The sequence below is a fragment of the Salmo trutta genome, chromosome 37 (assembly GCF_901001165.1).
Source record: "Salmo trutta chromosome 37, fSalTru1.1, whole genome shotgun sequence".
Taxonomy (NCBI): Eukaryota; Metazoa; Chordata; class Actinopteri; order Salmoniformes; family Salmonidae; genus Salmo; species Salmo trutta.
Genome location: NC_042993.1, coordinates 25,596,739 through 25,709,232, shown reverse-complemented (window position 1 = coordinate 25,709,232; position 112,494 = coordinate 25,596,739). Strand labels below are relative to the sequence as shown.

The following is a 112,494-nucleotide window of genomic DNA, read 5'->3' as shown; positions in this document are numbered from 1 at the left end:
GTATTTAACCCTCTGTTTCCCCTCATGTCCTTGTCAGAGATTGTTTGTTGTTATGTGCTCGTGTTGTTGTATTGGTGCATGACGGGTTATTATACCCATGTTTATTTTATTATGTACGTTGGTTTTGGAGTTTGTTTTTAACTTTATTGAACTACTCCAGTTACACCGAGTTTGTTTCTCCTGCGCCTGACTTCCCTGCCACCTACACACACGTCGTGACAGGTGTGAACAATTACAAAGGCTACAATAAAGAACAATAAGGTGGGCTTTATTTGTTGGAAGAAAACAACGATACTTTCATGAAAAGTAATGTCTTTGTTAAAGTAAAGGCCTACAGTAAATACAAAAATGCAAGGAAACTCGAGAAACCGCAAAAAATCTAGATCAAAATCTCATAATACATGAGAAATTGCTTAACATCTATACCAAAACACAACAATGCATGAGAAACTTGAGAAACGGCTAAATATCTACACCAAAGTCTTCAAATGCATGAGACTCTATAAACTGCAAACAATCTATGCTAAACTATAAAAAGCTTGAGAAACTTGCGAAACTGCTAAATATCAATACCAAAATACAATAAAATCAAATAGCATTTACAAAATGTAGAAGCATATAAGGTAAGAAGAATGAGTGAAAATGTAACAAACTTTAGACCCCTTACTAGATCATTCACTGTTTAGCTTATTTACAAAGGATGAACTGCTTACTTGCGTGTGGTATCCATGTTTTTAAAGTGTACCTGTGCATACTCACCATCTAACATGGCTACGTAATTTGTAGTCTACAGCTCATCATACAGGTTCTCCATCTCCAGTGCCTTACTCATTTTGCGTCTGCCTACATTTCCCAGCACACACCTCTCTTCCTGCAGGTAGGAACCGCTAGACAAATCCCAACCCCTGTCCACGGACCCCTCATTCTTCTTCTTCATCCACTTCTTCTTCTTTGTATCTTGTGGACTACAGAGAAAGGAGGACCAAACACGGCCCCATTCTCATTGACGGGGCTGTAGTGGAGCAGGTTGAGAGCTTCAAGTTCCTTGGCGTCCGCATCACCAACAAACTATAATGGTCCAAACACACCAAGACAGTCGTGAAGAGTGCACGACAATGCCTATTCCCCCTGAGGAGATGGCATGGGTCCTCAGATCCTCAAATTCTACAGCTGCACCATCGAGAGCTTCCTGGCTGGTTGCATCACCGCCTGGTATGGCAACTGCTCGTCCTCCGACTGCAAGGCACTACATAGGGTAGTGCGTACGGCCCAATATATCACTGGGGCAAAGCTTCCTGCCATCCAGGTCCTCTATACCAGGCGGTGTGAGAGGAAGGCACTAAAAATTGCCAAAGACTCCAGCCAACCTAGTCATAGACTGTTCTCTCTGCTACCGCACTACTATTTGCATTTTTACACTGCTGCTACTCTCTGTTTATTATGCATGCATAATCACTTTACCTCTACCTACATATTACCTTGACTAACTGGTGCCCCTGCACATTGACTCTGTACCGGTACCCACTGTATATAGCCTCGCTACTGTTATTTTATCGTTGTTCCTCAAAACCATAAAAAGGATCGGACCCTTTTTTTACATTTTCGCCTAAAATGACATACCCAAATCTGACTGCTTGTAGCTCAGGATCTGAAAGCAAAGATATGATTATTCTTGATACCATTTGAAAGGAAACACTTTGAAGTTTGTGAAATTAGTGTTGGAAAATATAACACAATAGATCTGGTAAAAAATATATATATATATATATATAAATTTTTTTGTACCATCTTTGAAATGCAAGAGAAGGGCTATAATGTATTATTCCAGCACTGGCGCAATTTAGATTTTGGCCACTAGATGGCAGCAGCTTTTGTGCAAAGTTTTAGACTGATCTAATGAACCATTGCATATCTGTTTAAATGTTGTATCAGGACTGCCCAAATGTGCCTTATTGGTTTATTGATACATTTTCAAGTTCATAATTGTGCACTCTTCTCAAACAACAGCATGGTATTATTTCAATGTAATAGCTACTGTAAATTGGACAGTGCAGTTAGATCAACAAGAATTGAAGCTTTCTGCAAATATCAGATATGTCTATATCCTGGGAAATGTTCTTGTTACTTACAACCTCATGCTAATCACATTAGCCTACATTATCTCAATCGTTCCACGGGGGGGGACACCGATCCTGTAGACACCGATCCTTTTTCTGTTCAAATGTAGGTCAAGTGTCCTTACCACTCTTTATCACTGGGATATGTGTTTCTGCATTAATAACAGGATTGATGTGTGCTTTACTGCTAACTCAAAGTACCATCTGTAAAGACTGTTAGTATATCACTAACATGTTTGTGATGCAAACACACAGAACATACTATATGAAAGCTGCAGGTCTGTCTCAATTGAAGTAATTTCAGTTTTAACTTGAGTATTTAAATGGATGGTCTTCTTTGTACAAAGTGCAACAGTCAATATTATTGTTGAGAATGATTAAAATCATAAGAGGTTTCTTTGATATGGGCTTTCAAACAAGAGTTATATTTCTAGAGTGACCTTTTTAGCAAAAAATTACTGTTATGTTCTTTTTCAGGAAGTGAAAAACTATTGACTGAATACATAATTGGCTGGCTTCCTGTTAAGGCAAGGGCTGATTTCAAGGTTTTACTGCTAACCTACAAAGCATTACATGGGCTTGCTCCTACCTATCTTTCCGATTTGGTCCTGCCGTACATACCTACACGTACGCTACGGTCACAAGACGCAGGCCTCCTAATTGTCCCTAGAATTTCTAAGCAAACGGCTGGAGGTAGGGCTTTCTCCTATAGAGCTCCATTTTTATGGAATGGTCTGCCTACCCATGTGAGAGACGCAGACTCAGTCTCAACCTTTAAGTCTTTACTGAAGACTTATCTCTTCAGTAGGTCCTATGATTAAGTATAGTCTGGCCCAGGAGTGTGAAGGTGAACGGAAAGGCTGGAGCAACGAACCGCCCTTGCTGTCTCTGCCTTGTCGGTTCCCCTCTTCCCACTGGGATTCTCTGCCTCTAACCCTTTTACAGGGGCTGAGTCACTGACTTACTGGTGTTCTTCCATGCCGTCCATGGGAGGGGTGCGTCACTTGAGTAGGTTGAGCCACTGACGTGGTCTTCCTGTCTGGGTTGGCGCCCCCCCCTTGGGTTGTGCCGTGGCGGACATCTTTGTGGGCTATACTCGGCCTTGTCTTCGGACGGTAAGTTGGTGGTTGTAGATATCCCTCTAGTGGTGTGGGGGCTGTGCTTTGGCAAAGTGGGTGGGGTTATATCCTGCCTGTTTGGCCCTGTCCGGGGGTATCATCGGATGGGGCCACAGTGTCTTCTGATCCCTCCTGTCTCAGCCTCCAGTATTTATGCTGCAGTAGTTTATGTGTCGGGGGGCTAGGGTCAGTCTGTTACATCTGGAGTATTCTCTTGTCTTATCCGGTGTCCTGTGTGAATGTAAATATGCTCTCTCTAATTCTCTCTTTCTTTCTTTCTCTCGGAGGACCTGAGCCCTAGGACTACCTGGCATGATGACTCCTTGCTGTCCCCAGTCCACCTGGCCATGCTGCTGCTCCAGTTTCAACTGTTCTGCCTGCGGCTACGGAACCCTGACCTGTTCACCGGACGTGCTTGTTGCACCCTCGACAATTACTATGATTATTATTATTTGACCATGCTGGTCATTTACGAACATTTTAACATCTTGACCATGTTCTGTTATAATATCCACCCGGCACAGCCAGAAGAGGACTGGCCACCCCTCATAGCCTGGTTCCTCTCTAGGTTTCTTCCTAGGTTTTTGGCCTTTCTCAGGAGTTTTTCCTAGGGAGTTTTTCCCAGCCACCGTGCTTCTTTCACATGCATTGCTTGCTGTTTGGGGTTTTAGGCTGGGTTTCTGTACAGCACTTTGAGATTTCAGCTGATGTACGAAGGGCTATATAAATAAATTTGATTTGATTTGATTTGATTTGATAATTATTCTAGCACTGGTTTGCCTGTACATCATAACTGTTGGGGTTGGTTTGTACAAATTCAGACAGTAAGTTTATGAATATTGTAAATACACCAATAAATATATTTAATCATATCAATATTTATTAACTAATTCATAGTATCACTGCTGTAAATATGTTTTTTTTTTCTCGCCAGGTTGTCAAAAAGGACGATGGTAAGTCCTGCATTGTTCCTGTATACTGGTGCTTCATGGTTTTATCAACATGGCTTCAATGGAAAGTTCATTATTTTACAACTTGATGATGGTTTCTCACCCTAAAAGTTGTCTGGGCCAGGAGAAACATTAATTGGTTTTCTTTAAACAGCCACTACAAACCTCAGCTAACTTTAGCAACTGCTAGAGCTAGCTAACAATCATTGGAAGTGATAGGGGTAAACGAGCAATGTTTTTCAAAGAAATCTCAATATTTGGTTTGATGTTACTTAAAGAACATCCCTAAATATGTTTACTATTGGATATATTTCATTTGCTTGAAAAGCACAATCATTTCAGCCGATATACTATGCTGCATTTAGAGCATACTGTACATCAAAATTGTATCTTGTGGACTACAGGAAAGGAGGACCGATCATGCCCCCATTCACATCGACGGGGCTGTAGTGGAGCAGGTTGAGAGCTTCAAGTTCCTTGGCGTCCACATCACCAACAAACTAACATGGTCCAAGCACACCAAGACAGTCGTGAAGAGGGCACTACAAAACCTATTCCCCTTCAGGAGACTGAAAGAATTTGGCAAGGGTCCTCAGGTTATCAAATGGTTTTACAGCTGCACCATCGAGAGCATCCTGACGGGTTTCATCACTGCCTGGTATGACAACTGCTCGGCCTCTGACCGCAAGGCACTACAGAGGGTAGTGCATACGGCCCAGTACATCACCGGGGCCAAGCTTGCTGCCATCCAGGACCTCTATACCAGGCGGTGTCAGAAGAAGGCTCTAAAAATTGTCAAAGACTCCAGCCACCCTAGTCATAGACTTTTCTCTCTGTTACCGCATGGAAGGCAGTACCGGTGCGCCAACTCTAGGTCTAAGCTTCTACCCCCAAGTCATAAGACTCCTGAACAGCTAATCAAATGGCTACCCAGACTATTTGCATTGCTCCCCTCTTCTACGCTGCTGCTACTCTCTGCTATTATCTGTGCATAGTCACTACATAATTCTTCGACACCGGTGCCCCCGCACATTGACTCTGTACCGGTACCCCCTGTAATTTATTGGTATTTACTGCTGCTCTTTAATTATTTCTTATTCTTATCTCTTACTTTTTGGGGTTTTTTTTTCTTAAAACTGCATTATTGGTTAAGGGCTTGTAAGTAAGAATTTCACTGTAAGTGTCTACACCTGCACATGTGACACATAACATTTGATTTGATTTGAAAGATACTTTTGTGCAAAGTATCTAAAACAAAATAACCCAGACATTAATAGGATTTTGAAATGTTGTTTCTATCCTCCACATGACACATTATTTCACACATTATCAACATTATGAGGATAATTTGGAGGTAAGGGAGACCTTTTTTGTATTGAGTATTGAGTTACTATAATCATACTGTAGCTATGTTTCTGTAACACATAGTAATAATGTACAGTGGGGTCTGAAATTGACACCCTTGATAAAGATGATAAAAAATGTCAGTTATAAAATAAATTAAGCTTGATTGTATGCGCCACGTGTTTTTATTTTATACTAATACAATTGCACAGAAAAAGAGATTGTTTAACAAGTAATAGGGGTAAAAATGATTGACAACCTTGTTTTCAATACGTCACCTTGCAAGGATAACAGCACTGAGCCTTTATCTACAATGGTTGAGTTGGAGAACACATTGGTAGGGGTTTTAGATCATTCCTCCATATAGAATCCGTCCAATCCTTGATATCCGCACTTATGGACGGCCCGCTTCAATTTAAACGACAGGTTTTCAATGGGTTTCAAGTCCAGAGACTGAGATGGCTATTGCAAACTGTTGATTTTGTGGCCAATGAACCCTTTCTTTGTGGATTTTGATGTGTGCTTGGGATCATTCCCTTGCTGGAAGATCCACTTGCGGCCAAGTTTGAGCCTCCTGAGTCCTGGCAGAAGCAGCCAGGTTTTTGGCTAAAAGGTCCTGGGTAAAGTTCATGATGCTGTTGACTTTAACATGGGCCCCAGGACCAGTGGAAGCAAAATAGCCCATAGCAAATATCCTCCCAGCACTGGCTTGCATGGCCAAAGAGCTCAATGATTATGTCATCTGACCAAAGCACCGGTTCCAATCCAAGTGAAAATGAGCAATCTCCAGGCGTTTACATTTGTTGAACGACATGAAAATAGAGCTCTTTGGCCATGCTGGATTTGTCTTTTTATTTTTGTTTTTATTTGTCTGACTGAGAAAATTAGGAACTTTCAGAGCTGTATGTGTTAATTCACAAGTTACATTCAGCATGACACAAATTACTGTAAATTTATCAGATGTAACACTGTTCCACACTAACTTCTATCCAGTTTCTTAATCATTGCTCTCAGTGTCGGTGCTGTTCAGCTGATAAATCATTTAACAGAAACAATGTTTGTCACTCGCAGAGTTCTAAAATCCCACAGCAAACACTACCACAAAGGAGCTTTATTACGCGTTAAGCTTTTACAGCAATGGCAACGGAATCACTTCAGCCCGATTAGAAAAGTATAAAAGGACTAGGATTTAGGGCTACAGGTAGTGACGTGTTTTCAAAAATGTTTTACCAATATTATAATTTATCTTTCGTCTCTCTGTTTTATAATTTTCCTTCAATTCGCAAGAGGCTGGATGTATCTCACCAGACAAAGCATCGAGCGAGCAAAACAGCGCCCCTCCATCTATCTGATGCTGTCTGGTCCAAACGAGTATGTCATTGTTGCCTCCTGTAGCATTGAATGGAACGCAAGGGAAGCCAGCAAGTATTTGGCCTTCCTTGATTAAAAAAAAGTATACAAAAATTTGCCAATCAGCGTTGCACTCAACAGCGAGTTCAATTGTGAATTGTCCTGGCGCATCAAAAAAAGTGTCTAGGGAAGCCAGTTTGGGTTTGGCATCACTCCTATCAAATCGCATTGAGAGCATACGTCATTCACAGAAACAACTTAAATTGTTGCATCTCGTTGTGTTGTCCTCCGGTGGCTAGCTAGCTAAAGTTGTCCCTTTGCTAAATTAGACATGGATGGAGATAAGGATTTGGACATGTGGTTTTACTTTGTTCTCAGTACTGGCCAATGATTATAACAGTGATTCTGATCCAACCATTTATTTCTACATAGTTGTTCCCCTGGCCTGAGAGGATGGAAGTTCAATATGTAGCTGATGTAGAAGGCTAATGTTAACTAGCTAATGTTGCCCATGAATGGAAGTCAGGCTAGCAAGCAAGCATTTTAGCCAGGTAGCCTACGACAACAAAGAATAAAAGCGTTGACAGTTTCGTCAACAAGAAGGGTGCACCGACACACACACGCACACACATACACAGAAATCAGAACCATGGACAGCCACATCATATTTAGCTGATGTTGATTGGACTAAAAACATTTTGGTTATCTTTTATTTGTCATTGTATTAGACTAAGAAAAGATGATTTGATGAGGTTGAAATGTTGAAGTTGAAATGGTGCTGGAATTGTTTTCTTTGAGACTTGAGGTAACTCTCCGTGGTTCTAAATCAATAGTAGTTTAGTGGTCAGAAAATGTTGGAAACATTAACTTGCTTGACCATGCTGTAGGTCATTTAACGGTTTGTTACATGCAATATGCTTGGTTTGTGGACTTCACCAGACAGAGGTTGCTCTCTGGTTTTGTGACGATGCAAAGGTGTGGTTGAATTTATTTGGCCCATTTAGACTTGATCAGCCATCTCACTTTGTGGATAACCTATGCTCCTCACGGAGCAAAAGGTTAAGTGAAGTCATCTCACTCCAGCCAGGTGAGTGGGGGCGTTCAAAAGCCCCAATATCTTGGTCTCCAGCTCCAGGGCTTTGGCTGTGTTTTCTCCTTCCCCTCCCTCCCCATTCTCCCCACCTGCTCCCACCCTCAGACCCTTAAAAATGGCCATCCCGTATCTCCTCTACCCAGTCCAGGTAGGCCTTTAGCAGTCCTAGGTCGTCCACAAAGTTCCCAATGATCCAGAGCCCTGGCCGTCGGTGCTCTAGCTCCCTCAATCTCCCTCAATCTCCTCTTCCCCACCTCCCCAATGTCATTCCCCACGATGCTGGGAAGGAGAAAATAATAATAACAGGTCAGACAGGATATTATCATAGCAACAACTGTGAAATACACTAGATGGCACTATGTCAACACCCATTGTAACTTCAGAGAAAACTGTCAACATCAAATCAAAGTGTATTTGTCACTTGCACAGTATACAGCAGATGTAAACAGTACAGTGAAACGCTTACTTGCAAGCTTTTCCTCAACTATGCAGTAATACAAAGTCAGATAAAATAAATATTACAAAAAAGATAACACATCTCTCTCTCCACTTTCTCTTACGTCAGCGTTTTCAGAGAGATGTTCTTGCTAGAGGCAGTTGACAATATTCTCTGTTCCTCTCTCTGTGATGCCAGTGATGTCCAAGTAGAGTTCCTCCAGTGTAGTGTTCTGCTCCAGGGCATTCCACAGCTCCAGAAACCCTTCCAGACCCAAGTTGTTACCACACGTACTGTACAAAATAGAGGAGTCAAGAGTTCAAGTGTGAGATAGAGGCGCTATGGAACAGTGTTAAAGATGCAATTGTTATTTTCAGAAATTGTTATTTTCAGAAATTGTTATTTTCAGAGTCACTTACAACAGCTTCTTCACCTGACACTCGTTTGATTTCAACACCTCAGATTCCAGGATAGCTGCCTCCCTTTCCAGAAAGTTATATCGCAGACTGAGAAAAAATACAAATTATAGTTACCTACATTAATGAGTTAATTGCTATACTTCTCATCAGTTAGTCCCTGTTAATGATCAAACATTTGCAACAGGTGGTGCAGAGCTGTGTCACACAATAAAAATGCAATGAATACTCACTAAAGAGATTCACAGCGGTGCAATATCGAAGCTAGCCTGCTAAGACCTCTGTTTCCGATGTTGGAGTATCCCAGGTTGTGCTCCTTGAGCCTATGTGGGGAGAATTGCAACGCGTAGTATTACACTGCACAGTCAACCACTCAGCTTAATCTTGAACAAGTTCAGACTCTGGCTCTCTGGTGCCGCCCTGCTGGTAACTTCCTTCATGTGCAGCTCCATCAAACAGTGGCGCAGGTTCAGTGCTGTCTGGTTGGCTAGCTGCCTACCCTTAAACTGGTTCTGGGACCAGATACTCAGCCTGGTGCGGATATCATCCCCTTCCAAGCCCATCCAACTGTCCCCCCAGCCTGGTCCGGAGAAGCCCCATGAAGAAGCGAGTAAACATCTGCAGGTTCTCCACCCTAGTCTGGTCCAGGTGGAGGTCTTGGCTCAGTAAGGGAGTTGGGGAGGTGGAAGGGGGGGGGGGATCTCACCAAAGCACCCGAAGTCCAGAGCTTGGATGATGTGCCCCTGCTTTGAGAGGTTGATTGCACAATACAGGGCAGCCAGATGCCGTGCAAGTGGAAGAAGGAAAACATCTCCACCCTCTCCTATTTCAAAGGCACCAGGATCTGACTGAGTAAGGTGCTCTGTATATCTACTGGCGTGAGACCATAACGTTCCAGCTCCTGTATGTCGAACATGTTCTTACTCTTTAGAAGGTTTTCGTAAGCTAATCTCGCCAGGTTTGTCAGCTGTTGCCTAACTAGAGAAAGTACCTTCGATCTGGGGGTGTTCCTCTCCGCCTTCCCTTTCAGTGCATGGTACTTGACGGCTGTAGACAGGTAGTAGTAGTAAACCTCGCTGACTGTCCTAGGTGGGTTTAACTCTAGAGACCGTGAGTCACTATCTTCCTGACTGGAGAAGAGCTCAGCCAAGGCAGTGCAGATGATATAGCAATAGAGAGGGATGAAGGAGAGCACAAATAACTTGTCATTGTCCAGGATGTAGTTGTACACCTTCTCAGACACCTTGAGGTCCTTGTAGAACTTGGAGGTGTACTCCTTCACCTGGTCCTCCTCGAAGCCTAGGACCACACAGCAACGCTGGAAGAACCGCTTAGGGCCGTCAGTGGAATGCCTGGATGTCAGGATGACCGAGGAGTAGACTCCCCTTGATCAACGCCATTATCAGCTCTGATACGGAACCTTGGAGTCCACGCCGATGTCCCTGTCAGGAGCGTTCCAGTCCAGTTGGTATTTAAACTCGTCCAGCCCATCCAGAATGAAGAGCAAGGAACCTGGCGAGGCCAGAAGGTCTGGCAGGACAGTCTTGAAGTAGCGGAATCGGTCTTCGAGCCGGTCCAGTAAGCTCAGCGGGGCTTTGATCAGGTTCAGCTCGCGGAAGTGGAGGTCAAACACACAGGTGAACTCACGCATGTGCTTCCCCAACGCCCACTCATAGACCAGCCTCTGCACTGCCATGCTCTTGCCGATGCCAGCGATGCCCTTCACCTTTCCCCGCTTCGGTGGGCACCCTGTGGTGCCTTGGGGGCTCAGGAGGTGGCGAGGGTAGATGCGTTGGCAGGCCTGGTGGGCGTTGATGCGTGCCCGTCGACTGGCCAGGAGGAAGTACTCATGCTGGCTGCTGTCAAATGACTCGTTGTCCACGGTCACGAAGAGATCAGTGTATCGGATTGGAGTTGGAGGCCTGTCCCACCCCTTTCTGCGTAAGATGTAAGTCATTCCGTACGTTCCAGAAGGGTATTTCTGTGAGCTGAAAGGTGAACTGCACTAGAAGAGAGACAAGTACATTTCACGCAACATGTGCACACATACCTAACACATTACAATAAGATACTCAAGTCATATCTAGGAGAAATGTTGCTGCAATTCGTGTATCATGATGTCTTTATAATCAAATATTGATTCAACATTTAATTCATAGTCAGTGTTACACAGTTTGGCCCAACTTTTATGTTATCAACCTACCTCTGAGATGAGAAGATTTTACACTCCGCCGAGGTTTCAACTCTTCCTCAACTAAATGACCAAGACAACGATTTAAATAATACATTTGACTCATTTGAAAGATACATTTTCCCCACCTGGGGATTGAATACATTTAATTGTGTGATATTACCGATGTGTGTCAGTTGGGTACACTATAGAAAGCATGTTAGTGATGATTGATTCATCATCTCATATCTTAAATATTGATGGTGGATGATAATGGAATTCATTACCTTTGACCTCAGGGGTCACAGTGAATTTACTCTTGCCTTTGAACAGTTTTGAAATGGGGCTTTTGGGCTTTTTCTTATCTGTAGAAATGAGATAGAAAATAAATGCATAGATCTAAACTAGAAAAACTTAGTTGCTTTGTGAGAAGATGTTAAAGTTCACAGTTAGCCATTGTTATGTAAATGCCATCTCAGATGGAAACTCAACAGAATGTCTTATCACATTGACAGAGTATTTTATTGACTACTATATAACAGGCTACGATGAATTCCTTTTCTATCGCTGTGCAAGGATGAGCATGTACGCAAACCGCTTGCCAGTCCAATCTGCAGTAGTTAAGACCTTGCTTGGCAAGACATTAGAGGCTTTGCCACAGTTCAGTGAACTGCACTTCAGTTGAATACTACAAGCCTGAATTGACTATGTTAATAATTTCCCCATAACGTCCTATAGTTCAATAAGTCAATCTGACATAATTCTTGTTTAATGAATTTTCCAGTTTTTCAGCATCAGGTTTGGCACACACTGCCAATATCTTATTTTTTAATCAAACATAATCGGAAGCCTGCGTTTGGCATAACCTCAATGACAACACTATTACAACCACCAGTCATTTATTTACAAACATCACAACTGCCTTGCCGCCTAGCCTGGTCACAGATCTGTTTGTGCTCTGCCAACCAATGACAATAGGAGTTGGCAGATGGCACAAACAGATCTGGGGCCAGGCTACAACTCCCCTGCAGCCAGGCTCACCTTTGTCCCTTCCGTCCTCTCCCTGCAGTGTCTCTCCACCCAGACCTGCAGCTCATCACAGTAATAGTCCTGCACCTTGTATTGATAAGGAGACAGTCACATGACACCGTTATGTTAGATACAGGAACATAATTACGAAGATGCCCTGCTTAATGTAAGTAACATATCAGGTTATTATACTGTAAGTACTGTAGGTCATCAACCTACACACCTCCCTCAGGACCTACAGGAAGCCGCGGCTGCTCTCCTGCGCAACGGCATTGGAGGGCGAACACTCCAGCAGGGACAGGTAGTGGGCATGAGAAAGTACCCCGGCGTCACATAGCCAGCGTAGTAAGGGGGCAGGGTGGACGCAGGTCCACCCCGGGAGCACATCCCGCTGGGAGCACAGCAGCTGCTGGGCTGTAGAGCTTATGAGCTATGGAGGTGTGGTGCTGCTGATGCTGCAGATATGTTAGTGTATGGTTATGAATTAATGATGATTATGAATTGTTTTAATGTACTGTATATTGCACAATTCATTAGGTTGCAAAGTACTTTATATCGTACTAATTATTTATATTGTACTAATAGAAAGACTGGGGAGAATGACTGCCCTCTCTAGTTAAAGCCACAGAAGTTCTAGCCCGACCGCGGTACTGCAAGGCAATGGTTGCAGAAAACAGGATCTCCCATCATAAGGAATCGAAAAATTGCTATCTTTTTGGTCAATCTGGAGACAATCATGGTACCAATAATTGCATCTACAACACCAAATGTATGTCCTTGAACTGATTTTTTACAAATTTGCACACAGAAGAAGTTATAAGGATAATTTAGTTGCTAATAGCAGCCTGCAGTACCGTATGAGAGGGGGCAGCACTGAGCTAGCCTGCAGCATCACTTCCTGGAGTAGCTCAAACTGCGCATGTTATGTCTCCATGAGACTTCATCTTAACCTACTTCACTTGCCTTCAATGCGCTATTGAGTCTTCACATAGGAATGAATGGTGTCACATTATTGATTGTTTCTATACTGTATACAATCATTAAAGAAGAGCAGCCTGTAAGAGCATCCTGTTTGAAAAGTGAGATAAAATTCAGATCTTATATGGATCCTTATACAGTACATTCTAATTGCATAACAAAAAAGTTGGTTATTGACATTGTAGAACATAACATCCACACCCAAGCCAAAAACCCTGAGGTACAAAAAAAACAGCAAGAAACTTGGTACAAACACTCTTCAAGCATGCTGTAAGAAACCTTACCTGAACAGAAGATATTCCTACATTCACTACTGCAACCTGCACTCTTTTGACCAAATACTGTTGACTGTATGCAGGGATTGTATGGATACTCTATCTTACCTGTTGGATGGTGGGAATGGTAGTGACATGCTCAGAACTACGATAACAGCGCAGCTCAAGGAGTCCATAGTCCACAGTTCAATCATGTGTCTAGGAACCTGTTTTATCACTGTAGTATTGTGTCAAATAGACTGCTTCTCATGGCTATGAAAATAACACTACCCATATGGAAAATATATAAAAGAATTTAACAAGATTCTTATCAATTCTACCTGGAACTTGTAAGTAACACATATGGCAGCAAATACACTTACAAGATTCATAGACGATTCTAGTAATATCTGACTTACATGGGTGGTTTACATTTAGACAACAGAAATGTTGGATGTATTGAATAAAAAACATACAAGAGACATGTAAGGTCTCACATACATGGGACACACATTTCAAAGCACTTGTAAACCACCGCTTGACGTCATTCCCACATGCAATGTGACACTTATTGAAAAAGAAGCAAAGTCCGCCTCGAGGAGCAGGAGGAGCAGGAGGAAGGGGGAAAGCAGAAGTAGGAGAGGAGGAGGAGAGGAGAAGGAGGAGGAGAGAAGGAGGTGGACAGGAGGAGAGGTAGGGGTAGGAGGAGGAGAGGAGGAGGGGAGGAGGAGGACGAGGAATGACTTTGATAGCAGCAGTGAATCTAGTTATTAAGTGGAGATCTTTTAGCAATCATTCTCACGATAGCACATTGGTAGTAGTCAGTGACAAATATCTAAGCTAAGCAGGGCTGGGCATGGTGAAAATGCTCGATGGAAGAACAAAAGGCATAGTTGAAGATAAATCAACTGTCCAGAGGGATGTTCTGCCCAGCCTTAACCATGGAAATCCATGCCTTTAAATGAAAATGTATATACAAATATTGTATTTTTCTTATAGTATTTAGCATTTTTTATGTTGACATATAAAAAACAATGTAAAACCTATAAGGAAAGGGTTAGTTTTGTAGGTTGCATTCTCAGAACATCATATTTTCTTATAATATTCATAAAATACTCATATAATTCATATATTTTTGATAAAATATGTCATACCATATCTTTTTGGGAAATTCACCAAAATCATGTACTAAATTGTGTACTAAGGCATATATACTTTAAGTCAACACATATATAAATACTGTACAACACTGAAATATAAGGCAAAACATACACAATCTTACCAGATCCTTATTACATGATTTTTGTACAAATAATCTTCTTCTGCTGTACAAATGTTTTATTTGATCTTCATGGTTCTTTTCCAAATGGGTAAGCTGAGACAACAGTGCCCAGAACACTGAAAAGTACAGTAACAACAAACCATAGGTGCCAAGGTAAATTCATATGTAGAATATAAGGAATATACAGAATATCCATGAGTCAACTTTGTGATTGTGAAAGCCTCCTCTGATTTTGGCCCCTTTCCCAAAACGGATTGTATTGTGCTTAGAGTGATATCATGTGCTCCAGTCTACAATCTCACTCTATATGCACAATAAAGATAAACAAATCAAATAGTGATCTTTTACTTTCTTTTAGTTTTGTCTGCAGTCTGGCTGCTGTTTACCTTTCCAACACCAAGATTGACAAGTTTTTGCTCCTGTATTAGGAGCTTGAATTGCTTTATTTTATGATATATATTTACTTTTTTTTTTTATCTCCAAGTAACTGCTTATTTTGCATCTTTAACACGGGTTGAACCCTCTCCCTCTTGATCTTTAGTCATGCGGAGTCTTTCTGACATGTATTCATTTTACTCACCTTGATCTTGACCTCGCAACACATTGTTTTTCATAGTTCTTTTCAGAACTACAGCTTTACATGAAAAACATTCCATGCAATGTTGTTTTTCCCGGCTTGTGCACCGACATTATTCAGTATATTTCTTTAAATCTAGTAATAGGAACTTTGTTGGAAGGTTCAAAATACATTTCTGTAGCTCACCTCTGAAACGTCAGTGGATACAGTTCAGGTCACACTATTTATTTATCTTATTAATTATTAACGTTCTATTGAATTTTACAATCTACATTATCAACCTGCATTTATGCCAAATTAAGATTGTTTTCCCTGCATGAATGCAACGGCCTACAGCTAATAATGAGTGGGAGTCAATGAGAAGAGAATTAGTGGTGCGAGGAAGCGGCTAACAGTATGAGTGTGAGTCACACACGTCCTCATGCATCTCCTCACACACATAACTGCTGATGTGTCTCTTTCCTTTATATGTCACTTAGGCAACGGAATCCTCCGACTCAGGGGTGATGGGCCGCTTTTAAAATGGCAGATTTTTATTAACAGTTATTCTTCTCATACGAGTGTAGGATCATCACTTAGGGTATTTTCCACCTTGGCCCGTGCACTGCGCAGACACACAATGTATCATAAGCCAATAGCAAGTGGTGTGCCAGCCAAGGAGTGTATTATAGGCCTATGTATTACAATAATGCCATTACAAATTATGATATACAGTGAGGGAAAAAAGTATTTGATCCCCTGCTGATTTTATACGTTTGCCCATTGACAAAGAAATGATCAGTCTATAATTTTAATGGTAGGTTTCTTCGAACAGTGAGACACAGAATAACAACAAAAAAATCCAGAAAAACTCATGTCAAAAATGTTATAAAATGATTTGCATTTTAATGAGGTAAATAAGTATTTGACCCCTCTGCAAAACATGACTTAGTACTTGGTGGCAAAACCCTTGTTGGCAATCACAGAGGTCAGACGTTTCTTGTAGTTGGCCACCAGGTTTGCACACATCTCAGGAGGGATTTTGTCCCACTCCTCTTTGCAGATCTTCTCCAAGTCATTAAGGTTTTGAGGCTGACGTTTGGCAACTCGAACCTTCAGCTCCCTCCACAGATTTTCTATGGGATCAAGGTCTGGAGACTGGCTAGGCCACTCCAGGACCTTAATGTGCTTCTTCTTGAGCCACTCCTTTGTTGCCATGGCCGTGTGTTTTGGGTCATTGTCATGCTGGAATACCCATCCACGACCCATTTTCAATGTACATGGCCCCGTCCATCGTCCCTTTGATGTGGTGAAGTTGTCCTGTCCCCTTAGCTGAAAAACACCCCCAAACATAATGTTTCCACCTCCATGTTTGACTGTGGGGACGGTGTTCTTGGGGTCATAGGCAGCATTCCCCCTCCTCCAAACACGGCGAGTTGAGTTGATGCCAAAGAGCTCCATTTTGGTCTTATCTGACCACAACACTTTCACCCAATTGTTCTCTGAATCATTCAGATGTTTATTGGCAAACTTCAGACGGGCATGTATATGTGCTTTCTTGAGCAGGGGGACCTTGCGGGCGCTGCAGGATTTCAGTCCTTCATGGCGTAGTGTGTTACCAATTGTTTTCTTGGTGACTATGGTCCCAGCTGCCTTGAGATCATTGACAAGATCCTCCCATGTAGTTCTGGGCTGATTCCTCACCGTTCTCATGATCATTGCAACTCCACGAGGTGAGCTCTTGCATGGAGCCCCAGGCCGAGGGAGATTGACAGTTCTTTTGTGTTTCTTCCATTTGCAAATAATCGCACAAACTGTTGTCACCTTCTCACCAAGCTGCTTGGCGATGGTCTTGTAGCCCATTCCGGCCTTGTGTAGGTCTACAATCTTGTCCCTGACATCCTTGGAGAGCTCTTTGGTCTTGTCCATGGTGGAGAGTTTGGAATCTGATTGATTGATTGCTTCTGTGGACAGGTGTCTTTTATACAGGTAACAAACTGAGATTAGGAGCACACAATCTCAGCTCGTTACCTGTATAAAAGACACCTGGGAGCCAGAAATCTTTCTGATTGAGAGGGGGTCAAATACTTATTTCCCTCATTAAAATGAAAATCAATTTATAACATTTTTGACATGCATTTTTCTGGATTTTTTTGTTGTTATTCTGTCTCTCACTGTTCAAATAAACATACCATTAAAATTATAGACTGATCATTTCTTTGTCAGTGGGCAAACGTACAAAATCAGCAGGGGATGAAATACTTTTTTCCCTCACTGTAATATGAGATGTACTGTATTTGAAATGTGTTAGCTTAACTATATAGTATTGCAAACTATTGGGGAAATTCTTAGTGGTCTTAAAATAAATCCATGACACCGTGACATTATGAAACAAAAACAACTTCCTCCTGGCCTCTTCTTCCATCCCACCATCCTTCCCTCTGTTGTGTCTGTTGAGCATGCTTCTAGCCTTGTGTCTGGACAGAATGCTCCTGCTGTGTACTGTGATCTTTGGTGAGTTGCTTATGATGTTATATTTAAATGTTTTAAAATATGCCTAGAAGGCCAGCACCCCGGAGTCGCCTCTTCACTGTTGACGTTGAGACTGGTGTTTTGCGGGTACTACTTAATGAAGCTGCCAGTTGAGGACTTGTGAGGCATCTGTTTCTCAAACTAGACACTCTAATGTACTGTCCTCTTGCTCAGTTGTGCACCGGGGCCTCCCACTCCTCTTTCTATTCTGGTTAGGCCAGTTTGCGCTGTTCTGTGAATGGAGTAGTACACAGCGTTGTACGAGATCTTCAGTTTCTTGGCAATTTCTCGATTGGAATAGCTTTCATTTCTCAGAACAAGAATAGACTGACAAGTTTCAGAAGAAAGTTCTTTGTTTCTGGCCATTTTGAGCCTGTAATCGAACCCGCAAATGCTGATGCTCCAGATATTTATTGTTTTATTACTTCTTTAAACAGAACAACAGTTTTCAGCTGTGCTAACATAATTGCAAAATGGTTTTCTAATGATCAATTAGCCTTTTAAAATAATAAACTTGGATTAGCTAACACAACGTGCCATTGGAACACAGGAGTGATGGTTGCTGATAATGGGCCTCTGTACGCCTATGTAGATATTCCATAAAAAAATCTGCCATTTCCAGCTACAATAGTCATTTACAACATTAACAATGTCTACACTGTATTTCTGATCAATTTGATGTTATTTTAATGGACAGAAAATGTTTAAGTGACCCCAAACTTTAGAACGGTAGTGTATATTTTTAGATATGACGAAAATGAGTTGCAGAGCAGTTTTCCCCATTAATTGAGGCACATGACTACTATAAAAAGAGGGGAAAGGACTGCTGCACAATTCTATCCATTCATTGATGCAATTGTGTATTCAACAATATAACAGGTGAGAAAATAAGTATTTAAAGCACAGAGACCATGTTAGTACAGTAGGATGATAATGCAAGCAAAGCAAAGCATGTCCCTTCCCTTTTTCTTAATTTAGCTCTATTGTGAAATGTCCCACTATATCACATTGTGTCAGACTGTCCTGCAACAAACAGCTGGACAGAGAGTAATTATTTTTTATTTGTATTTTTTTTTTTACAATTCTATTTCATTTCATTGTTCATTGATGGTTGAATGTAATGTGAACACAAAGTTCTTCCTCCATTGTATTACTTTAGGATGTAGTTTTAGCCAGGAGTGGTTATCTGTTGGATGCTACGGGTTACTTCTGTTCTGTTTTAGTGTGGTGCTACTATTTTTACTTGTACAGTATCTTCTTCACATCTACCAGACAGTGACATAGTTGCACAGTCACATTGTTGCACTACAGGGCTTTAACTTTTGATCTAGCTCATGTCTCTCTACTACTTCATCCCAACAGGCTTCTGGAGGGACACCCATGCTGTGTCCCCCGTGCCCTCTATTCCAAACCATGTCCCTGCCTTGGCAGGCTCCTGCGTGGTCATCCCCTGCTCCTTCACTCCTCCAGACTCTCACTCCGCCCTGGGAAGGCAGGGGAAAGTGGTAGGAGTGAGGTTGCGCTACAGGACTAGTCACTCCGTCCTGCGGAGTACAGCTTTCAGTACGGATGACAAATCCACAGTCAGCAGGGAGTTCCTGGGCCGGACATCCCTACGGGGAAACACGGACGATGGAGACTGCTCTGTAATGATTGACAGGGTCCACCTGACTGACTCCAATGTCTATGAGCTGGCTTTGAAGGGCCATGGACAGAAAGACTGGGGGAATGCGAGGGATGTCAACATCGTTGTGTCAGGTGAGAGGGATCTCATCGCACATAATTACATACATTGAGTATACCAAACACCATCCTAATATTGAGTTGCATCCCCCCTTTTGCCCTCTGAACAGTCTCAATTAGTCTGGGCATGGACTCTACAAGGTGTCAAAAACGTTCCATAGGAATGCTGGCCCGTGTTGACTTCAATGTTTCTCACAGTTGTGTCAAGTTGGCTGGATGTTGTTTGGGTGGTGGACCATTCTTGATACACACAGGAAACTGTTGAGCGTGAAAAACCCAGCAGCGTTGCAGTTCTTCACACAAACCGCCTGGCACCTACTAACATACCCCGTTCAAAGGCACATAAGATTTTTGTCTTGCCCATTCACCCTCTGAATGGCACACATACACAATCTATGTCTCAAGGCATACAAATCCTCCTCTTCATCTACACTGATTGAAGTGGATTTAACAGGTGAAATCAATAAGGGATCATAGCTTTCACCTGGATTCACCTGGTCAGTCTATGTCATGGAAAGAGCAGGTGTTCTTAATATTTTATACACTTAGTGTATGTATTGTTATTTAACAGAATCTCTGTCTCATCTCTTATTATATAGAGATAAAGTAACTGCTATCCTTTTCATTGTTATCATGTTATATAAGTGATAAGAGAGTTATTTTATATGGCTCATGTTAATACACACATCTACCAATGTTTACTCAACCTGAGTTGAATTATCCCTAATGCTAATGGACTAAACATTTACTTCATCCCCATTTAGACTATGTTCATCAAGTCAGTTCTTATCTCTCTTTGTCCCCCTCACTGACAGAGTCCCCAGAGCTCCCAGTGATCAGCGGTGTGGGGGCAGCGACAGAAGGACAGATGGTGTCACTAAACTGCAGCATCAGTTACTCCTGTCCCTCCCAGACCCCCACCCTCCAGTGGTGGTGGGAGAGAGGAGCTCAGGAGAAAAGCAGCGAGTACGGGGAGCTGCAGGTACTCCGGCCCCAGGGCCAGGGGCCTACACTACGGACCTCTCTCACCTTTATCGCATCGTACCGCATCAAACCCAGAATGAGGTGTGAGGCAGTATATCCAGGAGGAAGACGAGTATACACCGTAAAGGAGCTCCATGTGACATGTAAGTACTTTTATATATAAAGTTCTGATTGTGTGTAATGCTAAGCCAGGGCCCATATTCATAGTGTTTCAGAGTGCCGATCTAGGATCAGATTCTACTTATATATTGTAATTATATAGGCTGGGGGTGGGGGCTGGTCCTAGATCAGCACTCCAACTCAGAGATGCTTTATGTATACTGGCCTTGACTTCTATTGCATCTCTCCTCTAGTCCCTCCAAAAGATATCACAGTCCAGGTCCATACCTTGACTGTCCAGGAGGGGTTGAACGTGTTACTGGCCTGCTCCTGTAAAGCTGACCCGCCTGTGACAGAGTACAGGTGGTCATACACCCAACATGGGCTAACTGTAGACCTTCACCAGCGCACACACACGGTCCGGGTGTACAACGTGACCCGAGACATGAGGGTCCGCTGCACAGCCCAGAACCTAATTGGACGGGCAGAGTCCAAATCGACTTCCTTAAACATTCAATGTAAGCATTCTGTACAGTCAATGTTTGATAGATTATTTTGCTTCCAATTTCTGCGTATGGATTTAAACGGCTGCTGTTTGTGCAGTTGTACACTTTACATTGTGATACAAGAACAATATTTTGAATTGAGAAGCTACATTGTTCTTGAAATACGGTGTCACAACCTCTAAGGGCGGACTCCTTTCCAGTAGATCACATGTACTCTAATGTCTCTGATCCTTCCGTGATGCTCTCTCTCTCTCTCTCTCACACCCTCCCTTCTTCTATCCCCCAGACAAGCCTGTCATCCTCCAACTTTCCTCCTACTGTGTTGTGGAGGGGTTGGAGGTTCTGTGTCGCTGTTCTGTGGACTCCAACCCCCGGCCTGCCGTAACATGGAGTGTCAACGGTACTGTTCCACCATACAGTTACAACACATCAGTAGGCTCAGAGAACGGTACACTAACAGCCATGCTGAGGGGCCACATGGACACTCCACTGAGGATAGTCTGCTTCGCCATTAATGCACTGGGCAATGACTCCCACACACTGCTTCAGGCAGAGGACGGTAAGCATCAGGATACCACGACACACAAGGGAAATACATGGGTGCATCTGAATTGTATTTCCTTGACTCCTCACGTCCTCTCTCCTCGCTTCCTTCTCAAAACTCATTGGAGGAGAAGGTCAGAGGAAAGGAACCTCTGACCTTCTCCTCCAATATATTTTGAGAAGAAGGCGAGGACATGTGGAAACAGGGAAACACAATTGAGATGCACACACATTATACATGGTGTACTGTAGGCAGCATCTGTACTGTGAGTAAAACATGAGGGTGAAATACTAAGCATGAATCGTTCAAGGTCACCAAGGCCTATTCTTTCAGATTATCTTTACAAATGTATGAATGGATCCTGTAATGTCACAGGTTGGTTGACCTATTCCAATAATATAGTATAATAATACAGTATAATATAAGATAAGAAGATCATCTGTTTGCTGAAGGTTGAAGAGCAAAAAAAGTGGTATCTTTAGTTTACATAGCTATGTTTTTGTTGTTGATTGACAGGTTCTCTGCTGTGGAAAGTGATACCTGCAGTATGCATCTCTTTGGCCATCTTCCTCCTATCTCTACTTCTCCTGTTCTGCTGTCGAAAGAGGTCAGGAAAGTAAGAAACATATTTTCTGAGAGTTGCTTGTCTCTGACTTCTCTAACGTCTGCCACCATTGTGCCTCAATTACTTCAGATGTTTTGCAAACTTGGAATAACCAAATGACATACCAGCACATCAAACATATGTTGTTTCATTTAAGATAACATTGAATAGAATAAGGAAAGAGGAACTATTCATTCACATGTAAAACTGTTCCAAGAGGAGACATCTTAAATCTTAAAAGTAGATGTTTCCTGATGATGTCCTCTCTAATCCAAACTCTTGTCTTCGCCTTCATTCCTTAAAGACGTGTGCTGACCTGCAGACCTCCGGTGTATCCTGGGGACGTGGGGATCTACCAGGATCGGATGCCCCTCTACATCAACTGCACTGAGGTCAACAACATCTACACCAATGGCAGTTACCAGCTGGTTTACCAGAACTGCACCCCTCTTTTCGTCCGGACCAAACAGGTACACCTACTGTTCTGTACCAAAAATATAATTTTGCTTGTAATTGGGTATATTACAATACAATAGCTTTATTATCCATTGAAACATAAATATCCAATTGAATGGTTGATTAACCACATTATGTTGCGTTTCAGACACATCTGATGGGGAGGCGAGGTGGGGAGAGACGAGGTGGGGAGAGACGAGGTGGAGAGAAGAGAGGGGGAGAGAGAAGAGGAGGAGAGAGACGAGGAGGGGAGAGAAGAGGAGGAGAGAGTCAAGGGGGCACGGTGGACAGAGGAACAAGAGACAGACAAAGCCCTGCCTACAATGACAATAACACTGAAACAGCTATCTACCTGGAGATCATCTGAGTTCATCTCTCAGTGCGGTATGTCATGGATAGCTCTGGTCCAGATCGTTAGCACTAATGGCTTGGACCAGCGTTATGTCATGGAGTGGAAGAGAGCTCTTACAGTGTATAACAAGACAAGCATGAACATACTGCTTGACTGATAATGGCACAATGATATGATATCCACTTGATATAATTTTGCATGATTATACATACAGTACCAAGTAGTTATGTGGCACATTTAGATTATCCTTCTCTCCTTTTGAATGATATATATAGACAACTTTTGTGTGCATAATTGTAGACTTAGTAGCCCTAGCTACTTCATCAGTGCATATACTTGAAGATAATGGTCCACACACAATATTCACCTATTTCATGCAGTACATTTTGCATCATTGCACGTATAATGTCTGAATAATGATATTCTAGATAGGATGAACATGATTGTATGATGTAATGATGATAAAGGTGTTAGACACACCTCTCTTATAAAACAATCACTTTTGTATATGTTTTATATAAATGTGCCTCTCTTCACCTCCCAGCCTGACTCAAGAGGATTGATGGTTACTAAAGCAAAAAATTTGTCACTACACTAACAAGCTATTTCATACGCTGCCATATGTATGTTCTGGTTCTATATTCATGTGAAAAAATGAAGTTTTTTTCTGTGCTTTTAATGTTGATAAGAATTTATACCCTCTCTATTTTATTATTTTGTTTTACCACCAACATGAAATACAATCCAGTAAGTGGTAGAGTATACCCCCATACTGATTGCAATATACAGTATCATACATCATCCCTTGAGAGCTTTTGTTCTGAACCCACTATGGTGTTTCAGGTGCCAAGTTTATGGTCATGTTGCAACAGTATGTAGGAGGGAGATTCCGAGGTATGAAAAGTGTGCAGAAAGGCATGGGACAAAGGAGTGTGTCGTTTCAGTGGGAAAAGTGGAGTGTGTCAATTGTGGGGGTGGTCATGTTGCAAGGGATCAGAAATGTTGTGTGTGGGTGAGACAGGTTGAAGTTTCCAGGGTGCAAGCAGTGCAGAAAGTGTCATATGCTGAGGCAGTGAAGAAAGTAGAGGATGGTGGGCAAAGGTTGAGGGAGCCTAGTAGGCCAGTACAGAGTGACCCTCACAGTTTGTGCTTTAGTAAGGTTGGCTTCTTTGCTTTTATTGCTATGGTCATTAATTGTACCGCACAGATGGAAAAGAAATCCCAGAAGATTGAATTGGTAGTAGCAGCAGAGGAGAAGTTTTTGGGAGTCAGAGATTTTAGCGTAGAAGAATTACAGGGGGGTTTGAGAGAAGAGGTTCCAGTCTCCCAGGCCGACATTCTAGTGTAGGATCTGTTGGGGCCAAAGTACTGGGAAGGGGTGGTGGGGTGTGTTGGGGATAGTGGTACACATTGTATATATGTACCACTACAGAGGGAAAAGAATTCTAGACCACCTATACTCCACACACAGAGACGTGTACAAAGCTCTCCCTCACCCTCCATTTGGCAAATATGACCATAATGCTATCCTCCTGATTCCTGCTTACAAGTAAAAATGAAAGCAGGAAGCACCAGTGACTCGGTCAATAAAAAAGTGGTCAGATGAAGCAGATGCTAAACTACAGGACTGTTTTGATAGCACAGACTGGAATATGTTGCGGGATTCTTCCGATGGCATTGGGGAATACCCCATGTCAGTCACTGGCTTTAAAAATAAGTGCATCGATGACGTCATCCCCACAGTGACCGTACGTACGTACGTACATACCCCAACCAGAAGCCATGGATTACAGGCAACATTCGCATTGAGCTAAAAGGTAGAGCTGCCTCATTCAAGGAGCGGGACTCTAACCTGGAAGCTTATAAGAAATCCTGTTATGCCCTCTGACAAACCATCAAACAGGCAAAGCATCAATACAGGACTAAGATCGAATCGTACTACACCGGCTCCGACGCTCGTCAGATGTGGCAGGGCCTTCAAACTACTACAGACTACAAAGGGAAGCACAGCCGAGAGCTGCCCAGCGATACGAGTCTACCAGACGAGCTAAATAACTTCGAGGCAAGTAACACTGAAACGTGCATGAGAGCATCAGCTGTTCCAGATGACTGTGTGATCACTCTCTCCGCAGCCGATGTGAGTAAGACCTTTAAACAGGTCAACATTCCCAAATCCACAGGGTCAGGCGGCTTACCAGGACGTGTACTCCGAGCATGCGCTGACCAACTGGCAAGTGTCTTCACTGACATTTTCAACCTCTCCCTGTCTGAGTCTGTAATACCAACATGTTTCAAGCAGACCACCATAGTCCCTGTGCCCAAGAACACTAAGGTGACCTGCCTAAATGACTACCGACCCGTAGCACTCACGTCTGTAAACATGAAATGCTTTGAAAGGTTGGTCATGTCTTACATCAACACCATTATCCCAGAAACCCTAGACCCACTCCAATTTGCATACCGCCCCAACAGATCCACAGATGATGCAATCTCTATTGCACTCCACACTGCCCTTTCACACCTGGACAAAAGGAACATCTATGTGAGAATGCTATTCATTGACTACAGCTCAGCATTCAACACCATAGTGCCCTCAATGCTCATCACTAAGCTAAGGACCCTAGGACTGAACACCTCCCCCTGCAACTGGACCCTGAACCTCCTGACGGGCCACCCCCAGGTGGTAAAGGTAGGTAACAACACATCCGCCATGCTGATCCTCAACATGGGGGCCCCTCAGGGGTGCGTGCTCAGTCCCCTCCTGTACTCCCTGTTCACTCATGACTGCACGACCAGGCACGTTTCCAACACCATCATTAAGTTTGCTGATGACACGACAGAAGTAGGCCTGATCACCGACAATGATGAGACAGCCTATAGGGAGGAGGTCAGAGACCTGATTGTGTGGTGCTAGGACAACAACCTCTCCCTCAATGTGATCAAGACAAAGGAGATGATTGTGGACTACAGGAAAGGAGGACCAAGCACGACCCCATTCTCATCGACGGGGCTGTAGTGGAGCAGGTTGAGAGCTTCAAGTTCCTTGGTGTCCACATCAACAACAAAGTAACATGGTCCAAGCACACCATGTCAGTTGTGAAGAGGGCGCAACAAAACCTATTCCCCTTCAGGAGACTGAAAAGATTTGGCATGGGTCCTCAGATCCTCAAAAGGTTTTACAACTGCACCATCGAGAGCATCCTGACAGGTTTCATCACTGACTGGTGTGGCAACTGCTCGGCCTCTGACCGCAAGGCACTACAGAGCGTAGTGCGTTTGGCCCAGTACATCACCGGGGCCAAGCTTGCTGCCATCCAGGACTTCTTTACCAGGCAGTGTCAGAGCAAGGCTCTAAAAATTGTCAAAGTCTCTAGCCACCCTAGTCATAGACTGTTCTCTTGGCAAGCGTTACCGGAGCGCCAGGTCTAGGTCCAAGAGGCCCCTAAACAGCTTCTACCTCCAAGCCATTCGACTTCTGAACTGCTAATCAAATGGCTACCCAAACAATTTGCATTGCACCCCCCCATCTCTTCTACGCTGCTGCTACTCTGTTATTATCTACGCATAGTCACTTTAATAACTCTACATACATGTACATGTTTCCTCAGTGCCCCCACACATTGACTCTGTACCGGTACCCCCTGTATATAGCCCTGCTATTGTTATTTACTGATGCTCTTTAATCATTTGTTTTTCTAATATCTTACTTTTTTTTTGTATTTTCTTAAAACTGCATTGTTGGTTAAGGGCTTGTAAGTAAGCATTTCACTGAAAGGTGAATAATTGTTGTATACTTGTCACATGCGCCGAATGTTGTATTCGGCGCATGTGACAAATACAATTTGATTTGAGATGGTTGTTCAATTTCCTTTTTTCCCTATTTCCCTTTTTTGTGAACAATATGAATATCTATTTTCGAACTGTGAACAGCAGCAACACGCAACAAAGCGTCTAGTCGGCCGGAAAACCACACGAAGAAGAAGAAGTAGAAGGAGACGAAAAGCGTCAACTGATTTGATTGGCTAAATAAAATATCAACCGGAAGTTACGTTGAGGTTGTGAATTGAGAGGGATTTTGGTGAATTCAGTGGTCACGGTTCAATCTCCAAATACATTTTGGCTGCTTTGGTCCGCCTTCACATGATAATAAAATTCACAGGGAAGTAAAATACAATGTATTAAACACAGAAATGTTAAACAGTGTACTTCTATGGAGCATTAGAGGCGTTTTACTTGCTATAAACTAGCCATGAACGTGTTCCATTGTTTGCTAACCAGGCAATTGCTAACTAGCTGAAAGCGTAGGGCTTTTCATTAGCTGAAAAAACACAAATAAAGCGGCATTACTTTATTGACAAGTCAAGTGACTAGCGCAAAATGCCGGAGATAAAACTCAAGCACATCGTGTCTTGCAGCACTGAAGACAATGTAAGTTGTCCAACTACTATCTAGAATAATTAGCTAGTACAGTATTTGTTAACCCCCTTGCTAGCTTCCTAACGTGGTAGTTAGCTAGGTTTGCTTGCTGTCTGATTGAGGCATAATGTCGACTGGCTAGCCCTTTATATGTACAGTCTGCACATTGCTTTTTTTCAGCCCACCAGAACATAAATAATCATTGTAACAGTACTGTACAGTATTTGCATGCACCATTCGAAGTAGCTAGCTAGCTACACTTCCCAGTAATTTTTTGTTGTAAAAAAATGTGTCTTGAATTTAAACAGTAACTCCTATTTCCAGTGGTAACAACACCAGATGGCAATTGCAGTTCATGGGGTCCTAGCTATTCTTGTTGTTTCCTTGCAGACTCACAAGGCTGACAACCTGCTGAGCTCGGACACATATAGAAAATGGAAAGCAGCAAAGCCAGGGGAGAAACAAACCTCAGTCATTATACAGGTATAGGCTACTTCTGCACTGTGTTTTCATGGGATTGTCTAACAATTCACTGACTCCAATTCACACAGCAAATTTGAGGGTGTTAAAATGTGTTGTGTGTGTTATGTCTTAGTGTTGATTCTAGTGGGGTTAACACCAGTTGGATTTAAATTGATGCAACCTGCAGTGAATAAAATAAGTGTTATTTGAATCACAGTGGAATCAACACCACGTGTCGTTACTCGACTGACTGAGTTAATTTCCGTTAATTCTCTCTGTGAAAAATACTTGGGAGTGGCCCATCATATTTCCCAGCATGCTTTGTTACATGTTGATTTTTTGAATGGTTTGTTTTAATATATACTGTATGTTTCTGCATGCACATTAATTCATTGATCTAAGACAGATAACATAAATGTTTCTAAATTATTCCAATCTGTAAGTGGTTGGACTTATTACACCCGTACTGAGATGGTTGTTCCAGTTTAGATGTTTTAGGTAGTCGTGTTTGACGAGTTCTTCACCATAGAAGTCGTTATGAATGCAGATTGTAGATAATCAATTGTTGAATATCTTCCCTATTAGGGGTGTAAAAGTTAATATTTTTAAACTAAATTGGGATCTTCAACCTTAAGAAAAAACTCTCTAACTGAGTAATTACCACTAACAGGTCCCGACTGTCATCATCATAAAGGGAAAATAACAGTTTAATAAATACCCAACGCAACAATGCTGTAACGTTAGTAGGGGGAAAAAAACAGAGCAGAAGCTCAAATGTGAGTGACAAGGGGAGCAGGGAGGGGAGAGAGATTGCGACCAAGTCAACGTGCCCTGGTAGACTACTTATTGCTAGTTATTTATCATCTCATCTGATTACATCAGGGCTCTTCAATCCCAGTTGGAGAGCTACCCTCCTGTAGGTTTTTGCTCCAACCCCAGTTTTAACTAACCTGATTCGGCTTATCAACCAGATAATTATTGTAATCAGGTGCTCTAGATTATAGTTGGAGCGAAAGCCTACAGGACAGTAGCTCTCCAGGAACAGGTTTGGAGAGCCCTGGATTACATAGTGCCTGTATTGACTGCATCAAACCAAGAGATGCTAGATAGCCAGATAGCTAGCTAATGTTAGCTAGGCTAGTTGAAACTACTTAACCTTAACTATACAGTTTCTCCCCTTCTCAATCTTACAGTAAGAACTCCATTCAGATTATTAAATAGCAGCTTACCTGTTGGCTCTTGGTGTTGTAGCCTGTCCTTCTCTAGTTTCTTGTTCTGTCATTTTAATTCCATCTTCCATTGATTAGGCTAGATATCTCCTAATTATACAAATATAAAAATAATTGAACCTTTATTTAACTAGGCAAGTCAGTTAAGAACAAATTCTTATTTACAATGACTGCCTACACCGGCCAAACCCGGACGACGCTGGTCCAATTGTGCGCCACCCTATGGGACTCCCAATCACATCCGGTTGTGATACAGCCTGGATTCGAACCAGGGTGTCTGTAGAGACGCCTCAAGCACTGAGATGCAGTGCCTTACACCGCTGCGCCACTCGGGAGCCCAGTGGCTAATAACTTGCCACATGGAGGTTCTAGCTCTGACTTTAGCCTAGTGCCGGTTTGATGACTTGTGATTGGACGACAAAAACAAGCTACACGCGCCACGTGAAAAGGAAGAGCAGCAGCAGCGATACAATTTTCTCTCTCCGCGTGAAGCGCCATGTAGACCATCTGCATTGTGAATTCACGTGGAATTGGATGCATTTTTCTTATAGTTTTAATAGAAACCGATAGAAAATGTCTGTTAACTGACAAGAAAACATTTCCAATTGTCACATCCCTACTCCCTAAAGCTTGATGCCAACAGGAATGACACATTACTTCACACCCCTGCATATACAGCCCATGAGCCATGTTTTTCAGACCACAATGTTGGGGGGGGAAAACTAGGCCATAACTAAAGGCCTTATGAAATCTATAATGTATTGTCATAAAGGGTTTATAAAAAAGATACGGATTGGAGCTAAGCACACAAAAAATTCTAGAGGAAAACCTGGTTCATTCTGCTTTCCACCAGACACAGGGAGATTAATTCACTTTTCAGCAGGTTAATAACCTAAAACACTAGGCCAAATCTACAATGGAGTTGCTTACCAAGAAGACGGAGAATGTTCCTGAGTGGCCGAGTTACAAATCTATGGCAAGAAAAATGATCAACAACCAATTTGACAGAGCTTGAAGAAAACATTATTATAATTTTTTTGCACAATCTAGGTGTGGAAAGCTCTTAGAGACTTATCCAGAAAGACTCACAGCTGTAATTGCTGCCAAAGGTGCTTCTACAAATATTGTCTCAGGGGTGTGAATACTTATGTAAATGAGATGTCTGTATTTCATTTTCAATACATTTGCAAACATTTCTAAAAACATGTTTTCACTTTGTCATTATGGGGTAATGTGTGTAGATGGATGTGGGGAAAAAAATATGTAATCCATTTTGAATTCAGGCAGTAACACAATAAAATGTGGAATAAGTCGAGGAGTATGAATACTTTTCTTAAGGCACTGTATGTGTTGTGACACTGCATTGCCCTGTTTGTTTTTTCCTAGTTTGTACTAAATAACCCATGCTCTTTCTCCAATCGTTTCAGTTTGAGAAAGAAGAGCAGGTGTACAGCATAGACATAGGAAATGAAGGGTCTGCTTTTATCGAGGTGCTGGTGGGACACTCAACCTCTGTCAAAGACCAGGACTATGAGGTATGCCACCCGCTTACTGTATATTGTAGTACCTGTATACCTCGCTGATATCTACCACACTGAATGCACTGAGTGAAGGTACTAGTCTCTGCCTCTTATTATGGACAATGCATAGTTGTGGCTTTACTACCATTAGGTATAGTGTTCTGCTTAATTCCTAAGAGAACCTCTCACTGTCTCTCCCAGGTTCTGCTGGTCACGTCCTCCTTCATGTCCCCCATGGAGAGCCATAACGGCACCAACACCAACCGCGTGCGCTTTTTTGGCCCTAGCCTGCTGGTGAAGGCTCACGCCCAGGAGAAGTGGGACCGCGTGAAGATTGTGTGTAGCCAGCCGTACAACAAGGTGAGCTGCACACCACTAAGAGAGAACTTTAGTGGACAGAGAGCATTGGGTGTGTATGTGATGCCACCTAAATCATTGTAAACCAGGGTCATATTCATTAGGCAGCAAACGGACAGAAACAGGGTGGGACTAACTACACTTGTCCAATAAGAAACATCCATTTTCGTTTTCCATTGCGAAACATTTTCTACGGTGTGCCCTAATCAATACAACCCTGGCGATGCGTTATTAGTCAAGTTATTTAAAAAATGGCATCTCTTACATTCAGTGTCTCAGCTCGGGTTTTGACGGTCTTGAAATTTGAGGTTACAGTAACTGGCCAGGCCAATGTACATGGTCGATGACATAACGGGGAGGGGGGGGTCTGCTTCTTAATAAAACCTATTTCAAACAAGCTGTTAAACTTTGTTATTATCATGGCATATCATTATTAATGGCATATCATTATTATTAATAGGTTATTACTTATCAGTGGAGTCAAAATAAAGCTGTATGTCTGCCTTGTCCTTTTCTGTTGGTTTTTCCTGCATATAAAAACAACAAAACTATTTCGACACACAAAACCATTGAAACGAAGTCCGATGGGTTTTCTACCACCTTCCCCCGAAATAGTCGCATAACGTCACAATCCGTGCTGCTGTCATTCGATGGCATTGGCATATGACCTTCAAAGAGAGGACACTAATGAGGGAAATAATGTAGCCTAAACTACTGAAAATAGGCCTTTTACAAGATTAAATAATGACAGGAGTGTTTGATTTTTATTAAAGAGATGGAGTCCAGACAGGCTACTTTAGGAAACTTTCTGAATGGACATATAGGCCTATAGAGCCCCACAGTGGAGGTGTCCATAATACCCATAAAACCTAGTGGTCAAACAGGGAAACTGTTCCAATTGTTTTTCCACCATTCATTTTTCCCATAGGTTTGTTTAGAAACACTTAAAATAAGGGCTGTGTTTCTTGTAGGCTTTCCCTGGGGTGACGTTTTGATAACAATGTAAATCTCTCTTGGACAATGTGACTTTTAGAAATATATTCACCTCTATTTACTCTCTAATTTAAAAGTAGACATCATGCAAAACTACAAATCCCTGCAAGCTCCTGTATGTCATCTCTAGATGACACCTTTGCAAACAGTTATTGTGTCAATTTAAAACTTGCACAAGACAGTTCACAGAGTTGACAATTTTTTAAGAAATGTAGCCAATTTATTAATTGCTACATTTAGCTAACATTAGATAGTTAATCCAGAGATTCTTACCTTTGCCTCGATTCGGCAGTCTCGTCCAGGTCATCATGGCATTTGTAGTTCTTTATGATAGCCACATTAGCAGCTAATTAGCATTTCATTTTTGGGGGTAAATACCGGCAAATATATTGATAAAAGTCACCTTGTCCTAGAGAGCTTTACACGGTTATCAAAACATTAAGCCAAGCTAAGTCTACACAAAACACTTATTTGAAGGGTTTCTAAAATTAATGGTGTAAAAACGATAGGTTTTATGGGTATTTTGACTCATTCATCATTTTGACTCATTCATCATCACTCTATTAAGAGAATCAACTAACTCTCACACACACACAACCCGCACCCGTCAATCAAAGCCACCAGCGTATGTCAGACACAAGCAAATATTTTTCCTTTCCTTAAAACGTATAAAAAAAACCTAGGCCTACTTAGGCTTTCTGATAGTAGGCTATAAGATAATGAAGTAAAGTATGAAGGGGACAGCTATGCTATAGTATGAAGATTAAATTGACAATCCTTAAATTAGAAACAAATACACGCAACAGCCTATTTGCGACGCTGATTATCGAGGGGGATAATGTTAAGATTTTTCAAATATTGCGAGGAACTATTATAATTTGAATGGATGTAAAAAATACAAATAAAAACTGACTTTGTTGACTTCCTACTGTGTGAGGTGAAGAACATTTTTGTTTACTGAGCAGCCCAGCTGGGCATTTTCCTACACAAGAAGCAGGACATGTACACTATATATACAAAAGTATGTGGACACACCTTCAAATTAATGGAATCAGCTATTTCAGCCACACCTGTTGCTGACAGGTATATAACGTTTTGCCCACAGCCATGCAATCTCCATAGACAAACATTGACAGAAGGGCCTTACTGAAGAGCTCAGTAACTTTCAATGTGGCACCTTCATAGGATGCCACCTTTCCAACAAGTGTGTTTGCCAAATTTCTGCCCTGCTAGAGCTGCTCCGGGCGACTGTAAGTGCTGTTATTGTGAAGTGGAAACGTCTAGGAGCAACAACGACTCGGCTGCAAAGTGGTAGGCCACAATAGCGCACAGAACGGGACCACCGAGTGCTGAAGCGTGTAGCGTGTCCTCGGTTGCAACACTCACTACCTAGTTCCAAACTGCCTCTGGAAGCAACGTCAGCACAAGAACTGTTAGTTGGGAACTTCATGAACCGCCGTTGGACTCTGGAGCAGTGGAAATGCGTTCTCTGGATTGATGAATTACTCTTCACCATCTGGCAATCCGACGGACCAATCTGGGTTTGGCGGATGCCAGGAGAACTCTACCTTCCCCAATGCATAGTGCCAACTGTGAAGTTTGGTGGAGGAGGAGTAATGGTCTGGGGCTGTTTTTCTTGGTTCGGGCTAGGCCCCTTAGTTCCAGTGAAGAGAAATCTTAATGCTACAGCATACAATGGCATTTTAGACAATTCTGTGATTCCAACTTTGTGGCAACATTTTGGGGAAGGCCCTTTCCTGTTTCAGCATGACAATGCCCTCGTGCACAAAGTGAGGTTCATACAGAAATGGTTTATCGAGATCGGTGTGGAAGAACTTGACTGGCCTGCACAGGGCCCTGACCTCAACCCCTTCGAACACCTTTAGGGTGAATTGGAACGCCGACTGCGGGCCAGGCCTAATCGCCCAACATCAGTGCCCGACCTCACTAATGCTCTTGTGGCTGAATGGACGCAAGTCCCTGCAGCAATGTTCCAACATCTAGTCATATGCTCATTTCTCACATGGAGCGCGTAAATGATGGAATGAAATAAACCAAATCTTATTTCTCACAAGTTTAGCAAGTTGTGAACTCTGCAAACAATGTTTCCAGTCCAAGAGTGAGAAAGGTAAATTACTGTAATTAATACATGCATTAACAGAAATTAATTTAACAAAATGACAGGGATTGACAGTAAATTGCTATTTAAAAAAAATTGTAGGCTACCACATGGGCATTCATAAAAGTGTATTGTGGGCGACACTCTGTATGTATAGCCCAGGTTACTATTCTACTTTGCGTTGGTAGGCAATTTTTTTCGGCATATCAGCCAGGATCGGGCCTGATCAGCGTAGATTAGTCTTTAAATTAAGAAAATATTCTGAATCAAATTATACCATGCCAGGTTGGAGAGGATTGGCGCATTGTCCATTCAACACAACATTAGTGTATTATAGGCCTCAGAGCCAGAACAACCTTGTCGACTCCTGTTGCATAATTCATGAATAGTCAGACACATCCAACCTTTTTTAAAATAACAATGTATTTATTTACTAGCAAGCAATGAAAACATCCATTTTATAAAAGAAAGTCCACACATCAAAGATTTTTTTACTCAAGTTCCATAGCCTATAGCACTCTCCACTGCCGTGCATCTAGAGATTAGCTGCTCAAACATCAAAAGGACAGTTGGAAAGAGGAGGAGATGGAGAACATTTTGTAGACACTGTTAGCAAACACAACATTTGCTTATAATCATTAATAAACACTCCCGCTATTAAGTAAAGTTTATCTACATTAAATTAAAAAATGAATGTAGGCCTATTTTGAAATGGTTTTGACGGTTATTTTAATGACAGTCTTCATCCATAACTGCCAGCTACACGGTTATTCAGTTACTGTCACAGCCCTAGTCTCAGCACAGTTCCTATTGTATACCCTTATGAAAATGTTTCAGATTGGAATGTCATGATGACAAATGGCATTTTCCACCCTCAGAGCATAGCATACGGAGTGGCCTTCGTGAAGTTCCATTCACCACCAGATAAAAGTGATCCACCAACCACAACAACACCGGTAAGAGAAGCTCAGCCGTCATCTTTCACCTTCTTCTACATAACCCACTCTCCACTGAGACCGACTCAATAGACTCATTCAGTATATAGCTATGTTCTAAAATCAAAATGCTTGCAGAGTTTAACTCAAGTTGAATGACATGTTTTCTGACCATTAAAGTGATCTTACATATAAGTCCATATGCAACCATCTGTTGCACATATCCTGTAATATGCTTCAACCCCAAATGAATGGGCATTGTTTTATTTGGTTGTATTAGTTGGTGCTTGTCTTCCCCATTCATTTGGGATTTAGGCATATAGCTGTATCCACACAACAGATGGGCTACCCTGTGGGCTCATCTAGAGAGTAGACAACTTTTTTGCTAAACTTTCTTTGATTTGAGTGAACTGGAATTCATACTATCAAAAATGACGTTTATGTACAATGTCCTGTGCTTTCCTAACATGACTGACTTGATCAGACTCTCTCCCAACACTAACGTCTCTTGCCCCCTGACAGAAGATGACCAAGCTTGGCCAGTTTCGGGTGAAGGATGAGGCCCCCTCGGCTTGCCCCAGTCTTCAGCCAGGCAGCCTCTTCTTCAACAGAGAGAGCACCTCCAAAGCCAGCCCAGCGCTCAAGGGTACTACTACTGTACTCCAGCTAAAGGCCTAGTTACAGCTAATTTCACATTGCAGGTTTATTAGTGCGCATTGATGTGGCGTGATTGAGTGAGTGAGCGAAAAGCACCTTGAGAAATGTGAAACAATATTTCCCAACTTCTCTCACAATCTCGTCGCCTCTTCTCCCCCCATAGTTTCGCCACAGACTGAGAAGCTCAGCTATGCAGCTGCTGCCCTGCAGTCTGGGTCTGGCCACTCCTCAGCCCCACCGTCCTCCAACTCTCCCCCACCACAGGTAAGGACCAAGGCTTGGTGTGTGTCCCAAATGGCACCGTAATCCCTATATAGTGCACTAGTTTTGATCAGAGCCCATAGTGATGCATCATTGTCTTCTCTAAGACCAGAACTGATGGTGAATCATTCATTAAGTTCTTCCAGGCTAGTGCGAACTGACCTGAATCTCCAGGCTATGATACTAGTTATGTCCCAAATGGTACCTCATTCTATTCCTATATAGTGCAATAGTTTTGACAAGCGCCTTATTGGCCTTGGTCAAAGGTAGTGCACAATATAGGGAATAGGGTGCCATTTGAGAGGCAGACACCATATTGATTTCTTTAAAAAGAGGTACAAGGTGATTGTTCGGTAGACTGCACCCACATAGCTAATGTAGTATAGATTTAATGTAAACATTGTAAATCATCGGTAATGAAAAGAGATGGCACGAAATGGAGGTATATGTTTTGCTTGTGGTACATTTTTTCCAGAGGCTCAGAGATGGATCACTCTTTCAAGCAAGAGGCGATGTTACTCACTTATAAATGCATTTACATAAGTGTAAACATAATTAGGACCCGAATTTGTTTGCTTGTTTTGTTTTCTCTGCTCATTTTTATTGGTTATTCCACTTCTAGAAATGATAAGCAGTTTCAGCAGTTTTTGATAAGCAGCTTTGCTATTTGAGTATATATTTCTGTCATGGTTTTACCATAAGGACAAATTGCTTTATCCATCCTGTCCTATTTCCTAGGCACCAGTGAAGAGGAAGTTTGAGTTCAGTAAAGAGCGCCGGTCTGCCCTCGCTCCGCCCCCCACAAAGAAACCCAGCCCTATGGGCTCCCCTGAACAGGGCACTACCACCCCGAAACCCAAGGCCAAACCCAGCACAGCCAGTACTCCCAGAGCCAGTACTCCCAGCCCCAGCACTGCCAAAGGTAAAGACACCCTGCAAGTCAGCCAGCCAGCCAGCCACTCACTGACTCACTCTACACCTTTTTCACCTATGCTTGTGTGAATAAAGTAAGTTTAATAAATCAATGCAAATACCCTGATAGTTATATATTCTATTTTCCACTCTCCTCACCTCTGTCATTCTTTTCACCCCAGCCTCCCCTGCCCAGAAAACCCCAGACACCAAGAAGAAGGAGAGCCTGCCCAAACCAGAAGCCAAGCCCAGACAAAAACCCTCCAAAGCCCAGTCCAGCTCCTCCGAGGCCCCCGTTCCCCTCAACAAGATCATGGAGGGGGTGGTGTTTGTGCTGAGTGGCTTCCAGAACCCCTTCCGGGGGGACCTGAGGGACAAGGCACTGGCCATGGGGGCCAAGTACCACTCTGACTGGACCCCTGCCGCCACACACCTCATGTGAGTGAAGGAGATGGAGGGTGCTGGAACTGGGAGGTAGTAGTTTGGGAAGTACTCCTTAGTTGGGTTCTCATTGTAATCTGAATTCATATTGGTCAATTAAAGATGCATGAAAATGGTAATAGAGTGAGGTAAGAACATATTGGAAACAGGTCAACAAGAATTGTGTGGAATACAACCAACAATGGGGCTAGTATTATAGTGGTAGTAATATTTTTAGGAGTAATATTATCAAGAATATTCTCCATATCATATACATCCAAGACTAGTGTAACTACAGGAGTATCACAATAACAGCATGGAAAGCAAAGCAGACCATGTGACCCACATTGCCCTAATCACGCTATCACATAGTAGCAGTGGGCTGTCCCTGGCTTCCCTCCAGTGCCTGCATCCCATAGGGCACCCTATTTATTGCACTATACAGGGACTAGGGTGCCATATTTGGATGTAGCCACGGTCCCTTTGGACCCTGGTCGAAAGTAGTGCACAATATTGGGAATAGAGTGCCATCTGGGACGCTGCCGTGCTAACCAAGGGTTTATCATCTGCTTCATCCAGCTGTGCCTTCTCCAACACCCCCAAGTACAGCCAGGTGAAGTCAGCAGGGGGCATCATCGTCCGGAAGGAGTGGGTGCTGGACTGCCACAAGAGGAAGCAAAAGATCTCCTTCAAACGGTAAGGGGAGGGAGGGGGAGACTGAGGGAGGCAGAACGAGGGGGAGGGAGGCAGAGAGAGAGAGGGGAGGATGGTAAACTCAGCAAAAAAAGAAACGTCCTCTCACTGTCAACTGCGTTTATTTTCAGCAAGCTTAACATGTGTAAATATTTGTATGAACATAAGATTCAACAACTGAGACATAAACTGAACAAGTTCCACAGACATGTGACTAACAGAAATTGAATAATGTGTCCCTGAACAAAGTGGGGGTCAAAATCAAAATTAACAGTCAGTATCTGGTGTGGCCACCTGCTGCATTAAGTACTGCAGTGCATCTCCTCATGGACTGCACCCGATTTGCCAGATCTTGCTGTGAGATGTTACCCCACTCTTCCACCAAGGCACCTGCAAGTTCCCGGACATTTCTGGGGGGAATGGCCCTAGCCCTCACCCTCTGATCCAACAGGTCCCAGACGTGCTCAATGGGATTGAGATCCGGGCTCTTCGCTGGCCATTGCTGACATTCCTGTCTTGCAGGAAATCACGCACAGAATGAGCAGTATGGCTGGTGGCATTGTCATGCTGGAGGGTCATGTCAGGATGAGCCTGCAGGAAGGGTACCACATGAGGGAGGAGGATGTCTTCCCTGTAACGCACAGTGTTGAGATTGTCTGCAATGACAACAAGCTCAGTCCAATGATGCTGTGACACACCGCCCCAGACCATGACAGACCCTCCACCTCCAAATCGATCCCGCTCCAGAGTACAGGCCTCGGTGTAACGCCTCATTCCTTCGTCGATAAACGCGAAATCCGACCATCATCCCTGGTGAGACCAAACCGCGACTCGTCAGTGACGAGCACTTGCCAGTTATGTCTGGTCCAGCGACGGTGGGTTTGTGCCCATAGGTGACATTGTTGCCAATGATGTCTGTTGAGGACCTGCCTTACAACAGGCCTACAAGCCCTCAGTCCAGCCTCTCTCAGCCTATTGAGACAGTCTGAGAACTGATGGAGGGATTGTGCGTTCCTGGTGTAACTCGGGTAGTTGTTGTTGCCATCTGTACCTGTCCCGCAGGTGTGATGTTCGGATGTACCGATCCTGTGCAGGTGTTGTTACAATTGGTCTGCCACTGTGAGGACGATCAGCTGTCCGTCCTGTCTCCCTGAAGTGCTGTCTTAGGCGTCTCACAGTACGGACATTGCAATTTATTGCCCTGGCCATTTCTGGAGTCCTCATGCCTCCTTGCAGCATGCCTGAGGCACGTTCATGCAGATGAGCAGGGACCCTGGGCATCTTTCTTTTGGTGTTTTTCAGAGTCAGTAGAAAGGCCTCTAGTGTCATAATTTTTCAACTGTGACCTTAATTGCCTACTGTCTGTAAGCTGTTAGTGTCTTAATGACCGTTCCACAGGTGCACGTTCATTAATTGTTTATGGTTCATTGAACAAGCATGAGAAACAGTGTTTAAACCCTTTACAGTGAAGATCTGTGAAGTTATTTGGATTTTTACGAACTATCTTTGATAGACAGGGTCCTGAAAAAGGGACGTTTTCTTTTTTTGCTGAGTTTCTAAAAATTGAAAGAGAAGATAGACTGTGGTGTTGAAAAGTCTGCTTCAAATAAATGGGGTCTTTGACTCTGTGCCACCCATTCTCTATCAGAAAGCAGCCATTATAACCGTCTTTGAATTCAGCGAATTAAGTGAAGTTGGCAGTTAATGGTGTTTATAAAAGCACCTATTGCCAAGGCTTTACCTGTACCTATGCAGCTCACTGAATAGTGTTACTTTGAAGAGTTGAAACATGCTGTGATGGAATCAGTCTAACTTCTACTAATGATTCTTGTCAGTACAAGCAGGCTTAATGAAGTTCTCTCTTCAGTCAAAACTATGTGTATTGATTCTCGAGTTAGTCAGAGCAAGGCCTCAGATAATATGAAAAGGGTATTTAAAGGCTTCTTACCGCACCTCTCTTCAAAGTGAAAATGCCTTTCACATAAGGTCTTCACTTCTTGTCTGTCGCCTAAGGTGACATCACTGCTTCCACGGACCTGGTTTCAGATACTATTTGTATTTCAGTAAGACCTCATTTCAAAAACATTTCGAACAAAGTATTTAGACCATTTTTTTTTTTAAATACAAGTTGAATTTTGGAATGTATTGGAAATACATTTGGAAAGTATTGACATGCATTTATAACTACTTATATTTAAAGTAGTTGTTTTGGGCTGTGTATTTCAAATTACTCAAATACACAGAAAAGTGTATTTTCAAATAATTACACTGAACAAAAATATAAGCGCAACTGCAATCATTTCTAAGATTTTACTGTTACAGTTCATATAAGGAAATCAGTCAATTTAAATAAATAAATTAGGCCCTAATCTATGGATTTCACCACTGGACAGGGGTGCAGCCATGGGTGTGCCTGGGAGGTCAAAGGCCCAGCCAATCCGAATGAGTTTTTCCCCAAAAAATGGCTTCATTACAGACATAAATACTCCTCAGCACACCCCTCAGACGATCTCGCAGGTGAAGAAGCCAGATGTGGACGTCCTGCGCTTTTATGGTTGTGTGACAACTGCACATTTTAGTGGCCTTTTATTGTCCCCAGCACAAGGTGCACCTGTGTAATGATCATGCTGTTTAATCAGCTTCCTAATATACCACACCTGCCAGGTGGATGGATTACCTTGGCAACGAAGAAATGCTCACTAACAGGGATGTAAACAAATTTGTGCACAAAATTTGAGGGAGATAAGCTTATTGTGGGTCTGAACATTTTGGGGGATCTTTTATTTCAGCTCATGAAACATGGGACCAACACTTCACATGTTGCGTTTTATATTTTTGTTCAGTGTAAATATGCATGTATTTGAACCCAGGTCTGGTACTTTCTAGGCTAGGTCAGGTCCTAGTGAATGCTACTGCATCAGTCACCACCATGTTTTTCTACACTGTTCCCTATTCCTGTACAATGCACTCATTTTCTTTAGTCTGACAATATTGACATCATGTCGCTGTAATTGGCCCTCATAAACAAATAAATATCCGCTCATCCAAATCGAAAGAGGTGTGTCGAAATGATCAAGTACTGTTGTAAGAGGGTGTTGCGGAAATAAGTCCTATTAACACGCTAATTGTGTGTATTTTTCTCTGGGTTAGCATCAGAATTCTACATTGGGACGCACACACACACGCACTACCACCATTATTTGGCTGTGTTTTCTGACCTCCTCTGCTGTAGACTGCTCTCCATCTCCCTCAACCACTATCCTTTTTGTATAGAGAATCCCTCTCGCCTTCCACTCGTCTATCCTCGTTCCTCATCCATCCATCCAAGCCATCTCGTCTCCATTATGCAGCTCTTGTTTGGAGTGCGGAGCTCTAATGATTTATTTCTTATTTAAAAGCTGCATTTGCTATGGGTAATTGAAGGGTCCACTTCCTTTGAAGAAGACTAGTGCTCATACACACAGAGACGTAGACATGCATACTCAAACACAGAGAGACAGTCGTCACACGCTCGTACACAAACACACAGCCCAACTCAAACCAGAAAAACACTGCTATGCATCTAAATGTTTTGGGCCTTTTGTCCTTACGAGAACACGTCAAAATGAAAGGAGGGGACAGAGAAGAGGAGAGGAGGGGCACACGCTAGCACACTTCCCTCAAGTGGCATCAAGATAAATCGGCAACAAAATGGAATGAATGGGGAATAAATAAGTCAACTTTGCGTTAGTGTAGATTATTGAAGGGTCCGTCCGTCGGTAACATCTGAAGTGCCTCGGAAACCTTTTTAGATTCCCTTTTAGCAATCACAGACCTAGGCTACGTCCCAAATTTCACTCTATTCCCTAAATAGTTTTTTTACTTTACCATTATTACCTTAGATAACAAATTGTGATGAAGAACTAATGTTGTGCAAATAACCATTTTCCTCCGGTAAAGCCCTTGACCTTTTCATAATTGGAATTTTTGTATGAAAGGACAAATTTAACTGATAAAATACAACTTTATTCCTCCCCTCAGATTGTGCATAATTCCCCGCAGGAGGCCTTTTTGCCTTTTGGTAGGCCATCATTTTAAATGAGAAGTTAAATAAAGTTGAATAAAAAAAGATTACCAAAAAATGATTGGAGCAATTATGATCGTATTGACCATGAATGGATCACAGTGCTGTCGTCATGGTTACGTCACCAATAGAGGTGAATTTGAATACAATAGCCAAGTGAATACAGTGGCTAGCTATTCAACATCACAATGTTAGTCCACTATATTTTTGGTACTTTTATTATTTGATATGTAGTCTGCCCTTGGCTCGTCATTTATCTGAATCAACAATCAAACATATTGATCAATCTGATTTATTGTAGAAGTAGTTCATCAAAAAGGCACATTAACATATTAAATGTGCTCATGGTCATACAGTAAATGTTTTGATCTGCTTTGATTCTTTTTTTGGTCCTGAAATCGAGACTAATATTCTTTTCCCACACAATTCATATGAAATACTTAGCCTTCCGGGACCTCTGAGTGCAGAGGTAAACAAATCACTCTTGCGCACTGCTCTCCATAGAGGGAGGATACGTTTTCCTTTAGGACCTACCCTCTGGTAAAGCTTTGAGAATTCTATTCCTTAACTCAATTCAATACATTTCTTTAGGTAATTCGCCACACTGCATATGAAGTGAAGTGTCCTAAGAGGATTGAGAAGCTCAGAGAGTCTCAGACCCCGTCTCTGTAAACTAAGCATGTAGCCAGTCGTGTGTGTGTGTGTGTGTGTGTGTGTGTGTGTGTGTGTGTGTGTGTGTGTGTGTGTGTGTGCACCCGCTACACAACATTAGGAAACCCTCTACTTTTTCATTTTTCAATCTAAACAGTGCTGTAGGATATGAGGAATCAAAGCACAGAATAGAGCGGTAACAGTGTGAGTAGTGATGACCCTTGATAGCCGTATTTCATCTTAGCGGTCGTCTTGGTGACTTGAGGGGTTGGAGAGTGTGTGTTTGTGGAAAAGGTAACGCATCTTTGATTGAGAATGACGTGTGGGTGAGAGGGTTAGCAACACCGCTGTCGAGGCTGAGGCTCCATTTCATCTGGGTGCCACAGCCACACGCTGTTCCCGCCGCCCCTCTCTCTCCTCATCCAGACTTATTGTTTTGTTCCGTAATGTATTCGCTTCAAGGACGGCCTAATCTAATGCGATTTAAGCCACTTACATTTTTCATAGAACACATTAGCGGTTTAGTCGTGCCTGAGCGGACCATGTTAAGGACTTTCCCTTAAGGGCACTGCCACGCTTGCTCGTCACAGGACCCTCTCAGTCCTTTTCTGTGGGGTGGCTCGGAGGGGACTGACACACTGGCACCCCTTGATCGGTTTCGTAAAACCTATTTACTGGTGTGAAAGGCCTGGTTCCACTTCAAATAGGGCGTTTGTCTTGTCAGCACATGACTTTGATGCTCCAGTAGACAGTATGTCATGTTCTGTTGGTGGTACGGAGGTAGAGGTTGAGAATAGATATAGGCCCAGTAAATAACGTAACGTCAAATCCATATACTTTCTTAGTTTGACCGCCTTTTGAATTCCTCACGGAACTTAGCTCCTCAGATTCCAGGTAGTGCATAAATGTTTGTTTCTCCACCCTGTTTGTCTAGTAGCACTTTAACATTTGCAAAACAACATGTACAATTCCATTTACAGTAGTGTATAAAATATATATTTACTTAAGAGCTGGAAAGATAAACCGACCATAGCGATCACTTATCGCAGGCATTTTGTGAATATCGTTCATTACGGTAAGTAGCCTATGCTAAGGAAATGTGAAGTTTGAAATTAAATACATTTTGTTAATATGGGTGATTGTTAATGGGACACGTGATGCACATTAATGTTAAACTGATCAATTTATCAGTATTGCATCAGGGGGAAGTATGTGGGGAAGTATGTGGATTCATTGACTGTGCTGTCCATGGTGCTGATTTCTGGTACTATGTGTGTGTGACCTGTGTCTGGCTAACCTTTGTGTCTGGCTGGAACATGAAGTACTTTTTTGCACCCTTCAGATGTTGTTCTTCCAACATTTGAACCTTTGTGTAGAATTCCAGCCAGTATTATCATCCCTTTGCTGCCCATCTAATGGGAATCTTCATGTTTACCCAATCAGATGTTTTCACCACTTATTGTTTTGCTTCTTTTCCCCTCACCCCTTTTTTGTATTTTTCTATTTTAAACTATCCTCTCTTTCTGCCAGATACCTGATGGATGGAGCGGAGTCCAGCTCGGAGGGGAGCGACGTAGAGGAGGATGAGGAGAGTGAGGAGGAAAAAGAGAGGAGGGTATGGGATTCTTAAACCATTCCATGACCTAGCAGTATGCCATGACATGATTGCCTAAGAAAAAAAAAACACAATTCTGCTTCAAATAATTGTAATTGTTCAGATTTACATGATTGTATTTGTCCTATTCCCACCCCCATACTGCCCTCTCCCTCGTTGGCAGACTCCACAAAAGAGGAGAGAAGAAGAACGGCAACCCACTCCCAGAAAGACCCCCATCAAGAAAGAGGAGGAGGATCTGTATGGTGGCTCCACAGACGCAGATGAACCAGGTTTCCATTATACACACCTCCATTAGAGCTGGGACGATAAACCTAAAATGACCGTGATTTTGCTACACAACGTTCCTGTAGATTGTTCTAGAACCATTTGGTCAACAGTAATAGCCTATGCATTATCTTGATTCCTGTTATAAAACTATCTGCCTGTCCCTGTTTGGCTGTCGGCTGCTGACTCTCACTCCCTCTCCCCACTGCGTGTGGTGGAGGGAGAGATACATTCTGAGAAGCACAAGCATATGACCGTGGCTCAAAACGCTAATGCGGGAAAAATACAATTCAAAGGAGCTACTGTTCTATACTGAACAAAAATATAAACACAACATGCAACAATTTCATTGATTTTACTGAGTTCCAGTTCATATGAGGAAATCAGTCAATTTAAATAAATTCATTAGGCCCTAGTCTATGGATTTCACCATGCCTTAAAAAGAAATGGGCCTCCAGGATCTCATCACGGTATTTTGGAGCATTCACATTGCCATCGATAAAATGCAATTGTGCTCATTGTCCATAGCTTATTCCTGCCCATACCATAACTCCACTGTCACCATGGGGCACTCTGTTCACAACTTTGACATCAGCAAACCACTCGCCCACACAATGCCATACATGTGGTCTGTGGTTGTGATGCCGGTTGGACTTACTGCCAAATTCTCTAAAACGACATTGGAGATGGCTTATATTAAAGAAATGAACATACAATTCTCTGGCAACAGCTCTGGTGGACATTCCTGCAGTCAGCATGCCAATAGCAAACTCCCTAATCGCAATGTAATTTTTTGTCAATATAGCCCAGCTTTAACACCACCCCAAATGTTTTTACTGTCATTTATCACTGATTTATCATTATAGCAAAAATAAGTCAATTTTGTCCATATGGCCCAGCTCTAACATACACATTGCCTAGGTTCAGACAGACAGAATCACTGATCAAAATGCATCTCAACGCATCACCCCCAACCACTGTACCTTGGTTTTTCCTGGGGTTGAATGTATGAATTAATACAAAAATGCACGAATGAATGAATACTTTAATGTCCCATAGGGAAATCTGCTTGGCAACATATGGGATATTAAAATGAGTTCATTCATTTGTTCGATTGTTCTTTCATTCAAACGTTGTTGACAACCTTTTCATTGGATTTCACTCCCTACGACTTCCCTGTTGAAATAAAGGTAAATCAACACTACCACAGGAGATAAGCCTAGTGTTGAGGATCAACTGCTAGCTAGGGCAATATGTCTGTAGTGCAGTTAGGCGCTAGCAGGGTAGTCTCAAGATGTCTTACTTAAGAGAGAGTCCTGCTACACCAGCGACATAGAGGTGAGAGGAGAGATGAACGGATTGGGAAGGAGGGGAAGTAGGAAAATGTATGAACTCAAGCTCTGGATAAGAGCGTCTGCTAAATGACTCAAATGTAAATGTAAGTGGACAGCCAGCCTCCAAGAAGGGGATAGAGGAAATGGAGAGATGAGCTAAGAGAGTGTTGTTTTGACTGATGGGAGGATAGAGGAAATGGAGAGGTGAGCTAAGAGAGTGTTCTTTTGACTGATGGGAGGATAGAGGAAATGGAGAGGTGAGCTAAGAGAGTGTTCTTTTGACTGGAAGAAAGAAGAAAGAAAAACGAACACCACTAAGACTGAAGAGGAGGGGAATGAAAGACGGTGAAATGGACAGAGGAAGACAAGTTGGGAACAGACTGCTTTAATGAATTACGTGGAGGGACGGACGGATTGACAACACCGCCGTAAAAAGGACATGAAGAGAGGGATGCGTGTGGAGAGGACAAGGGGAGCGAAAGAACGCAAAGAAGCACTTGAGTAGAGCAATCGCTGCCGAGAGACTTGTGATTCTAATTGCTATGGTAATGCGAGGCCACGCATCACGCACCTCAAAACATGAGAGGGAAGAAGAATGAATCGCGACTGGGTGCATCTCAATAGTCTAGAAGTAGCTTATTTTCCTTGTCTCCTTCATCTGCACTGATTAGAAAATACATATTAAAAATATTAAGGAAACCTAGCCTTTAACTAGGGCCTAAGTACAAGGTCTTTTTATTTTGGAAGAGCAAAGCTTAGAGGTATGGGTGAAGCACTTACAAACGTTTCTACAGCATAGTATAGACTAAGTTATGACCCGATGTAGGTTAGTAAGATGGTATGCTTCTGATGTAGGTTATGTTCTTCTGATGAAATAATATGTTGTTATTCACCTGTCTCCCACAGAAGACGAGTCTGGCATGGACACGGAGGACGAGCTGAAGAGGTAACTAACACCATCAAATGAACATGAGTGGGATGTTATTCATATTTGACTGTAGCGGGTGTCGAAGCGATTCCTACTGCGGGTCCTCTGGGTTGACAATGCCTCTGCCCTAGCCTGGTCACAGATCTCTGTGCTATCAGAGTTGCCCAGTGACCGTAGGAGTTGCCCAGTGACCGTAGGAGTTGGCAAGACAGCACAAAGTTCTGGGACCATGATAACTTGATCCTCATGTTGCTCATCATGGTTATAATTACACATATTTGTTATTTTACTGGGGTTGCCAACTTGCCATATATAATTTCTCCCTCTAAGGCGGGTGTAGGTAGGTTGGAGAGAGATCGACGGAGAGAGAGTGTTCTCATTTTGATTCATTAGTTGTCGGATGGTGCTGTCTCTATTTTTGTTGTAGAGCATCAATAGAAGTCTAAAACTCTGCCATACTGAAATGGTCTTGCATCAAACATTCCCCTCGAGCTCTTTCAGTAATCTGAAGAGAGCCTGTGTGTTTGTTTTGTATGTGGGCAGAAATGTCTGGTTCTGTCTGTTGTATTTGTTGTGCGGCATCACAACATAATGAACAGGTGTGGTGTTTCTTCATTCAAGGACACCAGCAGAGCATCAGTCAGAAGTTTCATACCCCCCCTTTCATAAACAGCTTTTCTCTCTCTCGTCTGCAGGGTGGAGAGCGAGAGTCGGCAGAAGAAAGGAGAGAAGGAGAGAAAAGGAGTGGAGGAGGAGGACCCTTTTGGGGGGTCGACTGACGAGAACACTGACGCTGAGGCCGAGGAGGACGAGCCCATCCCTGAGCTACCAGGTCTGTCTCTGTTCGTCTGTCTTTGTCTGACCTTGTCTGCCTCTCTCTGTACAGTCTGTGCTGGCTGGCTGTGTGTGTCAGTTTGTTCTTGCTCATTGTTCATGTTATTCTAAATCAATAAAGTACTTTTCTGTCAGCCACACTGGTTTTTCACGACGCTCACAAACATCAAGTTGTCAAATTGCAGACAATTTCTTCTCTTTTTCCCATCAGTGATGAACAATGATGATTACTGTAATGCTATGCAGGGAGTCTTGCTCTCATGCTGATCTTTCATTTACTTAATACCCTTTTTTAGATTTCCTAACTGGAAAGCGATTCTTCCTCTACGGCAAGTTCCCCAACAATGACAGACGCCTACTCCTGCGGTACATCATTGCCTTCAACGGGTAGGGAGAAGAAAGAGAGACTGAATCCAGAATGAGAGTAGGGCAGATTTTCCTGTAACAGTAGTACTTTACTAGTACTTTTAGAGGTAATACAAGTGTTCAGCGGATGAGGGCTTGTGTGTCATTGTACCTTTTCTAAAACAGTGTTTGGATCTCAGACGAGACAGGTAGCTTTTGCCCTCTCTTCAACCTCTTCCCCTCCCCATATCTCTCTCTCTCTCATTCTTTGTTCCTCTCCCCCTCTCTCTCCCTCTCTTCAGGGAGGTGGAGGACTACATGAGTGAGAAGGTCCAGTTTGTTGTCACCAGCGAGGGATGGCACGACTCCTTTGAAGACGTGAGTGTGACCTCCCTTTTGTTTCCTTGAAAGACCTCTTGATGTTACGCACACGCACACAGACACACACACAAATATGAGAGTGTGATACACGAGCAGGCAAGCGCACACTCACACACCACAAACATGATTGTGTAACACACACACACACACTTATAAAGGTGATTTGTAAAAAAAGGTCATGACTCCAGTGAGTTAGAATGCTAGTCATCTATGTAAAGTGATCAATTCATAGTCTGCTCCCAAAAAGAGACCGAGAAATGCATCGTGATATTTTCCCCATTTGAAATAACATTGACTAGCTACCACGTGATCATCTTAAGTGAAATAATTAGTACATTTTTCCTGGATAAGGTTTATTTATATTTTTAAAAAGATCCCAAAAAGAACGGGCTCTAGGACATGGAAAATCTTTTGATGTGATGTTTACCTACCCCGGGGCCTTTTTTGTACATCACTGATGTTTGATCTGATATTGGACGTGCGTGGTTAGTTGCCTTTTGATGTAGGTCTGTTACACGGACATCTGTATTCCACACCAGCTCATTTGCAATGGAAAGTGCCTCTGCCAAGTCACTAGCTATTGAAATATATATGTTGTTGACTTATTTGCTGTACCATTTTAAATATTGGCTGGCGAACCCTCATGCCCTCAAAGGTTTCAGTCTCTACCCCTTTATAATTAAACAGATTCCCACCTCCTGATATATTTTCCCCTCTCTCTGTCCCACTCTCGCTTTCTCTCCCTCTCTGCCACAGGCACTGATGGAGAATGGTAATTTAAGCTTTGTCAAACCCACATGGATTTTTGCCATCAACGATCGACAGAAGACGCTGCCATATCAGCCCTACACTGTTGTCCCTTGAGACTTGCATTTGCCAACGTGCTCACACACACAAACACACACAACAGTATTGTACCTGTCCAAAGGGTAGGAGAGGTGTACATTGAAGCCATAGACACTAGCTCTTCTCAGATCCCTAAGTAAATGAAACCAAGCAACGTGCCATTTTGGTACAAATGCCTTAACTTTAGCTGAGGCCATCCAGAGAGATGGATGAAATGGTTTCCCTACCGGAGATGGCATATCTTCATAGAATTATCAGTACCGGTGTACAAAAATAACTCCCCTATCTGTCACTCTTTCAGGGCTTTTTAAAACAACATTTCTCTGCTTCACCTCCACTACCTCAGGGTCTATGTCAAAACTCCAGTTATCATGTCCTGAAAAGCCACTGTCTTTGATAGAGGGGAGTGTATTAGTGTTAGGAGCAACATAAAGAGACCTAGGTGTAGCCGGAATGGCACCATATTCTCTATAAAGAGCCCTATGGGCCCTGGTCAAAAGTAGTGCACTGCATAGGGAATAGGGTGCCGTTAGGCGTAAAGGTGTTAGTTAAGGTCACTGACACTCGAGACCAACGACCACGAAATATGAATAGAAAATAAGGCCTTTGTCTTTGTTGCTATGTAGGAATATGAAATAGGCTTCAAGGATTGGTTGGTATTCCTCTGATCTTACTATTTTATTTTTCAGCAAGTCCACTTTGGGCAAATGCATGGGATTGTAATGTAATTTGTAGCATGTAGTGCTGTAGAATTACGTGTACTTTTGTTTTATTCATGTTGTATGCTGTTTGAATTGTAAACAAACTATTGTGTGAGGATCCAATAAGTCCTGTTTTTGCTTTGTTATTTTTGTAAGTATGTGTTCATCATCCTTATTTTTCCCGTCTGGATTCGACTTGTTTATTACAGCATCTTAGCTTTGCTTTCAGATTCTTCCCCCCAAAAATAAATATTTGATTAATTAAAATAATGGATTTTTTAATGAATTGTACACCCTCTAATTTGAATGGACCCCATCCTTCTTTCCTCTATTCATACTCTGCTTCCATCCCTCCATTCTCTATCATCTCCCCCCCCCCCCCCCTCTAATTCACTTCTACCCATGTTTCCCTCCCCTGAGCGTCTGGGTCCTCTGCTCTCCAGTCAAGGGGATTAGGGTAACGGAAGAAGAGCAAGAGAGGGAGGAGAGGAGAGAAATTAAGATAAAATGTTTGAATTTTCTGCCATGATTATTTTGAAGGGAAATCATTTTCAGACTTCAATTATTATTTTTTTTTTTATGTCAGTGGTGTGAGATGATATGCATACAGTTTTAGACATTCATTATCTGACCTGACACAACATACTCAACATTGTTAATGTTGAAATTCCTTTTTTTACAAGCCTTTTAGGAGTTTATACTTAATTCCATTTAGAACCAGATTCATTCATTGACGTTTCAAAAGCTTTTATTCATTGTATGGTCTCATATTCCTTTGACATATTTGGCATGTCCTTCAAATAGAGAGACCGGTAGATCTGAGAGTTTATCATGTGCAAAGTAAGGCCCGTTTCACTTCATAGTGTTGTCTATGCTGTTTTTCTTTAGTCTAATAGGCTATTTCTTAGTCAAATATTGACATTTTATAGCTATATGGCTACATTCTGATGTACTTTGAGTATCATACCATAGTCAAGTATTCCTGTTAGTGAGTTGTGTACAGCTCTACTGTACTTCCTCAAGTTGTCAATGTGTAGGCTGTACCATTGTCTGGACCACCTGAGGTACCTTTATTCACAGTCTCTAAGCTTGCTTTCTCATTGGTTATGTCCCAATTCTCCACCCTTTTCCAGAAATGTGCACTTGCACACTCCCTGTCACAGATTATAACGCATAGGAGTGGTGTAAGCATTGGCTGGAAGGAGTTTACCCCATTGTAAAGTCCATGCGAGAAAGTGTGTGCACACTTTGGAAGAACGGTAAAGAATTGGGGCTCAGCTATACTGTGTAGATTACATTCAAATCAAATGTATTTATATAGCCCTTCTTACATCAGCTGATATCTCAAAGTGCTGTACAGAAACCCAGCCTAAAACCCCAAACAGCAAGCAATGCAGGTGTAGAAGCACGGTGGCTAGGAAAAACTCCCTAGAAAGGCCAAAACCTAGGAAGAAACCTAGAGAGGAACCAGGCTATGAGGGGTGGCCAGTCCTCTTCTGGCTGTGCCGGGTGGAGATTATAAAAGCACATGGCCTAGATGTTCAAATGTTCATAAATGACCAGCATTGTCAAATAATAATAATAATCATAGTAGTTGTCGAGGCTGCAACAAGTCAGTAACAGAAGAGTAAGTGTCAGTTGGCTTTTTCATAGCCGATCTTTGAGAGTATCTCTACCGCTCCTGCTGTCTCTAGAGAGTTGAAAACAGCAGGTCTGGGACAGGTAGCACGTCCGGTGAATAGGTCAGGGTTCCAGCAGATCTGGGACAACAGGTCTGGGACAGGTAGCACGTCCGGTGAACAGGTCAGGGTTCCATAGCTGCAGGCAGAACAGTTGGAACTGGAGCAGCAGCACGGCCAGGTGAACACGGGACAGCAAGGAGTCATCAAGCCAGGTAGTCCTGAGGCATGGTCCTAGGGCTCAGGTCATCCGAGAGAGAGAAAGAAAGAGAGAATTAGAGAGAGCATATTTAAATTCACACAGGACACCGGAAAAGACAAGAGAAATACTCCAGATGTGACAGACTGACCCTAGCCCCCCGACACATAAACTACTGCAGCATAAATACTGGAGGCTGAGACAGGATGCTATGCTCCCAGTGAGGGGCATTGGTGAGAGCTTTGTGCATGGAATAAACCAGCAGTCATGATCATTTTAAGTGAGTCATTTACTGAGATACTGTAATTGGATGAAGGGGTTTTGATTTGTACCTAATTTGTTCAAAGTTCAAGTAGCAGAGAAACATGATAGACACAGAGAGGCTTAAAGGTCTGCTTCATTGGAGATGGTTTAATTACCTTTCCCGATTGTGTGCTGTCTTAACTTCTAAGGCAGGGGTAGGCAACTAGATTCAGCCGCAGATCAATTTTTGTCAGAGCTGATGGACGGGCCTGCAACATAATAATTTGTACACTGCAAATTGACCAAGTTAGCCCAAAATATATATTTTAAAATAAAGACACAATCACATACTGTATGTCTATCTTTTTAGTTGTGGGAATACTTGCGAACAGATTTCCATTATTTTTTTGTGGAATTCCTGCAGATTTTACAGTTCTTTTTTTTACAAAAAACTGAGTGGCCAAAATAAATTACTCGTTGTCCGAAGGGGTGTCTGTCTGTACGATGAAAAACAAACTGAGTGAATAGCTGGCTTCATTCAGTACTTGGGCACTAACCAACTTCACTGAACTATCTGTTATAATTATGAGATATAATTCTCACTGTATTTTCAAGTGTGCTAGATGACACTGCCTATCTCATACTGCCTGCCCTCACCCATTGCTATCCCCGTTTATGCTTTAATGAAGCATATACATTTTCTCTTCGAATTGTCTTCACCGTCTCATTTCTCTCTGATCTCCTCTACTGCTTCTACTCATTGCGAGCGCTGCCAAACGTATATGGATGATTTTAATTTGTCGCACAATTAGAGAGCTTTAGAGAGCTTTTTACCCATGCAGTTCATTTGTTTTCATCTGTCTGTTTTTTTCTGAATAGGTTTCAAGACAAGTGAGCGTCTCATCTCCTAGAGAGTGTGCACGCACACACACACACACACACACACTGCTCACTGGATCTGATCCTAGGAACCACTAACGAGAGAGGAGGGGGGGAAAGAGAGAGGGAGAGTACCGCTAAATCACTTGGAGGAAAGGACAGAGCATGAAAACCAGAGAGGTGGAGAGAAGGGATTTACTGCTGGAACACTCATTGAGGAGTAGAGGGAGTGAGTGTGTTATAGAGGTTGAGGTGTGAGCTCTGACAGGAGAGGGTTAGCAGGCTCAGAGCAGACTGCGTGGTGACTGACTGACTTCACTCTGCTGTCATTTTCCATTTTCTGCTTATTCAGAGTGACAGTAGTGAGTGCATACATTTTCATACTGTCTGCTGTCTATTGCAGTTCTCTGGAGGGAATGGGACTGACTATCACTACAGCCGAGTGAGGGTAAGTTGCAGTTTAACCTACTTTTTTACTCATCATTTTGTTGCTATTTGGTTTACCTGTCTCTGTGTTTTTATGTTATCTGGTGTATGTCTCTGTCTGTGTGTACTTGTGCCCACATGAGTAGTTGGTCCTAAAAGAACCACTCAATGAATAAAACCATGCTGAGGATGTTGTACTTCCACATGTCGAGTAGTAGTGGGACTTCAGTCCATGGTATTACCTTTTTTTGACGTTTCCCTTCACATATCTGGAAGTCCTCAACTTTCCATTTTGTTTGTCTCTCTCTCAGTATCCTTCTCTCCCACCGTTTATCTCGATATAGAGTATGCCATTTCCATGAGCGCTCTTGATCCCCTGTCCCCTCTCTCCAGTGATCTTTAGCTATAAGTGACCATACTACCACACGCCCCTGAGTGTGGCCGATCAAATGGGTCGTCGTCACCACCAAAGCACTCTCGCATCACGTTAGAGGGCTAGGGCTCTACTGGACAAGCTGTTCCTTCATTCATGCACATGGGGTGGATTTACACCGAGAGCTTGAGAATTAGCTGCAGGAACTATCACTTTAGAATGTCAGGTAGCAGGTCCGCATCCCAGCATGAGCTTAGAAAAACCCTTTGAGAGTGGTCGACTCCCCCGCGACACAAACACACACCACACATTGGGAGCAGCGCAGGGTCCGCCTCAGTGCAACGCCCCTGGAGCCATGTACGGGTTAAGTGCCTTGCTCAATGGCACAATGGTAGCAGGTGGTACCTGGGATCTGAAAGGAGCAGTTTTTCCGTCTGCCAGATCAGGTTGGCAGATAAGAGTGATAATGATTGTAATATTCAGAAACAGTCTTTACATTTGTATACTGTTTAACTAGTTTTGGTTTTGGGTATCATGAAGCATTGATAATCTTTTAATCCCCACCCCTACCCCATATGAGGCCTCTTGCCAGGCTGTCATTGTAAATATAAAAACTCTTAATTGACGTGTCTGGTAAAATAAAGGTAAACAAAATAGTTTTTCTAGAGCTGATCATGGTCTTAATAAGCAGTGAGAGGAATAGTAGATCATGGAGCGTTGAGTCTGAGAGAAGTGAGGGATTTAAAATATACCAGTCAGTCAGTATTCATTCATTCATTCATTCATTTCCCACCAACTCTCAGCAGTGGGATGCTAATGCGGCAGCCAGCCCAGCCACGACACGGAGTCCATCCTCCGTCCTCTCTCAACACTGACGATTTATTCGTGTTGCTCAATTTCCTCCCTTTCCCTCACATGATTGCCGCTGCCCAGTGAAATATTTATTACAAACTGGCTCTCGCTAGAACAAGGTTGGGCACATGTTTTTTTTAAATATTTTTGTTGTTGTTGTGACTAACCAGGCCAAAGCTGTGCTAGACCTGTCTAGAGTCCATGTGACAGACAAGGAGGGAGAGAAGACAGGGAGAGAGAGTGCATGGAAGGACAGAGAGATGATCCAGTACATGGGTTGTTGTCATTTAGGGACCCGATATTTAACAGTCACAAGTTAGGGACATATACTAGGATAGTTCATCTGCATAATTTACTTTAATTAAGTATGGCTTAAAGAAGTGCTGACACATACAGTATAGAACAACAATGTTATCTCAATTTCTCTCTATGACATATCTCATCTCTATCTAAAATGATGTTATTTTTTAATCCATGAAACAAGTCTTAGAACACGCTTTGTACCCACTTTCCATGATTTCCCATAAGTACTGCCATGTAGAGCTTTTTCACAACAAGCCCATTTGCCGAACTATACTAACAGTTTACCTTTGTTGTTTAAACATATTGATTTCCTCTCAGTCAAAGGACTAAAGGAAGTAGGAGAAAAATAGTAAATAAGAGATACAAGTATACTCCCTTACAAAAAAGATTGCAGTTTTGAAACTGCAGTCGATTGTGCTATTTTGGACACAGTAATTGCAGAATAACATTGCAAAATTACTGCAGTAAAAAAAAACTGTTCTTTTGAGTGCCGTATTTGCAGCATACTGCACTCTAACTGCAGTTATGCAGCAGTGTACTGAAGTTATACTGCACTCTGACTGCATGCTTTTTTTGTAAGGGTTGAAAGCTGATGCTTCCACAGAGGTGTGGTTTCTGAGTTGGAGATGATCGTGGACTACAGGAAAAGGAGGGCCGAACACATTCACATCAACAGGGCTGTAGTGGAGTGGGTCGAGAGTTTAAAGTTTCTTGGTGCCCACATCACCAACAAACTATCATGGTCCAAACACACCAAGAAACTCGTAAGGAGGGCACGACAATGCCTTTTCCCCCCCAGGAGACTGAAAATATTTGGCATGGGTGCCCAGATCCTCAAAGTTCTACAGCTGCACCATCGAGAGCATCCTGACTGGTTGCATCACCGCCTGGTATGGCAACTGCTCGGCATCTGACCGTAATACTCTACAGAGGGTAGTGCGTACGGCCCAGTACATCACTGGGGCCAAGCTTCTTGCCTTCCAGGACTTCTATGCCAGGCGGTGTCAGAGGAAAGCACAAAAGATTGTCAGACTCCAGTCACCAAAATCATAGACTGTTCTCTCTGCAACCACACGGCAAGCAGTACCGGAGCACAAAGTCTAGGTCCAAAAAGTCTAGGTCCCCCCCCTTTGTTTTTACACTGCTGCTACTTGCTGTTTATTAAATATCCATAGTCACTTTATTAAATATCCATAGTCACTTTACCCCTGCATGTACAAATTACTTCGACCCCCCCACACATTGACTCGGTACTGGTACCCCCTGTATGTAGCCTCATTGTTATTTTATTGTAACTTTTTTTAATCTTTAGTTTATTTAGTAAATCTTTTCTTAAGTCTATTTTCTTAAAACTGCGTTGTTGTTTATGGGCTTGTAAGTACAGTTAGGGAAAAAAGTATTTGATCCCCTGCTGATTTTGTACGTTTGCCCACTGACAAAGAAATGATCAGTCTATAATTTTAATGGTAGGTTTATTTGAACAGTGAGAGACAGAATAACAACCAAAACATTTCAGAAAAACGCATGTAAAAATGTTATAAATTGATTTGCATTTTAATGAGGGAAATAAGTATTTGACCCCCTCTCAATCAGAAAGATTTCTGGCTCCCAGGTGTCTTTTATACAGGTAACCAGCTGAGATTAGGAGCACACTCTTAAAGTGAGTGCTCCTAATCTCAGTTTGTTACCTGTATAAAAGACACCTGTCCACAGAAGTAATCAATCAGATTCCAAACTCCCCACCATGGTCAAGACCAAAGAGCTCTCCAAGGATGTTAGGGACAAGATTGTAGACGTACACAAGGCTGGAATGGGCTACAAGACCATCGCCAAGCAGCTTGGTGAGAAGGTGACAACAGTTGGTGCGATTATTCGCAAATGGAAGAAACACGAACTGTCAATCTCCCTCGGCCTGGGGCTCCATGCAAGATCTCACCTCGTGGAGTTGCAATGATCATGAGAACGGTGAGGAATCAGCCCAGAACTACACGGGAGGATCTTGTCAATGATCTCAAGGCAGCTGGGACCATAGTCACCAAGAAAACAATTGGTAACACACTACGCCGTGAAGGACTGAAATCCTGCAGCGCCCGCAAGGTCCCCCTGCTCAAGAAAGCACATATACATGCCCGTCTGAAGTTTGCCAATGAACATCTGAATGATTCAGAGGACAACTGGGTGAAAGTGTTGTGGTCAGATGAGACCAAAATGGAGCTCTTTGGTATCAACTCAACTCACCGTGTTTGGAGGAGGAGGAATGCTGCCTATGACCCCAAGAACACCATCCCCACCGTCAAACATGAAGGTGGAAACATTATGCTTTGGGGGTGTTTTTCTGCTAAGGGGACAGGACAACTTCACCGCATCAAAGGGACGATGGACGGGGCCATGTACCGTCAAATCTTGGGTGAGAACCTCCTTCCCTCAGCCAGGGCATTGAAAATGGGTCGTGGATGGGTATTCCAGCATGACAATGACCCAAAACACACGGCCAAGGCAACAAAGGAGTGGCTCAAGAAGAAGCACATTAAGATCCTGGAGTGGCATAGCCAGTCTCCAGACCTTAATCCCATAGAAAATCTGTGGAGGGAGCTGAAGGTTCAAGTTGCCAAACGTCAGCCTCAAAACCTTAATGACTTGGAGAAGATCTGCAAAGAGGAGTGGGACAAAATCCCTCCTGAGATGTGTGCAAGGGTTTTGCCACCAAGTACTAAGTCATGTTTTGCAGAGGAGTCAAATACTTATTTCCCTCATTAAAATGCAAATCAATTTATAACATTTTTCACATGCGTTATTCTGTCTCTCACTGTTCAAATAAACCTACCATTAAAATTATAGACTGATCATTTCTTTGTCAGTGGGCAAATGTACAAAATCAGCAGGGGATCAAATGCCTTTTTTCCCTCACTGTATGCATTTCACGGTAACACCTGTTGTATTCTGTGAATGTGACAAGTAACATTTTGATTTGAATTAGTTAAGCAATTAACATCCCACCATGCTTAGGGTCTTGTATAAAAATGCTGGGCAGGCCATTATTTTGGCTACAATGGCTATGCCCCCATAGGATTACAATGCCCCCATCCACAGGGCACAAGTGGTCACTGAATGGTTTGATGAAAACGATGTAAACCATATGCCATGGCTGTCTCAATCACCAGATCTCAACCCAATTGAACACTTATGGGAGATTCTGGAGCGGCGCCTGAGACAGCGTTTTCCATGACCATCAGCAAAATACCAAATTATGGAATTTCTCATGGAAGAATGCTGTCTCATCCCTCCAATAGAGTTCCAGATACTTGTGGAATCTATGCCAAGGCGCACTGAAGCTGTTCTGGCTCGTGGTGTTGCAACACTCTATTAAGACACTTTATGTAGGTGTTTCCTTTATTTATTGCACTTACTGTATCTGTAGTATTTCTGATTGTCTTAACTTTTTAACCACAACTAATGAGCTATGCCTTTTCAGTCATTTTTTCTTCACCTCAAACAGAAAGTAACAAAGTCTGTTTTTACATCCATTGCGAATGAAATTCCTCACTGTATTTGAAAAATCTTTCCAGCACTCTCCCCTTCAATAACCACTTAGCCTTAGGGTGAAAGTGGAAAAAGTCATGCTCTGAAACGATACATCCTGCGGAAACATCATAAAATACCTGAACGCTTCTTCTCCCTTTCACAAATAAAGCTGTATGTCTGCAGATCACTGGCGCGGGAATCTCTGAGGTGCCCAGAATAGTTCATACAATTTTTCATGTTTGCTAGCAAGAGCTGAAGACAGATGGGCTAGAATAAAGGCAGACAGGCATAGTAGAGAGAGGTACATGCAATTGAAAGAACCAGAACCAACTGCCATGCGGTGTAGCCAATGTGATTTATAATGGATATTTATTTTCATCAGCATATTTTCTGTTTGACGAAAATGCGCATATGAAAATCATAGGTCCTAACTGGCATGCAGATTGGTAGAAATGGTCATGTAAATTATTACTCCACATGAAAAAAAGTTGCTGACCACTTTTAGGCTTTAATTCATATTTTTTTTTGTAAATATGCCTATAATACCAGGAGCGGATTGGCCATCTGGCAATTCTGGCAAATGCCAGATGGGCTGGACAATTTTAGTTTGTTTGGGTGGGCTGGTAGAAATATTATTTTAATATACAAATAAAACAATAAGAAAGGTGACATGAAGGCCCATTGGCCTTTATTTAATGATTTTTGCTAAACGAAAATTGTTAACGTAATATACACTGCTAAAAAAAATAAAGGGAACGCGTCTCCTTCCTGAGCGGTATGGCGGCTGTGTGGTCCCATGGTGTTTATACTTGCATACTATTGTTTGAGCAGATGAACGTGGTACCTTCAGGCGTTTGGAAGTTGCTCCCAATGATGAGCCAGACTTGTGGAGGTCTACAATTTTTTTTCTGAGGTCTTGGCTGATTTCTTTGGATTTTCCCATGATGTTAAGCAGAGAGACACTGAGTTATGATACAGTGAATTATAAGTGAAATAAGCTGTCTGTAAGCAGTTGTTGGAAAAATGACTTGTGTCATGCACAAAGTAGATGTCCTAACCGACTTGCCAAAACTATAGTTTGTTAACAAGAAATTTGTGGAGTGGTTGAAAAACAAGTTTTACTGACTCCAACCTAAGTGTATGTAAACTTCCGACTGCATCGGATGACCTGGCCTCCACAATCACCCGACCTCAACCCATTTGAGATGGTTTGAGATGAGTTGGACCGTAAAGTGAAGGAAAAGCAGCCAACAAGTGCTCAGCGTATGTGGAAACTCCTTCAAGACTGTTGGAAAAGCATTCCTCATGAAGCTGGTTGAGAGAATGCCAAGAGTGTGCAAAGCTGTCATCAAGGCAAAGGATGGCTACTTTGAAGAATCTCAAATATGAAATATATTTTGATATGTGTAACATTTTGGTTAATACATGATTCCATATGTGTTATTTCATAGTTTTGATGTCTTCACTATTATTCTACAAAGTAGAAAATAGTAAAAATAAAGAAAAACCCTGGAATGAGTAGGTGTATCCAAACTTTTGACTGGTACTTTATGTAAATTTGATATTTCCGTTTTTTTGTATTTCCTAAAATAAATAAAAAATAGGTTGAGGTCTTTACTTTCCGAATGCACTGTACATAGCCTATACTACGGCGTATCAATGTAAGTTATGACCCGATGTAGGTTAGTAAGATGGTATGCTTCTGATGTAGGTTATGTTCTTCTGATGTAATAATATGTTGTTATTCTCCTGTCTCCCACAGAAGACGAGTCTGTGGGATCCATTTTAGAATAAGGCTGTAACGTAACAAAATGTTGAAAAAGTCAAGGGGTCTGAATACTTTCCGAATGCAGTGTGTAGGCTGGTGTAGGGTAATGTATAGGGTCAGGGAGGGAGCTTTAGATCTCTCCCTTTAATTATGTATCTCAAAACCAATCTGTCTGAAACATTGGAGGGTAGAGGTGCTGTGTTCGAGAAATAGGGTAAAGCTAGAATGAAACTGCCAATCGAATGAAGAATTCCACTGTAATCCACTTAAAGTTGAAAGATATGGGCATGTAGTAGATGCTTTTATCCAAAGCGACTGATGCGGAGTAACAACAAAGACATTTGAGATGTGTGGCCCATATGGGAATCAAAACCGCAACTGATATTGAAAGCGCCATGCTCCATTCTATAGAGCCATCAGCACTGCCCCAACTAATCACATCCCTATCTTCCCTTTAAGGCAGAACAGGATGTACAACTCCAATCTGCATTGAGCTGAGATAGTGGAGTTGTACATATATCTACTGTATGTGTTGCATATACAAGGTACAGAGTTGTAGAGCTTTGTGCGTCTAATTATGTGTTATAACTCTTGATGTTATTAGTCTCTCTTGTTACTTTTTCAGACTGTTCCAAACTCTCTCTGGCCACAGGAGCATGATGACTACTTTCCCCAATGAGACAGATGAGACAGGCTTCTCCTCCCTCTCTCCGTCATACCCCCCCTCCCTCTCCTCTCCCACACCGTCCCTCTCCATCTCCCTCACCTCCAACCCTTTCTCTTCCTTCGCCGTCTCCCTCTCCACCTTCTCTCCGTCCAACTGCTCCAGCTCCCCGCTGCCCTCCTCCCCTCCCTATAACTTCTACGCTGTGCTGCTGGTGCTGCTCATCTTCTGTGTGGTGTTCGGCAACGTGCTAGTTTGTGTGGCAGTATCGCGCGAGCGCGCCCTCCAGACTACCACCAACTACCTCATTGTCTCCCTGGCCGTGTCCGACCTGCTGCTGGCCACCCTGGTCATGCCCTGGGGCGTCTACCTGGAGGTAGGTGGGGGTGGGTGGGTGTGTGTGTGGGTTTGTGCGTGCGTGTTTCTATCCATCTGGCAGCCAGTGTTTTTCTGTCTCTCTTTCATTTGTCTGTCTCGTTCCCTGTCTTTACCTCCTAGTCTCTCTACACTAGTTCATTCATAGGTGTTTCAAAAGCCCTCTCAGATAATGTCAAGGTAGCAGTCAATAACGCGCCAGCGTGTCTGCGTCTCAAATGGTACCCTACTCCCTATGTAGGGCACTCATTTTGATCGGGGCCATGCGTTACGAAGCCCTGCTGTTGCGGAGGCACATGTAATAATCACTCACGTGTGTTATTGTTCGTACTGTATGTGTCCCTTTCCTAGGTGGTAGGGGAGTGGCGCTTCAGTCTCATCCACTGTGACATCCTCCTGACCCTGGACGTCATGATGTGTACTGCCAGCATCCTCAACCTCTGTGCCATCAGCATCGACAGGTACTCTTTCTCTATGTCTATCTAATTACAGTATTTATCTAGAGTATCTATCTTACTACAGTATATCTCTCACTCTCTCTCTCTAACTACAGTATGTATCTAGAGTATCTATCTTACTACAGTATATCTCTCACTCTCTCTAACTACAGTATGTATCTAGAGTATCTATCTTACTACAGTATATCTCTCACTCTCTCTCTCTAACTACAGTATGTATCTAGAGTATCTATCTTACTACAGTATATCTCTCACTCTCTCTCTCTCCAGTATCTATCTATCTAATTACAGTATTTATCTAGAGTATCTATCTTACTACAGTATATCTCTCACTCTCTCTCTCTCCAGTATCTATCTATCTAACTACAGTATTTATCTAGAGTATCTATCTTACTACAGTATATCTCTCGCTCTCTCTCTCTCCAGTATCTATCTACCTAGCTACAGTATTTATCTAGAGTATCTATCTTACTACAGTATATCTCTCGCTCTCTCTCTCTAACTACAGTATGTATCTAGAGTATCTATCTTACTACAGTATATCTCTCGCTCTCTCTCTCTCCAGTATCTATCTATCTAACTACAGTATTTATCTAGAGTATCTATCTTACTACAGTATATCTCTCGCTCGCTCTCTCTAACTACAGTATGTATCTAGAGTATCTATCTTACTACAGTATATCTCTCACTCTCTCTCTCTCCAGTATCTAACTACAGTATTTATCTAGAGTATCTATCTTACTACAGTATATCTCTACAGTATATCTCTCACTCTCTCTCTCTCCAGTATCTATCTATCTAACTACAGTATGTATCTAGAGTATCTATCTTACTACAGTATATCTCTCGCTCTCTCTCTCTCCAGTATCTATCTATCTAACTACAGTATTTATCTAGAGTATCTATCTTACTACAGTATATCTCTACAGTATATCTCTCACTCTCTCTCTCTCCAGTATCTATCGCTCTATCTACAATGTCTGTCTGTCTCGCTCGCTCTCCTCCCATCACTCTCTTCTCACACTGTCTTCAAAATCTGGATTGATTTCATTATGCCCTTGCAGCAAAAAACGTATTTTAAGGTGATGGTAATGTCTCCTAATGGGAAATGTATTTTTTTATGGTTTGTTATTGTTGTTTTCCCATAAAGAAAACAATTTCCCATCAGAAAAACATTTCCTGTCTTTTTGGGTACCCTCCTCACTTCGCAAGTATCATTATCTTCTTCTTAACATGAGCTTTTTTTGTCTAACCAAATCCTTCCCCTTTTAAAACCAGTGAAAGAAATGGACAATTTCAGCAGCCTCAACAGTTGTAGCCTAGTTTGTCCCTTTGTAGATTGATTCGCTCTGAATGGGAAGCCATGTCTCAGGGCTTAGTGTGGGTACTGTTCCTCTTTCGTATCTGTCCCTGACCACCAGCCCTTTGGAGGGATGACAGTCTCCTCTCCTCACACCAGGCTTTCTATGGAGGGCTCTTAGAGTGGTTTGTCACGCTGCTGCACCATGAAACTGACTTGGACAGCTTTTGTTTATGTTTGACCGGTGAATGAGACTAACTGACAATGCAACTGAACTGTGTGTGGGCGGTGGTGGGCAAAGTGTTTGTGTGCGGGATTCTTTATGCGCACGTGCGTGTGTGTAGGCGTTAGCTCTAAATACTGCATGTGTGTGTGTGTGCAGATACATGGCGGTGGCGATGCCCATGCTGTATAACACCAGATACAGCTCCAGGAGGAGGGTGGCTCTGATGATTGCTGTTGTGTGGTTCCTCTCCTTCGCCATCTCCAGCCCTCTGCTGTTTGGACTCAACAACACAGGTCTGTCTGTCTCTGTATATGTATCTGTCTCTCAGTTCCCCCCCGGAGAAAATACAATACCTCCAAAACAGTGGAAAGATTGGTCCTTTATGTCCAAATGTCATCAGTTTAAAAGGAAATGAAAAGCTGAGAAAAAGACGAAACACATTTCTGATAAGACCGTTCTTCTTGGGTGCATACTGTATGCTTGCATAAGTGTCTAAGATAACACATTACACACGCTTTCACATTTTCTCAAGAGATGCTGAAAGAAAGAAATATTTCTCCACTCCTGTTCCCAAGACAACATTTTTAAATTGTTGTTTAATTTCACTGCTTAAAATGCATATTTCTGCAGGAGTTAATATTGTATTACGCTACAGATGAGCGGTTATAGGCCTACAGTCAGAGTTTATACTTCAGTTACTATTCCATTTAACCCATATATTTAAATGAGGTAAATTCTGATTATTCATGGTTCCTCATGAGCGGGATATCAAAGGTGCATGTAAACAGCTCATCCCGGATAAGACCTGAAGCGAGATATGAGCTACTATCCGTTATTCTGTGTGCATGTAAACATGGTCAATGACTAGGCCGAGGCTACAAAGAAAACAATTTCCCCCCTGTCCCGCCCTTCTGGAAACTTCATTCTAAAATCGAAGGATCCGAATCACGTTCTGCGCACATTCACATTTCTCTCTTTGCTCACCCTCAACCAATTTCATCGGTATGATGCTGTAGCCCGTTTCTGCCTCATATTTCTGAATAGCTGCAATTTGACCGAATGTTCCAAAAAAAAATATATATATAGAGGCAGGAACCTTCTCTGTCTGTTGTAACGGATATTGCCGTAGAAGCAAGACGCGGTCTACACATTGCACTGGGGCAAAACAATTCACGTTTTGTGTGATGGTGTAATCTTTATAGTTATGCTGCCATATAGCCAGCAATCTGCCTTCTGTTTAGCCAACGTTTCAAATGATGTTGAAAAAAGGACATTACATCGCTAGACAACCGCCTTGTGTCGTGCTTTTGTTTGCCATAGCCTACGGTTACAACAGACAAAGAACTACCTTTGTTTGAACTGTTTTTTTGTGTACAAGCGACAGCGTCGTGACTGAGCCTCAGCTGAAAGGAGGTAGGCTAGTGGATCCGCATGCACAGAAATCTATGTATTTTTAGCAACAGCAAGTCGGGTTCCAGAGAATCCGGATCCGCAGCCACTCCGATGAATCGATTCAATCACAAGTGCTCTAGTCTTATTTACTCATTTAAGTCTAGGGGAGACATGAACATGGCCCGGGAAGCCACGCGTGCAGAAACCCACATTCCTTTTGTTATTAGCTATGTAAAATAACCATTGCGATCTTCCTGTCCATCTGTAGTCAGCCTGGAAGAAGATTGCAGCCCTACTGGATATCTGGGTATCACCAGTTGGTGAGAGACCGAATGAATAATCAGTTAGATAGGCCTACATCTGTTTAATCATGACGCCCAGCTATGCAGTAACTGCAATCACTAACACCACACGCACATACAGACACACTACTGCTTACGAACAGCTTTCAGCTCTGTGTGCTTTAATCAGTCAACAAGTTTCAATCAAAGAGGGGCTCATTGATTAGCCTGTCAGTCCACATCCACAATACAGAATGTTTATCAGTAATGCGGCTGACATTTTAAGTCGGATAACGTGCACATCATCACGTTTTGCTCAAGATGGTATTTAGATTTTTTTTTTAAACTATTATTGCACTGTGTCGTCGGAGCGGTAGCTCGTGCTAAAAGAAGCGGACCGAGGTTTGGAACATAAGCTCCTACCTTGAGGACGGGGCTGAAGAGAGTACTGCTTTCGTATGCAAATACTGCACAGCTTGGTGCAACAACCACTCGCTCGAGCTGGAGTGGCCAACACTAAAAGCCCATTTATTCTTGATCAGAAAATGTGGTCGGAGGCTTCGTATGGAGGCATGCAGAGGCCAAATCCCCATGGCTGTGTGCCTCTCAAATATTGTAACAATGCGGAGGGCTCGGTATCGCTCCGCATTGACATGATTGGTTGAGGGCGGGAGGTCCTGTATAAACACAAACTCACTTCCTTGACAACAGCTCTGTGCTGCTCGGCAAAGCACAAGAAGTATAAATGCCCTGGCTTCTGCAGACGCCATATCACATATCACACTACCTCATCCCCATATTGTTACTTATCCTCTTGCTCTTTTGCATCCCAGTATCTCTACTTGCACATCATCATCTGCACATCTATCACTCCAGTGTTAATGCTCATTTGTAATTATTTTGCTTCTATGGCCTATTTATTGCCTTACCTCCCTACTCTTCTACATTTGCACACACTGTACATAGATTTTTCTATTGTGTTATTGACTGTACGTTTGTTTATGTGTAACTCTGTTTTTGTCGCTCTGCTTTGCTTTATCTTGGCCAGGTCACAGTTGTAAATGAGAACTTGTTCTCAACTGGCCTACCTGGTTAAATAAAGGTGAAATATATATATATATATATATATATATATATATATTTTAAACAGTAAGTGCTCTACGGCCACTGCAGATATCAGATTGACCATGCAGCGCCTTTAATCTGCCTGTTAACATTCAGTAACCTTCGAGGGCCCCTTGAACACACCGCTGGGAAAACGAGATGATTGGCGTTCAGGGTCACCATGTGTCCTCTAGAAAGGCTATGGTTATACTGTATATGGGGAAGCTTGCGTTTATTGGACCAGACCTACCACCTAAACATCCAATTCAACAGAAAGGCAGTATTTAAGGCACCTTCTTACAGTGTACAGCATATAGTAATTTGCTAGCAGCTGTATACTGTTGAAAGGATTCAACTAGACTGTAGTGTGTTATGCGATAGGCCGTGGCCTGGCCTTATTAAAAGGCATATAAAATATGCTTCTTGACATTGCATCCAGCCTGAATATGGAAAGAAACGGCCAATGCTGGATGCCTATGTACCTGTCTTCCCTGGAGCTAAACCAGGCATTTACTTGGTTGTCACACCATTACGGAGTGGGCTTTGACATATTTAACAGCTAGGGTTGACATCTTTGGCTATCTGACCTGAACTGTAGAGGAAAACTTCTCTCTTGCTTTAACATTCACCTCCTCCCACCTGTTCCCAATCAACACCTCTGTATTTCTATCCACCTCTTCTCATCCCCTTTACTCCATCAGCCAGTCGGGAGGAGACCAAGTGTGCCTTCGCTGATCCGTCCTTCGTGGTCTACTCATCCGTGGCCTCCTTCTACGTTCCTTTCATCGTGACTCTGCTGGTGTACGCCCAGATCTGTGTGGTGCTGCGGAGGCGGGGCCGACGCACCGTGCCCCGCAGACACGGCCTGTACCCACAGGGAGGAGGCAAGACTGGGGAGGGCCACAGGCACAGGAAGGTTCATGATTAGTCAATCAATTTATCAGTCAACTAATCAGCCAGTCATCAATCAATTAACCCCATAAAACAGCCAGCCAATAAATCAGAGGCAGGATGAGGAAGTTAAAAAAAGTTTGATATTTTTTTTACTTTCGATCTCTCATTCTTTTCTCTCCCTTCATCCTCTCAGAATAAGTGTACCCTCCCTGAGAATGTGAAGTTGTGCACTCTGATCACGAGGCCCCCCACCACCGCCCCCCAACACAAGAAAGTGGTAAGTTGCTGGAACACTGTACAGGGGACCACTGTGACCATGAAATTGGATTACGAAATCTCCTACAATATGAGCCTACCGTACATATCTCTGCATCGCTTGCTGTTTCTCTGTCTCTTATGTCTTTCCCTCCCTCCCCCCTCCTCTCCCTGCCTCTCTCCCCCTGCCCTGTTAGACGTTAGTGAAGGAGGCGGTGGTGCACCCCCTGGAGGAGGAGCCGGTGGGGCGTAGTTTCCTGTCCCAGTTAGACCAGAGCCTCCCCCCGCCTCACCCCCCTCCCCCCTCCGGACGAGCCACCAAGATCTCCCTTTCTATCTCGGTGGTGCCCGCGCCCTTCCCGTCACCGTTGGTGGCACCACGCTCCGCCCTCGTACCCCGCCGTGCCACCTTCGAGGACGGCATGAGTGGCCGCGAGCGATGGAGGGAGCGCAATGCAGACAGGAAGAAGGGAGTGATGGCGAAAGAGAGGGTGAAAGGGACTCTGTCGCAGCAGAAGGAGAGGAAGGCGACTCAGATGCTGGTTATTGTGCTAGGTGAGAGAAACAGGAGGAGACAATGAGGGTGGCTGAATAGAGAATGTTTCAGCCAGTCCCAATTCACTCCTTACCCCTTCCCCTTGGCCCTTCAATGTTTGATGATCTGAAGGGAAGTGGCAGAGAGTGAATTGAGGCCTGCTCACACCCTTTCATTCTCCTCCTTCCTCCATCAGGTGTGTTCATCATCTGCTGGCTGCCCTTCTTCCTGACCCACGTGCTGAAGGCCCACTGTGGCAGCTGCTGTATCTCCCCCTCCCTGTACAGTGCTGTCACCTGGCTGGGCTACCTCAACAGTGCCGTCAACCCCGTCATCTACACCACCTTCAACATCGAGTTCCGCAAGGCCTTCATCAAGATCCTAAACTGCTGAGTACAGGGAAGAAGAGGAGGGGGGGAGAGTGGGAGGAAGGACAAGTGTGAAAAGTGTTTGCGTAGTGGAGAGAGGCAAAAAAGGTCAGAGACTAGAAATAAAACTAAAGAAGGGAAAGAGAGGGGTGAAAACAAAGACAAGAAGGGAATGGAAGGAGAGATGAGGGGGACAGAGAAAGAGGCGACAGAACATTAAAAAAAAGAATCTAAGAGGTCAAACAGAAGAGCAAGTGAAGCAAGACAGATATAACAAATCAAAACAGACTTGGGAATTATGAAGAGATTATGTAGACTTCTGTAAATCTAAAACATAGCAGGGAGAGAGGTTCTATGGGAAGAGATGGGGTAGGGCACAAACAGTGGCAGAAGACTGTCCCACTCTTTATGAGGATGACTAAGTAAGTGTATTACTCTCTGATACCCCTCTGAAGTATACTGTCAAAGCGACTGCAGACATTGTAATTGAATTAACGGAGTAAAAACAGGACAGAGGTAATCTTTTAAGGAGATACACAATCAATCTGCACAATTGTTCTCCAATAGCAGTCTTGTTGCGTCGTCCCAGTGTAAACAAGCCTTTAAGAGATGTATTACATTTACATTTGACATTTTAGTCATTTAGCAGACGCTCTTATCCAGAGCGACTTACAGTAGTGAATGCATACATTTCATACAATTTCATACATTTTTTTTTTCTGTGCTGGCCCCCCGTGGGAATCGAACCCACAACCCTGGCGTTGCAAACACCATGTTCTACCAACTGAGCTACAGGGAAGGCATTATTATATTAAGAACGTGTTGGTGAAGATATGATGCCATAATAACATGGTGATATGATGCAATATGATGAGCGACTAATCAAGGTTTGTTCATGAAGTATATGTATATATTGTTGTTTAGAGTTAATGTGAGCTCTGCTGTAAATATCTGTATTACTGTTATTGTACAGATAAATGTAATAAATTATGTTCTACTCATATTGTTGCTAGTCTATTTCAAGTTTTCTGTACTGCAGGGTTGGGGTCAATTCGAATTGAAGTCAGTCAATTCTGGAAGTAAAGATATTTTTCATATTTTCATTGACAACTTAATCAGCTGAGGAGAAGCTATTTCAAAAGTCTTCCCGTTTTTGGATTTTAAATTCAAATGACTTCCTGAATTGACTGACTTCAATTCAAATTGATCCCAACCCTGCGTTACTGTAGTGGTCAAACAATAGACAGAAATGGATTGACTAATTTGTTTTCAAAACTGTATAAATACATTTGCTCTCTACATTGATCTTTGGCTCTTCTCTCATCGCTTCTTTAACCCCTCTGGTGATGAAGCAGTGTGGATGCTCCCCATGCTTGTCTGCCTACACCTGTCTGCTACAGTAATGTGAGAGGCCAAACAAATGCTGCTGATGTGAAACAGGACACACACACACACAAAGATAGTGGGTCAGTGTAAGTCATGGTTAGGTCACTATGACTGTGCGTTTGTGCGTGCCTCCCATTGACAACTCCTGTCCCATCGATGAACATAGACATGGTTTGTATGGGACAGTTTGTCTATGTGTTTTTGTCATACTGTATGCAAACCAACCTAGGAGAATATTTCAAATGAGAAGCCCTTCAAATACGAATGGATTCATTGTATATTTAAAACTTAAGTATGTTTTCATTCAGTATACTGTGTCTGTGTAACTGAGTCCCTGCGAGTGAATGACACGGCGGTGCAGTATACATTACCCCTCTGTTGTTAAACTCTGACCCTGGCTCACAATTATTCACATCCATATTTCATGATCCCCGATGACGAGAGTGTACATATCTGTTACAGCCCTACCTTGTCCTGTCCTGCTCGCACCTACCTGCAGTACCCCCTTCAGAGGAGGAGAGAAAAATTAAGGAGAGGTAAAATGGTGGAACTCATGAGAGGAGAAGAAGAGGGATGATGGGGGGGAGTGAGATAATGAAAAGATTAGGAAAGCAACTAGGTTGGGTACGGAAGGATGAGTGCAGGTAGAAGAAGAGACAACGGGAGCGGTCTGGCAAAAATGAACTGAAAAAGACCAAGCCTGGGATAGACAATGCATTTGACAGAATTGTTGCCACTATTTCAAGGATGTTGTTCTTGTGACTTTGGAATTCCAACTTTGAGTGAAGGAATAATAGATTCAGTTGAATAAGCCCTGATGAAGTAGAGACACAAAGCTCTCTATGGCTTACATTCAGGTAAAATCTATTTAGTAACTACACTTTTTTGGAAACAAAATGTCCTTGCCTAATCTACAGTGGGTGGTATTTGATTTCCCAGCAAGCTTCTAATTTTTTTATTCAAATACCTTATAGCTCTATTATAGCAATTATGCTCTTTATAATAATTTTCTCTTTATCTCTCATTCATGCACAATTCTGTTGATTCTACCGACAGCACAAAACTTGTGGAGGACTTAATGTGTATACAGATATGTTAAAAAATCCTGTGTGTACTTGTTTATAAGAACGGAGATTATATCAAGATGTAAACATTCACCCTCAAAACACATTGTACAGGTTCTTAAAAGCTTGTCTATATCTCTGCTAAAGGGCACCTGTGGTACCAATTCATCTGGGATAGGCCCAGAGCTCCCCTCTCTGGTCTGCTCTCCTGCCCTGCCTCAGACCCTCTCTGCTGGATCCCACTCAGGGCAGACTCCCCCTGGTCAGATCCATCCTCCACCACCTGTCGCACACCTCCAACCCCTACAGCATCGGTCTACTATCACCCCCCTCGCCCAACCACTCCTCACACCACCACCCCAGAAACTCCTATACCCAGACCTCACAAGTATAGATATGAAGGCCTCCATTTTCCTTCCACGTGCACAACATCCACGCAATGAACCCATCACCCCATCCCTCGGAACCTTCCCCTCGGTTTCCCTCAATGTTGCGACTGGGGGTGTACCAGTGGGGGTATTCCAGGAACCATTCTCTACACTCTTTGCACTCATGGGAATTCCCACTTACCACTTGGGAATGGGCATACCACCACCACCTCCCAATGCCCATCAGACAGACACAACCCCAACACCTCGCCCCTCTGAGGTGAATCTAAAGGCCCAACAGCCCCGAACAGAAGCACGACTTGATCCCCCTACGTCCTCCTCTGAGGTACCCATGGAGGCCCAACCCCAAACGGTAGTCCCCTCGCCCCCCCAACCCCCGGACATGGCCTGCTCAGAGGACCCAAATTCAGACACCACCTCGCCCCTCCCTCCCTGTGATGGTGGCCCTCTGGAGGTCCCACAGAGGAAGCCATCTGAAGTGAATGAAGGATCTGTTGGGCTAACACTCCCCAAAGACTGCCTTGATGAAGAGCCAGGTAGGCTAATGTGCAGTATTGGAGAGAGAGAGACTTGAATACCCGGGCATATTCATTACGGAAACCGTTTACCGTTTAAAAACCAAATGGAAGCAAACAGAGCAAAACAAGAGTTTCTATTGGACAAATTCAGGTAGGTCCCTTCCCGTTTTGTTCCGTTTGCTTCCATTTAATGAAAATCTTGCAACGTTTTGCAACAGAATTGGAGTATTGAATATGCCCCAAGTCTTACTGCGCTTTTGGTTGATTAGCTTGTGTTCATGTCAAGCACCACAGTCCCCCTGGCTGTACCATGAACCTTTCCACGGTTGTATAATACACATTGTTGATGGCATAAAATCTTCCAACCTATTCCTGGGCAACCATGAAAGCTTGCCGACACGTCAACCAAAGTATTGTACTTTTCTATAAAGGTTATGCACGTACTTGTTAAAAGCACTTGAATGTCCAAAAGGTATCCAAAGAATGCAGCAGTTTATTCAAAATAACGTATGTTTTATTCTATTCCCTTCTTACTGTAGATCTTGAGGCCCCGCGGTGCACTTGCCCCTCACGTCTGACAATGCTGACGACCTTCATCGCCGTCTTCATCATTCTTTTCATTTTCTTCGCCATTTTAGGTAACCTCACTGACAATACAGTGCTTGGTATTGTAGACCCGGGCTGTGTCTGAAAACGTCACGAGCCTTTTTCACTCGACTCCTCTCAAAGCTCGTTGGGGGAGGAGGTCCCTTGCATCCTCTCCTCCAATAAGCTTTGAGAAAGCAAGGATTTTATGGCTAGTAACATTTACAGCCACAATGTCATATCTTATTATATTTACAGTCATTTAGCAGACACTTATCCAGACCGACTTACAGGCACAATTAGGGTTACATTGACAGATTTTACAGACGCAATAAGGGCATATCAATTGGTTTTTCACCTAGCCAGGTCAGGGATTCGAACCAGCAACCTTTCAGTTGTATAATATAATCCACATTGTTGATTGCATAAATGTTCCAACCTATTCCTGGGCAACCATGAAAGCTTGCAGACAAGCAGACAGACGCTCTTAACTGCTAGGCTACCTGCCGCCCAAGACAAGATGCATTTGACAGTAAAAAAAAGGATGCAAGCATTCAACAAACACCCATTTTACCTCGTCCTCGCTCACTCTCCTTCGCATCTTGTTTGTCTCCTCCTCAGTCAAGTTCCTGTGTTTCCCACCCAATCTGACAGACAGTGTGCAGCCATGTGGCGTTAAAGGGAACTGCAGTGTCCCAATGCCAGTCCTGCTGCCCAAGCAACCCATCAACCAGACAGGTAACACCAGTGCAGGTAATGCCATCCGATCCACTGATATATCCGAATTGTATAGGTCTTCTTGGTACATTCAAATGCATAAGCAATCTGTAAACAACTGGCCAAATGACTGGCTATCACGCAATGACAATAAGTAACTGATCCCACAAGTCAATATTGTACAAACTGAACAATGTCTTGCATAACCGAATAACGTGTTCAGGTTATGTCTGTGTTGACAGTTCATTTGTAGAAGCACCCATCCCCCCATCCCACTCTGCCTCAGGTTGCCTTGGTCCAGTTGGTGCTGGTCAGAAGGCTTGGAGGATTGTCGGGGGGATGTTAGCAGAAGATAAGTGGGGCTGGCAGAGCAGTTTACACTGGAGAGGGAAACATGTGTGTGGGGGAGCCATCATCACCCCACGTTGGATCATTACTGCAGCCCACTGCTTCATCCAGTAAGGGGGAGGGAAAGAGAATAAATGCTTTATCTATTTATTTATTTTCATTACGGTGTTAGGACATCCTCATATTAGGACCTCATATTAGGACATCCTCATGTTAGGACATCCTCAACAACTCCTTTTGACTCTGAGGTTGTCTTAATATGGAAACTGTACTTATTACATGAGATAATATGTGCCTTCTATTTCCCGGCATTCTCCATAACCCAGGTACAACATGTTGCAAGAGTCAGAGTGGCAGGTGGTTGTGGACACGCTCAGTTTGGCGGACACATCAGCGGGCCAACGCTACAGAGCACTGCAGATCCTCTATCACCCCAGCTTCTCCATAAACAACAACGACTATGACCTGGGGCTACTGCGCACTGTGGCTGACATAGACATGGGAGGTGAGAGGGATTAATGATGAAAGTTGTTCAGTGGAGGTTATATGGCTATATGTATGGTTGCTCCTATTCTGATTTAACCTGTTCCTGTTTGGCATTTGTCATGTTCATGGTTTCTCTCAAGCAGGAAATCTAACTGACAACTTAACACTATGTCAACACAAAAATAATATCAGTTGGTAGAGCATGGTGCTTGCAAAAATAAGATGGTGGGTTCGATTTGTTATATTAAATGTGAAATAAGTAGAATGAAGTAGAATGTGAAAATACTACCTCACAGAATCGCTTTTGATTTAACCGCTGATTTATTGGGTACATGTGAGCTTATCGTCAGTGCAGCACAGTCAATGTGTTGCACAAAACGGAGAAAACTGTCAGAAACTGAATGAACTTGTTTAATAAGGAACCAGTTTTCCGTTGCAAAAAGTTTTGCTACGGTGTGTCCTAATGAACATGACCCTGGTGTTGGGTTATGTGTTGCTTTAGGTGGGGTTCGACCAGTGTGTATGCCCAGTCCTAGAGAGTCCTTCCTTCCTGGTGCCCCCTGTTGGGTCACTGGCTGGGGCTTCACTAAAGAAGGAGGTGAGTCATGTTCACAAATATTCCCACACCACTTCCTTATGATTTTCGATTCAACTGATTGGATGATCACTCTAATAATTCTGCCTTACTTGTCTTCCGTTTTTCCCACTTTTTCCATAATCACATCAAATTGCCTGACATTTGTCGCAGAATGAAGACAATGTTCCCTTCCATCCCATAATCTCATTCAACAACCTGACAATTGTCTCTTCGCTCTCTTCGCATTAATACACTCCTATTTGTATAATCTCTCCTTCATCTCTCTCATCTGTCTTTAACCCTCCATTCTCTACTCCACCTCTGTCTGTCTGCCTGTCTCTCTCTCTGTCTCTCTCTGTCTCTCTCTGTCTCTCTCTGTCTCTCTCTGTCTCTCAGGCTCTGTATCGTCTGAGCTGCGACAGGCTCAGGTGCAAGTGATAGCCCAGTCCACATGTTCCCGCCCGAATGTCTACGGCTCCTACCTCACTCCCAGGATGCTTTGTGCTGGCACCATGGAGGGAGGGGTGGACTCATGCCAGGTACACACGCACACAAGCACACACACGCACACCAAGAACTGCAAAACAAAATACTCAAAATACTGAGGAATCTGTTTATTCCATGAGAAAGAAAGGCCTCTCTGTTACTCCAGATGTCAATGGCTATACTCAGCTGGCCTATGCTCTCTACATATCAAAATGGTTCCCTGTCTAGTAAGCAGATCCACTTAGCTGGCACCAAATAGGCCTATACTGTATATGGCATATTTTGATGTGTTCTATCATATAAATAGAAAAAAAGAATTACACACATCTTACAAGAAAACTAACGTCACAGTGCATGCAGCGCACCAATATGCATAGAAAAAAATATCATATTGATTGATGCATGTACACTGAGTGTACAAAACATTAGCAACACCTGCTCTTTCCATGATATAGACTGACCAGGTGAATCCAGATGAAGCTATGATCCCGTATTGATGTCACTTGTTAAATCAACTTCAATCAGTGTAGATGAAGGGGAAGAGACAGGTTAAAGAAGGATTTTTAAGCCTTGAGACAATTTAGACATGGATTGTGTATGTGTGACATTGAGGGTGAATGGGCAAGACAAACGATTGCATTGCCATTGAACAGGGTATGGTAGTAAATGTAGATGCCAGGCGCACCGATTTGAGTGTGAAGAACTGCAACGCTGTTGGGTTTTTCATGCTCAACAGTTTCCCCTGTGTATTAAGAATGGTCCACCAGCCAAAGGACGTCCAGCCAACATGACACAACTGTGGGAAGCATTGGAGTCAACATGGGCCAGCATCCCTGTGGAACGATTTCGACACCTTGTAGAGTCCATGCCCAGACGAATTGAGGCTGTTCTGAGAGCAAAATGGGGGGGTTATGCATGCAGGCATTAATTCACGTGGTCTTCTCTGGTTGTAAGGGAGACAGTGGAGGTCCGCTGGTGTGTGAGACAGGGAAGGGGGACTGGAGGCTGGCTGGGATAGTGAGCTGGGGAGATGGCTGTGGTCGGCCCAACAAACCAGGAGTCTACACCAGAGTCACCCAGCTGCTCCCTTGGATGTACAAATACATAGAGGTACATAGTTACAGTAGATGCACCAGCCACACAGAACTGGGTCAGTGCTTCTCTGAATGTGAAAATGCACCACTCCATGTCATCATTTTGACTCTTTTACAGATGGACACATTTGAAGAATCTGGAACCCCAACAATAATGAATTATACCTCTCTCTGACAGCTAGATTTTATTAGCAGTAATGCGACCACTTACATTTATGCAAAATATTAAAGTATTATGTATTTTTTGCTTGGCATTCAATATTTATAATTTTATTGAAAGCACATTCTCATTCAAACCATTATGGTTAATTACTGGTAATAATACATGGATTGTTGGATTCAACTGGGACTGGGTTTGTTTCCTTTCTGGAGTTGCTGACAATAGTCACGTAGGGCAGAAAGCAGTGCCAAATAACTTGTTATATAAATACACCTATGTGCAAAGTCATAGTGACACACTGAACTCTGACTAACCCTGACCCTATAAACTCAGCAAAAAAAGAAACGTCAACTGCGTTTATTTTCAGCAAACTTATCATGTGTAAATATTTGTATGAACATAACAAGATTCAACAACTGAGACATAAACTGAACAAGTTCCACAGACATGTGACTAACAGAAATGGAATAATGTGTCCCTGAACAAAGTGGGGGTCAAAATCAAAAGTAACAGTCAGTATCCGGTGTGGCCACCAGCTGCATTAAGTACTGCAGTGCATCTCCTCCTCATGGACTGCACCAGATTTGCCAGATCTTGCTGTGAGATGTTACCCCACTCTTCCACCAAGGCACTTGCAAGTTCCCGGACATTTCTGGGGGGAATGGCCCTAGCCCTCACCCTCCGATCCAACAGGTCCCAGACGTGCTCAATGGGATTGATATCCTGGCTCTTCGCTGGCCATGGCAGAACACTGCCATTCCTGTCTTGCAGAAAATCACGCACAGAACGAGCAGTATGGCTGGTGGCATTGTCATGCAGGAGGGTCATGTCAGGATGAGCCTGCAGGAAGGGTACCACATGATGGAGGAGGAGGTCTTCCCTGTAACGCACAGTGTTGAGTTTGCCTGCAATGACAACAAGCTCAGTCCGATGATGCTGTGACACATCGCCCCAGACCATGACGGACCCTCCACCTCCATATCGCTCCAGAGTTCACGCAGATGAGCAGGGACCCTGGGCATCTTTCTTTTTGTGTTTTTCAGTCAGTAGAAAGGCCTCTTTAGTATCCTACGTTTTCATAACTGTGATCTTAATTGCCTACAATCTGTAAGCTGTTAGTGTCTTAACGACCGTTCTGCTGGTGCATGTTCATTAATTGTTTATGGTTCATTGAACAAGCATGGGAAACAGTGTTTAAACCCTTTACAATTAAGATCTGTGTAATTTTACGAATTATCTTTGAAAGACAGGGTCCTTAAAAAGGGACGTTTCTTTTTTTGCTGAGTTTATGTGTGTGTGCGCGCGCGTTGAAATGTTAACATCTTGCACATGTCCACTGCTCATGTTTAGTGCTTGGAGGTTCGCAAGGAGTAGGCTCCCTTATCAGATTTTGTTGGACTTCCTGGCTACATGCACAATAAGTCAGTATAGCTACAACATTTGTGCCTACCATGCTAATTTTGTTTTAGGCTATAGCCAAATATACTGCAAAGGCAACGGACCGCTACAAAGGATTGGGACACAACAAACTCGTCGGCTCAGTTCTGGGATTTCTACCCTGCCCGTCGCAGTGTCAGTTAAATCACCGTGGAGAAAAAATGTGTTTCATTGTAAACCGACTGAAACCTGCTCTGGCCTACACGCTCTGCCTCCAAACAACCGGGCACTTGCGTAAAGTTCCAGCCCACATGGGCCCGGGCTTACTCACCAGCAAGCAGCCTCTGGAATCAGTCATCATACGACCTTACTGCGCCAGGATGGAGTTGGGAAAAGGGCCTTTCTTCAGGCAGGTGAGTTAGCCACTGCAATAATATATATATATTTTTTGCTTTGGGCCAACGTTTGGCAAGATATAGGCTGAAGTTTCAATTGGGCTCCGACTTTTTGGAAGCACTGTGAAAATAGGAATACTTTTTTTCACTGCATGTAAACAAGTATTTTGCAATAGGTCAACATGAGAATTCATTAAAATGAGTCTTAGCGCACAAAATGAGGGGGAACGTATTTTCCAGACATCCTTAGTTGTTTTATTGTTTTCAAACAATTGTACAACAATGTAGAAAGCTAGCGGAACTGTAGCAGTAGAGGGGGCGTATTCAAATGGGAATGTTTACACATTTTCTGGCAAAAAACCCCACCTAAGATTTGTAATAACTCAAATCTAAACAAACCGAACTAGATAACCATTACATTATAACACAAGCACGCCATCTTCATGCTTGTGTGACTCTGGATTTCCCCTGATTGTCTATACGATTCAAATCCACCCCACCCTATGTCAAAACGGAAATAAGTGTTATCTGAGTTTTTCGGGGGCGAATGACACTGTCTACCGGCGTCCTAGCTAGCTAGTTAGCTACCGGTGTTTGCTGTGTACCGGAGCGTCGTTCACTCCCTCTTGCGAACACCTGCCTTCGTTAGCAGAACTGCGGGAAACCAGTTCCCGACACGCGGGGGCGAAGTACACGGTCTACCGGTGTGCTAGCTACCTCTCCCACCGGCTGTGTACCGGATTCCTAGCTTGTTAGTGTCTTACACGTCTACTGAACAACTATCCTCGTTAACGGAAATGCGAAGGACACTGTCTACGGTTGTCCTAGCTAGCTACGGTTGTTCGCTCCCGCCTCTTCTTCTGTGGTGTTTACCTGCGCTTGGCATTCAACTTTATGCTGCATTACCGCCACCTACTGTACATGAGCGCCTCCTACGGGAGTCCTAGCTTAAAAATGGACCAATAGAAAGATACATGGGGGTTCCTGTAGATGCAGGAATGCCCACATGCAGGACTGCCTCCAATTGCTGGCCGCAATTGCACCCTTCTCTTGTATGAAAATCCACCTTGACAGTGACACTTGACACAGAAAACAGCAATACCAATTATCACCATAAAAGACCACACCCATATGTTATCATCCATGACTAATATACAGGCAGGATGTGCGTTAGGTAATAGCATACTGCACTGCGCCCTCACCTTTTATAACCTGTGGTTACTCACTCACTTGTCCTTGCTTGTTCCAACCTTTACAGCTGTTTGAGTCGGTGAGCAGCACTTACACCTATCTACTGGCTGATACAGAGAGCAGGGAGGCGGTCCTCATTGATCCAGTACTGGAGACAGTGGACAGGGATCTGAAACTCGTAGAGGAACTGGGTTTCAACCTGAAAGTGGCAGGTAACTTGGATGTCTCTAAAACATGGACAAACACACAAGCATGCGCTCGCTAACACGTCCACACACATATAGACATGCGCACACTGACTCACTCACCCACCCACTTACACTCTAACTCACTCCTCACACACACACTAATCCTACATCCATTTTGATCTCCTTGTTTATCGTATTCTTGTTTAGGATGACATGCGACTCACAATGTACACTGTTTATTTCCCCACCGATTAGTGAACACTCACTGCCATGCAGACCACATCACAGGCACGGGACAGCTGAAGAACAGGCTGTTTGGGATGAAGAGTGCCATCTCCAAGCACAGCGGGGCTAGTGCAGACATCCTGCTATCAGAGGGAGATAAGATCAGCTTTGGCAAACATGTGAGGACAGACCTACCTACAGCCATATAGCTATAGAGAATACAGTATGGGTCTGGACCTACCCCAATTTGTGGTCACACAAAATCACTGGTCCTGGAGAGTCATGGGTTTACAGGGTTTTGGTTCAACTGAGTACGAGTGCTGGGCTGAAACAAAAGCCTACACATCATGTACTGTTGCTCTCCTGGACCAGGGTTGTTGATGAGGCTTTGGCTGTATTCACCTTCATCTCTCCTTCACACTCCCTTTCTCCTCTTTACTTCCCCTCACTTGTTTTCTCTAATCCCTCTTACTGCCTCTCTCGCCCCTCAGTATCTGACGGTGAGGGAGACTCCAGGACACACAGACGGCTGTGTGACGTTGGTGACAGGGGACCAGAGCATGGCTTTCACTGGGGACACACTGCTAATCAGGGGCTGTGGAAGGACAGACTTCCAGCAGGGTAACCTTTTCCACAGTACATGGCTAAACCGAGCAGAACCAAGACAAAATGTACTGTAATGCATTGGCCTGGTTGGGCATCCACCAGGCTGAATCCATGCTGGACATGACAAACTGAAAATAAAGTATCTAAGCTAACACAGTACTATAGTGTGACTCAGTCATATTCTCTCTGATTTTTGGCCTCTGTAGTGATATATCTAGTCATGGAGATATTATCAGGGTATATCACAGACTTTCATCCCTATACACTATTGTTTCCCAATTCTTTGGTCAGGACTTATTTTGTTGTTTTTGTAGTTATGCTTAGTGGACACAAGGTGACAGTATTGTAACCTTTTTTTCAGTGTAGTCTGATCACAAATAGTCATTGTACTGTAGCCTACTCCTGGGTTATGTTCAATAGGGCAAGCAACGGGAAAAGTTTTGGAACAGAAAAACGTGAATGAGTGTATCTTATCGGACAAGTCCAGGTAGTCACTCCCTGTTTCAGTCCGTTTGTTTGGGGTCCAATGAAAACAACCCTGATCTGTTTGTTTCTCTCCTTCCCAGGCTGCTCTAGAAGGCTCTATGAATCAGTCCACCAGAAGATCTTTACATTACCTCCTCAGTGTCTCGTCTTCCCTGCACATGACTACAAAGGTTGACAAGACATCCTCTTTATGCAATGTGTTTGTATTCCACTATAATGTGTATATCCTTGTGTATTCCCTGACCCCCTTTCCTTGCAAGATTTATGCTCTTCGGGACAGCCTCACCAACTATTTTGTACAAGCATACCCAGAAGGCTTGTATACTCTCACAATGCTATGACTATCCTTTCCATAGACTTTACGAAGTTAACTTGTCCAGTGTACTGTACCACCACTCTTCACCATTTGTCTACTTTCATTTTCAACTCTGTTCTCTTCTCAGTAATTCCTAAGCCAGATCAGACAGTTGAGTGTAGTCATTGCATCATCATTGGGTTGTACTGCTAACAGGTCTGTTAACCCTGTGCTGCAGGTCAGACGGCCTCCACCGTGGGCGAGGAGAGGAGGTTTAACCCCCGCCTGACCAAGAGCGTGGAAGAGTTTGTGGACATCATGACCAACCTGAACCTCCCCAAGCCTGCTAAGATAGGTATCTCAGACAGTCGCCCCTCTGCAGCGATTCTATTACGATAGAAACTGTTGTGGATGATATAATACTATTCTATTACAATAGGGCCTATTATTATCTAGATTATATGGAGCTATTCTATTACAATAGAGTTATTATCGGTCTTTCACCTCACTTAAACCTCATCACGGGAAAGAGCATGACAGAGCTATCCGTGACGAGATTGCAATATGTTACACATACTGTACTCTTTCAAACTGTCCTTTGCACATCGATTTGATTACTTGTTAGTGTAAGCTAAGTTAACTCACTGATAGAAACAAGATGGTGATTTGTTATTTCTCTCTCTGACAGATATTGCGGTGCCTGCAAATCTGGTGTGTGGACTCCATGAGGTTTGAATGTCAAATCGATTTTTAGGATTTCACTTTAAGCAGTATTGGGAGGAAGAGGGTTTTTTTTTTTTTTACCCGGCCACAACTTAATGTTTTAAATGCAATATTTTGTATCTAAGAAGTAACCAAAACTAAATCTTGTCAAGAATGTATATATTTTATTTCCAATATGAACATAAATTCCTCCTTGTTTGCCTATGAAAAAAGCAGTGTTCATGAGTTGGTGAGTGTACAGATACTGAAATTGTATAATAAAAGATGCATTCAAATACATGATCATAAAACATACTCATTTACATTGACATTTCTAATACAATCTTCTGGAAAAATGTGAACAGTAAAATGACCTAGTTTTATATTAAATCAAGATTGTTCAAATGTAAACGTCTGAATTAACTCTTTCTTTGACTACACCTGTATAAATTGCAGAGTTGCAGTGTAACTTATGGAAAATGCTCTGATGGAAGGTTCCATTCATGGTTTAGTATTCATGAATGCTGGACTGACACAATTGAGCTCTTCCACATGGCCTTTCCAGCATTCCCTAGCCAAGGCAATATACACGCACGCACACACTGTACAAACACATACTGTACACACACACAGTACTCTGACTGTTGCCAGCCATGGCCTTTTTGCATACCAGGAAAACCTAACTCCTCTATTTGCATTTGAAATCACTGTGGGCCAAGTTTCCAATGCAAGAGTCCTAAACTCGTCATCGCTGTGCCTTTGTGTGCTTGTTTCTCTATCTGACTTCTATCTACCGCTTTATTTATCTGGTATCATCCTGTTATTCTCTCACTCTCTTTATATAGTACCATATTGTAATGTTCTGCATACATCACCATAATCGGCTTAGCCTTAGGATTCCTCTTAGCTATGTATCTAGCATAGCAGCATACTACATTAATTTTTGTCCCACGGCCCATTGACTAGTCTCTACCTGGGAGACAGGTTTGGGGAGATGGGAGTGTCTGGCTCTGACTCAACCATGTCTCTTTTTCTGAACCTGCCTCAGCATTTCATAATAATGGTGTACTGTGAGCTCATACATCTCAAAGGTTCTATACCCTTCTGTATGTAAATATTTGAGTATGGTTACTTGAGCAGTTCATGCCTTTGATGCTGTGACAAAAGTGACAGCTTGATTTGGATTAGAGGTCGACCGATTAATCGGAATGGCCGATTTAATTAGGGCCGATTTCCAATTTTCATAACAATCGGAAATAGGTGTTTTTGGATGCCGATTTGGCCGATTTATTTTATTTAAATATTTTTATTCTTATTTTTTATTTTTACCCCTTTATTTAACTAGGCAAGTCATTTAAGAACACGTTCTTATTTTCAATGACGGCCTAGGAACGGTGGGTTAACTGCCTTGTTCAGGGGCAGAACGACAGATTTTTACCTTGTCAGCTCGGGGATTCAATCTTGCAACCTTACGGTTAACTAGTCCAACGCTCTAACCACCTGCTTTACATTGCACTCCACGAGGAGCCTGCCTGTTACGCGAATGTAGTAAGAAGCCAAGGTAAGTTGCTAGCTAGCATTAAACTTATAAAAAAACAATCAATCATAATCACTAGTTAACTACACATGGTTGATGATATTACTAGTTTATCTAGCCTGTCCTGCGTTGCATATAATTGCTTAGGTACACGTTGCTCCAACGTGTACCAAACCATAAACATCAATGCCTTTCTTAAAATCAATACACAAGTATATATTTTTAAACCTGCATATTTTGTTAATATTGCCTGCGAATATGAATTTCTTTTAACTAGGGAAAATGTGTCACTTCTCTTGCAACAGAGTCAGGGTATATGCAGCAGTTTGGTCCGCCTGGCTCGTTGCAAACTGTGAAGACTATTTCTTCCTAACAAAGACAGCCGACTTCGCCAAACGGGATGATTTAACAAAAGCGCATTTGCGAAAAAAGCACAATCGTTGCACGAATGTACCTAACCATAAACATCAATGCCTTTCTTAAAATCAATACACAGAACTATATATTTTTAAACCTGCATATTTAGTTAAAAGAAATCCAGGTTAGCAGGCAATATTAACCAGGTGAAATTGTCACTTCTCTTGCGTTCATTGCACGCAGAGTCAGGGTATATGCAACAGTTTGGGCCGCCTGGCTCGTTGCGAACTAATTTGCCAGAATTTGACGTAATTATGACATAACGTTGAAGGTTGTGCAATGTAACAGGAATATTTAGACTTATGGATGCCACCCGTTAGATAAAATACGGAAATGTTCCGTATTTCACTGAAAGAATAAACGTGATAGTTTCCGGATTCGACCATATTAATGACCTAAGGCTCGTATTTCTGTGTGTTATTATATTATAATTAAGTCTATGATTTGATAGAGCAGTCTGAGCGATGGTAGGCACCAGCAGGCTCATAAGCATTCATTCAAACAGCACTTTCGTGAGTTTTGCCAGCAGCTCTTCGCTGTGCTTCAAGCATTGCACTGTTTATGACTTCAAGCCAATCAATCACTCCCAAGATTAGGCTGGTGTAACCCATGTGAAATGGCTAGCTAGTTAGCGGGGTGCGCGTTAATAGTGTTTCAAACGTCACTCGCTCTGAGACTTGGAGTAGTTGTTCCCCTTCCTCTACATGGGTAACGCTGCTTCGAGGGTGGCTGTTGTCGATGTGTTCCTGGTTCGAGCCCAGGTAGGAGCGAGGAGAGGGACGGAAGCTATACTGTTACACTGGCAATACTAAAGTGCCTATAAGAACATCCAATAGTCAAAGGTATATGAAATACAAATGGTATAGAGAGAAATAGTCCTATAATTCCTATAATAACTACAACCTAAAACTTCTTACCTGGGAATATTGAAGACTCATGTTAAAAGGAACCACCAGCTTTCATATGTTCTCATGTTCCGAGGAAGGAACTTAAACGTTAGCTTTCTTACATGGCACATATTGCACTTTTACTTTCTTCTCCAACACTTTGTTTTTGCATTATGTAAACCAAATTGAACATGTTTCCTTATTTATTTGAGGCTAAATTGATTTTATTGATGTATTATATTAAGTTAATATAAGTGTTCATTGAGTATTGTTGTAATTGTCATTATTACAAATAAAAAAATAGGCCGATTAATCGGTATCGGCCTTTTTGGTCCTCCAATAATCGGTATCGGCGGTGAAAAATAATATTCGGTCGAACTCTAGTTTGGATTGCATTGAAAGACACCTGACACACCCATGTGTGAAATGACTACATTTTTGGTTTGTAATGTAACCTTTGGATGGAAATAGAGATGATGTATTCAAAGTGAAAAAAAGAACTAGAAGTCTGAAGAAAAGATTACATTGTGTTGTTGTCACATACATGTTCACACCACTTCATCTGCCAGCTGTCCGTCACCGCTGGAGACAAACAGAACATCCGCATTAAGCAACTCTTCTCTCATCTACCTACTGACAGACACGCCTGCATTCCATGTTTTGAAATGCACAGGGTGTAACCAGTGTTGCCATCACACCTAAGCTATGTTTTATTGTTTTATTTTAAACCTTTTTTTACATAAGCAAAAACATACACAGACAAAAACAATTGGCACAGTTTCGCCTGTGGAAAGAAAGTACCTATTCTTTGACATTGTGCTTTTTTCAAGTCCGCAGCTGTTCTTTCACCCAGTCTGTACCCTGCCCCTTCCATCTGCTCTCTCTTTTACTCCTTTCACTCTTTCTTTGCCCACTACCCACCCTGACTGCAGGCATTCTCTCTCACCCTGTCCACATGCCCCTGTTTAGGGGAAGACTGAGGGAATAACCTATCAGCTCAGTGAGACAGAACTGTTAAGGGGGCAGGGGCCGATAAAGGCCATTGGATATAGTAAAGAGAGTGGAGAGATTTACGTGGCAGCTATTGACGCTTTCCAATGGCCCTTGGCTTTGACAGCGACACAAGACCACCCGCGAGGTGTGTTGTTGGCAGGGTGCCAAGCCAAACTGCTTTTGCGTTAGCCTATAGCGAGCCTATAACGAGGGCATTACAAAGTCATGTCGTCGCGGGAAATCCCAGAATAGAGTTCTCATTTCGGTGCGGAGCCCCCTCACAAATAGACCACAGAAACCGTATAGTCGCTTAGTGACGCGCTCAGTCGCGTTTTCACACTAACTTTGTGTCTGTCAGTGTGCCCGCCTCACATGCATTCCGTTTCACATGTTGACGACGACAGGTCACTGTGATCTGTCATTTATACTGGGAATGATTTGAAAGGGTTGAATCAAACCAGAAAGAGAGAGGAGAACATAGACACCAAAGGTCTTCAGATGGGATATGACAGCCAACAGAAACTCAGAAAGTTCTCTGGATATAGTTGAAATGATTGAAAGCGAAAGCGCGCTCCCCGTCTAAACCCATCACTTCGTTATTTAGTCACTCTGTTTTTACGAGCGTCTATTTTCTTCAAATTCAAGAACAACAATACACATTCCCCACAACAAGAACGCTTTTGAAGAGAAAGCGGCATATTCTCAGGTAAGGCATGAGTTTTTTGTTTCTGTTCTGGGTCGCTGTAGTTTGATACATTGTATCTGGTGAATGATCGCGATTTGATAACAGTAGGATTCTTATTATTCCGCAGTAGCTACCTACAGTGTTAATTATCTACTGAAAGTGGTCGTCTGTTTATAAATGGACTTGATTAGTGTCATGAGAAGGGATGATGTCAATTTGAACTTGACATAGCATGTAAATAAATGGAACACAGAATCTCTATTATGTTTACAGAAAGCCAGTAGGCTACTGTAGCCTACTTTCTAAACTATTTATATAAATAAAATATAGGCCTATGCCATCTATATAAATGGACTATATTAAATAATACAGCTATCATTAGTCTATTAGTTCACACTAAGCCAAAAAGCCTACTTTTTAAAAAACTATGCAAATTGTGTACATACCATAAGTTAAAGAACAACTCTTTGGGGGGTTTATTCGTTTTTAAAATGTCAGAATGCCTGGTTTTATGATGACCAACATCCAGATTCTATGACAACCTTGTATTTGATTACCCAGTATTTGGGACTTTGTGCTTGAGCATAAGTAGTTAGATGGGCTGAAAATGTCCTCAGGCCTATAGCTTTTCAATGTGTCATTTTCACTGTGAAACGATGAGAGGACCATATCTGGTTTTCATTCAGACATGTTTTTCTTAATGTCCCAAACCTCCTTTCCCAGGGCATTGTTTTCCTCAGTTTATGTGAACTCACATTTGTTTACCCGACTCTTCTGATATCTGTTGTTTATCATTGTTTATCATTTCCATCGGCGCATAGTGTAAACAAAGGAGAGGGGGGGGAGTATAGGATGACGCTGACATAGGTCGAGAGAAAAGATTGCCTGGGAGGGTTGCCGTCAGGGGAGTCCAGAGCACATATCTATCTTCTGTCTTCAATCTCTCCTTGTTTCTTTTTCTCGCACGCCCTTTTTTTTGGCTGCACTTGTACGGACAGCTCTATAGCTGGGACCTAGCCTGTCATTAATGGGTCGTTATTTCGCTGACCTCAGAACGGAGGGATTTGCTCAGCCCACTGGAATCTCTGCTAATGTTGTTGAACTAGCAAATATTCAAAGTCTGTGTAATTAGTGGTGTCTTCGGACCATTCCAGTCCGTTTTGCAGTGTTGTAATATGCACAAGTCACCTTTGCATGAATTATTATATTCATGCAGTGGTATCATAGTGTGATCATCAACTTTATTGGAGAAACCATTAGGCCTATAGGGTAACTTACTTGCTAATGCACTTACAGGAAATGCAACGAATCATCTTCCCTAACAATCAATGATCCTAGCTTGTATTTTAATCTTCAACCCTTTGGTCCCCTATAAACAAAAAAAACATTTATTCCCCAACAGAAGCCAGTTGGCCCAGCTACAGTATCATTCTAGGAGTCTAACAATAGGCCTATCTGCCCTCACACCTAGATGACAGTTAGTCATGATATCTCACCTCTCATCTGACAGACAGACACCACACAGAGCTGTCCAGCCTGGGTTGTATTCATTAGGTACCAAACGGGAAAAAACCGGACTGAAATGGGGAGGGACTTCCTGGAATTATCCAATAAGAAACGCTCGTGTTTGTTTTTAAAACGTGTTTTGGGTGCCCTAATGAATATGACCCTGGTTCCTCTCACCTGCTCTTCCTGCTCAGGCCCCTGTGTGATAATGACAGTTTCCTCTCTCAGCCCATAGCCGTCCATAGGCTATAGTGGTATACAGGGGGACTATCTCAGTGGGCTCTGTCATACAGCTCAGACTGGTCACCAGGTATTCCTGGGAACCTGATGTGTCAGGACACAGTGGGGTGATGACAGCTTCCTGATAGCCCTCCATAGACTACTGTAGCCCTCCATATACCACCGAAGCATTGCTAAGTGGGCTCTGAGGTCATACAGCTGAGACTGGTATGGTCACTTCCTACTGGGCATACAATCAACGTTGTTTCCACATAATTTCAATGAATTTACGTCGAACCAATGTGGAATAGTTGTTGAATTGACGTCTGTGCCCAGTAGGTAGGGTCCAAAATGGCACCATATCCCCTATACTTTTGACCAGGGAATAGGGTGTCATTTCTAATATACACAAATGTATCATGGCGCTGGAGAGGATGGCTACCATTTTATTGGCTCTTAACCAACCGTGCTATTTTACTACATTTTTTTCCCAACCGTGAAGCACAGGGGTGGCAGCATCATGTTGTGGGGGTGCTTTGCTGCAGGAGGGACTGGTGCACTTCACAAAATAGATGGCATCATGAGGAAAGAAAATTATGTGGATATATTGAAGCAACATCTCAAGACATCAGTCAGGAAGTTAAATCTTGGTCGCAAATGGGTCTTCCAAATGAACAATGACCCCAAGCATACTTCCAAAGTTGTGGCAGAACGGCTTAAGGACAACAAAGTCAAGGTATTGGAGTGGCCATCACAATGCCCTGACCTCAATCCCATAAAATTTGTGGGCAGAACTGAAAAAGTGTGTGCGAGCAAGGAGGCCTACAAACCTGACTCAGTTACACCAGCTCTGTCAGGAGGAATGGGCCAAAATTCACCCAACTCATTGTGGGAAACTTGTGGAAGGCTATCAGAAACGTTTGACCCAAGTTAAACAATTTAAAGGCAATGCTACCAAATGCTAATTGAGTATATGTAAACTTCTGACCCACTGGGAATGTGATGAAATAAATAAAAGCTGAAGTAAATCATTTTGGACGCATCCTAGGTATTCCAGGGCACCTGATCTGTCAGATGTCACAATGTGCTCATGGCTAACAGGTCAGGTGGGGGTTGGATAGTTCAGCTGTAATCCTCTGGAGAGTACTAGAGACCTGAGCAATACAGTACCTGTATTCTATGGAAATGCCCTTTATTGTTACTGATGAAAATGTCTTTCATTGTTACAGTTGACCGCTATTGACATTGTGTGCTAGCCCATTGTGAGGCTGGCAGACTAGACACTAGACAGACTAGTGGGTTTGAATGGAGCACAGACTCGTCATAATCAGGATGTTGATTACATACTTCTCCCTCAATATGCAGAATGGCATACACTGATGACAGTAAGTTTCTTTTTTTAAGTCTTCTGGACTCAACGAAGAGAGACACTTTAGCTACTTGAACTGCTAGTGGGCTATGTATATGACATTGTAACACCTGATGCCTTTCTTGAGGATAGTGCAGCAAAGTGCTCACCAATGCAGAAAAGACAGGTGTTTTTATGTTTCTCAGGTGAGAGCAGCTCTTGCTCAATATCAGCCAGACAAAGGTTAAAGGCACAGTCCATACATTTGATTTTCACCCTGAAATGCTCTGGAGGACTGAGGGGGGACGTGTTTGCTAGTGTACCCTTCTTAAAAAAACAAAGAATAAGACAAATATGACCAAACATGTACAAAGAATATACTTATACTTATTGGTGTAAATGTGTTTGTTTGTTTGTGTTTATACTTGGTCTGGCCACCAGGGAGAGAAATAATGTGGACTGTCCCTTTAATTGAATGGCAGCCCCAGGTCAACCCCAAGCAGGGCAGTTGTTCGAGTGTTGTGTGTATAACATGTTTCCCTGGTGCCCTTGCGTTGAGCCCATAGTGAAAACAAACCCTCTGTCCTCTTCAGATAGACAAGGCTGATAGGCCAAGACATGAGCGCTGTCACCCAGTAAGGGGGTTGATGAGGATTCCATCAGCTGGATCCAAACCTGACCTCAAGTGGTCAAAGGAGATAGAGGAAGAACATTGGCTCACACACACACACACACACACACACACACACACACACACACACACACACACACACACAGACACAGAGACACACACACACACACACACACACACACACACACACACACACACACACACACACACACACACACACACACACACACACACACACACACACAAATCAGTATCCAATAATTGCCCCTCAGCGATGAATAAAGTTGATTGAATTGAATCGAATCCGTCCTGTAATCCTGTCAACACAGGTGGGTCAAGAGTGAACGGACCTCCACTTCTTTAGATATGGATGCATATTACCAACTGCAGTGAGAGGGAGGAGGGACCGGTATGAATGAACTCCGATTGGGTACTCTTTTCCTCTTTCTCTATTTCTGTGTGTTTGTGTGTTGGTAGTAAGGATTGTGGAATCGAAATATTGTGGAATCCTTGCTTCTGATCGATCACTGTTGAGAGAGTGTGTATGTTCTTGTGTGTGTAATGTGTGTGTGTACTAGTTGTATGACGCTTCAACTGTTGCTGGTTATTGCTGAGTCGAGGGGGAAGATTAGCACTGCAGTGTGAAAGATTGAGTGAGTCCTCTGACCTCGGACTTGAGGGTAATGCATTGTGTCACCTCCGGATATGACAGTAGTTGTATAACACACACTAGAGCTGGGGCTATAAACTGAAAATGATCCACACGACCATGCTGATATTGTTCATTACGATAAGTAGCCTATACTAGAGAAATGTGAAGTTTGAAATGAAATCTGTTTTGATAATATGGGTGATTGTTAATGGGACACGTGATGGCTACAGCCATCAAGCTAGTAGTAGTAGTTTAAAGGGTCATACAAAAACAACTGGTGCACATTGTTAGAAACGTATCAATCTATTTATCGGTATCGCATCAGTTCAGGAAATGTATTGCAACTGGATCGCCCAGCTTTAATCCAGCTTTAATTCACTCACTCACTCACTCACTCACTCACTCACTCACTCACTCACTCACTCACTCACTCACCCACCCACCCACCCACCCACACACTCACTCACTCATCACTCACTCACTCACTCACTCACCCACTCACCCACCCACCCACCCACTCACTCACCCACCCACCCACTCACTCACCCACCCACCCACCCACCCACTCACTCACCCACCCACCCACCCACTCACTCACCCACCCACTCACCCACTCACTCACTCACTCACTCACTCACTCACTCACTCACTCACTCACTCCCTCCCTCCTTGGGACTGCCTCTGATTCTTCCACTCTCTTATCGCTCCTGCCACTCCTCTGCAATCAAGACCTATTTTCAGCACATTAACACACAAATGTTCAGCTTCCTCTTCCTCTCTATCATACCTTTCCCCTTAATTATGTCCCTTTCTACTCACTTTCTTTTCCATCCTTTTAAGTTAGTCTCTTTGTGTTCCCTCCCTCCCTCCCTCCCTCCCTATCTTTTCTCTGTATTGTTGTCCATGGGCCCTGGTAAAAAGTAGGCAATAGGGTGCCATTACAGACTCAACCCTGGTGTGTTTGTTTAGCCTTTGTTTGTTGCTTTTGAATAACATCTGTGTTGACATGAAATAATGGACTTTACTCCTGTGTGACTCTCTCTCCAACACTACAGTCTCTCTTACTGTTGATAGTGTATCTCAGCCGGATAATGCAAACGTCTGTTTGGGTCATATGGATGTGAGTCAGTGTTGGTTTAAACAAAGATTTCTCCTCACCATTATTCACTCTAATTTTGCCCTCTTCCCAAAGCGCGACCTCCATATGGTATCCATTACATGTCATATCTGGAATGGAAGTAATAATAACTAATAACTTCACCATATGGAATTTGGCATACGGTATTACTTTGTCAAATATTTATGTGTAATTATGGGTATTGATGAATGGTAGCCATCCTCTTCAACATGCGTGCATACACACACACACACACACACACACACACACACACACACACACACACACACACACACACACACACACACACACACACACACACACACACACACACACACAATTAAAAACACAGTATATACATAATTCCTGCATGCAACCATGCACTATTCTTCTATAAACAACATAGTATTGTGTGTCCTGTGTACAGCTCTGTGAAGTTATATACCACACACTCGGACTGTTTTCCATCTCCTCACTGGAAATATGACACTGGCCTCTGACATTTTAGAACCCACTTTCTCCCCCCTCTCCCCTCTCCCCCCACTCGTCTCCTCTCCTCCTCCACTCTCTGTCCCTCTCTCTCTCCCTCCTCTGTCTGTCTCTGTGTCAGTGTGCCAGTCTGTGTTTAGAAGCCCTCACTCATATCATAGTTGTATATTTATCTCCATGCCTCCACTACTCCAGGCCCCATCGCCTAATAAGGCCTGTACAGGGAGAGAGAGAGAGAGAGAGAGAGAGAGTGCAGGAGGAGAGGAGCGAGAAAGGGAGAGAGAAGAGAGGAGTTCAGGGAGACGGAATGAGAGGAGTAGAGAGGGAAAAAGGATAGGGTGGGAAAGGTTTGGACAATGGGAATCCAGACTATTTTCCCACGTGTGTGTGTGTGTGTGTGCATGCATGTGAGTGTGTATGTGTGTACTCGGTTGCTTCCTGTGAGTGTGTGCTCAGTCGTTACTTCATATTTGCTGCTATTTTACTACTGCTTACACTTGTATGAGCAAGTGACATAAAGACATTAAATAACCTAGTTATTGCTTAGAATTCTCCATCCAAGACCTCAGCAGTGATGTATATCGTTCATAATGTGGCTTTGTGTTGTGAGCGGTGTATGTACAGTGTATAGTACTTCAAAGGTGAATCCCTTTATTTCTATGTATATCTGTGTATGGTTATTGTAAGACCACATCATTGCACTGACTCAAATTTGTGTGTCATGCTTCCCCACAATGCACTTCAAAAGCTGGGAGGTGAATCGGCATTGTTTACTGTACAGTACCCTTTGTCCATACAGCAAAAGCCTTGTGCTAACAGTCCTTGTTCTGAAATACAATCCCAAACCACCTTCTCACATCCTGCGTTCTCTCCTCTCTTTCACTATCGCTTTTTCCAGGGTGTTTTTTCCAGTAACAGCTTTTCTGGAAGTCAGGGGGATATTCTGCTTTAAAGTGCTTAGTGCTGCTGACACACTGGTGTACTGCTCATAGTGTCACTTCTGTGAACTGTCACCTGGTTAATTTAGCTCTTAACCAAGCAGTGTATTGAATTGCCACTATATTCAGGGTCCTTGCCATCCGGGATCCTTGGGACGTTCCAACTCTGACGATACCCCGTTGAAGTTCACATTTAAAATTGGCAAGGTAAGGGTTAAGGTTAGGGTGCTGGTCAAGGTTAAGGGTAGGGACGTCCAAGGATCCCGGATAGCACTAACCCTATTCCGTCAAGTCATGTTAACAAAGGCCTCCTATACAGTACCACTCATCATCCCACCTCCCATCTCTTTCTATCCTACAGAAATGCCCCTCCACAATATGGACCCCCCGAGAAGCCGATGGGAGCAGGGCTTGCGGCCGCCGTGGGTCGCCCGATTGGCTGGAGGGCAAAGCCCCGCCTCTTCAGGGGTGGAGTCAGACACAGAGAGCAGCAGCACAGAGAGCGAGAGGGTAAGGAGTGGGTCTCACGTTAACTAGCGTCAGGAGGTCGGTTGTTTACACTGGTAATGTGGTCAGAGTCAGATGCTGCTATCCAAAGCGACTCAGCGTACACATCAGTGTATGTGTCCAACGCTGGACTTGAACCGGTAACTTTGGAGTCATCGCACTCTAACCAACTGAGCCATCGGAATGACTTTTAGATCCAGGTTGAATAGTCTCTTTTCAATCGTCTGTGTGTCTCTCGCTACCTCTCAGTCTCCAGCCAAACGTTCAGAGGCGCGGTCACCGAGGATCCTACCGTTGCCCTCCATGCTGCAACAGCGGATCACAGAGATCGACCAGCAGAGGGAGGAGCTAAAGATAGAGGTCAGACACTGATGGATTAATGAATGAACAAGTTAAACCCTCAAGGGCCTGATTGTGTCTCATATCTAACAATTTTTATGGAGAGTGGTGGCTGTTCAGTAAATGTATCTGATGAAGTTTCATTCTGGATCTGTTCACAACAAACCAACTCCTTTTTTCTAATGTCTCCTTCAAAGACACATTCTGCATTCTTCATTGTGGGACTAACATCTCTCTCTCTCTCTCTCTCTCTCTCTCTCTCTCTCTCTCTCTCTCTCTCTCTCTGTCTCTCTCTCTCTCTCTCCTGTCTGCCACTCCAGCTGCAGCTGGAGATAGCCCTGTTAGAGGGCGAGCTGCAGGAGGAGAGGAACGAGCTGCGCAGACACACTCTGTATCTACAGACACTGCAGGAGGAGGGCGGGCAGGAGGAGACACACAGACAGACGGACAGACAGAAGGTCAGTGGTGCTGTACACACAAGGAGCATAAGGAGCAAGGCAGACGCAGACAGACTGACGGATGGACGGTTAGCGGTGCACAGACAGAGCTCCATTCAATACCATCCAAAGCATCCTGTCTTCAGGCGGTATGTTTGAATCTCATGGTTTGGGACCGGAGGTTGATATGGCCTGTACATGAGTAGCTATAGCAGTGAGGTAGACACTGAGTCACTTCATGTGACACTATAGGCCTCTGCGATGTGATAGTGGAATGAGCTGACAAACAGATGGATCTTTATATAAAGGGATGACTGTTTCCTCTCTCATCCCTCATCCTCCTCTTTTCGCTCTCTCTCTCTCTCTGTAGGAGCGAGCCAGTCTGGAGGTGGAGAGGGCCCGGGTTGAGGAGCTGAGGAGTAGGTTGGAGGAGAAGGAGACACTGATCCCCAGTCAGCCAGAGGGCCAGAGAGAGCAGCTACTGATCCAACTACAACAGGTGATTTACTGATCCAGGAACAGTCCACTGACTGGGGTGGTATTCATTAAGGCACGCAATGTTTTAAAACGTTTTGCAAAACAAAAAGAAAAAGAGCTCTTCTTAAGTCCAGGTTGTCCCTATCTGTTTCAGTCCGTTTTCTTCCGTTTGGTACCTTATCAATAGTACCCAGCTAACTGATTTCATGCCTTGCCACTAGACAGCGTGTAAAAGAGAATGCACTGCATCTTCTACCTGTTTGTCTGTCTAGATGTAGTTAGGGTAGTTCACAGGTAGCCTAGCAGAGTGACATCATCTGCCCTGAGACCTGAAGTGAAGTCAACTTTGTGCAGTGGAGAGCTAGCTTTTGGTCTATATACAGTTGAATTCAGGTGCTAGTGACAGCATGGTTTCACACTGCCTCTGGTTAGAACTCATTTCACATCATGTGTTCTAATTCTAGCCTCTCTGGTCATTGTTATAAAGGATTGCATGTTCTTTCTTGTCGGCGGTACTAGTTATCCTTGTAGTACCTCTTCTACCTGATAGGTCAAAGTGTCATAGAGGTATCTGAGACAGACATGCAGGCAGGCAGACAAAGGGTTCATTGTGCATTTTGGCAGTGACACTGACATGGCGTGTCATTCTGATGCCAGTGGATGTGTCCCACATGGCACCCTATTCCCTATATAGTGCACAACTTTTAACAAGAGGCCAATGGGGCCTGGTCAAAAGTAGTGTACTATATTGAGAATAGGATGGCCTTTGGGACACAAGCTTGAGACCTACGACTTGGTTTAATGGTCTTGAATGGAGTGGTCCGACCAGTTGTTTTTTGGTTTAGTGTCCTAAGCCACAGGCTCTTTCTGTACTAATCAATAGCTTTCTTCCATTTTCTGTCTGTTCCTCTCCTTCTGCATCTTTCTTTCATCACTTTCTCTCTCTCTCTGCATCCCTCCATCACACTCTCTTTTTCCCTCCATCTCTCTCTGTTCCATCTCTCTTTCCCTCCATCTCTCTCTCCCCCTCCATCCCGCTCTCTTTCTCTCTTTCCCTCCGTCCCTCTCTCTCTCTTCCAGGAGAAAGAGATGGTGGAAGCAGCCGGCCGCGTGTTTGAGGACTGGGAATTCCGTGTCCTGGAGAGCGAGGCCGGAGTAGAGGAGGAGGAGAGCGAAGGAAAGATAGAAGGGAAGGAGAGAGGGAACGAGGAAGATAAGGAGAAGGAGATCTCATGCCAAAAGCATGCTGTCAACTCAGCGCAGGTAAGCCAGGGTCGACAAATAAGAAGACGACAACATTTGGGAGAATCTCACAGCTCCAAGCTGGTTATACTAGTTTGGTTAGAAGCTTATCCCCCACCACAGACTCTCTCTAAATGCCCCCTTCCTCTCCCCCCCCCCCCCACGGTAGTCACTCTCTGTTTGGAAACGGCTCCTCACAAGTAACCCCCTTCCCCCCATCCTCCTCTTCTTAAACTGAGACATGAGCGTGAACTCTCCCTTCTCCTCACACTCTACAGTATCACCCTCCACTGTCACATGACTGCACAAACAAGTTAGGCAATTGCATCAGAGGCCACTTTGGGAGGGAGGGAGGGAAAGTGGAGAAAGATGTATAGATGAAGGGAGAGCTGGTCAATTGAGGAAATGTAGGAGGAAAGGAGAGGGACTAAAAGTAGAGAATGGAGAGAGATGGGAAAAGGGGTATGGTGAGAGTGGTGGGGAGGGATTGAAGGATAAAAGGAAGGATTGTATCGTGAGGGAGCGAGAAGAAAGAACGAGGATAAACTTAGGATATCATGTGATGAGGTGGAAAAGTGGGAGAATAGAGAGAGAGAGAGAGAGAGAGATGAAACAAGTGATAGTGATGAAAAGAGGGGAGGAGAGAGAGAGAGTGGGAGAGAGTTGATTCAGCTGCACTGTGGCCTTGCTTGGGTTGACAGCTCATCTCTATACCCCCCCCCTCTCTCTCTCTCTCTGTCTCTCTCTTTATCTCCTCCTCTCTGACATATTAACTGTGCTGAGCTGACATCACTAATTCTTTATTCCCTGTCATCTCTCACTCCTCTCCTCTGTCATTCATCCCTCATCTCCTCTCGTAACTCAAATGGATGTTAGAAGTTGTGCCATTGAACACACCTAGAGTAACTGACTATTGACATAGGTCATGAGACATAACAGATAAGATACATTTAAAACAACAACTCTATAAAGCTAACAACAACAACACCATCTGTCTAACACGCCACTGTACATGAATTACAGGAGACAGAATCCTGCGATGTTTAGTATTAAGTGTCTGACATTTCATTTGTCGATTTCTCTTCTTTATTCATTGATTTCTTCAGGAGCGAGTCCAGCAGCTTGAGAAGCAGTTGAAGGAGATGGAGCGAGAGAAGGATAGAGAGATGAATGCCTTCAAGAAGGAGAGGAAAGAATTGCTCCACACCACTCAAAGGGTAATAAAGGGAACAGAGACAGATGATGAGCAAATGTCATAACTTTAACTTTATTTATTTATTATTTATCAGGGAAATTTGGATTATGTTTTATATTCCCGGTGGTTCAACTATGATAAATATGATACATTCAATGATTGTCCCTGCCTGTGCCATCAAACCCCCTGTAACTTATCCAGAACACTGCAGCCCGCCTAGTTTTCAACCTTCCCAAGTTCTCTCATGTCACCCTACTGATCTACTGATAGCTACTTTATTGAGGAAAAATGTACTTCCTATGCCTGTGATATGTGGTTGTACCACCTAGCTATCTTAAGATGAATGCACAAACTGCGTATGCTAAATGACTACAATGTAAAATGTAAATTAAGTGCTTGGATGCTAGAATGTCCATTGTTGTCAGTGTTTTTAATCCATATTCATAATGGTTGTCTGAAGCGCCAAAGTGTGTGATTTGTCAACTCCCTGCTTGGACAGTGATATGGTTTGTTGTTGAACCAATGACATGCCTTTGATTAGAATTATGACAGGGTGAGTTGAAAAGGGGGAGGAGACTAGTTAGAGATAGGGAAAGAGCACAACTGAGCATAGAGAGTGAGCGAGAGAGAGAGAGGCATGACTGAAGAAAGAGAGGGAGGGAGGGAAGAAACAGGGAAGAGAAAAGCAGAACAGGGGAGGGTGGCTGTGAGGGAGAGAGAGAGTGAAGATAAGCTGAGAGAATTTAAAAGCGTCGCAACAACACCGGTAAGTGGAGAGACACGACAAATCAAATATGCATGCCTTAAGTGTCTTTAGAATGGGTTAATCAGAAATGGGATTTAATACAGGCTAAGTGTGTCAGTTAATACTAGGACGAGGGAGGGAGTGAGGGAGGGAGTGGCAGATAGGGGGAGAAAGGAGGGACACAATGTGTTTCTGAACAACTGTGTCTGAATACAATAAGACTTTGTATGACATGCTAGGGTAGTCATATGGATAGTAGTCACTAATGAGAAGAGATGGAAGTGTTTTTGGCAGAGAGAAATTGATTTCGTTGCTCATCCAGACACGAGAGAGCGAGAGAGAGAGACTGAGACGGGTTAACAGAGAATGCGTACCGCATCCAAATTGCTTATGTGTCTGTGAGTCAGGGAGAAGGGGTGGGAGGGAAACCGAGATATAGTGAGAGGGAGATCATTTTTAACTCATTAGGGTGGTTCCTGAGAGCTGGCATGCGTTTTCCATTCTCAGTGAGTTGCAGAATGTCTTTTACTACCTGTTACACTCCTACTATGTCATTTCATTATGTGTCATGGATGTTGACACAACCGTCTTAGTGTGTTGTGTGGTCATCCAGGCCTTATGACTGACGGTCTGTCCTACCTAACTGACATGTCTAGGTTATAACAACAACATTCAGTTGTCTATGTTTTCACTCTCCTCTTCACGGCTGAGTTTATGCCATAACCGGTTATATAACGGTCATACTCCCATCTCTTATCAGGTCTTGAAAGAGAAGAAGCCACTCGCTGATTGGTCCAACATCCCCAGCTCGGTCCCTTGCATGATGTCACTCTCGCCGCTGACCATTCACAAATCACCTCAGGTATGTTGCCGGGCCGTTACCATTGACACGGATCATGTTTTCCAGTTGTATGTGACACATACTGTACATAAACACTGATTTGATTCACTTGTTGTTTTTCTCCCAGTAATGTACTGAAACACGAACTCACAGTGTTATTCCCTAACTTCAGGAACAAGCCAAAGAATCCGCCAGTTTCCCCCGGAGACGGAGCTCGCACCGCAACAATAAGCTCGCCGATAGGCCGGTCTCGGCGCAAGGTGAGCTATGATGGGTGTTTAATTATGAATTCCTTTGTGTTTTTCATTTGCTTTACCTCAGAGCATTTTTACATATTTGCTTTCTCTTTCTCTTTGATCCTCTGTCTTTGTCTATTTGTTTAGTTCTACCCCATCTCTCTCTCTCTCTCTCTGCTTCTCTCTTTCTCTCTCTGTCTCTCCCTCTCTCCTTCTCTCTCTCTCTCCGTCTGTCTCACTCTCTCTCTTTCTCTCTCTCTGCTTCTCTCTCTTTCGCCATCTCTTTTTCTCACTCTGCCTTTTCAGTTTCTGCTAAGGCGTGTCAGTAGCAGATGTACCTGTGTGTTATTACCATGTCGTGAGCAGGATATAGCTGTATGAACTGGATGAGCCAGTGGGGCTACTAGTCTATGGCTGTTCTTTAGAAATTCTGTTCAGTTTGTTTGCTCCGCTGCTGCCTAAATCCCATTTCCACGATCTCTCTCTAACCCACTGTGTTTGTGTGTGTGCGCTGTCATCCATTCTCTCCCTCTATTTTCTCTCCTCTGCTCTCTCCATTCTCTCCCCCTTTCTCATGCTCGCCTTACCCTGTCTCTTATATAATATAATACGTGCTATGTGTGCTGTTTTTGTGTCCCTTCCTCTTTCTCTCTCTCTCTGTCTCTCTATCTCTTTCACAGGGCTGGTGAGAATGGTACCTGACAGTCCGAGCCCAGAGCGCTTCACTTCCCCTCTCCCCTCCCACCGGCACAGCAACGGGCACAGCAACGGGCACAGCAACGGGCACAGCAACGGGCACATCAACGGGCTCAGACCTGAGCCCAGCAATGGCAGTGATCTCCTCACCCCCTGTAGCAGTGCTAGTAGCTCCCGTGCTGCCAGGTGAGTGGAGGGGGAAAAAACCCGTCTAAAATCACAACGTTTAAAGGAACATGTTAGTGTGATTGTATTGTAAGTGAATAAGAGGAGGTATCTGATTGGCTGTCAGGAGGAGAGGGAAGGGATGAGTTGTCTGTGGAAGATTTATTGAGTGATTGGGTCAGAGTTGATGTGAGGTGGAGTGTGATAGACCGGACAGGTGAGTTTTCTAGGTGTGTGTGAGTGAAATATAAATGCTGCTCTCAGTCTGTGTGGGCGTGTGTGCATGTGTCTGTATGTTTGTACGTATGCGTCTCTGACGACAATAATGACAATACAGTGAGGGAAAAAAGTATTTGATCCCCTGCTGATTTTATACCTTTGCCCACTGACAAAGAAATGATCAGTCTATAATTTTAATGGTAGGTTTATTGGAACAGTGAGAGACAGAATAACAACAACAAAAAATCCAGAAAAGCGCATGTCAAAAATGTTATAAATTGATTTGCATTTTAATGAGGGAAATAAGTATTTGACCCCTCTGCAAAACATGACTTAGTACTTGGTGGCAAAACCCTTGTTGGCAATCACAGAGGTTTTTTTACATGCATTTTTCTTGATTTTTTTTGTTGTTGTTCTGTCTCTCACTGTTCAAATAAACCTACCATTAAAATTATAGACTGATCATTTCTTTGTCAGTGGGCAAACGTACAAAATCAGCAGGGGATTAAATACGTTTTTTCCTCACTGTAACTGCTGACATGTATGTATTTTTCCTTCCCTCTCCAGCCCAAGTCTGGGACTGTTAAACCTGGTGGAGATTGAGAGGAGACTGAGGGAGGCCAAGGCAGAGAGAGAGAGGCTTCTCAAAGAGAGGGTGAGTCAACACCACTAACATCCCTAATCACTTCAGACACACAGCTTGCCGGGTCATATTCATTAGGGCACACCGTAACAAAACGTTTAAAAACAGTTTGTTTATTATTGGATGATTAATTAATGTAGTCCCTCCGTGTTTCAGTCAGTTTTCTTCTGTTTGTTGCTTAATGAACACAACCCTGTTGTGTGACCACTGACTGATTACCGTACATAATTAACAAGGCCACCAGAAGAAAAAACACTGTGAAATGGAAGAACACTAAATAAAAAACGAACATACACTCTCCTATGTATTTATTAGAAGCTAAGAACTTGTTTTATATGAGGCGTCAGTACAGAATTTCACCTTTTATTTTAGAGTATTTTCATACATATCTGTTTTACCGTTTAGAATTGAATGCACTTTATTTGTCTAGTGCCCCCATTTTTAAGGTGTCTTAAGTATTTGGACAAATTCACTTATAGTGTATTTAATGTAGTCAAAAGTTTAGTATTTGGTCCAATATTCCTAGCACACAATGATTACATCAAGATTGTGACTCTACAAACTTGTTGGATGCATTTGCAGTTTGTTTTGGTTAGGTTTCGGATTATTTTGTGCTCATTAGAATGGTGTCAATGGTGTCATTTTGGACTCACTTTTATTGTAAATAAGGATAGAATATGTTTCTGAACACTTCTACATTAATGTGGATGCTACCATGATTACGGATAATCATGAATGAATCGTGAATAATGATGAATAAGAAAGATGCACAAGGATCATGCCCCAAAACATGCTAACCTTTTAAGGGAATTTGTCCAAATACTTATGACACCTTCAAATGGGGGGATAGATACATAAAGTGCTTTCATTTCTAAATGGTAAAACAGATTTGTATGAAAATACCCTCAAATAAAAGGTGACATTCTGTACTCATATAAAAATATAATCTCAAATCCAAAATGCTGGAGTATAGAGCCAAATTAAGTTTGAGCTTCACTGTCCAAATAAATACGTAGTATGCCTCAGTCTAGATATTGTACTTCATCTTAATCCCCCTGTTGTCAATAAAAGTATGCCTCTTTCTAAAAAAGAAAAACTAATTGAAGGTCTTTGAAGGGAGTCACCTTCTCCTCCAATATGATTGATAAGGACACGAGGAGATAGGATGCAAGGATGCACAGAAAGGATAATTGAGATAGAGCCTGTGTGTTGATCCAGGAGGAAAGGAGGCAGGTGGTGGTGGAGGAGAGGAGGCAGAGAGAGCTGGAGGGCCGAGGAGCAGCAGAACCATTAAAGTCCCAGAGCAGGCTAGTCCCTGACCCAGAGAAGCCAAAAACCACCAGTCCTGTCCCCAGCTCCCCTGAGGTACGTCTGTCTGCTCTGGCTGGTTGGCCGTCAGCTCTGTCTTTCTGGTTGCTGGCTGTCTGTATTGTCTGTATTGTCTGTCTGTCTGTCTGTCTGTCTGTCTGTCTGTCTGTCTGTCTGTCTGTCTGTCTGTCTCTCTCTCAATCTGTCTTTCTTTCTGTCTCCTTCGCACTAACCTTGTGATGTTGATCTGTTTTATTTGGCATATTTATTGTGAAATTATATACATTATACTCATTATTCTTCTCAGCGCTCCCTACCTCTCTTCCTCTCTGCAAACTTTGACCTGCGGGCCCACGTGGAGACGCTGGGTCACGGGGTGGCGGGGTGCATGGGCCTGCGTATGTCCCCGCGCCGCTGTGCCGGCTTCTTGACCAAGCGTGGCGGGCGGGTCAAGACCTGGAGGAGGAGGTGGTTCCTCTTCGATATGGACCACAGGCGGCTAGCCTACTACACAGGTGATGGGGCTGAGAGAGAGACTGCGTGTGTGTTGGATGTTGGTGTGTATAAGCCTAAATGCTAGGGCTGTTGCGGTGACCCTATTACCGCCACACCGGCAGTCATGAGTCATGACCGCAGTAAAATTCCACCTGACCGTTGAGTCACGGTAATCTCCTGTTATGCACTCTGGACATGCTTTGGTAGTACCCAACTTGCTAATGACCATCAGGTCCTAATAGCCTGGTACTCAGGGCTATATTGTCCCTCTAACCACTCTGACATCAATGCAAATGCCATCGAAAATCACATCAAACACTTATCATCAAAACAGCATCATGCTTTTAAAACTAACCTCACTGTGATGATCAATTTGAAGAAGGAAGTTCAACAGCAGTTTGAAACAGTGTAAAACATGGTCATTGTAGTTGTTCTTTCAAAACCTAACACAAGGAAATGGACAGCTTTCTAAGGTGATAATTAGTTAAAAACATCCATAGGCATATTATAGTTTATTCATCAAAATCAAATCAAACTTTCTTTTTCACATGCGACGAATACAAATTGTGTAGACCTTACCGTGAAATGCTTACTTACAAGGCCGTAACCAAGAGTGCAGTTCAAGAAAGAGTTAAGAAAATATTTACCAAATTAACTAAAGTAAAAAATAATGAAAAGTAACACAATAAAATAACAATAATGAGGTTACAGGGTGTACCGGTACCGAGTCAATGTGCGGGGGTACAGGTTAGTCGAGGTAATTTGTACATGTAGGTAGGGGTGAAGTGACTATGCATAGACAATAAACAGCAAGCAGCAGCAGTGTAAAAAACAAATGGGGGGGGAATGTCAATGTAAATAATCCGGTGGCCATTTGATTAATTGTTCAGCAGTTTTATGGCTTGGGGGTAGAAGCTGTTAAGGAGCCTTTTGGTCCTAGACTTGGTGCTCCGGTACCGTAGCAGAGAAAACAGTCTATGACTTGATTGACTGATGTCTTTGAAAAATGTGTGGGCTTTCCTCTGACACCGCCTAGTATATAGGTCCTAGATGGCAGGAAGCTTGGCCCCAGTGATGTACTGGGCCGTACGCACTACCCTCTGTAGCACCTTACGGCCAGATGCCGAACAGTTAACATACCAGGCAGTGATGCAACCAGTCAGGATCCTCTCGATGGTGCAGCTGTAGAACCTTTTGAGGATCTGGGGACCCATGCCAAATATTTTTAGTCTCCTGAGGGGGAAAAGATATTGCCATGCCATCTTCACGACTGTCTTGGTGTGCTTGGACAATTTTAGATTGTAGGTGATGTGGTCACCAAGGAACTTGAAGCTCTCAACCTGCTCCACTACAGCCCCGTTGATGAGTATGAGGGCGTGCTCGGTCCTCCTTTTCTTGTAGTCCACAATCATCTCCTTTGTCTTGATCACGTTGAGGGAGAGGTTGTTGTCCTGGCACCCCACGTCCAAGTCTCTGATCTCCTCCCTATCGTCGTTGTCGGTGATCAGGCCTACCACTGTTGTGTCATCGGCAAACTTAATGATGGTGTTGGAGTCATGCCTGGCCATCCAGTCATGAGTGAACAAGGGAGTACAGAAGGGGGCTGAGCACGCACCCCTGAGGGGCCCCCATGTTGATGATCAGCGTGGCGGATGTGTTGTTACCTACCCTTACCACCTTAGGGCGGCCCGTCAGGAAGTCCAGGATCCAGGTGCAGAGGAGTTTAGTCCCAGGGTCCTTAGCTTAGTGATAAGCTTTGAGGGCACTATGGTGTTGAATGTTGAGCTGTAGTCAACGAATAGCATTCTCACATAGGTGTTCCTTTTGTCCAGGTGTGAAAGGGCAGTGTGGAGTGCAGTAGAGATTGCATCATCTGTGGATCTGTTGGGGCGGTATGCAAATTTGGGTGGGTCTAGTGTTCCCTGGATAAGGATGTTGATGTGAGCCATGACCAGCCTTTCAAAGCACTTCATGGCTAAAGACGTGAGTGATACGGGTCGGTAGTCATTTAGGCAGGTTACCTTAGTGTTCTTGGGCATAGAGACTATGGTGACCTGCTTGAAACATGTTGGTGTTACAGACTCAGACAGGGAGAGGTTGAAAATGTCAGTGAAGACACTTGCCAGTTGGTCAGCGCATGCTTGGAGTACACGTCCTGGTAATCCGTCTGGCCCTGCGGCCTTGTGAATATTGACCTGTTTAAAGGTCTTACTCACATCAGATACGTTGAGCGTGATCACACAGTCGCCCGGAACAGCTGATGCTCTCATGTATGCTTCAGTGTTACTTGCCTTGAAGCGAGCATAGAGGTTATTTAGCTCGTCTGGTAGGCTTGTGTCACTGGGCAGCCTGCGGCTGTGCTTCCCAACTAAAGTTGCAAAATAACTCTGAATCTAGCATAATATTGGACCTGTTTCGAAATGATCACTTTTACGCTCAACATAGCCACTTCATATGCCCACTCGCTCCGAAATGGGAAAAATATCCTTTCTATTTTATTCAGATAAGTTCAATTATATTCTTCTTACTATAAAATCATATAATATAAAATAATGGCATAAGACTTAGAAGCATATCTTGTCAGCTAAATGAACAAGCCTAAATCCCATGGCCCTCAAACTCAAGTCAGTGCCACTGCATTTTTTCATTGTTCTCCTCTAATTGGGACTGATTTAGACCTGGGACACCAGGTGTGTGCAATTAATTATCAGGTAGAACAGAAAACCAGCAGGCTCCGGACCTCGTAGGATAAGAGTTGAGTATCCCTGGCCTATGACATTGAGCATAGCCAGATAACATACAGTATTATGTTATATAACAATATAACAACTCATATTCTGTTGTTCTGAAATATATTTTCTTCACATCATAATGTTTCTTTAGACCTGCCTAAAATCAATAATTGATTTATTGTAATGGTGTATATTCAATTGATTTATTATACTTTTTTAAATGTAGATGTTGCAAAGGCCTCGCATCAGCGGCTTGTATGCATGGAGGCCTGGAGATGCTAAACGTGTTTATGTTAATTGCCGGTCAATTACTGTGAGACTGGCAGTCTTTTGCATGACAATAACCAGCTGACAAAATGTAATGACCACAACCCTACTAAATGCCTATGTGATTTGTGTCTGTCTCTCTCTCTCTCTCTCTCTCTCTCTCTCTCTCTCTCTCTCGTTCTCCCTCTTATTGACTATTGTTTACCTTCAGACTGTGATGAGAGGAAGCTAAAGGGGGTGATCTACTTCCAGGCTATAGAGGAAGTCTACTATGACCACCTGCGCACAGCCACTTCAGTGAGTCCTCATATACAGTATTTTATCACTATAGAGAAGGAACAATGTGCCCATTATATCCCCACAACTGTTAAAGAGATGATCATTCATGCATTCAGTGCTTGAAACCAAATCCCAAGAATTATCGCTCTCCCACCAGTCATCTCACTCTCTCTCTCTCTCTCTCTCTCTCTCTCTCTCTCTCTCTCTCTCTCTCTCTCTCTCTCTCTCTCAGTCTCCGCGACCCAGCCTTACGTTCTGTGTGAAGACGTACGAGCGCCTCTTCTTCCTGGTGGCGCCCAGCGCCGAGGCCATGAGGATCTGGATGGACGTCATTGTCACAGCAACAGACGAGCACAGCCGCTACTGACCTTGACTTTACACCTGTCCCCTTTCCTGTGTCTGTCTGACCTACACCTTGGACTGAACCTCCATTCAGCTGGCTGACTTGGCTAACCTGGCTACAGTTTCAGCAGTTTACATTATGTTGGGCAAACTGCAATTTTCAACCTCCACCCTCCGATGCGTGTAGGACCCAGCTAGGCTGCCATTTTGCTGCCTGAACTTTACGTCATATGAGTGGTGGAGGTGAGGAGTGATGAGCAGAACATAATGTTCAGGAAAGCTCTTCCTGAAGGAACCGACATTTGATTCTGGATAGTGTCTTAGGAGCTTTGATGACATGGGACTGAGTGGCAGACTGTTACAGGTTCTGTGTGGAACGAGACGTTTAGAGGATGGAGGAGGGACAAGGCCATGGGAATATAAAGACGTGGACGTGCAAGCTCGAGTAACCATTGGTGATCTTAGAGTCAGTGCCAACCATGATATACTGACAGACAAACCTTTGATGTCTTTTTATTAGTCTCAAATCAGGATTTAATGGTTGGTGTCTCTCTAGCAGCTGTGTTTGAGCTCCCTCTTGTGGCCAGATTGAAGTATTGAAGTACTACAGCTTCCATTGAAATATACAGGTAACTGCCAAAATAATGGAAACACCAGTATAGTGTGTCTTAATAGGTCGTTGGGCCACCACGAGCAAGAACAGCTTCAATGCACCTTGGCATGGATTCTACAATGGTCTGGAATTCTATTGGTGGGATGCGACACCATTCTTCCATAAGAAATGTGATAATTTTGTGTTTTGTTGATCGTGGAAAATGCTGTCTCAGGCGCCGCTCCAGAATCTCTCATAAGTATTCAATTGGCTTGAGATCTGGTGACTGGGTTGGCTATGGCATATGGCTTTACGTCGTATTAATGCTCATCAAACCATTCAGTGACCACGCGTGCCCTGTGGATGGGGGCATTGTCATCCTATGGTGGCATAGCCATGGTAAACAAAATAATAGCCAAAATGATGGCCTGCTCAGCATTTTTATACATGACCCTAAGCATGATGGGATATCAATTGTTTCATTAACTCAGGAAGCACCTGCTTTCAATATACTTTGTATCCCTCATTAACTCAAGAGTTTCCATTCTTTTGGCAGTAACCTGTACATGTATGTCTGTATTGAACATTTGTATATTTTTCATCTGTCAAAAGGGCTGTTCAGAGTCACCAAAACACTGACCGATCGTTCAGTTCTCTAAATGGATTGTTTTTTTTTTTACAATGTCAACACAGAAATACTATATGCTTATAAATATGTATTATTATTATTATGATCATTAAAGGTTATTCATACACTTTTGGTGAAAACCTTCCCTTACTGATTTGCATTGCTTCAATGTCTACTTGAAAACGACTTTTTAATTATGGTTTTTATTTTTATTATTTTAACTTTACTTTCCTGCCCGACAGCTATAGAGCTATACAAACTGGCACCCACAATTGTATATACATATTTCAATCAGATCTATTAATTATGGTATTGACCGTTTAAAATGGATGGGATTGCCCCCAGCTGTTGTAACACGAAGAGGGTGACATATTTATATTAAAAACATATTATTTTGATGATTTTATTCATACTATTTGAAGATATAGTCACGACACAAATCTAGGGTTGTTACCCGAGCCGGCTGGTCGTTCATTCTATCGGTTCGGTTCCTAGAGACGCGACTCAGTCGTTCAGTCTTTTTGTTCTGTATCTACGACCCAGTCGTTCGTTCTAAATGTTCCATTGCCATACTACCTGGCAACGTTCTTGCTTGCTAGCTAGTCAGCTATGGCTAACTGACAGTCAGGTCAAACAGTGCAGACAGAATAACAACAGTAGCTGCATTTGGATTTATTTAAGCTGTTTTCTAGTGACATTTATTTGGATACATCGATAAAAATGAGCTAATGAGGAGCGATTTCGCCTGGCATACAGTAGAAAATGTTCTGTTGTTAGGACACTGTTGATCAGAGGAGCTAGCCAACAACACAGCTAACACAATCACTTCAAACTGAAGCTGGAAAGACTGGAAACTAGCTGCACTTCGTTTCGTTTTACCTTTTTACAATTGACATTTCTTTGTATACATCTATAAAAAATTATGCCAGCTGATTAATGATTTCAACTGGCTGAGAAACGCTGCCTGCCTGTCTGTCTCGTCCTGACTCTTTCACGTTCATTACTATGGGACAGCTTGATATCGAATTTGAATATTGAAACACTGTTGCAAATGTCGGAGAGACAGACAGCAAGGTTTATACAAATCTCTGCTGTTGAAAACTAGATGTTAGTCTAAAAAAAAATGTTAGACAATGTCTAGATGCTTTTTATAGTGGAGATCAAGTGTATAACTTGCCTGACTCGGCTGATGAGACAGTGGATTGCGCAGTCAGATGGAACAGAGTAAATAGGCATTTTAAAGTCATAGATTTATCTGGTGGGAATTTGTGGGAAAAACCCTGGCTGGAATGCGCTTTTAACCAATCAACATTCAGGATTAAACCCACCAGTTGTATAAACTTTTTTATACTGCACACTGATTGTACAAAACATTTTATACAACGGGTGGGTCTAATCCTGAATGCTGATTGGTTAAAACCACATTCCAGCCGGTGTCTATTCCACAAGTTAACACCGGCTAAATCTATGACGTTAAATGCCTATTTTCTCTGTTCCATCTAACTGCATAATCTACTGTCTCGTAGTTTGTGGTAACTAAATATCCAGTTTTTCTTTCCTACTTTGCTTACTGTTTTATTGAGTTCTAGATACAAATAAGCATTCTTTCTCATGATTTCACTTTAGCTCTTTTAAGTCGTTCATGTACAAAAAAATAACAGAGCATTGTATTTCGAAAGATATTGTTTCTGTGTTTTTTGCTATTCATTCTTCAGTCTAAACTGTTTATTTCAGATGCTCTGTGCCAAAACCAAAAAGTGGCAGTGTTTATGCCTCCAATTATAGAGGCTCTGAGTGGATCTTGTGTGCTCATTCCATGTAGATTTACACTGGAGTCTACATGTTATTCATTCCTCACTCGTCCATGTAAAGGAACATGGACTAGAGGTTTCGGGAATACAGTGTTAGAGACAGTGTTAAAGATTGTGCTGGGGACTTGCTTGAGAAGGACTGCACCACTATCCTGAACATCCCTTATCCCCCGTTCCTACCTATTCAAATATTACCTCAACCTTGAATAAGACAACAGTCTTCCATCTGTATTTTCTGAAAGCATCAATATTGATGTTAAAGTTACATGATTACTATTTTCAACAGTTCTGTGTTTTTATTTCTAGTTACTGTGTTCACATGTTTATGCAGCTGGTTTATTAATAAGTTGGAGAAATGATCAGTAAGGTGGAGAAGGAGTGCTTCATTTCTTGTCACTTAATTTAGGAATACTAAAGCAACCCATTTGGATTCGACAACACTTCCGGTAGCTACTCGCCACAATGCTAAGCGTCGCATTTTCATGGAATCCAATGGGCTGCTATAGCATTAGCTAGCCTAGCATGTGACGTAATATGAATGGCATATTACGCCCCATCACCATTTAACGATTATGCTATTCTCTGTATAAATCAGTTACAGAGTCTGTGAATTTGGTAGCTAACAAAGTAACTTAAACATCTCCCTGTCATATTCATCAGTTCCATCCATAATATGTGGAGTGGTCACTGTCCTGTGGATTCTAAGTGTAGTCTTCAGAGTCTACAAACATACCAAGTCAAATTAACTTACGTACTTACTTAAGACCTTGTATTTCATGGAAATCTTTTTAAATGTGTATATAAATATGAGTTTCATATACTAGCAGATTATCCAGAGGACTGAAGGAATGTCGGTAGCACTGTAGTTTACAGTACAGAAATACTTTGGAATGACCTAAAAATGACATGGTAATAATTGGTTGTTTCTGTGTCAAGGCTGTCATAGGAAGGAGCGGACCAAAGTGCAGCATGTGTGTCGTTCCACATTTTATTTTCACTGTGAAACTATGCAATACATACAAAATAAACTGACTGAACAAAACACCAAACCGTGACGAAGCGTTAACATACACTGTCAGGTCACGTCAATTCAAATCTGGTATTAGAACAAATTCTTTGGCAAAGAGTAACTCAAGTTTTCTTTGTTCTTTAATTAATGCAAAAACGTGTATGGTAAATACGTTGTTCGTATATATACGGTCTCACTGTGACACCACGCAGGGCAGACAGAGAAGAGAGCGTCACATTCTATTGTTTTCCCTCATATACTCTGACAGAGATAGTTCCCGCTCAATGCTGGCCTGTCAGAGGGAGGAGGTGCGTGGTTTAAACTTGCTCATCCTATCGTCGGCGTGCAGGCTGGTCCCAGCCTCGTGGCGCACTTCCTGTCGCCAGTTGTAGTTCTTGTCTTCAGCAGTTGACTTATCCGTAGTTTATATACTTAATATTGTAGCATAGCTCCCCGGTATATTATATAGATTATGCAAACAAATAGCCAGTTCAACCCTAACAACACGTACTCCAAATCAATCTCCCACAAACCCATGTGGGGAAACCACCTACTTAAGTATGATCTCCAATTAGAGACAACGATGACCAGCTGCCTCTAATTGGAGATCATCCCATACAAAGCCCAACATAGAAATACAAAACTAGAACATCACAACATAGAAAAACTAAACTAGAAAAAAACTCTGTCACGCCTTGTGTCAGGAATCCCGCTTCCTGAGTCTGTTTTCTGCCTGAGCTGACTGTTTTTTGTTTTGGAGTCTTTTGTCTGAGGTTCCTGAACGCACCCTGTCTGGTTGCCAGGCGACAAAACTAGGCGGGAGAACTTTTGATTACCCGCACCTGCATCTCATCAACCATCTGCACACCTGGTCCTGATCATCACCTCTTCTCTTCATAAGCTCTGACCTGACATCCATTCCCTGCCGGATCGTTAGCAACGAACAGTATGTTGTGCCAGCGTATCAGCCTCATGTTTCCTGAGTTTGTTTTGTTGTTCTGTACTTGTTGCTGGTTACTCACTCCCGTTTACTCTGTCTACAGTCATTCTCCCAGAACATTCAACTCCCTTGCCTGGCCGTCGGTGGATTCAGTGACTTCATTGGATCAACCCATTCACTCTCATCAACTCACCTCCGCTGCCGTTCCGTCTCCTGGATTATTCAAATTACACATCAAGACTACCAATAAATACTCACCTTCAGCATGGCACCAGGATAGTGGGTTTGGTTCCCAGGACAAACTGTATTTAAAATGTATGCACACATGACAGTAGGGGACCGTAAAAAAATTACTGGGGGAGACAGGATGTCATTAAAAACATAAAAAATATTTTCATGTGACCCTCCCCTTTGCTTTACCCTTACCACGTGACTTCTGTTCAAACTCGCCCTGGTCAACTGTAAGTGCTGTTATTTTGTGAAGTGGAAACATCTAGGAGCAACAACAGTTCAGCCGCAAGGTGGTAGGCCACACAAGCTCACAGAATGGGACCGCCGAGTGCTGAAGCACGTAGCATGTAAAAATAGTTTCTCCTTGGTTGCAACACTCGCTAACTCTGGAAGCAATGTCAGCACAATAACTATTTGTAGGGTTTCCATGGCTGAGCGTGCTACTGCTCAGCCATGGAAACCCTACAAATAGTTATTGTGCTGACAAGCCTAATATCTCCTTGCGCAATGCCAAGTGTTGGCTGAAGTGGTATAAAGCTCGGCGTGGAAACGCATTCTCTGGAGTGATGAATCAATCTTCATCATCTGACAGTCCAACGGACAAATCTGGGTTTAGCATAAGCCAGGACAATGCTACATGCCCCAATGCATAGTGCCAACTGTAAAGTTTGGTGGAGGAGGAATAATGGTCTGGGGCTGTTTTTCATGGTTCGGGCTAGGCCCCTTAGTTCTATTGAAGGGAAATCGTAAAGCTACAGCATACAATGACAATCTAGACGATTCTGTTCTTCCAACTTTGTGGCAACAGTTTGGGGAAGGCCCTTTCCTGCTTCAGCATGACAATGCCCCCATGCACAAATCTGTTAATGCAGTATGCGAATTGGAGCCTGTCCATGGTGTCTGGGATAATGGTGTTGATGTGAGCCATGACCAGCCTTTGAAAGCACTTCATGGCTACAAATGTGAGTACTACAGGGCGATAGTCATTTAGACAGGTTACCTTGGTGTTCTTGTAGGTATTACAGACTGGGCCAGGGAGAGATTGATAATGTCAGTGAAGACACCTGCCAGCTAAATGGCTATTATTCAATGACAATCATGTTCTTGGAAATTGCATATCATGTCCATATATTTTGATTTGTTTAACACTTTGTTTGGTTACTACATGATTTCATGTGTTATTTCATAGTTTTGATGTCTTCACTGTTATTCTACATTGTAGAAAATAGTAAAAATAAAGAAAAACCCTTGAATGAGTAGGTGTGTCCAACCTTTTTATAGGTACTGTATATATATATATATATATATATATATGTATGTATATGATCTCAACACTGAAGGGTTAATATATTGTGTAGAGTAACATTAATATAAATTCATCATCAAAGAGACTTTTATTAATTTCTTCATGTAATTTCTCTCTTTCTAAGCCCTTTGAATTGTATGTTTATGATATCCACATTAAAGTTTGCTTTT

The 112,494-nt window shown here is 43.0% G+C and overlaps 7 protein-coding genes across 14 annotated transcripts; 6 read left to right on the top strand and 1 right to left on the bottom strand.

The window, feature by feature from the left end:
• Window positions 1–7,799: 7,799 nt before the first annotated feature.
• On the bottom strand, window positions 7,800–13,527 carry LOC115177085 (NACHT, LRR and PYD domains-containing protein 12). 6 transcript variants are annotated; one of them, XR_003872339.1, is made up of 9 exons: window positions 13,286–13,527; window positions 12,247–12,478; window positions 12,036–12,110; window positions 11,282–11,359; window positions 11,028–11,078; window positions 9,058–10,829; window positions 8,828–8,914; window positions 8,533–8,701; window positions 7,800–8,251 (listed from the first exon to the last, which is right to left on the bottom strand). XR_003872339.1 is itself a non-coding variant. In XM_029737576.1 (4 exons), the coding sequence occupies exon 1, from the start codon at window positions 10,779–10,781 to the stop codon at window positions 10,227–10,229; it is 555 nt and encodes a 184-aa protein (XP_029593436.1). In that variant the 5' UTR covers window positions 10,782–11,012; the 3' UTR covers window positions 7,800–8,251; window positions 8,533–8,701; window positions 8,828–8,914; window positions 9,058–10,226. The 6 variants fall into 6 exon arrangements, 1 of the variants encoding a protein (XP_029593436.1); XR_003872342.1 differs by having other exon boundaries at window positions 9,816–10,829; window positions 12,247–13,527; XR_003872340.1 differs by having other exon boundaries at window positions 9,058–10,824; window positions 12,247–13,527.
• Window positions 13,528–17,552: 4,025 nt separating this feature from the next.
• Window positions 17,553–23,462, top strand: LOC115176519 (sialoadhesin). Its single transcript, XM_029736548.1, has 9 exons — window positions 17,553–17,607; window positions 18,988–19,383; window positions 20,184–20,495; window positions 20,706–20,969; window positions 21,244–21,516; window positions 22,018–22,108; window positions 22,410–22,575; window positions 22,710–22,761; window positions 23,458–23,462. The coding sequence occupies exons 1-9, from the start codon at window positions 17,553–17,555 to the stop codon at window positions 23,460–23,462; spliced, it is 1,614 nt and encodes a 537-aa protein (XP_029592408.1).
• A 3,496-nt stretch (window positions 23,463–26,958) lies between these two features.
• LOC115177083 (DNA repair protein XRCC1) lies at window positions 26,959–50,122 on the top strand. 2 transcript variants are annotated; one of them, XM_029737575.1, is made up of 17 exons: window positions 26,959–27,341; window positions 27,720–27,812; window positions 30,448–30,555; window positions 30,742–30,900; window positions 34,888–34,965; window positions 35,467–35,590; window positions 35,765–35,865; window positions 36,601–36,784; window positions 36,957–37,212; window positions 37,774–37,890; window positions 44,132–44,216; window positions 44,380–44,488; window positions 46,724–46,763; window positions 47,441–47,577; window positions 47,876–47,945; window positions 48,227–48,302; window positions 49,062–50,122. In XM_029737575.1, the coding sequence occupies exons 1-17, from the start codon at window positions 27,291–27,293 to the stop codon at window positions 49,167–49,169; spliced, it is 1,896 nt and encodes a 631-aa protein (XP_029593435.1). In that variant the 5' UTR covers window positions 26,959–27,290; the 3' UTR covers window positions 49,170–50,122. The 2 variants fall into 2 exon arrangements, with proteins under 2 accessions (XP_029593435.1, XP_029593434.1); XM_029737574.1 differs by having other exon boundaries at window positions 47,876–47,966.
• A 1,774-nt stretch (window positions 50,123–51,896) lies between these two features.
• On the top strand, window positions 51,897–68,113 carry LOC115177082 (D(2) dopamine receptor A-like). Of its 2 annotated transcripts, none has more exons than XM_029737573.1 (8): window positions 51,897–53,300; window positions 60,749–61,136; window positions 61,487–61,596; window positions 63,276–63,412; window positions 66,598–66,812; window positions 66,984–67,067; window positions 67,243–67,600; window positions 67,777–68,113. In XM_029737573.1, exons 2-8 carry the CDS (start codon window positions 60,753–60,755, stop codon window positions 67,971–67,973), a joined length of 1,485 nt encoding a protein of 494 aa, XP_029593433.1. In that variant the 5' UTR covers window positions 51,897–53,300; window positions 60,749–60,752; the 3' UTR covers window positions 67,974–68,113. The 2 variants fall into 2 exon arrangements, with proteins under 2 accessions (XP_029593433.1, XP_029593432.1); XM_029737572.1 differs by having other exon boundaries at window positions 60,722–61,136.
• Window positions 68,114–70,977: 2,864 nt separating this feature from the next.
• On the top strand, window positions 70,978–75,975 carry LOC115176518 (serine protease 33-like). The gene is made up of 9 exons (XM_029736547.1): window positions 70,978–71,323; window positions 71,845–71,943; window positions 72,512–72,643; window positions 72,894–73,065; window positions 73,282–73,460; window positions 73,944–74,039; window positions 74,415–74,557; window positions 75,459–75,614; window positions 75,717–75,975. The coding sequence occupies exons 1-9, from the start codon at window positions 70,978–70,980 to the stop codon at window positions 75,771–75,773; spliced, it is 1,380 nt and encodes a 459-aa protein (XP_029592407.1). The 3' UTR covers window positions 75,774–75,975.
• A 1,099-nt stretch (window positions 75,976–77,074) lies between these two features.
• On the top strand, window positions 77,075–81,634 carry LOC115177078 (persulfide dioxygenase ETHE1, mitochondrial). Its single transcript, XM_029737567.1, has 7 exons — window positions 77,075–77,548; window positions 78,789–78,933; window positions 79,165–79,313; window positions 79,626–79,755; window positions 80,307–80,396; window positions 80,760–80,876; window positions 81,210–81,634. Exons 1-7 carry the CDS (start codon window positions 77,357–77,359, stop codon window positions 81,254–81,256), a joined length of 870 nt encoding a protein of 289 aa, XP_029593427.1. The 5' UTR covers window positions 77,075–77,356; the 3' UTR covers window positions 81,257–81,634.
• A 1,123-nt stretch (window positions 81,635–82,757) lies between these two features.
• LOC115177077 (pleckstrin homology-like domain family B member 3) lies at window positions 82,758–107,428 on the top strand. Its single transcript, XM_029737566.1, has 15 exons — window positions 82,758–82,784; window positions 93,004–93,152; window positions 93,399–93,509; window positions 93,809–93,946; window positions 94,296–94,424; window positions 95,483–95,665; window positions 96,751–96,861; window positions 98,345–98,446; window positions 98,598–98,685; window positions 99,342–99,543; window positions 100,309–100,396; window positions 101,603–101,749; window positions 102,000–102,207; window positions 105,398–105,483; window positions 105,698–107,428. The coding sequence occupies exons 2-15, from the start codon at window positions 93,006–93,008 to the stop codon at window positions 105,830–105,832; spliced, it is 1,875 nt and encodes a 624-aa protein (XP_029593426.1). The 5' UTR covers window positions 82,758–82,784; window positions 93,004–93,005; the 3' UTR covers window positions 105,833–107,428.
• The last annotated feature ends 5,066 nt before the right edge of the window (window positions 107,429–112,494 follow it).

Excerpts from the sequence above, each read along its gene's own strand:
- LOC115176519 (XM_029736548.1), top strand. The coding sequence starts at position 17,553 with ATGCTTCTAGCCTTGTGTCTGGACAGAATGCTCCTGCTGTGTACTGTG. Across the intron at positions 20,496-20,705 it reads AAAGGAGCTCCATGTGACAT|TCCCTCCAAAAGATATCACA; the intron begins GTAAGTACTTTT and ends TCTCTCCTCTAG. Across the intron at positions 22,576-22,709 it reads TTTTCGTCCGGACCAAACAG|ACACATCTGATGGGGAGGCG; the intron begins GTACACCTACTG and ends GTTGCGTTTCAG.
- LOC115177082 (XM_029737573.1), top strand. The coding sequence starts at position 60,753 with ATGATGACTACTTTCCCCAATGAGACAGATGAGACAGGCTTCTCCTCC. Across the intron at positions 61,137-61,486 it reads CCTGGGGCGTCTACCTGGAG|GTGGTAGGGGAGTGGCGCTT; the intron begins GTAGGTGGGGGT and ends TCCCTTTCCTAG. Across the intron at positions 66,813-66,983 it reads AGGGCCACAGGCACAGGAAG|AATAAGTGTACCCTCCCTGA; the intron begins GTTCATGATTAG and ends TCATCCTCTCAG.
- LOC115176518 (XM_029736547.1), top strand. The coding sequence starts at position 70,978 with ATGGGCATACCACCACCACCTCCCAATGCCCATCAGACAGACACAACC. Across the intron at positions 73,461-73,943 it reads GGCTGACATAGACATGGGAG|GTGGGGTTCGACCAGTGTGT; the intron begins GTGAGAGGGATT and ends GTGTTGCTTTAG. Across the intron at positions 75,615-75,716 it reads GGATGTACAAATACATAGAG|ATGGACACATTTGAAGAATC; the intron begins GTACATAGTTAC and ends ACTCTTTTACAG.
- LOC115177085 (XM_029737576.1), bottom strand. The coding sequence starts at position 10,781 with ATGACTTACATCTTACGCAGAAAGGGGTGGGACAGGCCTCCAACTCCA.
- LOC115177083 (XM_029737574.1), top strand. The coding sequence starts at position 27,291 with ATGCCGGAGATAAAACTCAAGCACATCGTGTCTTGCAGCACTGAAGAC. Across the intron at positions 30,901-34,887 it reads GTAGCCAGCCGTACAACAAG|AGCATAGCATACGGAGTGGC; the intron begins GTGAGCTGCACA and ends TTCCACCCTCAG. Across the intron at positions 48,303-49,061 it reads GGCACGACTCCTTTGAAGAC|GCACTGATGGAGAATGGTAA; the intron begins GTGAGTGTGACC and ends TCTCTGCCACAG.
- LOC115177077 (XM_029737566.1), top strand. The coding sequence starts at position 93,006 with ATGCCCCTCCACAATATGGACCCCCCGAGAAGCCGATGGGAGCAGGGC. Across the intron at positions 93,947-94,295 it reads GACAGACGGACAGACAGAAG|GAGCGAGCCAGTCTGGAGGT; the intron begins GTCAGTGGTGCT and ends CTCTCTCTGTAG. Across the intron at positions 101,750-101,999 it reads CTGTCCCCAGCTCCCCTGAG|CGCTCCCTACCTCTCTTCCT; the intron begins GTACGTCTGTCT and ends TATTCTTCTCAG.
- LOC115177078 (XM_029737567.1), top strand. The coding sequence starts at position 77,357 with ATGTGTTTCATTGTAAACCGACTGAAACCTGCTCTGGCCTACACGCTC. Across the intron at positions 80,397-80,759 it reads CCCTGCACATGACTACAAAG|GTCAGACGGCCTCCACCGTG; the intron begins GTTGACAAGACA and ends CCTGTGCTGCAG. Across the intron at positions 80,877-81,209 it reads CCCCAAGCCTGCTAAGATAG|ATATTGCGGTGCCTGCAAAT; the intron begins GTATCTCAGACA and ends TCTCTCTGACAG.